At 45.5% G+C, this 121,896-nt stretch overlaps 3 protein-coding genes across 4 annotated transcripts; all 3 read right to left on the bottom strand.

Moving 5' to 3' along the window:
* Positions 1–379: 379 nt before the first annotated feature.
* CD247 (CD247 molecule) lies at positions 380–77,981 on the bottom strand. Its single transcript, XM_082861470.1, has 8 exons — positions 77,879–77,981; positions 7,152–7,255; positions 5,916–5,972; positions 5,265–5,345; positions 4,603–4,641; positions 3,743–3,799; positions 2,191–2,232; positions 380–938 (listed from the first exon to the last, which is right to left on the bottom strand). Exons 1-8 carry the CDS (start codon positions 77,934–77,936, stop codon positions 873–875), a joined length of 504 nt encoding a protein of 167 aa, XP_082717596.1. The 5' UTR covers positions 77,937–77,981; the 3' UTR covers positions 380–872.
* Positions 57,617–57,862, bottom strand: LOC309958380 (V-type proton ATPase subunit e 1-like; the record flags this gene model as incomplete). The annotated part of the gene is made up of 1 exon (XM_082834196.1): positions 57,617–57,862. One exon carries the CDS (start codon positions 57,860–57,862, stop codon positions 57,617–57,619), a length of 246 nt encoding a protein of 81 aa, XP_082690322.1.
* A 19,464-nt stretch (positions 77,982–97,445) lies between the features above and the next one.
* On the bottom strand, positions 97,446–117,675 carry CREG1 (cellular repressor of E1A stimulated genes 1; the record flags this gene model as incomplete). Of its 2 annotated transcripts, XM_082832681.1 has the most annotated exons (4): positions 117,281–117,675; positions 114,328–114,447; positions 112,848–113,032; positions 97,446–98,801 (listed from the first exon to the last, which is right to left on the bottom strand). In XM_082832681.1, exons 1-4 carry the CDS (start codon positions 117,623–117,625, stop codon positions 98,798–98,800), a joined length of 654 nt encoding a protein of 217 aa, XP_082688807.1. In that variant the 5' UTR covers positions 117,626–117,675. The 2 variants fall into 2 exon arrangements, with proteins under 2 accessions (XP_082688807.1, XP_082688808.1); XM_082832682.1 differs by lacking the exon at positions 97,446–98,801 and having other exon boundaries at positions 112,844–113,032.
* Between the last annotated feature and the right edge of the window lie 4,221 nt (positions 117,676–121,896).

The raw sequence follows: 121,896 nt of genomic DNA, 5'->3' as shown, positions 1-121,896 counted from the left end.
GTCTCGCTGCCCCTCACCTTGTTTGTAGTCAGCCATGACACTGCTGTGTTCTTGCACGCCGGACTCTTCACAGCTCGCTTCCCTGTGAGAGTGTGGGCTCCGGGAGGGCAAGGCTGGGCTTCTTCATTTTTTGGTCCCCACAGGCCCTGGCACTCAAGTTCTATCATGGGGAACGTATGCTTGATTGCAGGAGGGCCCCCTCCTGCGCCCCCAGGCCTCTGGCTCCCCTGCTCCCGTCCCTGATCCACCACTGCTTCCCCTCTTCAGCCACCACCAGCTGCTACCTACCCCCCCCCCTTCCCCTGTGCCCTCACCCTTCACGGGGAGGCACCACAGCCTCCCTGGCCCATCACCAGTTACCGTGGAATGATGGGCTACGCTGACAACAGAAGCGAAGTTTACAGCAGGAGCGAAGCCACTCAAATACTGACAGAACAATGCAGACCATCAGGACACGCGCTAACATCTGTGGTTTCTCGGGCGACTTTACAGAACACAGCCTGAACTCCTCAGCTGTGCTGGAGGAGGAGGGTGCCCGTCCCCCAGGTAAGAGCCCAGAGCCACTGGGGACGGGGCCTGCCCACAGCCTCCAGGAAGCAGAAAAGCCCGGAACATGCTGCACTCCCAGCAGGCTCCTCTAGGACAGGGCCTGGGGGACGCACTCCCTGCCGGCGTCCAGGGAAGAAATTCTGTGTGACAGTTTGCAATTGGATATGACCACATGTTACAACTTGAAGCATCCCGATCGTAAAGAAGAATACTTGGGTGGTGGAGAAATATGAGTGAACTGGTTTGTAAATACTTTATCCTGTGTCTTTAACAATCTGGGCGTCTGCAGGTCTGGCCTGTGAGTGGTGAAATTCCAGGTGCTGTTAGCGAGGGGGCAGGTCCTGCATGCGGAGGGCAGCATAGGTGTCCTTGGTGGCCGTGCTGAGTCCCTGGGGAAAGCAAATCGGAACAGAAGAGGGGGTCAGGAGCTCTGTGTGGGCATGAGCCTGCCTGGAGGCCAACAGGTGTCTGCTGCAGCCTGGCCTGTGATCTCTCGCCCAGCTCAGAGGCCCAGGAACTGTCCCCTCATGCACAGGTGGGGCCTTGGCCCATGCAGCTGCAGCAGAGATGGTCCTGTGTCCCACTGGGAATGGCCTTGGTGCAATTCCTTCCCAGCTAAATTCTCACCTTCTCCCGGCTTCCCAAGTACTGTGCCCTACAAAGTTGCCTGTCAGACCACAGAGGAAGGAGGGTCGCCCAGCTGGGACACTGAGCTGGGAATCAGCGGGGAGGCCTCAGACCTGCTCCAGACAGCGTACCGTCCCTGATACCTGGGCCCCGGGAAGCCGGGGCTTGTCACGGGGGAGAGAGTGGCTCCTTGGCCCCCGCCCCCCCGAGCCTCCTTCCCAGGCCATGCTACTACAGTCATGTTCTTTGTCAGGGAACAGGCAGGCTGGTCCCAATCTCACTGGAACGTCTCCCCCTCTGGTCCAGGAGACAGATCAACAGCAGTGACACGCAGTAAAATTTGGGGGCCCTTTTGCCATCACTCTGAACTCAGGGAAGCCAGGTAGCCTGAAACTTTGGAGTCAATCAAGCAAGCTGTGAACAGCCCCAGTGAGGCACAAAGAACCAAGTAAGAACCCACTGGGGATTATATTTTAGAGAAGTAGGTTGGCTGTGCTTAGTTTGCATAATTATTCACCCTGATTTGCAAAAACTAGGCACCTGACTACATTTTCTATTTAAAGTTATTTTTCTTAACTTGTCTACTTCAATCTCCTCACCCAACTTCCCATCCTATTAGGTGTGAGGATACGAGGCGGAGCAAGGCTTCTGCAAGGGCCCAGAGCAGCGGCGCAAGAGGCAGGAAGTGGCTTGTGTGGCGTCCTTTGCCTGCATCTGCCCTTTGCTCAAGACCACACAGCCTCTGGGCAGCTGCCGCTTGTCTGCTGTGCCCAGTTCCCCCTGGGGCTCCCATGGCCTCCTGACTAGAACCAAGTCATTTGCCTGAATGGTTGAATTCCAGCCCCGCCCCAGGGGCTGACCAGCAGAAGAGTCACCACAGGCCTGAATGGGTGCCCTGGGCTCGCCCAGCCCAGCTGCTGACAAGAGCTGGCACTGCCAACAAGCAAAACGAGGGAGCGTGACCTTGGCTCTGGTTAGACGGTGCCACCCCGGGAAGAAGCCAGCAGCACTCACCTGGTAAAGGCCATCATGTCCCTTCCCTCTTCGCCGCTGGTTCTGTGGAGTGAGACAAGAAAAGGCTACAAGGTCAGAGAGCCAGCAGCAGCCTTCCTGCTCAAGAGTCCTCCTCAGAGGACCCCCAGAGAGTCACAGGTGACTGTCTCCCAGTCAGCACCCCTGCCCCGGGAGAGAAGGGTCCTCAGGTCACTGGTCAGACCTCGGCCTCCGCAGAGTAAGCTGAGGCCTGGCTTTGATGGGGCCCAGGTTTGCTGTGCCTGACTCAGATCCTCAGAGGCATCAGATTCCTGGATCTGGGCCGCACTGGAGCTGGCCACGCTGCCGCTGCTTGGAATAAACAGGCCTCCCTGCAGCTCTCAAAATTCTTGGCTAACTAGGAAAAACAGTATGGAGGTTCCTCAAAAAACTAAAAACAGGGTTACCATATGATCCTGCAATCCCACTCCTGGGCATATATCTGGAGAAAACTATAATTCAAAAAGATACATGGACCCCGATGTTCACTGCAGCACTATTTACAATAGCCAAGACATGGAAGCAAGCCAGACAAAGAAACACAAATACTATATGATACTACTTATATATGGAATCTAAAAAAATTATACAAATGAACTTATTTACAAAACAGAAACAGACAGAGACGTGGAGAACAACAGGCTTGTGGCTGCCAAGGGGGAGGGGGTGGGGGAGGAAAGGACTGGGAGTCTGGGATTAGCAGACGTAAACCCGTATGCATAGGATGGGTAAACAACAAGGTCCTGCTGTAGAGCACAGGGAACTGTATTCAGTCTCCTGTGATAAACCATAATGGAAAAGAAGATGAAAAAGAGTACAGAGATATATGTATAAATGAATCACTTTGCTATAAAGTGAAAAATTAACACATTGTAAATCAACTATACTTCAATAAAAACAAATCTTTAAGAAAATTCTTGGCTAGTCATCAATGCTCACTGGGAACGGCAACTAGGTCGTGGGTACAAGCTCGGGCTGTAGAGTCCGTTCAAATTCTGGCTCCCTCGTCACCAGCTATGTGACCTTGTTGGACCTCCTGTGCCTGGCGGGTACACATTTCCCATTGGGTTACTGTGAGAATTAAATGAGACTATCTACCTGGTAAAGCACTGGCCAGGCCAGCTTTGTGGGCACGCGACCTATGCAGTCACACGGAGATCAAACCTAGACGGGTTCAAAGCTCTGCTCTCACTTATGGAAATTCTTAATCATTTATGAACAAGGGGCCCCACCATCCTAAGTGCTGAACATACACTGGCACACATTACTCACCTGATAATTATTAACGTTGACAGACTTGGCCTGTTTTTGCAAAGCATGGACCATCTTAGTATTTAACTTGGTTTTTAATCCTAAAAGGTATCAGCACTTTCTGAGTACCTAATATACTATCAAATGGATGATAGCTGGACTAACCTTTGCCTCCGGCAGCCACCACGTGGGCTTTTGCAGGTGATGGGAGGAAGGGATGGGACTCTTTGGAGCAGCCCCCATACCACCCAATCCTTGGGAATGAAGAAAGAGTATCACTCACCTCGCCCTTCATCCCAATCTCACTGTAGGCCTCCGCCAGCTTGTCTTTTCGCAGCTCCTGAAGAAGAGGGCGTGAGACACCGGTGTTACCAACTGATGTAGCAAACAGTGGGCTCCCCTACAAAAGGAAACCTCTGGATTCCCCAGTTGGTGGGGGGGTTCCACATTCAAGGCTCCAGAGACTCAAACATTTCTGCCAATAACCAGCTCCAACCCCCTCTCCCCCTCCTCAGCCCTCTGGAATCTTCTCTGAGCTGCCAGCCCTTGGCACTGAGCTCAGAAGCTCAGGAGAGGTTCAAAGGATAAGATGTGGAGTCCTAGCCAAAGGACACGCACGTTGGACAATGCAACGGCTCACCCCAGAGCCCCCAGAAGCATCTATTTGAGCAAGCTGTCTCTTCACACAGCCAACACCGTGGCTGTGCGTGGGCCAACTGCAGGAGGGCGGGAGAGTAGCTCTCTTTGCAGTGGCTGACCCTCTGCGATGGTCCCCTGTGTGGCAGACCCAGATCAACACCCAGGATGGTGAAGTTTTCAACAAGAGGCCACACTCAGGACACTCCTCCGGCCCCTAGGAACAGCAGCCCCTCAGAGGGGCTTGCCCAGCTTGACCTCGCTGTCCCCCCAGGTCCCACCAGGCTGATCCGGGAACTCCCGCGGCAGGCTTAGGGGCCGAAGGAAGGCAAGCCAAGGGGCCTTCCTACGAGCAGGCAGCAAGCAGGTGAGGCACTACTTGGCCAGGGAAGTGAAGGTCAAGTCAGGCAAAGACCACGGAGAAGGGAGCAAAGCCTTCATCCAGAGCCCTCCTCCAGCCCTACCCTCCAACTTTCCAATGCAAACTGTGCCACGTCCTCTACTCACATTGTACACGACTTCATGGGGATTCTTATTCTTCTTCCTCTGCCGGGAGAGACGAGGGGAAGAAGTTAGAGATGGAGAAACAGGGATCCAGGCCAGGAGAGTTTCAGCGCCCTCCCCAGGCCCCTTCCCCACACTCTCTGTGGGCTCTGCCATCCGCCTGTGCCCTCCCCGTGCTCCCGCAGCTGTGCTCCGCCACTCACAGGCCCTCACAGCGATACCACGCCTCGGATTCCCTCGTGCACACGGACACGCTCTCTCACACCCAGGCTGAGCTCTGCTCTTAAGAAGACCCCACTCGGGCCTCCTCCAGCCGCTCCCCTCCTCACAGGGTGTGGAGTCTACAGCCGAAAAGGACAGAGTTGCTGGGAGCCCGGCATAAGGGCCTGCTTGCCGCATTAATGTGTGTGAGGCCCCTTGCGACGCAGGAGGGAGCCAAGGGCGAAGGCAGAGAGGGGCAGCGGCAAACGGGGCCCCATCTGTCTGCATGGCCAGGCCTCTCGCACATCAGGGTCCAGCGCAGTGGCAGCGTGCGCTGGCATTGAGAAGCCCTCTCCTCACTGCCCAGCTGAGCCCTCACACACTCTCTCTCTCTCTCTCTCTCTCTCTCTCTCACACACACACACACACACACACACACACACACAGAAACAGCAAGGCCCTACCGGTTTCCCCCCCATCTCAGGGTCCAGGCCCCCTCTCCTATCCAAGACGTCATACTCCTCTCTTCGTCCTAGATTAAGCTCCTGAAACAGAGAGAAAAGCGTCAGAGACCGGAAACAGAAGTTCAGGAGGATGGGGCCAGCAGGACTGGGAGTTCCTTCTGGGTGGTGGCTCACAAAGGAGCACGGACTGGGGGATCCATCGGCTACCGTCATCTCGGAGAACATCTCAAAGAGCTTATTACCATGGCGGCGGGGGTGGATCATCCATTCAAAGTCCCATTGCACGGAGAGCGTGAAGTCGCTTCTCCACCAAAGGGAAGATTCTACACTTTCCTCCTCCACTCCACCCCTCCGGCCTGCGAAATCGCTGCCAGGCGGGGGCTCGCTAGGGGCAGGCACTACACTACGCAGGCGCTTGCCGTGCATCACACCGCGAGCGCGCCGCATCCTCAGAGAACCCCCCCGAGGCAGGCACCATGACTAACCCCGTTTTCAGGGTTAGGAAACTGAGCCCCAGGGAGGTTCAAACAACTTGCAAGGCTGACAGCCGCGGACGAGACCTACAACCGAGCTCCGGCCGCTGTTTTCCCCACGTCCCAGCAGAGGACTGCACTTTCTCTAGACCGGGCTGTACGGGAGAGGCGGACTTACATTATAGACCTGGTTCTGGCCCTGCTGGTAGGCGGGGACGTCAGCACTCCTGCTGAACTGGATGAAGAGGAGAGAAAGCGTGTTACTCTCTGCGCAGGCAGCCTCGCTCCGCTCCTCGACGGCCAACGGCGCGCGCCCTGCCTGCGGGGGGGCTGGGTCCTTGCGCGAGCCGGTGGCGCGGCAGCTTCTTTTCTGAGCTCAGCTGTCCTTACACCTCCCGGAGGCCAAGCGAAGCCACCGCACGGGCCCGCGGCACTAGCCGCAGCTTCCGGTCCTTGGCCCTCGCCCTCGCGCGTGCGCAGAAGCGCCGGGCTCGCGGGCCGCGACCCCTGGGTTCCGGGAGGTTCTCCAGGCCCCTTCCTCTCAGGGGCTCGGAGGACACCTCGACGAGGATGGTGGCTGTGCAAGGTCCCACCTTCTAACTTGACCTCTGCAGCAGGGTGCTTTCCGTGTGGCACTGTGTCCTGAGGACCTGCCCCGGGTGCATGGCCTCGATCTGTTTTCAGTTCATGCCCCTCAGCTGAAACTGCGCGGTTTTGCAGATTCAGAGCATTGGGAACCACCTGAGAGATCATTTAGGGCAGCGTTGCTCAAACTTAAGAAAATCCATAAGACACTATTTCTTATAATAAAATCTTTTGCAAAGTCCAAAATCCAAAAGAGAAATGGGTTGAGGCACGGAAGTCATAACGACTGAGGCCTCCGTTCAGGAAGTCCTTCCACCCTCTGCCCATGCCACGGCCACCCCCAGTCCCAGCCCCTCCAAGAAATGCAGGGTCTGCAGGGCACTAGGTGAAAACCCAGGCTCTGGGCCAACCCTCCCTCGTACTGATAAGCAAACAGGTTTGAAGAGAAAAGGCTGGCCGAGCATGGGTCAGAAGTTGGGACAGCAGAATCTGGAAAGAGATTCCCCACCTCCCTGCTCTTCACTGCCTGAAGTATAACCCCCTTTCCTGCCAGCAGAAACCCTGCCCTGGGACGCTTTGATGTTCACACATCTCTATGTCTCCTCACTAAGGGGCCAGCACTAGACTCACCATCCCACTCTGTCCCACTCAGCCAGACATCCCCCCCTTCCCCACCCCCCCGCAGTGGGCACACTTGGCTGGTCCCTTTGCCCATGTACACCAAAACTCAGGTACCACCCACGCTTGAGACTTTCCAGCACCAAGGCCCTCTGAACATCCACCGAGCTGGGGAGCCCATGCCCTCCCCCCAGAACCCAGTGGTACCCACCTTCGCTCTCAGGAACAGGGCAGTGACAATGACACCGTAGATGAAGAGGATCCCATCCAACAGGTAGCATAGTTTAGGATCGAGCAGGCCGAAGCTCTGTGCCGCTGTGTCGAGAGGTGAGATTGGTCAGTCAGGCTCAGGTGACGGAACATGCCCTCACAACCCCCGGGGGCGGGGCAGGGGTCCCCTGAAGGGTCAAGGAAACCACGACAGGGTGCTGGGTCCACTCTCCATACCCCACCTGCACAACCTCTCTCCGCACCTTGGACCAGCCCCTGGGAAAACCTAACCTGCCCCAACAGTGGACATGGCACCCGGTAGGGCCACAAAGCCTGGAAGGCAGGAAGGTGAATGGAAGGTGAACTTGTCCACTGGGCACAGGGCGGCTGCCTCACGGCACGGGAGCCCAGCTGGGTGTGAGCCCCATCTGAACCATGCATTCCGGAAGCCACGCCAAATTACCAAGGGGCCCCTAATCCCTGCTGCCATAACAACCTTGGTCAAACTGTCCTGTGCAAACTGGAGTACAATGGAGTTGGGGAAAAAGGTACGGTAAATATTCTGGTTAAATAAAAGTTAGCATTTCTACTTGAGAGCTCACTGCACTATGAGTGGGGAGACACTGTTCTTCCTACCAGGTATGTGTGCAGCAACTCGGGTGTAAAACGGGGCGTAGTAGGCGTCTCACTCCGCCCCTGCCTGGTATCAGAGAAGCAGCGGTCCCGCGGCCACAGTCTCTCCCGGGCCCGGGGCGCCCTCCCATGGCCGCCTGCAGGACTACGTCGGGGCTACGGGAATGGGATAACGTGCACTGGAACAAGGTCTCATCCTTACTAGTTTTGTGACTTGGGGCAGGTTATTTACCCTATTTCAGCTGCCTCTTCTGTTGACCAGGGTGAAAACTGTAACATTTCTTTAGTGTGTACTCGGTGCCGGACACCGCTTTGATGTAATAACTTGTCAGATCCTCCCAACAGCCCCACACGGACACACGGAGGCACAGAGAAGCTCAGTTTTCGCCAGGAGCACGCACACAGCAAATGAGAAGCAGCCCAGGACAGCCCAGGCAGCATGTCTCCTCTCCTTTCCCCCACGTGCTTCTGCCACAAGCCCTGGGAGCAGGTGATGCAAGCCTGCTCCAGAGTCCCCACCTCCACCTCGTGACTCCCTCTGTCCTCAAACCTTTTACTCCTTCCCTAACTCTGGGGCCCTCCTGGCGCCGGGCAGCTGATCTCTTTGTAAACTTCCCATAGCCCCTTCTCAGAAACCATCCACGAGCCAGTCTTCCTGAGCAAAGTCCAGCCCTGACTTAGCAGCCCAGGTCCAGGCCCCAGCACGCCTTCTCCCCACACTGCCCCTCCTGCTCTACCCACCTGCCTTTGCTGGGGCTGGTTCCTCTTCCCCGCCTACCATTGCTAGCACCACCCGCTCCACTCAGCTGCTGGAATGGGACTCAGGTTCCGCCATCACAGCCCCTAGTGAGAATTCAGTGTGCTGATGGATTGATGGATTATGAAATTCCCCTCCATCTAGGCTGGAGTAAGTGCTGGAGAACAATGGCCGCATCTTCATGCTTGCCTCTTCCTTCACCCCCAGCATCAGAGCACAGAGCACAGGGAAGACATTCATTAGATCTATGGAATTTTCAGGGAAGATGCCAGGCCCCCTACACGAGGTTGGCCTGCCTTCCGGCCCTGAGGCAATGCCGGAAGCCCCTGCTGACCAAGGGTGGGTGTCCGAAGTCCTCGAGGAGACAGGCCAGCCCCCAGCAAAGGCCACCAAAGCTGGGGTGTTTTTCCTTTTAGGACTGGAGAGGAGGTGACAGCGGCAATTTATGGGGGTGGTTGAGATTCAGAAAAAGGGTTGGGAGACAATCGCTCAGTTGCCTGTCACATAAAATGAGAAGAGAAAAATTACCGGACAGTAAATTTATAACAAACCAGAAGAAATATTCCTTGGTGTTGTGCAGAGCCAGTGCAGTGGGGGAGGGGATTGGGCGCCTCCCCAGAGATAAGTAATAGAAAAAGGTTTTCTTTCTTTCTTCCTTTTCAAAGAGCAGCATGATTTTATGACCAAAGACAGGTGTGCTGTGTGTGGTTTGGTGGAGGAAAGGGTATTAATAGCCACACACTTCCCAGGGTAGGAAGCTTCCCTCTGCCTAGTCCAGCTGTGCCCATGCAGGGAAGAACGGGACTGAGGAAAGCAGTGGTCATCCAGAAAGCTCCCTGAGGGGACCCAGGACCTAATTCAATCACGTGACTAATTAAATATTTATTGACCTTTTGCTTGATGTCAGGGGATATTGAAATAGAAAGAGCCCTGGATTGGGTATCAGATGTGTTCTAGTCCTTCCCCTGCCACTAAGTAGCTGTGTGGTCTTGGGCAAGTCCCCTTACCTCTCTGGGCCTCAGTTTCACCATGTGTAAAATGGTGGATAATCATGTCTATCTTGAGGGTGTAGTGAGAATCAAATGAGAGAATGTATCGGTAGGTGTTTTTGTAAATTTCCTCCATAAGGCTAATGATGTCTAGCATTTGGGTAGGGTCTTCTGAGTCCCTGCTCTCATGGAGCTTATAGCTTAGCTCATGAGGCCACACCCAGGGTGGAGGGGCTTCCCTTGAACAGCAGGCAGCTTTCCAAAATGACAACTCAAAGGCAGGAGCCACAGACACTCCCAGTTCCAGCTTCTTCCCAGCCCCGCACCATCCCCAAAGCAGAGACCTGTTCGCCTCCTTCCGTGAGCCATTTGTCACGCTGTTTCTGTCTCCGCCACATTCGGTCCCAAAGAGAGGTATTTAATGGGGTTATATGGTGGCTGTTTTCCTAGACAAGTGGAGAAGCTGTTTTACTTCACGCTTCCCATCCCCTGTCCCAAGTCCACAGCACCCCAGAGAACCCCAGCACTTGAACAAGTACCCAGATACTGATTGAGCGTTCTCGCTCTCAATCCTGGCTGCATATTAGAATTAGCCCACTCCCTTATGCCCCCAGGTTCTCATTTAATTGGTCTGGGGTAGGGCCTGGGCATGAGCATGGGCCAGTGCACAGCAGGGTTGAGATTCAGAGCTGCAGTGTCACTCGGGTGCAGCCTTCCATAGTGATACAGCCATACCCTATAACAAGTATAAATTCCATGCCAAACAGAGACAAAGAACAAAATTAAAGACTCACATGCACTGTCATTTTTGTGTACTTCTGAACTGTGTATTATTGAACTTCTCTAAGTCTCAGTTTCCTCATCTGTAAAATGGGGATAGTAATATTACCTGTCTCATTAGGTGATGGTGAAGCTTAATTAAGATAATTATCACGGGGTGCAGGACCTGGCAGGTAATAAGTGCTCCATACATCAGCCATTGTTATCACCGTGATTTTTTTTTTTCCAAATCACCACCAATACATTTATTTGAGGAAGAAAGGGTCAAAACCTAGCAGTAGCCTCCTAGCCCAGGCCTGGACATGATGGTGACCTTGTGAAAGGGGATCTCACCCTATTGACAAAGCAGGAGACCCTATTTACAAAGCAGGAAAGCGATGCTCCCAGCTGAGCTGCAGGGTGAGAGCTGGGGGTGGAACCTGACGCCATGGTCCTTTTCCCATCCAACCTGGGCCTCCACAAGCCACTCCGTGGGCCCCTGCAGGCAGACTCAGCAAAGCTGAGTAAGGGAATCCTTCCCCAATTCCCCAGCCCCAGTCCACATTACCCAGGTGCAACGGGTGACCCAATCCACGGGCCACAGCCCCAGGCTCCCTGGACCCCCGCGTCCGGACAGACACATGGCAAATACGGAAACTGAAGCCCAGCTGGGCTGGAACACATCTAGGTGCTGCAGGGTTGGAGTGGTCTTACAGGTGCTCCAGGATCAGGCCTCACGCCAGGTGGCCAGGCTGAGACAGGCGATTTAAAGGTGATTCCAGTTACTCCAGGGCAAAGCACGACCCTAATGTCACCTGGAGAAAAAGCAGGCTGGAGCTTCAGAAGAGCTTGGCCCTGCATACTCAGGTACTTCCCGCAGTGGATCTGAGATTAGAACACTGGGGACAAAAGGTGATCCAGCCTGCAGCTTGTGTTTGCTCAGAGCCAGGAGGCTGCCTGCTAGCACGCTCACTGCAATCCCCACCACACACTTGGGGCCGCTCCAGTTGGCCAGGGCCTGGCTGAACCGGGAACCTGGATTCCAGGTGTTTCCCAGCCCCCCTGTCATCACACTGTCACCCATCAAGTAGGCACTGGTGAAGTGGGCCGACAGCATGATAAGCTGAAGCCTTCCTGCCAGGTAGCAGGTGTGAAAGGAAAATCAAAATTGCCTCAGCATCGCTAAGAGAGCTCTCTAAAATGGAGCCAGGAGACCATTAAGAAAATGTGACTTATGCACGTCTCAGCCTGGGTGGAATCTGACCTTTTGACCTGATGATGTCATCCAGAACACCTGCCAGAAACTCAAGACACTTTCTGGACCCTTACCCTAAAATAACACATGACCGTCTATCTACTTATGGAACCCCCACTCTAGAACAACTTGAGATTCCTGAAGGACAAATAATTTCCAACTCATGTCAGAATCAATCACACTTCTCTCTAGGCAACTCTTAACAGCCTGCTGGCTGTTCGTCTTTCTAAGTCCCTGATGCTTTCTCTTCCTCTGAACACTCTTTCAGGGTTACCCGAATCTGTGTCTCCCAAATTTCAGTACTTAAGACCCCAAATAAACTCCTTCCTTATTTGCAGCCTCCTGCATTATTTTTTGGTTGACACAGGATGCCTGGGACACGCCCTGTGAGACTCCAGGGGAAACCGGAGTCAGATCACAGCGTATCTGTCCATACGTTCATTGCCATCAAAATCGTTATGAGTCTTATTAGTGACAGTGAGCCCAGCCACCTCTATACACCCTTTTGTCATCTTCATAAAAGCCCTGCGTTCAGAAAGTTTCATGGCACTGACCATTAACAGGAAGATTCTGGGGCCCCAGAAGGCAGCCTGGAGGAGACACCTGCCCTTACAGGGTCTGGTTTCTCTGGGTGAGATGTATTTGAATTGTGTTGTTTTTCTGTCTCTCAGGCAGACTGGAAGCTTCCGTGAACAGAGAGAACAGGACTTAATCAACCTGGCCCTGCTGTAGCCCGAAGCTGCAGACACACACTGGTACCCATCTCCCCCTCCAGCAAGTCCTTTTTAGGAGCAGAGCATCTGCTGAACTCCCTCACATCCAACTTATAAGGATACCTCCCATTTGAACCCCAAGCTGTACTTTTAAAACGACACCTGCAGATTAGCAGCAGAGCTGGATGGGATTATTGAGTCTCCCAATTCCAGGTACTCGTCTAACCCTTCTGCCTTAGGTGCACCTCACCTTTAGGTGTAGGACACAGAGTTTTCGCCTAGCTCTGAATTCACAGCCCTTATACTGTTTGCTGGCTTTTGACACTGTCACAGCAGTTTGTGAACTTTTCACATCGTGTCTCCCTCCCCGACAAGCCCTGGAAAGCACAGATGATGCATTTTGGTTTCACTTGCTTATTTCCCCTTCTCACCTAACACATACGAGGCCACTTGAGAAGAGGAAAGAACATAAGCCTTAGAGCCAGAAAGGCTAAGATTTAAATTCTGAATCTGCTTCTTACTGGCTTTGTGGTTGGGGACAGCTCTCTTAACCACTCTGAGCTTCAATTCCTCCATCTGCAAAAGGGGTTTTAATAATAAGACTGACTTCACAGGATAGTTATGCAGATGAAATGAGTAACAGTGTGTGGAGAAAGCGCCCTGCCTGGTGGCACGTGCTGAGCCCAGGGGTCTCAGGTGAACTTCTTTGCCACGATAGAGGCTCTGAAAGTACAAGCAGCAGCAGGAGTGGACCAGGACTTCCCACCCCATCATGTCCCATCAGGCCAAGGTTGGGGACGGAACCTGGTCAGCTTCCCCGGCTCAAGATGGAACGACCCACCTTTCAGGGTATATGATAAAACCAGACAATGCATATGTATAAAGTACTTGGTATAAAACAGGAGCTCAATAGTGTGTGGCTATCCTGAGAACTCCTGGCTTCACCAAATGATAACGAGGTAACTTACATTTGCACTGTGTCCAGTTTAGAGAACTCTGTCCTTGTGTTACCGGGTTTAATCCCCAGAACAACTCTGTATGATATGGGCAGAATGACTGCCAGTTCTGCTCAGAGGAGGAAACTGAGTCTCAGAAAGATCACTCAGCTAGAAAGTTCCCAAATTCCGTCTGATGCAAAGTCTCTCCACTTTATCCCGGTGCGTCTGGGGTTTCTCTCATTCAGAGAGCTTCCTACCTTTAGTAGGAGTTTCTTCTCTAATACCTCCAGCCTCTGCTTGAATAGCTCAGGTGACCAGGAGCTCACCACCCATCAATTACTGGTGAAGAGCTCAAATTTTCGGAGCTTTTAAAAAACAACTTTGGTCTTAGTTCTGCCTCCAGAAGCACAAAGCACACAGATTCTCCCACGTCTATAGGGCCTTTAAAATCCCACCCATGACCAGCTTGTCTCTGCCTTCATACGAAGCACTTTAGCATCACAGCAAGAGTTAATCCTTTGAAGGTAGACAACTTGAGACCTGGCTCTGCTGCTTAACTAGCTGTGTGAACACGGGATAATCATAGCTACCTCCCAGGGTGGGTGAGGTAAATGGGACGGGCTAGTAAGCTCTCACTACATAGGAGCTAATGGCATCAATACTAATAGCCTATGATTCAGGTAGGAGCAGCTTCCAAGACTCCTGATCTCCTTTTGCATCTCCAACCTTGAGCCCAGGGTCCTGCTGCTGCCCAGCCCCACCTCCAGACTCAGACACAATCGGTGATGACATTGCAGGCTGAGAATTTAGAAAACAGGAAGTCATGTGTTTTCAGGAAGGCAGTGGCAGAGCAAAGGGGGTACCTCTGCTGGGCGTGATGCTCAGCCTGTCGACCGCAGCCTCATAGGCACCCAGGGGAGGGCCTGGGGAGTTGCTCTCTTTCACTGAGCAACTACCTTTCACTGCAGCAGGAAAAACATAGGCTAGACACACAGGGTAATAGTTATAACCACGAGCTGAAGATTTATTTTGTGCCAGGAAGCATGTGTGAGTTTTCTGATTTGATCCTTACAGCAACTATGATTTTACAGCTGGGAAGCCTGAGACTTGGAGAGGTTTAATAACGTGCCTCAGGTCTAGAGCCAGGGTTGAACCCAGGCCTGTTTGAATCCACAATCCAGACACCATGTGGTCCAGAGTCCTAACCACCATTTGGTAATACCCTTGGACCACTTACTGGTCTTCAGGGATGGGGAGAAGGGATCCTCACCAGGCTGTGGAGACCTTCCTTCTCAAAGGATCCACGTTAGTAGTTGATGTCCTGAGTTCACAAATGACCTTCTTTCTTGGAGGAGACAAGGGGCTGAAAGGCCTAGGGGGTTAACAGGTACAGCTGACCTGCTGTCAAATGTGAGGTCAGGGGTCTTCCCTGTTGGCGCAGTGGTTGAGAGTCCGCCTGCCGATGCAGGGGACACGGGTTCATGCCCCGGTCCGGGAGGATCCCACATGCCAGCGGAGCGGCTGGGCCCGTGAGCCATGGCCGCTGAGCCTGCGCGTCCGGAGCCTGTGCTCCGCAACGGGAGAGGCCGCAACAGTGAGAGGCCCGCGTACCACAAAAAAAAAAAAAAAAATGTGAGGCCAGGACCCACACTGGTCAATGCCCAGAGAGGCTGACCCACTTGGAGACATCCTAATCACCTTGACCTGCAGAACAAGTCTATGTCATTTATCAGTACCATGTAATTTATTGCTAATCGCTTTAATTTGCCAGTCTCCTCAACTCCCTCCTCAGTGTTGCATTTCAAATATTCATGTTTCATTGTAAAGCTAATCATCTGGTCACAATGATCTACAAATTATTTCCCCATAGGCAAGGATTCTAAGGGAATGGGGCAAAAAGGGAGCTGTTTGATTTCATAGAAGTAACAGGGCTATGAGTAAGTATCTCCCTTTCTCTATTTTTATTTCCGTTAAATTTGTTATGTTGGTGCAATAATTTAAAATTTTTTTCTGTGATCACTTTTTATTTTCAAGTAAATCTACTCATTATAAAAGTGCAGGAAAGTAGAAAAAAATCAAAATCACCCGTAATACCACGTTCAAACACAGCTACTATTAACATGATGGCAGATTGCCTTCCAAAGTGTTTGTTATTTATAAATTGTAATCATCCTACATAAAAAAATTTTCCCTGAAAAAAACATTTTTTCAGTTAGTGTTATAATTTAAAATTATATTTCCATGTTATTTCACATATTCATATTTCATGTTACTTTATAGTTTTCCTGAATATTCTTTTTAAAGGTTGCGTCATAATCCTTCCACTGTTTATTTAACCATTCCCCAATGGATGGCCATTTGTTTCCAATTTTTCACCATTGTAAAACATTCTGTGATGAACCGCTTCATTCCTAAAGCTTTTTATAGGTTTAGAATTTAGTCAGTAATACTTTGAAAAATGAAAGCTAAGACAACTGGTCCAAGAGAAAAATCAGCTAAAGATATAAAAGTAGGCAATTCTCAGAGGAGGAAAAATAAATTGCTTATAAGCATCTAAAAAGACACTCAATCTCACTACTGGTCAGATAAATAAAAGTACAAAATGACAAAGAGATGGATCCCGTTTTTCATAGCTGGTTAGAAGATCACAGCTGTGAGGGTTTGGGGAGGAAGGGCACTCCTGGCAGAGGGACAGCAGGTACAAAGGTCCTGTGGTGACCCCAAGCCTGGTGTGGCTGAACAGAAAGGAAGTGGGTGTGGCCAGGGTGGCATGGAAGAGGGATAGTGCTAGAAGACGAGGTTAGAAGGTGACAAGGGGGGGGGGGCATTAGTTAGAACCTCTTTGGTGAGTGGATTTTACTCTTCATGAGATGAGCAATTGCAGGGTTTTCTCTTTTTACAACAAATACACATTATTTTTGTAATTTCAAAAACATGAATAAAATTTAAAAGAAAAATATTGAAGCCAATTGGGTTCACAGTTGCCTTGGGCCATTGGGTTGGCTGGAGATGCAAGACAGGTGAGCTGCAGGATGGGCCTAAGATCCTGGCTGCACTCCCAGGGGGCCAGCCTGCTCTGTGAGGTCCTCCGTGATTTGCCTTCATCCACCCGAATGTAGTTACTTTATCTTTTTCTGCCCTTGTCCCATAAACGAAGCTATGGTTTCCACGCAGAGAGTGGTTTATTTCTGCTGAAGGGATGGATGCAAGTCCATTCAGTTTTGCTCGCTCATCGTTCATTACACTTATGACCACCAAGCCTTTGTTTCTGTTATGGCTGTATTGTGTCCCCTCAAAATTCGTATGCTGAAGCCCTAACCCCCAGTACCTCAGAAAGTGATTGTATTTGAAGATAGGGTCTTTAAAGAGGAAAGTAAGTTAAAATGAGGTCTTAGGGTGGGTGTTAATCCATTATGACTGGTGTCCTTATAAGAAGACGCGATTAGGACACAGGCACGCACAGAGGGAAGACCACGTGAAGATACAGAGAGAAGCCGAGGAGAGAGGCCCTTAGAAGAAACCAACCCTGCCGACACCTTAAGCTCAGACTTTCCAGCCTCCAGAACTGTGAGAAAATTAATGTCTGTTGTTTAAGCCACTAAGTCTGTGGTACTTTGTTACGGCAGCTCTAGCAGACTAATACAGTTTCCTTCTCGGAAAACAGCCACCATAATTCCTAACTTCTGAGTCACTGTAAGGAGGGGGCATATTGCATGTAATCAAGAACCTAGCACAGTGCCTGATACATAGTAAGTACTCAAAACACCGTGATAGGCCATCGTTGTTAGCAGAAGGTGCAGGCACTGTGCTAGGCAGTGGGGAGCAAGTAGACACAGATCTAGCCTCACAGCTGAGTAGGGCGGTGAGCACGTAAGCGGATCTTCCCATTAGGAGAGATGCACGGGGCGCTGAGGAGACCCCGGGGAGACGACGCCCTCATCAATGCTCTGGGAGTAAAACAACGACAGGCAGTGATCTCCCTTGGTGAGCAGAATTCACGTTTCAGTTCTTTCCACTCCTTCCACCTTCCCAGCAGCCCCTCAAGGCCCACGGACAAGTCTCTCATTTTAGTGGACAGCACTTGCTCTGTACCAGGCACAGTTATAAGCAAGATACACACACACACACACACACACACACAGAAATATATACGTATATGTGTATATATACATATATGCATGTATGTATACATATACATCTATATCTATACCTATCGAGAGAAAAAGGGAGAAAGAAGGACTCATTCTTCCCTCTTGCTGCCAGCTTGGACCCGTGGCTTTCCCGGTTGACTCCAGGGATTGACACTATAACAATTGTGGTCATACCAAACATTTGCTCTACACTTTACAGTTACAGAACTCTTTTACGTTCTTGATTTCATTTGATCCTAACAAGAGTGAAGTGAAGTGAAGCCAGGCAGATCTCATGTGCTCCACTTTGCAGATGAAGAGTCTGAAGGTCAAGGAGGTGAAGTGACTCTCCTGAGGTCCCAAGGTGCCCGTGGAGCAGAGCCTGGAGGAGAGGCCATGTCTCGCCAGGCCTTTGTTCTTTCACACAGCACACAGCACACAGCCCTGTCATTATGCTCTTGAACGTTAGCACCGTTTAAACGAAATCCACTCTAGAGCAAAACCCTCATGTAAAAGTTCCAAGCAGGATTTTGCCATTTCTCTGAAAATTTATTCTGCAGATAAGCCCTCACAGTATGCAGAGATATATGCACAAAGATATTTATTGCAACATTATCTGCAGGAGCAGAAAAAAGAAAAAAAAAAAAAGAAGAAAAACAAGGTAAACGTCCACCAGCCAGAAACCAGATAAATAAATTTTGGTGTGTTCATGTATAGTAGTTCAAAAAAATGAACACAACAGATAGTTCTGTGTGTGCTGCTGTGGAAAGATCTTCAGGATAATTAGGTGAAAGGCAAGCTCTGGAATGGTGTGTTTAATATTTGTGTATAAAAAACAAGAGGTATATTATGTAGGCTGCATATGTATACTGATACGGACATAAAAACGTATCTGGATGGAGTTTCTGCTTGGGATGATGAAAAAGTTCTGGAAACATTCGTGATTATGATGAATCTCTCCATTTAGAACTCTAGTTTCTGTAAACATGGTTTGTGCTTTTCAGTGTACAAGCTTTTGCACATAATTTGTTAAGTATATTCCCTTTGTTTGAGGAGAAGCCACTAGCTGGGAGAAAATATTTTTGAATCACACACATAAAAGAGGATTGAATCCTGAATATATAAAACTCTAAACTACAGAAGGAAGTTGGGGAGGGAAATTGCTCTGTATCCTGTTTGTGATCATGGTTACATGAATCTACCCAAATTTTAAAATTCAAAGAACTACGCACCAAAACTAGTGTATTATTAATTATTATTACTATTAAGTGTGTAATTTCTTTAAAAAATAAAAAGTCTATAAGACAGTAAAAAAAGAAAAGAAAGTTCTGGAAACAGATAGTGATGATGGCTGCACAGCATTGGGAATGTACTTCACGCCACTGAATCGTACGCTTATAAATGGTTGAATGGTAATTTTATATCATTTATAACTTACCACAGTAAAGAAGTATCTATATCTATCTATCTACCTATCTATATATCTGGATAGCTACATACACAAAATATATTTTCCATGGTTAACTCTGGACAGGAATGAGTGGAGGAGGATGTCCGGAAAATTTTACTTATTTTCTACTTTGCAGCTTTTTGTGCTCTTTGAAATTCTATGAGAGTATATTACACTTATAATATTAAACGACCCAAACAAAAACAAATAACGTGAACCCTTAAGTCAAACCAGGTGTGTGCGGCACAGTTCTAAACAAGCAGAAAGTGGAGGGACAGGGACTCGCCCATCTAGCAAAGCACCTCGAACTTGGCTGTGTCTCAGTACATTTCCAGTGATGACTTGCTGGCATTTGGAAGTATTTCAAATATACAGAAATTTTCACTCTAGTGGCATTTTGGGAAATTTTAATACATTTATGCATGAACATCAAAACAATTACTGCTAATGAATAGCACAATCGTTATTGTTGCTATTATTATCCAGTGCTGCAGAAAAGAGATGTTTTCACACGCAAGTCCCTCCTTGCCCCATCCCTGACATGAGCACCAGCCCAGCCAGGTGAAAGCACCTCTGACCCACGGCCTCGCTCCAGCCATACCACTGCTCCCTGGGAGTCGGGTACCCAAGAAGCCAAGCAGGTTTCTGGGCATCAGGAGCTGAGCTGCCTGAACAACCCAAGGAAGACCATAGGACAGAAGGGAGGCAGAGGGGCCATCCCTGCAGCCCTCATCTGCCCTCTGGAAACCATCCTGCTGGCCCCAGGCGACTGAGGGTACCCCCTCGGGGCTCCGGCAGCACCCACAGCAGAAACCTGTGTATCTATCTGTTTGACTGATGCCCCCTCCAGCTGAGGGCTCCCTGAATCCGGGGCCATGCCTCCTCCACCTTTGCAGACCCTGTGATGGGCTTCTCTTGCTATACTGTGGCAGGCTGGGGGTGAAGCCCAGGATGAGGCCCCGCTGAGCAGCTTCCCCCTGCATCAAGCTTCAGCTTCTCCGAGATCTGGGGAGGACATGCTGTTTCGATTGGAAATCAGACACAAGTACTTTATGGGGTAAGCAACTCCCCGGGATTTTAAAGAGGCAAGCTTGAGCTTTCTGAGGCCAAGCTCACTGTTCCACGTGTGGAGGTCCCCCTTGAAAGGGGACGGGAGAAGCAGGGGTTGGCTTCCGGGGCTTCTCTAGAGGTAGTCGTGCTCACACCCCTGGGCCCTGGCCACCCACGTCCGACAGAGGGGGGTCCTGCCTAGGCTGTCACAGCCCACCCACCCAGTGCGCTCCGAGGCTGGCCTCTTCTGTCCAACCACAGCCAAAGCCCAGGTGTGCCGGACCGCACCCCAAGTCACCAACCGAATTCCCCAGAGGGAGAGGAACCCTGGGCGCAGGGCAGGGCTCTGGGACCCTTCCTCCCGACGCGGCCAGGGCGGGCTCCCGGCTCCCACCGCCTCGCAGTGCGGTTACGGGAGCAGCAGCTCCTCCCCTCGGCCCACAGCTGTCTCCTCGCTCGAGGTTTCCTGTCGAGCGGCGCCATCCAGGGCCTGGGTTATCGCCCGAGATCTCCCGTCTGAACTTGAACTGTTCACACACGCTCATGCGCCCGCCCCCGCTTGCGGTCCCTTCCCCAGCCCCACCGCCTCTGCGGGGACGTCGGCCTGGGGCTGGGAGCGCTCGGGGGTGGCTGGATCCGTGCCGGCTCCGGGGCTGGGGCCTGAGGGGCTACCTCCCAGACGCCAGGGAGAACTGTCCAGGGGTCCGCCCGGAGAGGCAGGCCCTGGGGCCTGCATGGGGAGCGGGGAGGGACAGAGAGTGACCGGGAGAAGGCCTGGCTCTGTGCGTCCCGGCACACGCCCACACGTGTCCACCGCACGGCCTTGAGGACACGCCGCTGCCTTCCCATCCGAAGGCCCTTCTGGAGACATAAACCTCCCCCGCCGAGAGCCTCAGTCCCACCAGCGCTACTTCCCCTTCTCAGAGAGCCAGGAGGAGGCACAGGGGTCTCTCTGTTCTCACACAGGGGGACTCCAAATGTCAAAGCTGCCGCTCTCAGAATCCGAGGCTGCTTTCGTTTTGGAGCCCTGAACACTCAGCGTCAGGGCCTTCCCGGTGCTCACCTCACGCCCAGCAGAAAGCGAGCCCTGGAGTTCATCTGCCCCTCTGATGGGGCAGCGCTCTGTGGAGCTCCTGGGCGCACGGGGACTGGCCGTGTCTGGGCTGTGTTCTCTCTCACCCACCCCAGGAGTGAGGGGCCACGGTGGGGAGGGGAGTGACCCAGAAGATAACCCCTGTTGGCTTCTCCTGGTTTCCTCTGGCTTGAACGAACCAGGTCGCGTAACAGGGTGTTATGATAAATACCAACGCAGAGAATTTTGACTGCGAAGGACCGAAAAAGTCAGATGAGCTAGTTCCTGGGTGAAGAGGGGCTGCTCTACCCCTCTTGGCTGGCAGCAGAGCCAAAGCCCTCAGCAGTGCTTGCCAGGTTGGTCTGGGGCCGGTGTCAGCACCGCCCCAGGGCGGCTGAATTAGAGTCTCTAAAGGAGGGTCCAGGGATCTGCATTTTAACATGCTGCTCCATGTTCTCTTGTACGCTTCACTGCTGGCACCACTGCCTTCTGGGTTGGCTGGGTCTGGAAGATTCTATGAATGCATCCACCCCGACCTGAGCATTTGCAGACAGGCTGCTCCTTGAAGGAAGGCAGCCCCAAGGCTCCCTGTCGTAGACACAGAGCAACCCAACAGCGACCAGTGCCTCCACACTCGGTCACTTTTTTCAGAGGAACTCAAGGGATTACAGCCCCGACCTGGCAGGTCCGTCTCGTGTTCATTCCCCACATTTCATCGTGTTGATGTGTGATCTCACGTGGACATCATGCCGTCCCTAACATGGCTGCCTGGAGTTCTGCTTTGTTTAAAATATACTAACGAGGACAGTCCCATAATTTCTTTTTCTCCTTCTGGCTCCGGTTTTTTCACATCCAGTCATTTGCTGAGGACCAGCTTGCTGAGTGCTGGGGCCTGCCCGGGAAGCCCTTGCTTCCACCTGTGTCTTGGGAGGCTCTGAACAGCTGCAGTGAGACACCAGCCTGGGTGGCGTCAGGAGCTGGGGTGGGCATCTCACACCGCATCAGCACTGTCTTAACATTGGCCTTTGCTCCTGGTACCAGAGCCACAGCTGCTCTGAGCAATTTAGGGACTCTGAGTGGTTTGCTCAGGACTGTGTGGAAATAGGATGGGGGGCCTGGGCACCCTGAAGCATGCTTTACTTCCTATTGCAGCGTTAGTTGGCCAGAGAACAAGTCCAATTTTCCAAACATGCCAGAATGACCAGCGAAGGGGAAATAATGTTGCAGCAGAAACGGAGCTGGCATCTCACCCCTCTATTTCTCCACTGATTTATCCTGGATGGAGAAGGGGCAAAACCACCTACCAATCCTAGAAGATGAAAACCACTGTGAGGTGAAGCAGGGAGCCTGGGAGAGTGCAGGAGCGAGCGTAGGCTTGTATATAAACAGGCACTCACGAGCTTTCCCAAATGCTTCCCACAGCTCTCCACCCGGATCCTGCCTTTCTCCTTCCCTCTAGTAATCCCTTCCAAGCCTTTCTCAGCTCTCCCCTCCCCCTAAGGCTCCCTTCTCCTAGAGCTCCAGCCTACACCAACGTCCTTAGCTTTAATTATTTTTGAGCACCAAGCGCACTTTGTTACTCTCATTGTGTCTGAGGGGTTCTTTCCTACTCAACTAGATTGCACGATGCTCAAGGGCAAAGACAGAGCCTGGCTTCTAGTTCTTTAGATTCTACCACTGTAGGAAGCCTAGTGGTAGACATCACTGGCACTCAGTCATTACATAATTGTTTGGATGATTAAGCGGCTGATTGATTGATTGATGGCCATTAATGTATAAAATGAATGAATGTATAAAATGAATGTATATGTATAAAATGTATGTATAAAATGAATGAATTTTGTATAAAATGAATGAATTTTGTATGTATAAAATGTATAATGTATAAAATGTATAAAGTGAATGAATTTTGCCCCCTACATTTCAAAGAACCTATGAGTTGGAAGAGGCCTGAAAGACAGTTTTTATGGGAGCCTGGGCTAATGCTATTACCCAAAGTATGCAACCTTAGGGAAGTTACTTCACCCCTGGTTTCTTCGCCTCCAGAATAAGGGTGTTTATATGACAATCTCTCTGGTTCCTGCCGGCTGTGATCCAGTGTTCAAGCTAGTCATCAGGAAGAAAACTACTTAAGATTTCTTAATGAGGCGTCACAAAGTGTCAGATTCCCAAAATGCCCTCCACCTTCCCTGGTGTCCCTGCGTGCATGGCCTTGGCATAAGCATAAGTGAGTAGGATGGGATGCTGCAGCCCCAGAGGCTCCGAGGGAGGAAGACTGCCAGGGCCTTTTCTCACGGGTGGGTTCCAGGCTGTGGACAGGCCCAGGCCCTGCCAGGCAGAACTGCCACCCAGGGCAGCATCCTACTGCCACCTGAGCAAACAACAGGCCGAGGTTCACCCAGAAAGGATAAGCCTTCTGGGAGGGCCAGCCAACGGCTTCCAGCAAGACTGCCCAGCTCATCCTTCCACTAAATTCTTCAGCTTAACAAAACTTTTACTCATCTTTCAAGGCTCAGATCAAATGTTACCTCCTCTGGGAAAACTTCTGTGCTTCCTTTAGGCAGAACTAATCTCCCTGCCACGGGCACCTGTTTCTAATCTACAGGTGCCCGAAAAATCAGGAATCATGAGTTAAATTTATTGTCAAACAGAATATCAGCTACCTTTTCAAAAATTACATTCAATATGTTCTCCTTCAACCTTCAGATACCTGTTCAGGTGAAATACTTCTACATTAAAGAAATAGATCCAATTGTTAATCTTGTTTTTAAAAGGTACAAGAAATACAGTACTTCGTCAGGGTTTCCAAGTTTTTTGGACACTCTGTAGTGTATTTCTTGTGTTTTTTTCACATTGACAATTGCACTCATTGCTTTAAACTTAGAAGAATTCCCTGATAAGTTGTCTGGAGGTTGAAGTAAATCCTATGGAGTGTATTGTTTCAAAATGTGGCTAACATTATGTTTTAAAATAAGTTTATGGTAATGTTTCAGACTTATCAGACTCTAGCTTTTGACACATTTTCACTAATTATTTGATGACAGGTCTGTCCCTGTTAAAAATTAAACTCCACAAGATCTGGAATATATTATATTCTTCTTTATATTTCTTTCTCTGCAATCCTTAGCGAGTGCCAGCACAAAGTAGGTGATCCTAAGTGTTCGACGAATGAATAAATGATAAATTCAGCTGGGATTCACCCCAATCCCTGCTCTGGAGCTGAGCCCAGAGTGAGCTCCCGCCCTCATTCCTGTGTTTTCAACTGTCTCTCTCTAATCCCCGAAAGCTTTGACAAGAAAAACAATATAAAGACTAAGAGCTTTATGTCTCAGCTGTCCAAAAGAAACGTGAGTGGGTATCAGAAAAATCCGCCCCTGTGTGCAGCAAGGTACAGGAAGGGCCCAGCTTCTCACCTCGAGGGGCTGCCGACTAGTCCCGAGGAGCCCTCGGGTGACTTATTTCTGAGCTCCTGTGAGCTGGAGCTGGGTCAGAGCTGGGAGCACCAGGGGGAAGGGCCACGTGCATTCCCAAGCTTCCTATGCAGGTCCTACGTGAGACAGAGGGGGGCTGCTGCCTGGATTGGAGCACAGCCAGAGCTGGAAGGCTTTCCTGGAGGTGTGTTTGTCACTTTGGCAACCCTTGTGTGCTCTGCCCACGCCCCGCAAGCACTCGCCTGTGACGTACTTTGTTCTCATGGATCAAAGGCCCCACAAAGCCTGCCGCCCCTGCAGCTGCTGCGCCGGGGACGCGCGCAAACGTGGGCTGCCACCTCTGATGGTGGCTCTCTCCCATGAGAGGGAGTTCACCGTGTGGCTTCCAAGCCAGCCTCTGCCCTCCCTCCTCTCCGGTGGAGGTACCGGTGTGGGTATGCGGGGCAGGATGGGGGAACCTGGGATGTCACCTCCTCTCTTGCTCTCTCAATTACTCCATAGTTTGGGTCCTCAGGACGTCTCACCAGGACCGCCAGGAATCAATGAGATCTACTACCAGAGCCCATGGGGCTCCTGCAGCACGCTATGGCGCTTCCTACTTGATTCTAAATCTAGATTTATAAGCATATAGACAGAGATGCAGATACCACTATAGAAAAGCAAACGGAAGAAAATAGAGCAAACTGTCAACAGTGGCTTCATCTCTGTTTTGTGAAATTATGGGTGATTTAGGGCTTCCCTAGTGGCGCAGTGGTTGGGAGTCCGCCTGCCGATGCAGGGGACATGGGTTCGTGCCCCGGTCCAGGAAGATCCCACATGCTGCAGAGCGGCTGGGCCCGTGAGCCATGGCCACTGAGCCTGTGCGTCAGGAGCCTATGCTCCGCAACGGGAGAGGCCACAACAGTGAGAGGCCCGTGTACCGCAAAAAAAAAAAATTATGGGTGATTTAAATCTTTTTTATGCCTTTCCCTATTTTCCAAGTTCTACAGTATATTATATAAGAATATACAATTTTGAGGGGCTTCCCTGGTGGCGCAGTGGTTGAGAGTCCGCCTGCCGATGCAGGGGACACGGGTTCGTGCCCCAGTCCGGGAAGATCCCACATGCCGCGGAGCGGCTAGGCCCGTGAGCCATGGCCGCTGAGCCTGCGCGTCCGGAGCCTGTGCTCCGCAACGGGAGAGGCCACAACAGTGAGAGGCCCGCGTACCGCAAAAAAAAAAAAAAAAAAAAAAGAATATACAATTTTGAAATAAGAGAAAATAGTAAAATACATTTTTGATGCCTTTTATTAGTCTCCTCCCCATCGTGGTGCCCATCCCCCCTTAGATGCACTTTAAGTCAATGAATATCTAAATTATTCTGCATTCTTCATACACACACCAACAGGAGGTAGGTAGCTGATGGGATCCTGGAGTTAAAGCCTAGTTCCAGCCAATTCACAGAGTAGTAGAAGCCCACAGGAGGAAAGGGGACATTTAGCATGGTAGAAATCACACGGAGCTTGTCTCCATCACAGGCTGGTCAGAGCCGAGCCCAGGTCCTCTCCCCGCCTGGACCTCTTCAAGCCCAGAAGGCAGATGGGAGCACATCTGTCTGCTCATCCAACTCAGGGACTGGCATTCCCCTCTCACATCCCAGGACGAGGACAGGCTGGGGTTTGGGTTGCTCTGGGGTCACAGGCCAGCATTCCTGGAACCCGTCCCAAAACACAGCTCACAGGAGAGGCCTGTATGTGCCAGGCACTGAGTCTGACTGTGCGGCTGGACCAGTGTGGTTTAGGGAACAAAACCTTAGCAACGGGTGGCAATGCTGGAAAAAATGGTGTCCCTTGGGTATCCAAACACACAGATGGTGCGCCCTGGATCAGGACCTGGGAGTGTCTGCATGTGCAATGAGTGGGTCTATTCGCACAAGAGCCCATGGGAGAGGGAGCGCCCTGCCTCTCAGAAGTGTCCAAACCAGGAAGGGAGGTGAAATATTCCTTTGGGCCGGGGCCAAGCCCCTGCTGGGAGATGTTTGCCGGGGCCCTCCAGACCCATTTACAGAGAAGAGACACCTGGGCCATTTCCCAGCCTAGGTTCTCTCTGTCAGAAGAATGTGACCAGCACGTAGAAGGCAGCCAGACCGAGCCTCTTCCCCGTGGAGAGGTCTGACCACCATGCTTGCGGGGCTGAAGCCCTTCAGCCTTCCTCCTGCTTCCCCTCTCCTGTGTCATCCTATCCTCAGGCTGACACACCTCCTCCCTCTGGTTTTTCTCTCAGTGGCCTCCTCCCTGCATTCCCCTTGATTCTCCCCACCAGGCTTTTATTTCTCTGTCACCTCTCCACCCTTCCCAAGGTGCCATCATTCCCTGTCGCCTCACACAGACTTGCGTGACGTGTTGCCAGCAGCCCTGGCCCTAAGGACTTGGGGACTGCTCCATTTGCTTGATCCCACTTTCTGGAGGAGGGGCAGTCACCCGGCCATCCTGGCAATCCTTCCTAGTGTCTGTGTGCGGCTTTCCTGTGTGACCACTGAGCATGAGCTACTCTGGGCTGGTTAGCATAGAGGCCACACTGTCCACTCTGGTACAGGAATCATCCAGGGAACGGCAGTCAAGTCTGCAGTGTAACCTATGACCTGAGGCCAGCAAGCCTTTCTCAGTCCCCAGAAAGGCCAGGTACAGACAGCAAACTCAGAAACCCGCAGTCACACTGCCTGCCCTTTCTATTAGCACACCAGGATGCACCCAATTAGTATCGCGCATTCCTGCCTCTCATCTGACTTCAAATGGCCAAAGCCCTTCATACCTGGAAGCAGAGACCCGAAAAAGTCATCATTTATTTTTTTTAAAGGAGAGCAGGAAAGGGAGGGTAACACACATACACTTATTGACACACACACACACACACACACACACACACACCAAAAAAGTCAGTTTCACGGAGATAGTCTGCTGGGATATTTAGAATCTAGGTTTGTAACTTGCATCTCTTTTCTCTTGAGCCTGCAGTTTAGCCTCCAATTTAGTGGGAACTTGAAATTGCACTAAGTTATTCGTTGAACATCAAGTTCAAAGAGTCACTATTTTTTGGAACAACATCAAACTTTTAAACTTAAAAAAATAGACCCCATTGAAATGAGTGGTTGAAATTTGATCTGAATCTACATCAATTTATTTCCTAAAATTATTAAATTAAGGAGAATGCCAGGGACTTCACTGGTGGTCCAGTGGTTAAGAGTCTGCCTTCCAATGCAGAGGACAAGGATTCAATCCCTGGTCGGCGAACTAAGATTCCACATACCATGGGGCAACTAAACCCACACACCACAACCACTGAGCCCACGGGCCTCAATTAGAGGCCGCGTGCCGCAAACTACAGAGTCCATGCACCCTGGAGCCCCTGTGCTACAATTAGAAGCCCGCATGCTGCAGCGAAAGAAGCTGTATGCCACAATGAAGATCCCGCAACAAAGACCTGAAGCAGCCAAAAATAAAAAAAAAAAATAAAATAAAATAAAATAGAAAAAGGAGAATGTCACCCTATTGCCAGAATTAAAACCAGTGATTCATTTCAGCTAAGGAAGTTTCTTTTTCCAGGAGTACTATGTCCTACAAACTTAAAGGGGGATGGTCAGAGTAATGGTGAAAAAGAAAAGGTTTGTTTGCTTGTTTGTGTGTTTGTTTTTAATGTTTTGTTTTCTGACTTAAGAAGGACACCACCCTGGAGACGGCCTTCTCATTCCGTGGGACAGCAAGACACCCCCAGAAATCCTGACACTGCTAATAAGACACAGGCCTTTTATAACTGCCTCAGAAAGAAACCCCTGTAGTTGACTATGTCGTGTGTTTTGTTATGCATTGTTTTTACCCAGAATGGGCCAGTTGTGGCCAATAGCAATTGTCTTTTCACTGGGCAGTAATAAAACTGTTTTTACATTCCCTTCCTTTGAGAAGCTTAATTTATAAACGGAAATAATAAGTTTATAATTATTTCCCCCTGGGAGATGCCAGTCTCCTTGAACAAAATCACCCCAGGATTGCAACCACACAAGGATGAAGTAACAGTTTTTCTGCATTCTCAATTTGTGCTGTGCCCGGAAGGCAGCTGATTGATTTCCGCAGCCTGTGTTTGGGACTGGCTTTTCACAAACAGCGCCAAATACACGGGCTGCCTCCCTGCTGCGTGGGGTGTGAGGGTTCCTAAACACCCCTGTTCTTCTTCAGGGGAGGAGGAATTTAGCTCTAGTTCTGAACGTCTCTTGGTGTGGCTTCCCTCAAGAATGGCTTGGAAATAGTCCTGGTAGCAAACTCCCTGGGAGAGGTGGCTCTCAGGCTCAGGACTGGCGGCCTCTCCTTTGGGCAAGGGTGCTGGCTCCTGAAGCAGTTAAGAACCCAAATACCTCGAACTCCCCAAAGCTAATTTTCTCAGCCCCTCATCCCTTTTCCGAAAGCAGAAAGAAAGTCGGGCAAGCAGGAAGCTGGGTAAGTGAAGGAAGTTGGAGAAGAAAGGGAAGAATTTCGCCTGTAGTTGTTCTACCTTCAAACCACTGGAAACGGAGGGTGACAGCACTAACCCCAAACTTCAACTGTCTGTGTTTTAAAAGCAAATATTTTTAAATTAATGTAAGAACAAAGCAAAGGGGAAGAATAAGAGAAATACCATTACTGAAAAAGTTTGAAGATTGCAGTATTTATCTGCAGTGTGTGTTCTGTAAAAAAAAAAAAAAAAAAAAGGTGCGTATCACTTTAGAGCTACCTAGTATTCATTCCTTTCTCTTTCCTCTCTCTCCCTCTATCCTTCTCTCCCTCTTGCTCTCTCTCTTCTGATCTTTTGTTGATTTCCTTTTTTAATTGATATCACTGTCTCTTGCCTTTCTCTTTTCTCTCCTTCTACCTCCCATCTCCAATCTCCCTTTCCATATATCCTCTTCCCTCCTTCCTTCATCCCTCCCTCCCTCTGTCCCTCTCTCCTGTCCCTCCTTCCTTCCTTCCTTCCTTCCTTCCTTCCTTCCTTCTCTCCCAGCCTCCTTCCTTCCCTTCCAAAGACCTGTCCAGAGGCGGAATATGTTTACAACCCTCATATTCAGAGTTCTTGGAAGACCTCCTACTCCCCCCACCACGCCAACCTCGCTGGGCTCACCAGCCCCTCATAAACAAGCAGGCAGTGAGACAGACATCTACCAGTGGGTAGATTCCCTGCCCCCTTTCCTCTACTCCTCCTACAGTGTTTCTCCAGCTCCTTGTAGCTGAGCAACCGGGAAGTGATGGCATTGGTTTCCCTGAAATATTTCAGGGAATTCATTTATTTCACAGCAGGAATTATTTATCTAGCCCAGGCTGCCAGAAAATTATGAGCATCTAGTCATTTGGAGGTCATTGATGACTGGTTGTGCCCTCTCCACATTTCTCTGGCTACCGTTAAAGCAGTTCTTTGAGCAGTCAGCTGGATGATATTAACTCACTATCCTTCTTCTCTGCTAATTTGAGTGTTCAGATGATACGTAGCCAGGCACAAACACACTCCTGACAGCAGTTGCCAGGGAATATTGCTTTCTTGGACTTTGACACCAGCTCCAACTTTGAGTGGAATTTAAGTGATATTTACTGCATAGAAATTCCTCGTTGGAGCTCTGCTCTTCTGGCTTAGCCTGCTGACAACACGTTAGATTGATTCTGGCATCAACCAGCCCAAGACTCAAACTTAATTAACTTCACTGGGGGCTCAGGTTGCAGCTTTGGGGTTTGCAGCTCAGCACAGATCTCACGACTGGTACCAATCACTTCACTTAGAGAACCTCAAATCAAACAAATGAACAAAGAAAAGAACCCTCCTTCTTCATATTTTTCTGACCATTTGCGAGGTTAACTTTGACCGTCTTTAGAGGAAAAATAAAAATCAGTTTGTCTTTGGACTGACCCAAGGCGCTACATGGTTTTGTGTATTAAATTTAAGTCCAGGGGCTTCCCTGGTGGCACAGTGGTTGAGAGACCGCCTGCCGATGCAGGGGACACGGGTTCGTGCCCCGGTCCGGGAAGATCCCACATGCCGCGGAGCGGCTGGGCCCGTGAGCCATGGCCGCTGAGCCTGCGCGTCCGGAGCCTGTGCTCCACAACGGGAGGGGGCCACAACAGCGAGAGGCCCGCGTACAGAAAAAAAAAAAAAAATTTAAGTCCATCTTTATGTTGTGCTACTTTAGACTTTTTTTAATATTAGAATTTGGAACTAATGTTTTGGGGGAAATTTTCATTTAGAGTTGACCTACAAAATAATCATTTCCCTGCCCTGCCTGTCCAATCCCCTTTTCCCCTCAGTTTTAAGGGTCACCTAGATACTGAAAATAAAGTGTAATTCAGTTTCATTTATTCATTTATGAGGGAAAACATATGCGTGTGCATGTATATGTATACATACACATACATATATATACACACATAGGTACCCATGTATACACATATACACACGCATACATATATATACGCCGAGCAGCAATTTCAATGTTCAAGGGTGGGGACTGTTAAACCAACTGAGTAATAACTGGATAGCAAGAGCCAGACAGGCTGGAGCACCTTGATTAGCTAGTTAACATACAAAGGCATCAGAAGGCCTGGCTCTTGTTCCAAAAGTACTTCATCCTTTTTAGCATCCAGGCCAGAACCCAGAGGCAATCGAAGATTTATGATGAATGCTCACTGTGGTGCACGCTCGCTTTTCAAAATTCACTGTGGACTCCAAGCCTGTTAAGAAAGTTTTGCCCTTTGCTCCTGGCTAATTCTGAGGTGAACATAATCTGATTTTCAGCATCCCTTCATGCAAACACAAAGCCATAAAGTCCCCAGTGGAGGGACCCAGTGTATGAATCACCTATTTGCCACCTCTGTTTACCACCGGAAAACTCCCACCTCCCATTTGGAATGTTCAAAGGACGTGAATTCCTTAGGGGAATTTTCCATTCGACAAATAATTCTGTTGCATTGGGTTATTACTGCCTTCCATCCTGCTTCTCTGCCTTAGTGACTCAGAAGACTGGCACTTTGCAGATAAATAGGAAATGCAGTAAATGTTTACATTCCCTTCCCAGGGGACCGTAGAGCCGGTTGGCGCTGGCTCTAATTGTCACTAGGGGCGTAGAGTACAGACCTAAGTGTTGAGGGCTGGCTTGTTGTGACCAGCGTCTCTGTGGGCTTGCCTGGTTTTTGGTCATTGTTTTGGCCAGTCCTGGGGTTCTGCTTTATTCCTAGATTTATGGGTCCGCCTGTATATGCCCTAGCACCCTCTGGCCCCGCCTCCTAACCCAGCCAGATGAAACTCAGCAGAGTTGCTATATCCCAGTGACCTAAGGCCTCTGGCTGGTTGGTTTAATACCCATATGGTATGTCTGTGAACTATTTCCCACCCCAGACACTTCCTCATTCCAGACATTTGGTAGCAAATCGAAATTGCTGAGGCCACATTACATGGCATAGTTCTCCAATCCCCTCAGCCAATTCATAATTGACTTTTAAATCATTTAGGTGCAAAAGCAAATAATAATAGCCCCCCTGTTCAGTAACTCATAAATTCTAGCTCATGACAACTGAGGGAGAAGGCTTAGACCATAAACATTAAATATTTATATAGATACTACAACCACATAGACATATAAATGCACATACACACACATTTTAGGCAGCACTATTCATTTTTAACTTCTTATGTGATATCCAATAAGAAAAGATTTCCAGCAAAAAAAAAAAAAAGGAAGACTTCTTGCCTCCAGATTAATACAGGAAAACATCCCTGTAATAGCTACCTCTTCCCCCGTAAAAGAAAAAAAAAAAAAGAATACAAAAATACTGAATTGACAAAATTATCTTTTCTCTATTGTGTGAAAGGTGAGTTAATATCCATAAAGAACTTAGAGCTCCCTCAGTTGAATGATGCGCTATAAATACAAAGCATCATTATAATTTATTATTAAAGAGTCAATTTTTTCATCCTAACCGTTTTTCAAACCTCTCACAGCGCAGGCCTGTCTGATGAGAGCTCTGACATGAAGCCAAAACACCTCTCCCAGACACGGAGAGACTATCAATCAGTTTAATGCAAAGACTCCTCCAAGTCAGCCTCCTAGTAACCCAGCAGGGCTGTCTTAGAGCTGCCTTCCTTCAATTAAGTCCAGTGACTTACACAGTGAGCCCACATCGCTGGACTCACACCCGGGAAAGGGCTGATCTTTCCACCCTCACTACCTTGCTCCCAAGCAGGTAAAACCAAGACTAGGGAACTCTCCCTTTTCTCTTCCCACCTCCACTGCCAGCCCTTCCTTCTGCTAATTCTAACCAACAAATCTATAGCAGCTAATACCTCCGTTCCTGGTCAACCGGTCTCTCCTAGACAGAGATCCTCCACCTAGCTAATCCATTGTGAATGAAGGGGATTAAAAAATAAAATATTCTCTTTCCTTCCAAGCAGTGGACGGAAGCCACTCTCTCAAGCACAGAAAAAAAGCAAACTGCTTTATCAGCTATAAATTACATAATAATTTAACGTAAAGCAGTTTTCTAAATTTAATATCATATGTAAAAGTGCTTTAAACTTAAGGCAATAAATAAAATGCTATACATTTACTTTCTTTACTTTTTTCCTTTTGAAAAACTTCCCTTGGGCTTCCCTGGTGGCGCAGTGGTTGAGAGTCCGCCTACCAATGCAGGGGACATGGGTTCGTGCCCCCGTCCGGGAGGAGCCTACCTGCCGCGGAGCGGCTGGGCCCGTGAGCCATGGCCTCTGGGCCTGTGCGTCCACAGCCTGTGCTCCGCAACAGGAGAGGCCACAGCAGTGAGAGCCTTGCGTGCCACAAAAAAACAAAACAAAACAAAACAAAAAAAACTTCCCTTGTATCACCTGCCCCCATACATGCATAGCCTCTCCCCTTATGGACATCTCCCAGTAGAGTGGTGCATTTGTTGATGAACCTACATTGACACATTATAATCATCTGAAATCCATAGTTTGCATTACAGTTCACTCTTGGTGTTAGACATTCTGTGGGTTTGAGCAAATATAATATCATGTACGCATCATTATAGTATCATACAGAGAGTTTTCACTGCCATAAAAATCCTCTGTGCTATACCTATTCATCCCTTATCCCTTCCCCCACGAAAACCCTGACAACTGCTGATCTTTTTATTATCTCCATATTTTTACCTTTTCCAGAATGTTATATACTTGGAACCCTACAGTACATAGCCTTAGCAGATTGGCTTCTTTCACTTGGTAATATGCATTTACGTTTCCTCTATGTCTTTTCATGGCTTGATAACGCATTTTTTTTTAGCACTGAGTAATGTTCCATTCTCCAGATATGCCACAGTTTATTTATCCATTCACCTACTGAGGGATATTGGGTTGCTTCCATGTTTGGGCACTTATAAATAAAGCTGCCATAAACATTAAAAAAAGACCAAAAAAAAAACAAAAAAAGGAGTTCCCAAATCTAAAAAGACGTGATCTGGTTTGGAAATAAATCTTTTTTAAAAAGTTTGGCAAGCAAGATTTATCCATTTGCAGGGCTGAGTCCATTTAAATAGTCCAAACGTGTTGGCTCTAAACCAAAGGCCCACAGGACTAATCAGTTTAACTGGAAGACGGAGACTCTTGATTTTCGGTTGTAAGATTCAGTTGCACATTTACTCAAGCAGATTCACTGGAGAAAGGAATTAAGTCTCAGCCTGGCCTCCAGTGCTGGATTACTTCCCAGTGCGCTGAAGTGGCTACTGTTGATGGTGATAAGCGTTGTATCAGCGTTTTTTAATCTGGCATTTTTTGTTAGCCAAACATGGTTTTATTCAAGAACGATGCATGCCCCCCACCCCCATTATTCAAGAATTGGGCCTGAAAGGAGAGGGAGAGATAAAGGAAAGGGTGCAGGCAAATGATCTGAGGTTTTAGAATAAATCAGTCCCTGGAGCTCATTTGTTTGTTCCTTTAGTCATTGCAGAAATGTTTCTAAGTGCCTGCTCTGGGCACCATGGTGGTAGCAGGGGCACCATTTCTTTTGCTGATGCCTCTGTGTCTCCCAGATGTCTTAGAGAGTCTTGAGGGTAAGGCCTTGGACCTCTTCTCTAATCTTCTTAAACTCATTCCTTTTGTGATCTCATCATTCATTCTCAGGGCTTTAAAATCCCATCCATATGCTGTTGACCCCAATATTTGTATCTACAGCCCCAACTCTCCCCCGAAATCTAGACTTGAACATCCACTTGGAGATCTAATGAACATCTCAGTTCTAGCCTGTCCTAAGCAGGACTCCTTACTTCTCTTGCCCCAAACCTGCTCTTTCTTAGGCCATTGGGTAACATCAGGATGAATTTGATTTCTCAATTCAAAAGCGAGAGAAATAATTTTTATATTCTATATAACTTTTCTGATAACAGGAATAGAAATGTTAATGATAGAAAAATTGGAAAATACAGAAAAGCATGAAAAAGAAAAGAAAACTTACCCACAGCCCTAGCACTCAAACATAATCACTGTTAACATATTGTTATTTTTTTAAATGTTTATTCTAATGCATTTTTTTCAAAACCTTAGGGGTTTTGTTCGTTTGATTTTACTTAGGACTACCTTATTTGTGGCTATTTTTGTTATATACAGTTATTTAGCCACTCTACCTATTATTAGAAATTAGGTTATTGTTGATTTGTATTATAAATAGTGTTGCAATACACATCCTTAAACATAGATATTTTCATCCCTCTGATTATTTCTTAAGAAATAAATTAAGACACAGGAAAATGCAGCCACCAGGAATAAATATCTTTGAAACTCTTTAAGTTTAGGGCCGAATTACTTTCCAGAAAGATGGTGCCAATTTACCCTGAGCAGTTTTTGAAAGGCTCTAATTCATTGCGGTCTCACCAGCACTGGGTATGATCATTAAACAAACAAAACCCCAAACAGCCTACCTGTAAGCAAAAAGCAGATTCTAATTTTACATTTTGCATTTCTTTGATTATTAAACGTTGAACATTTTTTTCATGTGTGTTTCTTGTTTTAGGACTGGTGTGGGGATGACTTTTGCTTTCTTTCTTCCTTTTTTTTTTTTTTGACGTTCTTTCTTAAGTGAGTTCTAAAAGCACGTTACATACTGGAGATAGTCACCCTTTTCCCATTGTATATATTGCAGCTATTTTTCCATTTTGCCGTCTACTTTTCATTTGGTGTCTTTGACACATAGTAATTGCAATTTACAACATCAGTATTTTTGCTTTTAGTCATACGCTCAGAAAATGTTTCCTCATTTTGAGATCAAATATATATTCACTTATATTTTCCTGGAAGTACTATTTTCAATGATATTCTAGAAACTTTCACAATAAAAAACTTAGGAAGTGTTTTAGGCAGCAGCCCAGGTTGGCAAAACCATACCTATTGCTAAGTGTGGCTGTACACACCCATACACGCAGTGTGTGCACACAGGGAAAAGCAAGTCTAACAAAACTGACTTTATCTATTGAAATGCAGCAAAATTAAGAAGGAAAAATTTAGGACTTATGTCAAGGTGGCAGTAACAACATAACCGAGATCGCTGTTTTATAGCCAGATTAGAAAAGATGTAATTACACTTCTACTAGGATTTTGCCATCATTAAAATCGGGTCCTCCTGCAACTTTTATATTTAATTTGTCATGGTTTTTTTTAAAGAAATAAAAATCAAAGGGGACAGAGGCATGTATAGGAAGTGCTTTAAATGCGTACATATTCGTGAGAGAGACTGCTGCCCATCTTGTGTCTGGTCATGCCCCTCCCGCATAGCATAACTGCTAGACAGGCTTGGATGGCCCCACGGCTTAGAACTTCCCTGTCCTGTTGGCCTGGTCCACGCCCTGTGCAGCCTGGCACTCAGAGCTGTGGGAAACATGCCGGTGCGTGGAAACCCTGCACTCTGGCCCCTGCCTTTGGCCTCCCCGCAGGTCTGCTCCTCGGGCCTTTACCCTCCAGCTCAAGTAAATATTCTATAGGTCAGGGCTGGAAGGGTGCCAGGTGTGGACTCCTCAGGTGGCTGCCACCATTCGTTTCCTTTAAGTTTTACACACACACACACAAACACGCACAGCTATAGTCTTACAGAGAGCTCTATTCTGAGACCTCTATTTGAAAAGCAATATTTCCATATTCAGACTCACTATTCGGGCCTCTGGGTGATTCTGTCCTCTGAAATGACCAGCTTCCCCCCCACAGCCTCCATCCACTGCCCCGGGGGGCAAGCTTGGCTTCTTCCTCCCTTTGCTAGCCAACTCCTTCACGCTGGGTCTTTCTATCATGCAACTTCAGCTGGGAGCAGTTTCAACCTGGACACTGTTTTGAAAACAAATGCAGTTGCTTCTTGCCTATGTGCAGCTTCCCCAGCAAAGATGTGAGAAGCATTCAGTCATACCTCCAGGGATCCCCAGAGTTTCTCAGCTCACCTCTTCTTTAACATAGCCTTGAGGGTGAGGTGTGATTATTACCCCCACTGTGTAAAAGAGTGGGAAGGAACTGACCAAGTTCACACAGCTGGTGTGTCCAACCGTGAGCCCTGGGTCTTTTCTCCTCTGCCACAAAAACTCCATGTTCTTCTCTCTTGGAGTATGTGCCCGGTCGTCATATGGGAACCCCCTTCCCAAACATTCCTCACTGGAGCTCTTACAGACCTTTCGGGACTCTCATTGGGAAGGGAGCTCCCTGCATCATGTGGCAGCTTCTCACTCCGTCACTGGGTGGTTCTCCTTGTCACCAGCCTCCCTGTCACACTGACCCTCAGGGTCTAGCTCTGCCCTTGGACGTTAACCAGTATGGCTGGGCTGTCTTCTACTTGGTGGCGCCTCACGTACCTGAAGGCCGTTCTTGGCCGATTCTCCTCTAGTTCTCTGTGCCCTTTCATCTTACATTGTCTCTGGAGGGCTCTGCCTGCTCTGCACACCCCCCAACTGCCCCAGCAGATTGGATGAAGCTAGGTAAACCGGAGTAGCCCACTGCCTCCTCCCTAAACGTTTCTCTCTGATTTACTGCGCGAGATAAACCTGCCTAAATTAGATAGATAGATAGGTAGAGATACTGAACTCTCACTGCTCTCCTTTCCTTCTCTCTGGTTCTGAGTCTAGGGGTGGGGCTGAGGCTGGGGAGGGGGAGCCAGCCTCAAGCAAGTTACTGCCTGAGCCTTAAAAGTCAGATTTTAATCTCCCTTCCCCTCCACCCACCCACCAGCGCAGTCAACGCATCGCGGAGACACCTGCTCGGGTGGGGTGGGAGTGCAGCGGCAGTGGGGAGGTGAAGGGAGGCAAAGGCACGCTTGTTCGGTGTGTAGAGAGAAAAATTCTGCTACTGGTGACAGAGTCTAACTGGAGCCTCTAAGAGATCTTTTTTCATAACAGTGGCCGGGCACAGAAAAGACTCTTAGGGAAAGACAGAGCCCTACCGTGGAAATATGGCCCAGGTCTGGGTAGGAGACGCATAATGCAAATAGGACTCTTATACTGAGAAAGCGAGGATGCTATCAAATACCACTGGACTTGGGTCAGAAAGAACTTAGGCACCAACATGAAGAGGCTCCCACTGGCCAATGATAGAACCACTTAAGCATCCATGAGAAAATGGCTGCAATGGATTAAAACACGTAAATATGTTTAAGTCCGTGCAGTCATCATGACACTAGAGCCAACCAACACACTCATTGCTTTCCTTTGTAGGATGCTTGGGAACCAAGTCCTTCCTTAATATTTTTTTACCAAAAAAAAAAAAAAAAACCCTGCGTTTGGTTATAAAATATACCAAACACACACGAAAGTAGAATAGTGGAATGAACCCTCTGTGCACTTATCACTCGAGTTCAACAGTGATCAACTCACGGCTCTTCCTTTTCTACATGCCTACCCACTCCCCCCTTCCCGGGATTATTTCGAATTCAATAACAAGCATCGTATCCATCATTTTATCTAAAGATAACAAATCAGCATAAATAAGCGTTTATCCTGGGTATTTATCAGGGTAACCAAATAGTTAATGAGGACTTTATAGAAATATTCCACCAAATAAATGAATAAAGAGCTAACCCCTAATGAAATAGCAGCTCTAAGCAATGATCATCAATTGCTTCTCATGTCACCAAAAGAAAGACCTCGGGACATCATGAACCTCCTGATGAAATACACCAAACCACCTTGAAGTATTTTTGCTACAACGTCAAACCTGAATCCCATCAAGCTTCCAGATCCAGCTGCCAGTTTATACAATACAGGAGGCAGAGGAACATGTCACACAACACCACAGGGATGCAGCCAGCAAAATCCAGACTGTGGGAGACTCTATGGGATAAACAACCTGGCTTCCTCAACAATTCAGTTCAAGGAGATAAAGAGGGTTGTGGGGAGGACGGGGTATGGGGAAGGAAACTATAGATATAAAAGATGAAGCAGCGTATAAGCCAGCTGGCTCCTCCTTCAAACAAACACACTGTAATGCTGAAAAAGGAAAAAAAAAGATTGGAGAAAATTAAACCCTGACCATATATTTGATGATATTAAGGCATTATAATTTGTGTAGGTAGGATAATGGTATTGTGGTTATGTTTTTTTAGAAAGTCCCTAACTTTTAGAGATACATACTGAAATATGTACAGACAGCTCATTATATTATTTTCTCTATTTTATATGTGTTTGGAACAGAAAGAGCCACCCTGGTTTCCCCCTTCGGAAGACAGGGAGCTGGTTAGAAGTGCAGCTTCACTGCTAAGTACAATATTATGGGTTGAAATGGTACCTCTCCCAGGCTGCTGGTACTTTTTCTGAGATTCTGGTGAGCTCCCCAAGGTGGGCTCTGATTCTGGGGCTTCTCTGTGCCTCCAGGGTGCCAGGCCCAGGGCTGTGCCCCTGGGCTCTCCCTAAACCCTGCCGAGCAGGGGAAATGAACAACCCTTTCAGAGAGCATTCAGCTCTGCTCCACTCTTACTTAGCTGCATACATAATTTCCTTTCTTTACCTATAAAATCAGAGCAATAAAACTAAATTCAGAGGGTTGTCATAGGGATAAAATGGCATAAGAAATGCGAAGCTGTTTTATAATCAGATTAATAACTCACAGTAATAATAAGGGCTAACATATATTGAAAGCTAACTATGTTCCAGCTTTAATTCTAAGAGCTTTACGTGCCCATCTCATTTAATTCTCAGAAAACCCTATGAGGGATACATTATTATTATCCTTTTCTCACAAATGGGGAAATCAAGGCACAAGGATATAAAGGATCACTACCGGTGTGTATATTTGTTCTTAATGCACAGAGATGAAGAGGCTGCTGGCCACCCTGTTGTAATCTGAGGGACAGCAGGAAGTCCCCTCTCAGAAAATACCTTCAGATGGAGGCATCTGGGTCTCTAAGAGGTCTCTCATAGAACGGAAATGACCCTGAGAGGGGTAACACGTTAAGCTTCTGTGCACTGTGAATGCCTTACTATGAAACTGTTTATCACATTGCTCTCGCTCCTCTATCAGGACCCTGAGAGAAAGGAGGACTGACCAGGCCAGGAGACCTTAGAGGGAAAAAGGTATTAAGGACAAAGTCCGTGATCTTGGCAATTTTACCTGGAGCCAGTCCTGACGCCAACCTCAACTCAGTGCCAGGTGACAGGCAAGCAAAGCTGCGTTTCTTGTTCTCACACAGACCCAGGGATGGGGGAGAGCCCTACTGGCTGTGCCGGCACCCACCCAGAAGACCCCTTCCTCACTGCCCCCTCCCACCCACTCAGACTCTCGCAGACTGGCTCTTGGGACTGCTGATGCTTTCTTGGGAAGCCGTCTGGAGAACCACAGGTGCTACTGGGGCAGCTGCCAGCCCTGCCGCCAGATCTGGGTCTCCCCTCCCGCCCCACTGACCCAGGCCGGCCAGACACTGTCATTTTGATCCCCGCCAGGTTGTCCTGGAAGTTCTCAGCCCAGCCACACTAAGGCCCTTGTAAATCCCTAGATGTCTTTCTTCTGGGATGTGCTCTGCGGGACCAGGCAAAGAATCAAAAGGCTGGACAAGCCAGGCCATGGAGGCGTGAGGGGCCGAGGGATTTGGAAAAAGCACTCTGTTATGGTAGTTCAGGTCTTATACGTAAAAGCCAATGCACTTCTGGCTACGCTGGCAGGTGTCCAGTGTCCAGCACACACAGGTTGAGAGGCTGGCTGCAACCAGCCTTGAGCAGATTACCCCATAGCCTTACTTTTGTTTCTAGTTGCCCAGTTAAAGGGACACAGAAGAACTTGGACCTCCCTGAGTGAAGGGGAATATGGCGAAGGGCTTTCAAACCATGAAGAACGGCTGAGGATGTTAAGGTTGGCAAAGGCAAGACCTGGGGACCTCAGAGATGCTTTTAATATTTGAAAGTCTGTCTCATGGAAAAGAGTTTCCATGATACACACACACTGTGTGTGTGTGTGTGTGTGTGTGTGTGTGTGTGTGTACTTGATCAGTAGAAGAAGCTTCGCTGAGAACGGATTGGAGAGGTCATATGGTGGGCAGGAGTGCTGGCTGTGGAGTCAGAATGTCCAGCTTTAAATCCCACCTTCTGTGCCTCAGTTATCTTGTCTGTGAAATGGGAATGAAAAATAGTACTTATCTTCAAGGACTGTTGTGAAGATTAAAATGAGTGAACATATATAAAATGCTTTGAAAGGCCTTGTTTCTTCCAAGTACTCAATAAATGTTAGGTTAATATAATGTTCACAACTGTCAGAAAATGGAAACTTGTATGCTATGGTAAATGAAGATAGCAAGATCCAAATTGTATGATGTGATTCCAATTTTGTTTTTAAAATGCACATTATTTTGGAATAATACTAGGAGGAAATACTGCAAAATATCAACAATAGGTTAGGTGATTTCTGGACAATAGGATTATAGATGATTAAAATTTTTACGCTTTTAAGTTCTGCATATTTTCTAGGTAAGCATATATTACTTCATAAATGGAAAAACATTTTTAAAGCTATCTCTCTTTTCAAAAGGCGTAGTATGCTTAAAGACGTAATGAGATCCTGGTCACTAAAAGGGTTTAAAACACCCTGGCCCTAAAAATATTCAAACCCATATGGCTAATGAACAGTTGCATTATTTACATTGCTTAATCCCAACCATGTAAAGAAGCTAATGCATAAAAATAAAGACTGGAAAGAAATCGATGACCCTGGTAACAATGATTATTCTACAAAGATGGATAATGATCACGGTTTATTTGTTTCTTTATTCTTCTCTGTACTTTAAACATTTTCTAAATGAAATATGCATGACTTTGAAAATGGTAGGGGAGGGGCATTAACTGGAATGAAAACTAAACCAGAAAGAAATCAAAAGAAAAGGAGGTCAGTCTCGATTAGCTCAAAGGTCCCCCTAGATCTGCCTATCTAGTTTCCACAACCATGCTTCTGTGACCACAAGACGGTGGCAATTAAATGATGTGACACAGCCACCTCGATCCACCACACACTGCAGCCCATTGGTGGTCATGCCCCCCTTCCCTCCCCTTCCCCTTCAAAACCCGCCTAGAAGTTCCGCTTTGCTTTTGCATCACATTGCAAACCTCTCACCCCTACTCCCACTCCCCCCACCGCCATGTGGCTTCAGCGCCTCATACCCTGGTCACCCAACCTTCCACCTGTGTCCCCTGTCCACATCTCTCCCCCCCAGCCAGGTCTGCCTCTGTGCTGCCTCACTAAACCTGCCCCCTCCATGCCCAGACCACAGCTGATCCCTCACCCAGGACCCCTCCCCTGTCCTGTCAGTACACGGATCCAGGTTCTACCAATCAGTCAAGGTTGCCTGCAAATGCCAATTCTTGTTCTGCACCAAGCCATTTATCACGACTACTTTCTTTATTGCTCTTGACCATGGGTCTTGCCTTGCCCATGTGGGAGTGAGCTTCTTGACTGTGGCGCCACGTTTTCTACTTCTCCATTGTCTCCCATGCCTCAAACCAAAACACCTAGCTCCATGCTGAGAGGTTACTCAGAATCCAGAAGCATGCACTGGCTGGACCATGTTATTCCATGGCCACTGCCCTGTGGTCTGTCACCCCAGTCCCAGCCCAGGCCAAGACCCAATTAGGCAGACATCCAATGGATCTGAAAAGATAGTAGACCTGGGCCAGGTAAGGGTGATTTGTCAGGGGAGCCCTACGGTTAAGACACAAGCCTGCCCTGGAGTCAAAGAAACACAGTTCTCACATTTCCCTGAACATTTGGTGTTTGGTTTAGAACTTCTCAACGTGTGCCAAATGGAGAAGAACTGGAGAAGTTTCAGTAGGGGCATGACAAAGGGAAACAGCTTGGAGAGTGGAATAAAGAGTAAAGAAAAAAGGGTTAATTTAGCTGGAAAAAGAGTTGACACGAAACCACACTAGTCTTTTTTTTTTTTTGAAGATGTTGGGGGTAGGAGTTTATTAATTAATTAATTAATTTTAGCTGTGTTGGGTCTTCGTATCTGTGCGAGGGCTTTCTCTAGTTGTGGCAAGCGGGGGTCACTCTTCATCGCGGTGCGCGGGCCCCTCACTATCGCGGCCTCTCTTGTTGCGGAGCACAGGCTCCAGATGCGCAGGCTCAGTAGTTGTGGCTCACGGGCCTAGTTGCTCCGTGGCATGTGGGATCTTCCCAGACCAGGGCTCGAACCCATGTCCCCTGCATTGGCAGGTGGACTCTCAACCACTGCGCCACCAGGGAAGGCCCCCACGGTACTCTTTAATATACAAAGAAAACCGTAGCAGCTGTGCCCACTATAGTGCTGCTTCACCTTTCAGAGACCACCCCCCTTCCCAGTCAAGCCCCCCATCACTGCTGGAGGTCTCTTCCTGTTCAGCCAGCCAATGAGCCACTTCGAGATCTCTCCCAGCTCTAAAAGTTTAGTCTGGAACCTCTTAAACCTAAGACAGTAGGCTCGGGAGCATGTAAACAAGGGTGACTGTGGAATATTCTTCTCAGGTAAGTTTAGAGAAAATAGAGACATTTTAGAGAATGGTTTAAGCAGGATCTTTTGAAACCTTTTAACTCTTCCACCCACTCTGCTTCAAATCAAATGTGAAGATGCATCTGTGTTCCCCATTCTTGGCAATTTTTATAATGTGAAAAAATTGGCACTCTTGGCAATTTTTATAATGTGAAAACACTCCAACCTATAGCTTGTTTTCACATGTAAGATTTATGTGAATATTTAAGTCAACAATAAGGCTGGTATAAAGCACAATTATAGTATTGCCTGAGACTCAGTGCCTAGTGCATTGGTTCTCGACCATTAACCATTAAGAGGTGTGATAAGAACATTGTTATTTATAATAGATAGAATACAAAAACTTGGAAATAACTTACTTACACCTATTACAAATTTTAGAGTGGAGTCAAACTATGCCTATGTTAAAATCATTTTCATTTATTTGCTTTCCAAAAGTTTTCTTGACCAGGGGAGAAAGTTGGGAGTAGGGTGAGAGTGGGATTTCTGTGAGCCCACGGGGAGCACAGATTCCAGTGTCATCCAACATGGGTTGAGATTGAAAGAAAAATTCAGAATTACTGCTCTGATTATTTTGTGTGAAATGTCTTATTTCTTTCTGAAACCCTAAGTTTCTTGAGGATAGATGCAGTAAGTTCATGATGCAATCCAGGACTGAGCATTAGGGGTTTAAGAAATAGCTTATTGAGGGACTTCTCTGGTGGTCCAGGGGTTAAAAACCCACCTTCCAATGCAGGGGACGAGAGTTCGATCCCTGGTCGGGAAACTAAGATCCCACATGCCATGGGGCAACTAAGCCCGTGCGTTGCAACTACTGAGCACAGACTGTAGAGCCCACGTGCCACAACTAGAGAGAAGCCCTCGCGCCACATAGAAGAGCCCGCGCAACTAAGACCTGACGCAGCCAAATAAATAAATAAATACATTTAAAAAAAGAAAGAAAAAGAAAAAGTAGCTTATTGAACTGACTAATACTTAGTACTCCAGATGGAGACACATCAAAATTGGCACCACTGTCCCAACTTTCTCCCAGAAAAGCAGAGGGAATCACAAGATCATCACTTCATTTAGCCCCACGAGGCTCATCAGGAAATCCTGTTTGCCCATTTTACAGGGGATACTAAGGCACAGGGCAGGTGGGGAAAAGCCCTATACTGGGTGCTGAGAAGGACCCCGGGCCTCCACTGAAGTTGGTTTCCGGCCTTTGGCAGCAGGCTTCTCTGTACCCTTCACTGGGTGTGAGCCCTGACTAAGCAACCTACGCACCCCGCTTCCCTGGGGACCTGCTCTAGTCACCCTGTGGACCACTCTTAGAAAGAGGCTCAGCGCTCTGAACTGTCTCAGCAGGACTTAGAGGCCTTCCCCTGAAAAGTCCCCTGACTTGAGGACGATCTTGAACCCACAGCAGCTTCAGTCCCCATCCCCCACTGCTCTGGGATGAAGGGGTCAAAATGACATCTCCTCTCTCTCGTGATCTTTCGGAACTGTGCTCACGAAATGTTGAGCTCCTGCAGGTACTGGTGATAAAGAAAGAAGGCAGGTGGGTCCTCCCCACCGACAGCCAAGAGGCTGCTTGGTTGTCAAGTCACTGACTTTCGGGTCGTACCTAGGTTGAGTGAGCCTCTCTCCTCTGTGAGTGTCTCCCAAACACATTTCTGCACACGGGGTTGGCACTCCCTTCCTTTCCCTCCTCTGCCCACATCCCTCTCCCGTCTCTTGCCCTCACCAGATGCAAAGCCCCTGCAGGCTGGGGCCAGGTGCTGACCTTTAAGAGAGCGGAGCTGTGACAGGCAGCAGAGGAAACCCAGCTGCTGTGGAAGCAGCAGCCCAGGGAGGCCCGGGCCTCAGGCCTCCCAGCATCGTGCAGGGCCGGAGTGACTTTAAGGAATCCTTCTGGACTCAGGTCCCAAAGGCCTTGTGTCTCTTCTACTGGGAGAGAGCCTGGGAAGGGAAGGTGGGGTGGCGGGGAGTGGGAAGTGGCTTCTCCTACACACGCTGCCACAGTCCTTTAGGGCAGAGCCCAACTTTGCCTCAAGGTGGATGAGTAGCTAAAATGGGGGGAGGGAGAGGCCTGGGGTGAGCCCTGGTTTGGGCCCTTTCTGAGCTGCCCAATCTGATCTAATACTCCCCACAGCTGTACCCATCGAGCAGCTAGCCAACATTCGAATACCTTTAACTTATCAATTACAACGCCCAGTGGAGGAGACCGAGCCCCTCTTGGGGCTTTGTCACCTAGACCCTAAGAATAGCCACCCTCTCCTTCCTACTCTGCTTTCCCACCAACCTCGGATGTCCTCGTGCCCTCTAAAACATTCATGCTAGTTTTTCCCCCACAAGGGAGCTGGTATCTATTACTATCTCCTATGTTCCCAGCACTGGTTATAAAAGTGTATTTAATCCTCAGAACCCTACTAGGGAGATGGGTCATATTCTCCCCATCTTACGGAGAGGAGGCAAGGATCACGAAGGTTAAGTTATTTGCCCAAAGTCACACAGACGGTAGGCAGAGGTGCTGTTCTGTGAGGTGGCAAGGCCCACGTCACCCGCCGCGGAGCGCCTGCTTCTTGAGGCCAGCTGGAGGGTTGGCGCACGATGTGCCCAGTCATGACGATGACCATGACACTGAAAGTATTTTACATTTGCACAGCACTTTCCAGCAGTGCTCCTCGGCTCTGAATTCGGGGCATGAACTGAGTCCGAGAAGAGGTGTCGGTCCCCTTCCCTCCTCCAGCCCAGAGTCACCTCAGCCACTTCCCGAGGGACATGAGAAATCCTTCGCCCACTGGATTGGCCGCAGCAGGAGGTTTCCTAAACAGCAGCTGTCCGGGCTGCCCACAGCAAGTGTCCCTCTGCCCTGCACTGCCGCCACCCAGTGTACGGGACTGGGGGCAAAGGACCTCAGTCCCAGCTCTGCCTGAGGGCGGGCGGGCCGGGCTGTGTGGAGAAGTGGGATGGGAGGTGGGGACCACGCTGGTCAGTGTGCAGGCTGCAGGCACAGCTCTCCCGTCTTCATTCCTTGTGCTCTGGCACAGCGGCCAGTGACCCGCTTTTATTTTCTTCCTGTTTCTCTGAGAGCGGCGTGCTCTTCGGGAGTCTGATTCCTTTACCCTCAGTCATCACTCAGATACCACCTGCCCACCCTGCCCCGTCTCCTCCCTCTGTTTTCCCCCTTCCCCATGCTGCCTGTGGGCATGGGGGCCCCTTAAGCTCCCACCTCAGTCTCAGGGACAGCCAGGGCCCCTGGCTCTCAGCAGCCCCCCTCCTTGTCCCTCCCCCTCAGGGACCCCAGAGGCCAGGGCGGAGGTCCCGGAGGATGAGGTGCCACCTGGAGCCCTCTGGCCAGAGCCTCCTGAAAGCACGTCCTACATTTAACTCCCACCGTTGCTACTTCAGGAAAACAGAGGCAAACGAGGGTCTGAGTGTTGCAAGGAAGACATCCCTGCCTGAGCAGATCTTCAGATGGCCTGGGCCACGGCAGAGTGGGGTCAGGGGTGGTGTGAGTGGGCCTGTCCCTCCCCGCCTGCCTCTCCTCACTGGACATGACGGGGTGGAAGCCCTACAGCTAGTAGAATGATTTACAGTTCAGCAGCTGCACTTGCAGAAACTCAATCCTGGCCTTGGATTGCTGGAGACTCAAGAAAATGATCTGATAATACATCTGCCTCTCCTGCGAGCTCCCCGCAATCAGGGCCCATGTCCTATTCCTCCTGCAGGGCTGGCTGGCACACGGAGTGCCAGGCTCCTGTGGGGAGGATTCCCACCTGGCATGGCTTCCTTGGGGGTTAAAACCTGGGCAGGGGTCTAGAACACGAGGAGTGGAGCTCAGGAAGCCCTCCTTCCTGGCCTGCTTCCAGCCCCAAAGCCCCACACCCACACTCTGGGTGGGATTTAACGATTTCCCACCAAGAACGATATGAATTTTGCTCTCTGCTTCCCTCTGGCTGAGCCCCAGAGGAGACCAGTATGGCCATAGGGTGGGTATGGGGGAAAGAAGACAAGAAGGTTGAACAACCAGGACATTAACCAAAAAGAAAATGACAGGGCTTCCCTGGTGGCGCAGTGGTTGAGAGTCCACCTGCCGATGCGGGGGACACGGGTTCATGCCCTGGTCCGGGAAGATCCCACATGCCGCGGAGCGGCTGGGCCCGTGAGCCATGGCCGCTGAGCCTGCGCTCCGCAACGGGAGAGGCCACAACAGTGAGAGGCCCGCGTACCGCAAAAAAAAAAAAAAAAAAGAAAATGACAGGAGGGCTGTCATGGGGGAGGGGCAGGATTTGTGGTCCACCACATTCCAGAGCCTCCTTCTCCTTGCCTCCCTGTCCACACTGCCCCTCGGACCCCTTCAAGGACACACCGCCATGCTCCGAGGGGCAGGCAGCCTCAGCTCTGCTGCTCCCAAGAGATAACGAGAGAAGAGGCATCGTCCGCCACAGAAATGAGCAACATGGAAAAGTCAGTGGAAAGAAAAACATGTTTTGATCACAGCAAGATCAAGAAACTGGTTTGGTTCTGGCCTCGACTCCCTCGTTTTTCATATGAGAAATCCAATTCAGAAGGGCCATAGGACCTGCCTGAATCACTGCAGCTCTTGAGACACAACGAAGGGAGGTGGCAAGTGCCCTGGCCTTGGGGGCCAAAGTGCTGTGGACCATGGGCAAGTCACTGAACCTCTCTGAGCGTCACGGGCCAACTCCACAGGGTTGTGGTGGGACTCGACAGAGATTGCTTCTGTGAACATACTGTGTCAACGGAAATACAGAAATAAAACAGAAAGGGATCTGTGGCAGAACTGGGACCAGAGCCCTGATCTCCTCAGGCCCAGGCCCCCATCCAGAGCCCGACGTGAGCTCAGGGCAGAGCGTACACTCTGGCAGGCACCCCTCCGATGGCATGCAGATCTGTTTCCCACGCTGCAGAGGCCAGTCTCTGCTACCACATCCTTTCTCTCTGGCTTGTGGGACCTGCCGCCTACTGAGAGGGTCAGCACAGGAAAGTCCCCTCCCTCCTTGTGAAAGAGCTCTGACCACTAACGCCGGGCCACGGCCAGCTGTTTGTACACTTTTGCATGAGTTAGAAAGAGGCATCTCTGCGGAGGCCAGCCCTAGGTTATCAACACCCCTCCTTCAGGTGGGTGCTCCTGGGCGCCCACTGTGAGGGGGCACAGGAAGCTTCCAGGACCCACCGGCAGCCTCAGCCTGGTGCCTTTGTCCGGGCTCAAACTGATAACCACACTTGGCCGTTCTGACCAAAGGGGTCACTAATCTCACAGAGCCGGACCCACCATCCTTCCAGCAATGCTTTATCAAGTGTTTTTTGTGACAAGGCAGCAGGGCCAAAGGGAACGGGCACTGCACCGGGCATTGGAAGCTGCAGGTCCTTGTCCCACAATATTGCTTTCTAGCTGTGTTCCCTTAAGGAACTCAGTCAGCCACCCAGAACCTCAGTTTCCCCATCTGTCAAGTGGGAATGACAACCCCTGTCTCAAAGGGTTTGTGATGAGGCACTGATGAGATAATACTATGAGAGTGCCTTGTAAAGTGGAAATCAGAATACGGCTCTATTTTTAGATATTAGAATAATATTAGATATTATTAGCACATGTACTAACAAAAATTTTTAAACAATCTCATTGCTAAGATGACATAATGGTAATCTTGAGACTTTTTTTACAAAATAGAAAAAGACCCTCTCTGATGGAGCAAAACCAATCTATCCCTTTCTATGTGTGCAGGCATATTTTTAGGCCACATATGGGAGCATATTCTGGTAATTCAAATAGTTCTAAATTAAAACTTGGGGCAGTAAGAATATGGTGAGTACAGGGAGGAAGCCTGCCCTGAGGGTCTCTGAAGGATGGTCTGTCTTTGGGCTCAGCCTCTTCTACGAGGGAGAAAGCAGCCGCTTCCCCCTCCATTTCATTAGTCCACACCTCGTGGAGAGGCAACTTGAAAAGCAGGGCTGAGAAGCACATAATGGATTTGTGAGGTTTTAATACCTGACTGCCTACAAAAGACTAATAAAAATCCAGGGCAGGATTTTCTCAAGAGGAATGTGCCACTGCGGAATAAAAATGGAAGAGAGAAGGGAGAGTTCCAAGAAGGATTTTCCCCCATCCTCTGTGTTTATAGGTACAGGTTTTGTGTTCTTGTACGACAGTTTAAAATATACATGGTGTTCAATTAGCAGCCCAATAACAAAAATAAAAGGGCTCCCACATCGCCTTCTTTGAAGATACGTATTCAAATAGGATAAAATGTTATCACGGGCTTTTGTGTCTGGAAACAGGGTTAATTAAAGATTTCCTGCCTGCTTTGTGAATAGGTGACACTCCCATTGAGACACCAGCAATGCCCTGTCTACTTAGTCGGCTCTGCTCATTTTCTTTCTATTCATCTGGTTTGGTCGTGGAATTCCATGGAAGCGTGACCCCGTTCAGGGACCAGAGAAGCAAAATGCTGCTGTTCACCTAGAGCCTGTGTTTGCCCAGAAAACTGATACGTCGGGGATGCCAGGACACAAACCCAGAGGACAGGGACTTGGGTCTCCTTTCCTGAGGATCTGTAAAATGTGATGTGACTGGCCCGAGGGAAAGAGGCTGAGGGGCTCCTGGCCCATCGGTTTTCAAAGGGCAAGAGCCCAGCTGCTGGGCAGCGGCGGCTTTGTTGGACCAAAGCCCAGGGCGGCCCCTCCCAGCTCTGAGTTTTCCCCACCTCCTGCTCTCTCACAGGCGCTTTCCCTGAAACGAAAGAACCGTGATGCATTCGTTCCTTCAAAAGCGGCTTTAAAAGTGCATGAAACACAAGATTGAATGCCACCCAGCCCTGCCTCTGATCTGTGCCCGCGCTGGGATATTGGCACAGGCAACCCAGCGAGGAAGCCGGCCTCTCCGCCTGGGACGCAGAGCCGGTGTAGCCGCCAGACGCTCCCCGTCTCCACCCCCTTTTTCTGACCTTCTGGCCCAAGTAAGGAACAGTAGCTTGCTCATCTTTGTGTCCCTCCCAACACAGAGAACCACTGCAGAAAGCAATCCATGTCCCTCAGAAAAATACGTACATACAGGCGGGAGGGCTGGGGCGCATCTGGAGGGCCAATGGCCTCACAATGCCAAAAAGATTATTCTAGATGCTGCCCTCAAAGCCCTTTCACCTTTTCTCCTCATCTTGCCCCAATTTTACTTAATTTTTCTTCTCCCATTCTTTCTGTTTTCTCCTTCTCTCTTTTCTCCTTTGACATCTCAGAAGGAACTTATATAAGCAGTTATTATATTTTTATGTGTTAAACTCATTAATTTTTTAAATTAACTTGTCACTTTTAAATAGTATATTTTATTCTATATTTATAAATTCTGAAATCCTAGCTTTGGCTTCTCTTCCTTTTAAAAAAATTTAGACCACCTCACATCTATTAAAATGGCTATTATCGGGCTTCCCTGGCGGTCCAGTGGTTAAGACTCAGTGCTTCCACTGCAGGGGATGTGGGTTCGATCCCTGGTCGGGGAACTAAGATCCCACAGGCTGCGTGGCACAGCCAAAAAATAAATAAATAAAATAAAATGGCTATTATCAAAAAATAGAAAATAACAAGTATTGATGAGGATGTAGAGAAACTGGAACACTTGTGCATTATTGGTGGGAATGTAAAATGGTGCAGCCACTGTGGAAAACAGTTTGGTGGTTCCTCAGAAAATTAAAAACAGAACTACCACACGATCCAGCAATTCCACTTCTGGGTATGTACCCAAAAGAACTGAAAGCAGAGTCTAGAAGAGATATTTGTACACCCATGATCATAACAGCATTATTCACACCAGCCAAAAAGTGGAAGCAACCCAATTATTTACCAACAGATGAATGGATAAACAAAATATGATATATACATACAATGGAACAGTACTCAGTCTCTAAAAGGAAGGAAATTCTGACACATGTTACAACATGGGTGACTCTTGAGGACATTATTCTAAGTAAAATATGCCAGATACACTAGGAGCAATATGGTATGATCCCACTTATAGGAGGTACCTAGAGCAGTCAAATTCATAGAGACACAGAGTAGAATGGTGGTGGCCTGGAGGTGGGGGGAGGGGAGCAGGGAGGGTTATTGTTTAATGGGTATAGTTTCAGTTTTGCAAGATGAAAAGACTTCTGTGGATGGATGGATGGTGGTAGCTGCACAATGATACAAATATACTCAATACCACTAAGTGTCTACTTAAAATGGTTAAGGGGTAAATTTTATGAGTATTTTACCACAATAAAAATGGCAGGGGGGTGTGGAATTTAGAAACACATACTGTTAAAATTGTCTTAGGCGTTAAGACTGTCACATTCCACATCTGTGAGGGGGGAGGAGAGAAAGAAGAGGTGAGCAGGTTAGGAGTCATCGTGGGTAGGCTGCTTGTCCACAGAAAGGCTTAACCCTCAAAGCGCTGAGGAAAGCAGGAGACCTTGCCTCTATCACCCCATCCATTATTCTCCGGTTCACTGTCACTTACTTTCCCGAGTCCAGCATGTTCCACTGCTTTCAGAGATAAAGGTAGGCAACAGCTTGTAAAATTTAGAAGCTGATGTGTATGAAGAAAAAAAAAAAACCAGAAAAAGAAACACCAAGAAAACAACAGGCTGGTGAGCTCTGTGAAGTCTCTTACTAGCAGGGAGGGGAATTTTCCTCTCCCTTCACGTAGGCTGTCGTCTTCAGCTTCAAGTCATCGACAACCTCCCTGGCCAGGGTTAGCCCCAGGTGGGGGACACCACATCCCCCCAAAACCTCTTCTTGAACTGACAGTTCATTTTGCCCTAAGTGGGATGTGAGAAACCACTCAAATCCATCTCAAAGGGACCCCGCTGCGGGTGGGTGTGAGGGAAGGAGGCTGAGCCAGCGGTCTTGCCCAGGGACACCCAGCATGGTGTCAGCTTGGAGGAGCAGGTCCCACAGTTACAGAAGGCTTCGTTCCCCGGATGCCATGGGGTCTACTGGGGGCAGAGAGGAAGGCGATGGGGAATGGCAGGTGGGGGGAAGGGGTTGGGTATTTTTTGGATTCCATACATATTCCACTTCTGGGCAGGTGAAAATGATTCCACTGCCACCCTCAAACCTTTCCTGCCTCCCCTCCTTCCGTTTTCTTAATTTTTCTTCTCTTTTCTTTCCAGCTTCCCCTTTCCTTCTCCAGCTTTCCCCTTTCTGCTTCATAGAGTAAGCATCAAGAGACAGCTGTTAGGACACAGAGATCAGACTTGGGGTTGCCAAGGGGGAGGGGGGAGGGAGAGGGATGCACTGGGAATTTGGGGTTGGTAGATACAAACTACGTATTACATTTAGAATAGATAAGCAACAAAGTCCTACTGTCTAGCACAGGGAACAACATCCAATCTCCTGGGATAAACCATCATGGAAAAGAGTATTTAAAAAAGAATGTCTATGTGTGTAACACTGAGTCCCTTTGCTGTACAGCAGAGATTGGCACAGCATTGTAAATCAACTATACTTCAATAAAAAACAAAAAAGCTGCAAAAAAAAAAAAAAGAGAGAGACAGATGTTGCTTAGTTGAGCTCTTTCTCAGTGTCGCCCCTGGGTTAAGGGCTAACACGGGTTACGTCTTTGGATCCTCACAACAGCCATATGAGATAGGTGTAATTGCACCCATTTTACAGATAGAGGTGCTGAGGCTTTGAGAAGTTAAGTTAAATGTCCAAGGTCACACAGTTAGAATATGCTGATGGTCTGCCTTCAAAGCCAAGACTCGTCACTCTGTTGCTGGATTTTTTTGCAAATTCTCTTCCATCCTCTCATTCCTCTTCCACATCTTCCGCCTTCCCTTCCTTTTCCTAACGAAGTATGTCTGATGATAATGGTGTCAGTGGGGAATGAAGGAGAAGTCCGACTGATAAGGAGAGGAAGAGAAACCCTTCTTGGTCTTGACCACCATGGTTACAAACGGCCATCCGTTCTGCCCTTTGGAGAGCAGGCCAGGAGGGGTGTGATGTGTATCCTGTCACACGTGAGATCTCCAACAGATGGAGATAGGCCAGGAGTTTAGGAAGCTTCACGAGGAAGGTGGGTGATGCAAAGTTTGGGCCCATGAATGCACCAGAGGCAGGCTCCAAGAAGCAGGGACACTGAGGGGAGGGGAGACCTGGCAAGTCTACTGCCGGGAATTTATTCCAAGGAACTAACCCCAAATGTGGGTATAGATATATGCACAGGAATGCCCACAGCAGCACTGTTCATAATGCATCAAAATGTTAAGCCATGTAAATGTCCAACAATAGGCAGTGGTGGCATAAATTATGGCACTCTATGGGCACTAAAATTGATATAGAGAAATACTTAACAAGAAGGAAAGATGGCTATGATTTATTGTTCAGTGAAAAGAAGTTACAAAACTAAATGCACATATTCAAACCTCGAAAGATAGTCACCAACATACTAATGAGTCTCGGTAGCAAAATTTTTTTAAATGATTTTTGTTTTCTCTTTGTTCTTTTCTATATCTACTAAGTTTTCCACAATAAGTATGCTTTGACCTCATACTCATTAAAATATGAAAAATGTTGTGTTTTAAAGTGTGCGTGTTGGGCTTCTCTGTTGGCCCAGTGGTTAAGAATCCGCCTGCCAATGCAGGGGACACGGGTTCGATCCCTGGTCCGGGAAGATCCCACATACCAGGGAGCAAAGCCCGTGCACCACAACTACTGAGCCTGCGCTCTAGAGCCGGCGAGCCACAACTACGGAGCCCATGTGCCGCAACAAGAGAAGCCACTGCAATGTGCACCGCAATGAAGAGTAGCCCATGCTCACCACAACTAGAGAAAGCCCGTGTGCAGCAACGAAGACCCAACGCAGCCAAAAATAAAATAAATAAAAGTGTGTGTGTTGTAGGTTCTAAAAGCAGGTATTAAAATCCACCCAATTTTAAATAGGATGCAGTAGAATTGCTGACTTCCAAGTCATCTTTTGCTTATTTCTCATTTTCTTTAGTATTCTAGGACAGGAGAACATTTCTTGGTGGTGAATTACTACTTTTAGGGGCAGCATCAAGTAAATAAGGACACAAAGATTGTAAATATTGTTGGTATTTGATCTGGAAACAGTACTGATCTCCTTGGATACCTATTATCCTAGAATTTAGAGTTAAAATAAGACACAGGGATGGGGGAAGGAGCCTGGCAGAGCAGAAGGAACACTGGGCTGGCAGTCCATCCTGGGCCGAAGATCTAGAACCACAAACTGTCAATTGGAACAAACCTAGAACTCCCTATAGAAGGGGCACCAAGCCCCATCCATGACCTGAATTCCACCTCCAGCATCTTTCTGGCTCAACCCCCAGCTTCATGATTCTGCTACCTCCTTTCTTGGGGCCAGTGAACTAAAGGGATTATTAGGACAAAGGAGATCTCCTAGCTTCTTTACCAAGCATAAATTCCATGATGCAGAGGGGAAGAGAGATGGTACTAAAAAAGTCTCCTTTGTCGTTTTACCCAGGGCTGTCCTGACCAAATATCCTAGAGGGTCTGGCCCTTTCTCCTTGGTGCCTAGTATAGACCCTGCTACAGATGTGTGATGGGTGCTAGCAGCTTGGCCTTGGGATCCTGGCCATGGCAGCTCTCTGCCACCCTTCCTGTCCTCCAGCCTCTCCTCCAGCCCCGGCCAGGGCAGCAACTTCCGTGCTGCTCAGGCGAAGAGCTGCCTTCCCATCTGCCCATCTGTTCACATTTCAATCCCTCTGTGGCTTAGTGACTTTGGTTGTTTTTCACACCCCAGAACAGATCAGCTGCTAAAACCAACAATGCTTTGACATATTTCTACATGAATCCACACCTTTCTGACTCTTTGTTCTGGAACACTCAGGTCCCTCAAGAGTCAGAGGAATGGGGACATTGGAGAGGGAACAGGTGGAGAGGGCCTTGAGGGAGCTCGAGATGGGCACATGCTTCAGAGATCATCAGAAAACACTTGAGATTAGCTCAGACAGACCTGGCCACTGGCAGACACTCCATTTGACATTTCTAACTGTATCTGTTCAGGCATTCATTCCTTTTTAATTTATAGTAATAGAAAATATTTATTACAGTGCTACTATGTGCCTAGCTCCATCTGAGCCCTTTAATTCCCAAATTCTTTAAGGTAGGTAGAGTTATTTTGATTTTATAAAGGAGCAGACAGTTTCAGAGAGATTTAGTCACTTGCCCAGGGTCGCCTAGCTAGGTAGTGATAAAGCCAGAATTTCGATTTAGGTCTGGTTGCCTCCTAAATCTATGCACTTTCCACTTCCTGCTGAAACTGACCTCCCTCAGTCCCGCAGTCTGGATGGAAATGCAAATGGAAGACAGAAGGAGGCACTTGCCAACTGTGGATACCCAATGTCAAGTGGTTGCTTTCCATGATTTATAGCTGTTGCCCTTGGGAAGAGCTGTCAAAAAGCCATTCTCACAGGACAGCCCTGTCGGGGAAAGTGATTAGCAATGGATCTATTGCTAGCCTCCTGTGCTGGCCAACTTAATGACCAAAATGAAGTCAGACTAGATGGTCCATCAGGGCCTAACCCATCAATGAGTGATTAACCCACAAAAATGATGACTTTAATCCACCGATTCTCAACCGGGGGCAGATTTTGCCCCCTAGGATTTTGGCAACAACTGCAGACATTTGGGGTTATCACAACTTGGAGGTGCCATGGGCATCTAGTGGGCGGAGGGCAGGGATGCTGCTAAATGTGCTACAATGCACAGGACTGCCTCCCACAGCAAAGAATTATCCAGCCCTATATGCCATAGTGCAGAGGTTGAAAAGCCCTGCTCTGGGCACTCAATCAAAAGGTATTTGACACACCTGGAGACCAAATAGCAAAAACAGTAGCTATTTTGTTCCTACAAAATTGTCACTAGGGTTAAACTGTACAAGAATGAGTGGTGACCAAGGTGTCCACACCCTGTTGGGCTAGTCATTTGGCATTGTATATTTTTTCCAGTTTGCCTTCTTCAAGAGTGGCCCATGGAATTTACTTAGCCCTTCTTTGGGTTAAAATCAGGAATGGAAATTTTGACCTCTAAGAGGAAAATAAATAGAAAATGAAAGTATGTGTAATAATGGAAGCTCATATGCAAATTTTAGTTGAGTGTATTCTTTTCTATAAGGTTGCTCACCCTGCTGCATGCCACTGCTCCAGGCCACAGATATACCTACAACCTGTCCACACGTTAACTCTCTGGGAGAAGAACTTGGATTTGGACCCAGAAGAATGAAATTCAATTTCCAGCTGTACAAATATAACTAATCTTGAGCAAATCACTTATCTTTTTTAAGCTTTAGCTTAAAGAGAGCCCCCACCAATAAAAGGGGGCTAACCTATACATTTCAAAGGGATGTGAATTTTTCATTGAAGTAATTTACATTAAAGCACTTAGCAAAACTATAAAGTGTGATCGAAGCACTCACAAGATGATGATCACACACACAGAGGGCTTCTCCTCCATGGGGCACGTGGGTTTTCTTTATTAGATTTTTCCACATTATCACTGCCTATGTACGTTTCTCCTGGGTGATATTCTATTTCTTATGCTGCACTGGAGAAATACTCATTATATCATGAAAGGGAAACTGAATTCAACTTATTTTACTCATGTCCCAAAGGAGATTACTGCTTCTGAGAAGACAATACATCCTTTACAATGAGAAGGTTTAGGATGATTAGGCAGACAACGTTTATGATGTAGCTTCCCATTTTCCCGATGATGAGATCTTGACATCACCCAATGCTTTCTTTTCTTTTTTTCTTTTCTCCATAGAAAGCAGAAAAATAATTTATTCCAAAAGAGGGCAGAAATAAGAAATTCAACATGAAAATATACTTTGGTATAGTTCTGGTGGGACAGATTTTCCCTCTGGACATGTTCTCCTACTGACTGCCCCACTGGAGTCTTATTGTCATGTAACAGTTTTTAAACACGTCGCTGATTCTCATGTGGTAAGCAGGCAGGAGCCATCTTCAGATCCACAGTTCCCAAGGAGAGAGTAATGTTATTTCTCAGAAGAACAGCACTTTCTATCTCGGAAGATTACATAAACATTTTATAGAGGCAGCACAGTTTAGATTCAATAGGCACATCATTCATCAAAGTGTAAAACAGGTGACAGGAAAAAGTACTGCTTTGTAGAATAAATATTCAAATGTTGTGTGAACGTTTAAGGCAGCTGACGGCCAAAGTGGATGACTCAAGGAAGGTGGTCTGGGTATGGAGGCGATTTTGCATCTAGAGGAGTTTTCTTTGTGATCTCAATGACTGAGTACTGGAGAGCAGGTCTTCTTCCTCAAGGCCAGTGATGCTTGATGTACCATATGGTTTCATTTTTCAACTGTGGTCCAAAGAGAGGGTTGAGTTGGGCCAGAATTGCAATCAGCCAAAAGAGACAGCAGCAAACTGAACAGGTCATCAACATGGTGATGATAACTCCCCGGTTGGGGCCCTTAGGGATGAACCAGGGCACCAGGAAGCCAACGAAGCCCCAGAACACACTCGTCACGATGAGAGGCACAGTGCGGCCGGTATATGCCATGGTTGCTGCGAGAGGTGCCAGCCCCTGCCCCGCCGCCTCACTTTGGTCCCACCGGAAGTCCCAATGCTTTCTTGTCCTACAATAATTCTTACCACTTTGAGCCAGACTCTTACTGCTCTATAATTCTCATCTGTTTTTGTCTTTCCTTAACTTAACAGGATGCTGGATTTTTACTTTCAAAATCAACACAATTTCAAGAGTTAAAGAAGGCTGAAAATAGAATAGGCCATCCTTTTATTATAACCTGAATTTAAGATTAGAGAGGTGGCCTGTACACGTACGTGTGTTATTAATTAACTTTTATCTGATGATCTTGAAGCATGGGTAGCAATTCTAACACACATGATTTCTCATAACTGCCCCCCACCCCTTGCCTGTAAAGGCTTGTTATACAGAGCAGAATTATTATGAGGACAATTAAGCTGTGTGTTGTGATGTGCTGTGAGTTCCTAAGAACAGAAACTCCCGTGACTAAACTCTCCATGAACAGAGCGAATCAAAGAATAATAACAAGTGCATTTATCACTCAGGCCAGCCGAACCACATTGGGGTTTCCATTTCACTTTAGCGAGAGAGCTATCGACCTTGAAGATACTCCCCCAGCAAATGTAGGCCATTTTTTGTTTTAAGCTCACACCTGTGCTATCTGCTCACTGGAGCCAACCACACACTCCAGCTGGGCAGCTGCCTAAGGAGGGCACCTCAGGTGTCTCCCTGGTACTATGGGCTGGGATCAGGCGAGATGGGCAGACGCTTACTGACAGGGCCTCCTTTCAGACGCAGAGCTGGAAAACCAGGCATACGAAGTAGTGGAGGTAGATTTGGACCCAAGCATCTGACTTCTGATCCCATTGTTCTTAACCAGGGGTCGCAAAATACGGCCTACGACCCAAATCTGGGCAGCTGCCTGCTTGTAAACAAAGTTTTTTGGAACATCGCCATGCTTTTTTTTTTTTTTTCCAGCCCCTGCTGGATCAATTGCATCCAACCGTCAGTGGGTGGGCCCTGAGCAACTGCAAATGGTGCTGGCAGGAGGTACAGGCTGCAGGTGGCTTGGTGGCTGTCCCTGTGCCCCAGGGAGAGAGCCTGAGGCAGGTCTGTCATAAAGCCTATCGGGAGACATGTGGTCAGGAGCGCCCTAATCGCCCAGAGAGAGATTCAGACCTGGTCTCAGCATCCCACACCATAGCCCCCTCCTCTGATGGTACCTCTTCCTGCAGTCATATTCATGGTGGAGCTCAGCGCAGTGAGGACCCTGGGAACGGCAGGCATGAAACCTAGGCGGCACCACTTACTAACGACAGTCCTGAGACTAGTCTCTTAGAGCTTTGGTTTTCTCACCCATAAAATGGAGCACTGCTGCCCAGTACCTCATGGGGTTGTCATAAGACTGAATGGGCTGTGTGGTGGGACCCTATGTGGAAACACCGGGTGCAGGCAGGCACGCAATAAACATCGTTAGAGATGGAAGTTGAAGGTAAATGGAAAGTTGGCAACAAGGGAAAGAATCTGAAATAAATGAAGACTGTTCTGCTTCAGGATGTGGTCCCTTTCTCCTAAATCAGCTGAGCAAGAAGGACTCCTTGCTGACTATGTGAACCTCACTGAGTGGCCGTCTCTCACAAAGGAGGGGGCCATTTTCCAGCAGTAGAATAAAAGCTGTGCTGCTTCTAGTCAACACTCTCCTCTCACAACCGCCCACACCCACAGCCCAGAGATCCCTGAGGTGCTGGTTGCTAGCAAGAAGAGAAAAGGAATCCTAGAAATTACTTTCTTTGCCATGAATATCCTTTTTTTTTTTTTTTGCGGTATGTGGGCCTCTCACTGTTGTGGCCTCTCCTGTTGTGGAGCACAGGCTCCGGACGCGCAGGCTCAGTGGCCATGGCTCACGGGCCCAGCCGCTCCGTGGCGTGTGGGATCTTCCCGGACCGGGGCACGAACCCGTGTCCCCTACATCGGCAGGCGGACTATCAACCACTGCGCCACCAGGGAAGCCCTGAATATCCTTTTAATACATTTTCTTGTCCCTTTCCTACCTCCTAATTCCCTCCCTCCCTCTCTCTCTCTCTCTCTCTCTCTCTCTCTCTCTCTCTCTCTCTCTCACACACACACACACACACACACACACACACACACACACCACACAGACAATCTTCTTGCAACAGCAGAGAAAATCCAGGTCATCCCTAGTCCTGGTCTACATACCTGTGTTTGTAAACAAGCATGTCTCGCTAGAGTCAAAATTCATTCTTAACTAAAACACACTCACAAGGCCTTTCCTTGCAGTCAGGGCCCTCATCCAGTTTCTCAAATGCTCATGGACTACAGAAAGCTACAGAGAAATGGCCAATTCCTTGTGACTCTTGCCAAGAAGAACATGTTTGAAGCATTTCTTGACTCAGAACTGAACTGGAACCACCCTGCCTCACAGCTGGGGCCCCCGGCAGCTGTTACCTGGAAACACAAATTCATCTGTTCTTCCTTCACCAGCCAAGGAGACCACACAGAAGGCAGGAGGTGCCAGCCACAGCTGCCACCCTAGCCCTTCCTCCTGTCAGGGTCCCTCTGCCATCCAGACCACTGCTATGTGGAGTCGAGATGGAGCTTGGGAAAGCAGGGTCTGGAGCAGGTAGAAGAACTGTCTCAAAAGCCCTGCCTCTTGAATTACCATTCAGATTCATTTCGAGATTGCAGAATGTGCTGGCAATGTTTTTCTAAAGGGCAACCCCGGTGCTCCTGAGATGGGAAGCACCCTCCTCTCTGACATGTTTATTCCATCTTCCGGAGGGAGGGAGGGGACCAAGTTGGCTCAGCAACCCCACAGCCTGCAGCTACACCAGTCACTTCAGCAGGAGCTTGACAGTCAACCAGGCTGGTAACGAACACCTATGCCTTGAGCTAGAAGTGTCCTTCCCTTAGAGATACCTAATGGCAAAGACCTCGGTGCATTTAACATGTCTCTTTCCCTTCCTCATTGAGCCACATCATGGAGAATGACAATCAGTGTTCAAAACAAATAAATCGAGCCATCATAGAAACAACTCTTCCAGATAGTCTTAGGAGAGGTTGAGAAGTATCTTCTTGTATTTAGGTAAGAAATTAAAATGATGACTCAAATCATAATTACAGCAAGGGACTTGTTACATGGTGCTTGGGAAGTTTCACAATCTCTCTATACCCCTGAGGTACCGGTTTCAAAAGGGTGTCTTAGTTTGGGTTCTTCCAGAAGCAGACCCTGAGACAAAGATTGGAATACAGGTACTTTATTTGGGAGATGTTCCAAGGAAGCATTGGTAGGTGTTATGAACGGAACTGTGCCCTGCAAAAGACTGTTCAAGTCCTAACCCCCCTCCCCCTACCCCGTACCTGTGAATGTGATCTTATTTGGAAATAACGTGTTGGCAGATGCTCGAGTTAAGATGAGGTCACTGGAGTGGGCTCTAATCCTATAGGACTGTGTCCTTATAAAAAGGGGATGTTTGGACACAAAGACAGACTGGGTCGTGTGGAGATGGAGAGAGAGAGATCAGGGTGATGCACCTACAAGCCAAGGAGTGCCAAAAATTGCCAGGAAACAGCCAGAAGCTAGGGGAGAGGCATGGAACAGAGTCTCTCTCAGAAGGAACCAACCCCGCTAACACACTGATTTTGGACTTCTACCCTCCAGAACTGTGAGAGAATCAATATCTGCTTTTTAAGCCAACCAGTTTGTGGTACTTGGTTACAGCAGCCCTAGGAAATGGATATTGCAAATACATGTGGGAGTCTGGCAGGAACAGGAAGGAACTCAATAAAGGAAGCCTTATTGGCTAGTTACCCCTGTTAACAACAGGGCTTCATCATGCTGGCAAATTCGAGGACACAACATGGAACAGGGAGTGCAGAGTTACCACACGTGACAGCAAAGCCTTTTGGGTCAGAATTCAGTCACTGGCTGAGGGCTGCTCCAGCAGGGCATTAATTCTCCTGCACTGGCAGCCTGTAGGTGCACAGGGTGGAGCAGACTCCAGGGCCAGAGCTAGGCCTCGGGCCAAGAGGTGCAGATGGCAACAGCTGGAAGGCAGGCCAGGTGCTGAGGGGGAGGCCAATGCGGTATGAACAGGCACCACCCACTACAAAGGACGTGCTAAACTTTCCTGTGCTGTTGGGAGTTTCTGTTGCAGAATTTAATACATAGGTTATGTAAGAAGAGTAAAGTATCATTGGCCCCTCTTTTCATTGGAACAATCCTGCCAATCAGTGCCCCAAAATGTCCCCCCGACCATTTGCCTGTCCTGATTGCCATGGAGGTGTGAGTAGGGCATGAGAGCTGCTCAAAAGGGACGGAGCTTCTAAGCCCTTACCTGGGCATTTGCACTCATGCTGTTGTCATGCCTTTGATAGATACTTCCCTTTCCTGGGGTGTCTTCCTCTCCTCTGCTTTGCATTAAGTCCTACCCACTCAAATCCTTTGACCCCAAAGTGCATCCCTTTACTCCTCCAGCCTAGCTTTCTGATAGCCCTCACATTTTGAACCACTCAATATAGTCTTCCATTGAGCTTGTCTAGATCTGTATTCTGTAGGCCATTTAATAGGGGTTCCCTGAAAAAATAAATGCCAAATGGGGTCAAATCAATTAGCACAGCACTGCATGCTGTATCTCCCTCTCTTCCTCCTGGGGATGTATGTGTAAGGCACATTTGCAGAGAGAAGGTTCTGACAAGTCCTGCAGTGAAACAACAACAAACAAAACCTTCCTTAAGTTCGCTCAGACTAGTGTTTCCAATACTCCTGTCCCCTCTTTCTGTGGTACAGCATTCCTATCTTGCAGAACACAGTTTGGGAAACAATCCCTTTGTTATAAACTTCAGTGAACAAGGCCTTTAGGAGTCAGCTCCTTTAGATGAGGAAGGTTGGTTCATGTGAGCAGCTGGTCCCAGGGAGGCAAGTCAGTACTGGGCCTGGGGTGGGGGTGGGCTACGTGTCTCAGTCCCAAGGGCCATGAGTGGAAGGTGCCCTCAGGCTCTCATCCCAGAACCATCCTGAGGGTGGGGAATGAGTTTCCAGGGATGGGCAGGGGACTACTAAGAACCCTAGCTGGTGTTTCCTGATTTCCTGAGGTAGGACATCCTGTTCCTAACACCAGATCTGCCCTTTTCCAACTTTTTGTGGCAAACAAACCTCAACTCCTCCCTCTAAGTTTATGACAAACGTAGGCTCTTATCCCGCACCCAGAGGCAATGTGGTTCACAGTGGGGGCCAGGTTGGCTGGGGTCAAAGTCCAGCTCTGCTAGCTTTGCACCCCCGGGCCTCAGCTCCCCACCTGCATAATGAGGATACCAATGAAAGTCCCACAGAATTAGCTGACCTAATGCATGTAAACAACACAGAAAACAAGCTCCTCTCAACAAGTGTTAACTGTTACTGCAGCTCATATCACTTTACCAGACTATTCGGATACATCTATCAGCCCTCGAAACTGTGAGGTCTCCAAGCACAGCAACTGGGATTTATCACGGTGCAGCACCGACGTGTAATAGTGCTTCCTCAGAAAATACATTTAGGATGAATTAAGGCACGGCTATATTCTGCATTTTATTTCTACCTCTGATAACATTTCTGACAAGGAAATGTATCGTTAAAACATATCCTCTTGGGCTTCCCTGGTGGCACAGTGGTTGAGAGTCCGCCTGCCGATGCAGGGGACACGGGTTCGTGCCCCGGTCCGGGAGGATCCCACATGCTGCGGAGCAGCCAGGCCCGTGAGCCACGGCCGCTGAGACTGCGCGTCCAGAGCATGTGCTCTGCAACAGGAGAGGCCCACGTACCGCAAAAAAAAAAAAAAAAAAATACCCTCTTCACTCATAGAAAGATTACCTGATTTTTCTCTCACTGGTTTTAGTCTTCTCTCTCCAGCTAGATTAACCTAACAGATGCCCTGTCATGAATAGAGGTGAGTTTGGCTGCCCGGGCATTGGATCAGTGGGTCACTGTCCTTGTGGTCACCATGGCCCCGGGGCAGTCACAGCAGAGATGTTTAAGATGCCATTGATTTATCTGCACAAAGAGGTAATTTTTCTTTTTTTTTTTTTTGCGGTACACGGGCCTCTCACTGTTGTGGCCTCTCCCGTTGCGGAGCACAGGCTCTGGACGCGCAGGCTCAGCGGCCATGGCTCACGGGCCCAGCTGCTCCGCGGCATGTGGGATCCTCCCAGACCAGGGCACGAACCTGTGTGCCCTGCATCAGCAGGTGGACTCTCAACCACTCTGCCACCACAGAAGCCCCAAAGAGGTAATTTATCTGTCTCTTTTAATCATGAATGGGGTGCCAGGCAGAGAGGTGAGACACCCAGGTAGAGCCGCATCACAGAAAGCTCTTAAAAGGAAATTCTTCCAAATCCAAGGGGTCAATCCTGCTCACCCCAGGGAGGTGGTCCATTGGTGAACAACTGTCAGGAAAATCTGGGCACATCTCTCCTTAAGAAAATTAAACGTGTCTGTCTATGCTATGATAATCCAATAAGTGAAAATTCACACTCATGAAAATAGCTAAATTAGAAAATGAACGCTTGCATTACTAAATGATTCAATAACACTCTCCTAAGTATATATATATATATATATATATATATATATATATATATATATATACACACATATATTTTGTGTGTGTGTGTGGTATGTGGGCCTCTCACTGTTGTGGCCTCTCCTGTTGTGGAGCACAGGCTCTGGACGTGCAGGCTCAGCGGCCATGGCTCACGGGCCTAGCCGCTCTGCGGCATGTGGGATCCTCCCGGACCGGGGCATGAACCCATGTCCCCTGCATCGGCAGGTGGACTCTAAACCACTGCGCCACCAGGGAAGCCCTCTCCTAAGTATATTTTAAGCGTTGTTATAATATTCTCTTCCACAAAACTTTCCAAGGGCCTCATCTAGCAGGGGAAGATCCCCTTGTATGTGGCTGATATTTTCTTTTATAAAAAGCAGTTTTGTTGAGGCATAATTTACATACATAAGGCATTTTCTGAACCTATATGTACTAATAATATACGGAATTTGGGTCACTTGTTCATTCATTTAACTTTTATTTTATACCAATAAAAGGCACTCTGGCTCTGTGTGTGTGTGTGTGTGTGTGTGTGTGTGTGTGTGTGTGTGTGTGTGTGTGTGTTTAGCTTTCTTTTTGCCTGTCCACTGTCTGCCTTGCTCCTGACAGGATTCTGGGAGGAGTGCTGACTTTATTTTCTCCCAGAGGCTGCAGGAGAGTAGTCCTGTGAACCAAGGCCCTCAGACAGCCTGTTGTCTTGTAGGTGGGCAGGTCAGGGCCTGTGGCATTAACGGGCAAAAAACTTAAAAACAATGGGAACTTGATCAAATGAGGCTCCCCTGCAGCATCAACTGTCCCTATCCGGGGTTTCCTCACGGTAGGGATGACCCAGTGCTTTTTTGCACCTCCTGAAATAGTTGAAGGCTGTCCCCCTGCTCATGGAAGTGGCCAGTCTGCCACCGTCAGGGCCTCATGGCTAGGATGAACTAACATGGTCCAGCCAGCCGCAGCCCTGTTGCAGTTGCCATTCCAATGTGAGGCCTCGTTCCACACACCTGAGACCCAAGTGCCCAGCTCAGGAAACACCATTCCTTTACAACAGGGCAGCCTGGCGGCCCAGAGGAACGATAGCTGGAGCGAGCATCAAAAGTCCTGGGTTCAAGAGCTGACTCTGCTACATGACATTTGGCGGATTTATTGATCTCTTGGACCACCATTTCTTCCCTGGTAAAATCCAGAAGTAAAACTTGAAGGTATCTATCCTTTCCAGCTCGTATATTCCGTGATTCTGTCACACCAGGGCAAGGTCACAGAACATCTTTGGGTCACAGAAAATCTTTCCCAAGAGGCTCTGTCTACTGTTCTTATCACTGAAAGTACAACTCACTGACAGCATCCCCCATGCCCACCTCTGCTAATCACAATATTACCACAGGCCCCTTCTGATTACGAAGTAGTTACACTACATGAGAGGTGCATTCCTGATGATTCTGCAAAATTCAAGTTAATTTCTCACAGGAATAAATACAAAATCAGAGTCATATTACTGTAAATAGTGCACATAAATTGAGACCTTATTAAGTTTTTGTATTGCATTAGTTTGAATTTACGTAATTCAAAACCCATTACATGTGATTTGTATATTCCCTTGGAAAGGATTTTTTAAAAACCTTCAGGGAAAAGGAATGAAGGTGATGGGAGAGAAAGATAATGTCATAGGGTCAAACTTGGAGAAAGACCATGGGTTTGAAGGAACTCTATGCGGAAAGCATCCAGGACGATAGAGAGGACTCCCTAGAGAGGACCCAGTGGCACGATACCTGCTTCCTTGGGTGATCATTCTGCACTGAATCTGAGATGATTAGCCAGTTTTGAGGTTAGATTTCTTTCTTTTTTAAGTTGAAATTACTCCAGGCTTGAATGCTGCTGCAAAATATTCCACCCCACATTTTTAAATCCCGTAGCAGCCAAATCCTCTGTTTATCCCTTGGCACAGAGGAGCCATTTTGTGCTCTTCAAAATGGCTGACAGGAATTTTCTGAGGAAGCCATGGTCTGAAACCAACCAGCAATTAGATCGGCTTTGAGTCTGAGGCTTTCTGTTTACAGCCATAGCTAGAAACAAACAGATGTGTTTTTTCCAAACTAAAGAAATCAAGAAATTGTCATGAATATAAAAAACTGCTCTCCAAACCTTCCCTTTCACATCCTCCCCACTGGCCATTTTGGATTGCAAGAGTTTGTGGTTATAACTTGATTCACAATCCGTTTTTGGTTTCCAAGTACCTCCCTCTCCAAGATGAAATTACAAAGCTTTGAAAATTAGAGGCACCCTTCCCCTCACCCCAGAGAGCTATTCCTGACGAGATACTCTGTTGAAATGGAAGGAATTGCTTTATAGCGGCCTCCCTTGTGGAATTATGGATGGGAACATTTAACAATACAGCATTTGCAATGGGCAGGTGAGAGCTGGCCAAGTTTTTAAAGGGGATTTCACAGGCCAGGTCAGCAGGGAGATGGATGGGTGAGCTGCGGTGGATACAATTATTTGACTTTCTGAGCTGTTCTTTTGAAGCCTCTACACTTAACAGAAAGAAAAATAATAAGCCTCTTTGCCAACCTTTTGTAGCTCAATCTTTATTGTTCCCACCGATATCCAAAGAAAACAGACAAGATTCATTTTGTCCAGAAAGCATTTGTGTATTTTATATAGGTCTGGGTTTTGAAGCATTGATAGTGAAGTGGGAGAAAAGACAAAGATTTCTCTCTAATCTGAAGAAATCAAAGGGGGGAATTTCTGAAGCTCTCTAGCGTAGTTCAAAATAGTCTTGGTTGGTATCTCCTGATATACGCCTCCTTTGCTACTAAACTCAGCATGGAAATTAGCACAGGCTCACAAAACGATGAAAATTAGACCAGACCATAAAGAAGCAAGCCTGTAGGGAAATTAAGACTTTTTCATAAAACCTGAGAACACGACCTACAGAACTAGGGAAGCTTTCTTTTACCTGTGGGCTCTCAATCACTCAACATCCATCTCCAAGACACTGGCCTCATCAGTGCACTGGTTGGGCCAACCAGCTACAGAATTGTTTGTTCTCCTTGGGGCACAAGAGAAGTGCTTGGTAAATATTTACTCATTGATAAATCAAGTGGTTTACCAGATGACTTGTTTTATTTTTGTTTAAGTTAAAAATTCCTTCATTTTTATTCCTGCTACCACTATCACAATTTACAAGATAATATACCTGATGTAAGGAAATGAAAAAGACAAATCTACAAGACGTGAAAGACCTCAGGAATGTACATCTAATTGACACTACATTGCAGTAATCAATAGCTACACTTTTGCAAATTGTGGCTATGACAGTCCTGAACAAGAAGTTTTCCTGTTTAAGCTGCGATAACTTTTCTGACTACGGATGCTTTTTCCTTCTGTAGCACATTTTTACAGTTCCTCTAATGCACTTGGGACGACTGCCTCACAGCAACCTGCAGCTTTCCTGACGACTCCTCACCCTCTCCTGCTAAGAACTTCAACGCTTTTCTGCTGAGTTTTTAGAACCTTCTGATTCCATGCCCACCCCTCCACTACCAGATCCATAACCACCAACACAGGGACTGCTCAAGCTTCTTCCACCAAAACTGCCCCCCTTCATGGGCCCATAATTTGATTAGTGTTGTTCACTATAATTTCCAAAATCATTATAGTATCCTCCACTACCATAGTTAACACCACCAAAATGTCCTCCTTCATTATAACCATCATATCCTCTGCCACCGCTAGCATTTCTACCACCTTGGTTTGCATATCCTGGTCCACCACCACGTTAGCCTTCTCTAAGGCTATAACCAGGACCATCACAATAGTTGCCACTATCACCTCCAGATCCATGATATCCACTGTCATCCTGCTGCCACCACCTACCTCCACAACTACAGGCTCCTCTTCAGCCAGCGTGTCCTCCATGACCCATAAAGTTGCCACATCCACCTCTTTGCCATCCCACAGACCACACTTCTTGCTTAGAAAAGGTCTTTTTCACTTCACAGTTATGCCCATTGAGAGTGTGGTGTTTCTGAACAACAGTTTTTATCAACTGTATCATGATCACCAAAAATCACAAAAGCAGATTTTCTCTTTTTTTTCCACTCTGCCTGTTTTCCATAACGTCTATGATTTCAATCTTGCTATACGTTTCAAAGTAGTCTTTCGAATTAACTTCTTCTGTATCTTCTTTAATACCACCAAGAACAATTTTCTTCACTGTTAGATGGACTCTACAGAAGCCTCTCTAGAAAGAGCTCTCTTTGGCTTCACCACACACACATCAGCCTTGTGTGGTCCAGCACACGTTGCCGCATCCACCTCGTGCGACTACAAGAGTAGGTCACAAAACCAAAGGCCCTGGGATGTTTGGTTTGGGGGTCTCTCATCACCACACAGGCTGTGAGTGTGCCCCACTTCTCAAAATGTTCAGCACTCGGACCACCAAGGAACAGTTTTCTCAGTTGTGCTGGTTCCTTTGGATCGTGGCCATGGTGCTAAGATATGTATAATTCTAAGTACTTTAGCAAGAGCGGCAGATCAAGAAGTATTTTAAAGCAGCAAACTTTTTTTTTTAATTCATATTTTCAACTGGGTGTTGCGAAGAAAAGACAGGACACAGAAGTAAATTCTCGTCGCCTTAGAAAGGTCTGTAAGGCCTAAAAATGTGCCGTTTGCACCATTTTCTGCCAGGCACCTCCTCCCTTTTCCTTCCAGTTCCACGCTCTCTTTCCCGACAGAGGAGCAAGGTGGTCCTTGTGGGCAAATGTTCCATTCAGATGGTTTGAATAACCAGATATTAAAAATAACTATCAGTCTGGCGATACCAACTCTCGACAGCCAGAGTAGGTCACCACAAGCCACCTTATTGAATTGCTTATCTATTCTGAGGGCAGGAAGAAAGAAAAGCATCAAATGTATTTTGACTCTTGTAGTCAAAACTCAGAGGATGGCCACTGTGGGAGGAACTGGTGAGAATTTGGGGAGCTGGTGACATTTTCTGCTGACGGCTACGTGTTCCTGAAACTCTGTGTGCTGGGCCTCCACTCTGAGAAGCGCTCACCGTAGGGAACTATTTGCGTTGGGTTTTTAACCTTGAGTTATGAGAACAACAATTTTCCACCTTCCTTTGTCACCTCAACGCTGGTAACAATGTCAACAGTGGGTCTGGGAGATCCCCAGGTATCTGGACGTCATTATAAGGGGAAGACAGGGTTTCCACAGGTCAGGGTGGGAGTAGAGTAGGCATTCTAAGTAGAGGGAACTGGGAGGAAGGTGGAAAGAAAGAAAGACAGCAGGCTTACTTGGGAGATGGCAGAGTTCTGAGGGCAGTTGGGAGACCTGAGACGTCTCTGCATCTGTGAAGAAGCTGCTCCCACCTCTCCATGATCCTAGAGATTCTAGCTTGGACAGAAGTTTTCTTGACTCCCTTCTGCACAGAATGCCTGGAATGGGCTCAGTGAAATCTCAGCCCTGCCATTCTCCTGCCTAGCTCGCCAGTTCTAAGCTCAAGCAATGTTTGCCCTTCCTTCTACAGAGCTGTCCTGCTGCCACCATCCTCCTCTTAAATGCACACATTATACACAGAAAGCCACTCACTGGTGCACACAGAAAGACTTACCTGCAGACTCAAGACACGTCCATCTGCATACAAACAGGCGCACACACAATGCACCCACACGCTGGGACACACTGGAACACGTGCACAAACACACAGCCTCACACACACCTTCACATGCACACTGGGGCACAGGCATCTGTACCCCCGGCAGAGCACACAGGTAAACACACACCAGCACATGTGCGTGCCACACCCGCGCCGAGCTATAACCCACAGGACGGGGCCTGGGCACAGGCTGGTCCCACGCTGCAGCCCCCGTTCAGCGGCCTTCTCCTGGAAGCACGCTGCTCTGGCCAGTCTGCCTCCCACAGCTTCAGATCAAAAGCCCCCGCCCCACCCCCAGGCTGTCTCTTCTACTCTGCCTGTAATACCTCCTCCCTCCAAACCTCCACTGCCACTCCCAGCCTGCATGAGGAAAAGGCAGGCCTAACTCAGGGCCGACATTCACATGATGGCTTCGAGCCAGTGCAACATCTCATGCTGGGGACCTGGTGAAATGAAGGAACACACAGCTGACTTTCTAGTATCTACAGCGACAGAGAGAAGTGGTGATTTGTTTAATCCCAAATAGTCGTGTTGGTTTGTGTTCTGAGCCATCTTCCCCAACTCCAGGGTTTGGCAAAGGCAATGCACCTATCACCCAGCAGCCCTGCAAATAGCTGGAGAACCTCTCAGAGACTTCTCCTTTCCCAGCCCTCCTCCCAGTCAGCTTGGGGAGCGGCCCCACTAAGAGCCACCGATATTCACAATCTGGCAATTTAATGCTTCTGCCCTGAGCATCAGATTTCTTATCTTGGTTTGCTTTGCTCCAGTCAACAGCAAAAGGGTTTGCACTCCCTGGGCTCAGCCCAGGCAGATGCAAGTGGACTCAAGGCTAAAATCTGACATAAGAAATTAAGAACTGAGGGCTTTCCTGGTGGCGCAGTGGCTAAGAATCCGCCTGCCAATGCAGGGGACACGGGTTCAAGCCCTGGTCCGGGAAGATCCCACATGCTGCAGAGCAACTAAGCCCGTGTGCCACAACTACTGAGCCTGTGCTCTAGAGCCCACGAGTCACAACTACTGAGCCGCTGCGTGCCACAACTAGAGAAAGCCCGTGTGCAGCAACGAAGACCCAACGCAGCCCAAAATAAATAAATAAATAAATAAAATTTATGAAAAACAAAAAAGAAATTAAGAATTGATTATAGATATTTGTCATTTAAAGGTAATTCTCCCACTCCTTGAGGATTTATATAAAAAAACAAATCTCAACCCAGCATCTGTGTGTAATAGTACGCTATTCTTTCAGAAAACCTCACCCCACAAAACCTTACACCCTGTATGAAGATACATTCTTACCAAACAGATTGGTTAACGGCTACTATTTAGGATCAAGTCTTCTCAAATATGATTTAATTTACACTTTGATTTACACATTTGAGTTCCACCTATGCATAACGTGGTTGGCGGGGGAGAGGACGGGGGGCGGTACCTGCACGCACAGAAAGGGGCCGGTCCCTCTCAAGAAAAGCTCCAAAATAGGTATATTTTATTAAGAGCAAAACAGAAAATATGGATTTTACCAATTGGGGAGAAAATGATTTCAGAACTGTAATAACAGGCCAGAGAAAAATGCAATTCTATATTAACAACCAAATACTTCATACTCAGCAGAAAAACATATTTAAATGAGAATATTCAGCATCAAAACAATTATTTCTTCAGAAATTGAGAGGAAAATCATAATACGTGCTTACTAAGGGGAAATACCTTAAAAAATCTGCTTCAGAATTCAGTCTTCTGATGTATAATACTGCAAATTGACAGCAGGCCTGGTAGACAGGCTGCATAGAACATTCGAGAGCACATACCTTGAACAAGGGATCAGAGAAACCGTGTTCGGAGCCTGGTTCTACTCTGAGGCGAGTCACCAAACCTCTGAACCTCATTTTCTTTGTTTATAAAAAGAGAATCTTAAAATCAATAGTTTTTCTGCTACTTGCCATTGGATGGTTATGAATGAAGGTGCTGGAAAGCATTTTGTAAATATAAAGGGACGACTGTACTAACAGAAGAGTGGTCTGGACCAGCGAGGATCCTGCCTGTCCTTGTTTGAATGCTTTCTATTTATTTTTTTCCCCTTGAGCCTGCAAATTAGTTGCTGAGTAGCACAAATCATAACAGGCAACCGAAGCGGACAGTGGAAGCTCCTAACATTTCCACCACTGCAGTTTAGCTGCTTCAGACCTCAACTTGCTTTCTCTTCAAGTCAGTGCTCACCAACAAAGTCCTTGTGTGGCCATAAATCTGCATCCGACGCACAAGCATAAGGGACAAGGCAGAAAATGTTAGAATCTGTCCTTGGATTTTTCGCAACAGAGGCTCCCACTGGAGAGTTAAAAATATTGTGGTAAGGGGGAAGTCCGGATTTTTTTTTTTAAGTTTTAAGTTTATTGTTTATTTGGAGCTTCAGGGAAGAATGAAGTTTAGGTTCCTAATTCTACGAGCCAATACCAGTGGGGTGGGAGGCTAGGTAACTTAAACGTTCTTGAAAACTTGGTAATTACAAGACCATACGCAATTCATTTCACAGATGCGAAAACTAAAGAGATTCCTGCCCAAGTTTACTGCAATTTAGTTACAAGGGAAGACAAAGAAAGCATGTTAGTACGAGGGTTTCCACTTTCTTCCACTGGGAAAATGATATCCTTTATTTTGTAGGTTGGGAAACTGAGGCACACATGATAATGACTATTGCTTTTCGAGCACCTCTGGTGTGTAGGCACTTCCGAGCAGTATCTCCGCTCCACCGTGCTCTGCATGAGGTAGACATGGTTACCGCCATCTCACAGAGGAAGAAGGGGGCTCCGAAGGTAGGCAACTGGCCACAGATCAGGACTTGTATCCAGATCTTTCCGGTTCCACGGTCTCCTCTCTCCCTCCACCCTATCGCCTGCTCCAGAAAAGACAAGAAACACTTGCAGATGGTCAGAGAGTTAGGGGAAAAACTCTCTTTCCTTGACAGAAAAACTGTTTAGACTTCAACAGAAGTCTAAAGTACCCTGTGAAATGTTCCTTTACTTTAACCTATTACTTTAATTGTCAGCCCTGGAGAAATTAGCCCAAGGAAGTAATTCAAAAGAAATTTTAAAAGCTACAGATGTAAAGATTTTCTTGCAGCATTAGCTATAATAACAAAAATTAGAGACAGCCCAAATGTCCAACAATAATGAAATAGTAAAGAAAATACGATGCATAAACTATGGACATTTACGTAGCGATTAGAAACAATCATGAAGGCTAAGTATCAAAAAAGATGCTCAGAATAAAATATTAAGGAAAAAAAGCACTTGAAATTGTTTTTGTAATAACAACTATATAAAGATATTTAAACACTTATAAAAATACTGGAATGGAATATTTTTAAAATTTATAACTTCCTCTGATTTTATGATATTTTGGGTAAAATACCTCAAATTAAGAGAGAGAGAAAAAATGATAGCTAGTTGGGATATTTACTTAGTAACTTAGACCAATTTGGACTATAATGACTTTGGACTATAATGATTTGGACTATAATGCTTTTCTTTTTTTTCTTTCTATATTTTGAAGCAGTTGGGCAATTGAATGCGATTTATGCTATAATCCACAAACTCTTATTTTTCTCCTGGTGCCTTTCATTAGTTTATTAATTCATTAGTTAATCTCCAACGGTGGTAGCCTTCTTTATTTTCTGCTTTTCCCTAGTGTTAAAGCCACGTCAGAAAAATGAGCATCTTTCTTTGTCTAATTCTCAAGATATAGTGTTAGTTGAATCATATGAAATTATCATTTTTGTAGGTCCCAAATAAATGAATATAGGAAATTTCATACGGTCCAACCAGAAAATTTTAACAACGGTAGGATTTTGTCTGAAACTGTCCTTGTAAATCATTTTGAATCCATCTGTTTACTCAAACTGCCCTGTCCCCTCCACCAGCTTAGTTTCTGTGTTTTTTTAAAGTACTTTGTTTAATGCTAAGTTCTCTAGAAGAAAGGTCCAAATAATGCCACTCCAATATACAACCCCCCTCCATAAACAATTAAAGTGAATTTAATCACATGGAAAGGTCTAGATTTCCTTCATTCACCCACCTTTCAATTCACTCAACAAATATTTACTGCGCGTGATCTCTGCTCCAGGCACTATGCTAAGTGCTGGGACACAACCCTGAGCAAGACTGAAGCGTCTTTTCCCTCAGAAAACATAGACTGTGTTTGAGACTGGAAGGAATGGCTATGTATGTGCAGTGACTAAACTGACTGTTTTGTTTCAATTAACAGATCAAATGACTAGTTTGATTATTTTTTAACCAAATGGACTTTATGTTTGCTCAAATTGATTAAATCTACCGTCACTTTAATGTTAATAAGAACAAGCCCTGGCCCAAGCAGAGAAGAAATTTATTTTGAACTATCGTTGCTATTTATTTAATCAGTTAGCTGACCCATAGGTAAATAAGGCTCAGGAGAAAAAGGATTACAGAGTGTGTGTTTGGACAACTCTAAAGCAAGACAGTTCCCTAACGGTGCCTGAATCCTTCAAAATAAAACAAGACACAGTACCCAGGGATTCTTGAAAGTAAAAGTGTATATCCAGTAAAAAATTAAATCTAATTTTTTAAAGACAAAGGCAAAAATAAAAAGAATTTTAAAATAAATTCAGCAGTGGTCATTCACCTAAACAAGGGTTGCCCAGCACCGTTTCTGGGGCATGTTTTGCCGCAGCAGATGTGTAAACAGGCCAGCAAATCTGAGAACCACCAAGGTAGAAAATGAAGTAGGTCATCTGGATGAGCAGAGCCAGATGACCAGAGGTCAAAATAAACCATGGGTGGAAACGCCATCGACGAAAACCTTTTCCTGGCATCACACAAAAGCTTCCCTCAAGCCCAGCTTCAAGCAGTTTAAGCAAAGGTCTGGTTTCGAGGAGTGCTCACTTAAATACCCTGGTCACTGTGCGTCCACCACACCAACCATTTGGCTGCAAATTCTGGATGGCCACCTTGACCAGTGATGACCAGGGGGGCTGTGCTCTAATTTGCTCCCCCTAACTACTTATATGTATTGGCAGTCATGTTTTCACTCTGGGGGAATATCCCTTACAGAATAAGTGTCTCAAAAAAATAGAAATGGTAGCTGCAATGCTCATCCCATGACCCAGCAAAGTTTTGATGCTTGTTCACAATTGGGCCCACCACTGGGAGGGATCACTGCTATGTTCCTGAGCTGTTACAGCTTTGCTCAGAAACCAAAAGAAGGATGAGCTGCATTTCAACAGATGAAGGAAATGCCCAGTGCTGCTTTACAACACAATCAAGAGCAAGTTAAGAATCCTAAACATGGGTTTCCATTTCCTGTCCCTGGATAATGAGAACAAGAAAACAGGCCAGGATGTAATAATTAATACAACTTTCACGTATTGACTGTTTAGTACATATCAGGCACATAACATTTACTTCTCATTTCCACAGCTCTGCAATGAAGGTTATTCTTACTTTAGAGGTGAGAAAACTGAGGCCCAGAGAGGTTAAGTAACTTGCCTAAGGTTGCACAGCTGGGAAATTGGCAGCAATGTGACTGGCCTGACTCTTCCCACCACACCTAGGAGCATGCATTTCCTTACAAAGGAAGGACCAAGGTCACACTGACCATTGTGAGGCAGGGAGTTAGAGGCACTGAGGAGTCGAGGGCTCTGCGGGCAGAAGTCTGCCCATGCCATTAGACACGCCATCTTAATCTCTTCCAGCCTCGGCTGACCGTCTTGGCAGACTCACCCAGGGAGACCTCCTCAGGTAGACGGACTGGGTCGTTATTTGCCGTGATCTTAATGATCTGGGCATTTGCAAGAAAATGCAAATGGAAAAGTCTTAGTAAAAAGAAGATGCTTTAAAAGGGTTCGGGGATGAGTAACTTAACTGAGCAAGAAAAGAGGGAAGACCTCAACTCGAATTCCGTCAGTCAGCAGCCTTTCTTCCAAAGGAAATCACAGAGTGTGTCTTCTCAGCCAACACGGGCGCCATTTATGGCCCTCGGTGTTAAAAGCCTCTCTAAGCCTCCCCAGCCTTCCCTCAACAGGGCTAGGACACTTTGGAAAACTTTTGTCCAGGAACCTTATCTAAAATTAGCTGAAATTTCAATCTCCACACCAGCAAAGCAAGTGGCATTAAAAGATGAATCTAAGGCTTTTCTTTCTGTGGAAATGGGGCATGGCCCCCATCTTGTCTTCTGGGTGGGGTTTTGTTTACCACTCCTGGCAGCCACCAGCACCCAAGCAGCTTTTATTTTCTCATCTAATTCCATTGCCCCAGCCTTGGCCCCAAGACCCAACACAAATAGACCCCTGAGGAAACTTCACATGGTAGAATGATCTACCAAGTGCCGTCCCCCGAACCTGAAGCCCAAGGTCTGAATCTACCGCTGTCAGCAGTTCCCTCTGAAGTCATTGAATTCACAGGCCGTTTTGGCATCTTGGGTCCTCTTGTGCCCTGCACGCGAGGATGGGCTGCTCTGGGCTCGCCCTGGTGTTCTTACCTATGGCACTGCGTGACTCATACCCAAGAAGGCTTTTCTGAGAAGAGAGCTGTGATCTTACAGAAAACCCCGCAATTTCTTAGTCCTCGAAACCCCCGAGGTGCTAGGCGGCAGCTGTGCCACATTCCCTGGCAGGAACAAAAGTGCCAATGGCCTTTCCTGCCCTCCCACCCTTGTCGCCAAACTCCCTCCCACACCGAGGTGTGCTGTCAAGTGGAGGAATGACATTGGTTTGTGACCACTCTCCTGGTTTCTTTAGATTCAAATACAGCTTGTCCCATATTTTGTAAAAAATGCCAGGATGCCAATGCCCAGAAGCAGTCCATTTTGTCTTCTTTTCACTTCTTCTTATTATCTGAGCTAGAAAACACGGTAAGGGTAAAAGGATTCTAGAAAAGCCGGACTCTAAGGGCTGGAATGAAGTGAGGAGTAGGTTCTCTTGTTGGTTGGTTGTTCCTTGTGGTGGCTACTTAACAAGTCACATCCTCTCATCTGTCCCCTACATTCTGTCAGCATCTCTGGCTTTATGGCCTCAGACAGAGAGCTGCCTGAGGCAAGAGGCGGTGGGTTAGTCACTGAGCCTGGATGGGTGTGTCATCAGGCAGCCCTTGGCTGTAGGGTACAGAGACAGCCAAGTCAGAGCTAGGCCTAGACACAGACCCTGAAGAAGGCCACTTCCCTCCTTCATTAACCCAGTCTCTGGCCCATCAAGGTGTTTCAGGTCAGCCAGGGCCACAGCCATGACCCTCTCTAACCAACAACAAATGCAATGTTTTTTGTTGGCGAAGGAAGAGGGAAAGGGTCTGAGTGACGGAGCCAGCAAGGGGGTGAAAGAAGAATACATAAAGACTAGAAAAGTGCCTCAGCATGAAACATGGCCTGGCTGACATTTTCTGGTCCCTCCCGGCTTCTGTTAAATACTCCCTCTCTTCTTGTCCACATGGGGCCTGCCTCAGTTTCTCCTCATCCTTTCCCCACCACAGACTTTTCTCTCTCTTTTTATCACTGGAAAAATCCATACTTTGCACAGGTGTGTTTTCGAGCAGCTGGCTCTGAGCTGATGCCCAGCTTGGCTGTAATGAGGCAGATGCCTGCACCAAGCCGGACCCTCCCCGCTCAGCTGCTCATTGATTTGGGGAGGGGAGGGTTTAAAGGAGACACTGGCGCCTCACCAGCCCTCGGCTATCTCCCTCCACCCCCGACACACACGCACAAAGGGTTCCAAAAGTTCCTTGCCATCGATACATCCGATACATCCGGCCTTACCTGTAACTGGGAAGTGTGCCTGCAGGGTGGCCACCGTAACAAGCGCCATCCACTTCATCTTGTCCTTCCCCAGGATGGTGCCTGGGGGCAGAGGCCGAGGCAGCCGTGACTGGAAGAAGAAGAGAAAAGCAGTCTCTTTGGCTGCAGCCTCCTCAGGAAGTGGAGGACGATGGGGCCTTTGAGAAGGCACCTGCCAGCAGGGCCAGGAAACTCATACTCCTCCTTTCGGTTCACAGGCAGGAAGCTCTGGAGGTTTGAGGGTTTGGGGGGGGGGGCGGTGTATGTGCACACATGTAGGCGAGTGTGTGTCTGTCTGAATTTTTGCTTTTTTTCTCACTTAACCGTTGTTTTATTTTCCTTTTTTCCTAATTTTTATCTAACTCCTATCTTGATTGGTGAAGTCAATCCCTAGGCAACTGCAAGTTCCCAGGGCACGTAAGAACATTCGCCGCTTTCCTAGATTCGTGTATTTTATGGCGGTTGGTAAGATGACAGAGCTCTGGATTCAGAGTCAGGCGAAATGGAGAGACAGAATACTTGGGCCATAGTGCCATCTCTGCTACCTACCTGCTGTGCAGCCTTGAGTAAGTCACTCAGCATCTCTAGACCTCAGCGTCCTTACCTATAATGCCAAGTGTTGGAGTAGATCTGAGGTTGCAGATCTGAACTTGGCCTGAATTTGGACCATAGAAAATACTATAGCTCACGTAATACTTCAAACACTCTTGTTAGTTGTCAGCATCTAAACATTAGACTAATTTACAAGAATAAAAAAAGATTAATACCAAGAAATAAACTTGATAGAAAGTGTAAGATCTATGTGAAACAAACTTTAAAGTGTTACTGAAGAATACAGAAAGGACTTGGGTAAATGGAAAGGTGTATCCTGGTCTTTGATAAAAATCTCCCTTTTAAGAAGACCACGATTCTCTCTAAATTTTTTTAAAATTTTTATTTAATTTATTTATTTATTTGGCTGTGTCAGGTCTTAGTTGTGGCAGGCGGGATATTTGTTGCAGCATGCGGGAACTTTTGTTGTGGCACATGGGCTCAGTAGTTGCAGCGTGTGGGCTTAGTTGCCCATGGCACACGGTATCTTAATTTCCTGACCAGGGATTGAACTCATATCCCCAGAATCAGAAGGTGGATTCTTAACCACTGGACCACCAGGAAAGTCCCGCTCTCTAAATTAATCAACCCATCCCTCGACAAATGCCAACAAAAGTTTTAGAACAAGATAATCTGGGTCCAAAGTTTATATGAAAAAATTAATGTACAAAAATAGCCAGGACACCAAAAAAGCACAAGCAATCAAAGAAAAAATAGGTAAATTGGACTTCCTCAAAATTTAAAACTTTTGTGCATGAAGGACACTATCAACAAAGTGAAAAGACAATCCATAGAAAAAATATTTCCATATCATATATTGATAAGGGTATAGTATTCAGAATATATAAATAACTCCTACAACTAAACTAGAAAAAAAAATAAGGAAAAATCTGCCAAAGATCTGAATAGATGTTTCTCCAAAGAGATATACAAATGGCCAATAAGCACATGAAAACTTGCACAATATCTTTGGTAATTAGGGAAATGCAAATCAAAAACTATAGTGAACTATTACTTCACACACACTAAGACAGCTAAAATTTAAAGACACAAGGTGTTGGTAAGGATGTGAAGAAATTGGAACTCTTGCACATTGCTGGAGGGAATGTGGAATAGCGAGGCCCCTGTGGAAAATGTGTGTGGCATTTCCTCAAGAAGAAGAAGTTACAACAGACACTGCAGAAATACAAAGCATCCTAAGAGACTACTACAAGCAACTCTATGACAATAAAATGGACAACCTGGAAGAAATGGACAAATTCTTAGAAAGGTATAACCTTCCACGACTGAATCAGGAAGAAACAGAAAATATGAACAGACCAATCACAAGTAATGAAATTGAAACTGTGATTAAAAATCTTCCAGCAAACAAAAGTCCAGGACCAGATGGCTTCACAGGTGAATTGTATCAAACATTTAGAGAAGAGTTAACACCCATCCTTCTCAAACTCTTCCAAAAAATTGCAGAGGAAGGAACGCTCACAAACTCATTCTATGAGGCCACCATCACCCTGATACCAAAACCAAACAAAGACACCACAAAAGAAGAAAATTACAGACCAATATCACTGATGAAGATGCAAAAATCCTCAACAAAATACTAGCAAACAGAATCCAACAACACATTAAAAGGGTCATACAACTTGATCAAGTGGGATTTATCCCAGGGATGCAAGGATTCTCCAATATATGCAAAGCAATCAATGTGATACACCATATTAACAAATTGAAGATTAAAAACCATATGATCATCTCAATAGATGCAGAAAAAGTTTTGACAAAATCAACACCCATTTATGATAAAAACTCTCCAGAAAGTGGGCATAGAGGGAATCTAACTCAACATAATATAAGCCATATATGACAAACCCAAAGCAAACATCATTCTCAATGGTGAAAAACTGAAAGCATTTCTTCTAAGATCAGGAATGAGACAAGGATGTCCACTCTCACCACTATTATTCAACATAGTTTTGCAAGTCCTAGCCATGGCAATCAGAGAAGAAAAGAAATAAAAGGAATACAAATTGGAAAAGAAGAAGTAAAACTGTCACTGTTTGCAGATGACATGATACTATACATAGAGAACCCTAAAGATGCCACCAGAAAACTACTAGAGCTAATCAATGAATTTGGTAAAGTTGCAGGATACAAAATTAATGCACAGAAATCTCTTGCATTCCTATACACTAATGATGAAAAATCTGAAAAGGAAATTAAGGAAACACTCCCATTTACCACTGCAACAAAAAGAATAAAATGCCTAGGAATAAACCTACCTAGGGAGACAAAAGACCTGTATGCAGAAAACTATAAGACACTGTTGAAAGAAATTAAAGATGATACCAACAGATGGAGAGATATACCATGTTCTTGGATTGGAAGAATCAATATTGTGAAAATGACTATACTACCCAAAGCAATCTACAGATTCAATGCAATCCCTATCAAATTACCAATGGCATTTTTTACGGAACTAGAACAAATCATCTTAAAATGTGTATGGAGCCACAAAAGACCCCAAATAGCCAAAGCAGTCTTGAGGGAATAAAACGGAGCTGGAGAAATCAGACTCCCTGACTTCAGACTATACTACAAAGCTACAGTAATCAAGACAATATGGTACTGGCACAAAAACAGAAATACAGATCAATGGAACAGGATAGAAAGCCCAGAGATAAACCAACGCACCTATGGTCAACTAATCTATGACAAAGGAGGCAAAGATATACAATGGAGAAAAAATAGTCTTTTCAGTAAATGGTGCTGGGATAACTGGACAGCTATATGTAAAAGAATGAAATTAGAACACTCCCTAACACCATACACAAAAATAAACTCAAAATGGATTCGAGACCTAAATGTAAGACCGGACACTATAAAACTCTTAGAGGAAAACATTGGAAGAACACTCTTTGACATAAATCACAGCAAGATCTTTTTTGATCCACCTCCTAGAGTAATGGAAGTAAAAACAAAAACAAACAAATGGGACCTAATGAAACTTAAAAGCTTTTGCAAAGCAAAGGAAACTATGAACAAGACGAAAAGACAACCCTCAGATGTGAAAAAATATTTGCAAATGAATCAACGGACAAAGGATTAATCTCCAAAATACATAAACAGCACATGCAGCTCAATATTAAAAAAATGAACAACCCAATCCAAAAATGGGCAGAAGGCCTAAGTAGACATTTCTCCAAAGAGGACATACAGATGGCCAAGTAGCACATGAAAAGCTGCTCAACATCACTAGTTATTAGAGAAATGCAAATCAAAACTACAATGAGGTATCACCTCACACTAGTTAGAATGGGTATCATCAGAAAATCTACAAACAACAAATGCTAGAGAGGGTGTGGAGAAAAGGGACCCCTCTTGCACTGTTGGTGGGAACGTAAATTGATACAGCCACTATGGAGAACAGTATGGAGGTTCCTTAAAAAACTCAAAATAGAATTACCATACATATGACCCAGCAATCCCACTACTAGGCATATACCCAGAGAAAACCATAATTCAAAAAGACACATGCAACCCAATGTTCATTGCAGCACTATTTACAGTAGCCAGGTCATGGAAGCAACCTAAATGCCCATCGACAGAGGAAAGGATAAAGAAGATGTGGTACATATATACAATGGAATATTACTCAGCCATAAAAAGGAATGAAATTGGGTCATTTGTAGAGATGTGGATGAATCTAGAGACTGTCATACAGAGTGAAGTAAGTCAGAAAGAGAAAAACAAATATTGCATATTAACACATATATGTAGAACCTAGAAAAATGGTAGAGATGAACCAGTTTGCAGGGCAGAAATTGTGACACAGATGTAGAGAACAAATGTATGGACACCAAGGGGGGAAAGCGGTGGGGGGGTGGGGGTGGGGGTGTGATGTATTGGGAGATTGGGATTGACATGTATACACTGATGTATATAAAATGGATGACTAATAAGAACCTGCTGTATAAAAAAAATAAATAAAAGAGAATTCAAAAATTTTAAAAATAAATTTTTAAAAAAATCTCAGGAAATGATCTAATTGGCCCAGCTTGGGTCTTATGCTCACCTCTTGGATCAACCATTGTTTCCAGGGAGACAAGACAAGACTGGAGATAGGACACTATGATTAACAGCCCTACCAGAATCATTTGTCATAGAAGAAAGAAAGGGAAAGGATTCTGGGCATGTGTAAAACAATAGCTGTCCACTACTGCCAGCCTTGCTCTGGTGAGTGCAGTGGGATGGGGCTGGGACCTAGAGGAGGACACAGACAGGGTCAGGAGCTGAGAGAAAGTCCAGGTAGGACATAATGACCAGCAGCTGTGATTTGCTTGTGAGAAAGATCTGGCTATTCCTCATGATTGAATCTCTAGTTTTCAGTACACTTTCGATGGGTGGGTGAATGGGTGAATTGGTAACATCCAGGATGGCAGGAAGGCCAATACTGAGTAGGACGCTGCCTCAACTATTGAGAAGAACACAACAAGAGGAATCCAGAAACTGGTGAATGGAGCAGTTCCCAGGTTCCTGATCACCAGAGAAAGAAGCACAAAAGGAGGATTGGCTTCTGTCCTTGGGGTTTCCAGAGGCAGTCACTCCCAAGGTTTCTCTGGAGTGAGGAGCACTTCCCCATGCCTTGAGGACCCAGTGCACTCACCCAAGCCCTGCCCACCCCCTCTTCAGCTGACTGGTCTTGGACTGACAAGAAGCTGGAGGCCAGCACTTGTTTCCTGAGGGGTCTCCGTTGGAGCAGAAATGGCTGCCAATCCCTGCAGGACCCCACCCAAACACCTACGTGGGACCTCATCTTTGCCGCCTCACCATGCTGTACCCAAAACTTATTTACCTCATAACTGTAAGTTTGTAACCTTTGACCAAAATCTCCCTTTTTCTCCCACCCCCAAGCCCCTGGTAACCACCATTCTGCTCTGTTTCTATAAGTTCAGCTTTTTTAGATACCATATGTAAGTGATATCAAATAACATTTGTCTTTCTCTGGGTGACTTATTTCACTTAGCCTAATGCCCTCAAGTTCCATCCATGTTTTAACAAATGGCAGAATGTCCTTGTTTCTCATGGTCGAATAATATTCCATTGTGTATATATACCACATCTTCTTTATCCATTCACCTGTTGGCAGACACTTAAGTCTTTTCTGTCTTGGCTATTGTGAATAATGCTGCAATGAACGTGGAACTGTAGATATTTCTTCAAGATCCTGATTTCATTTCTTTCAGATATATAACTAGAAGTGTGACTGCTGGATGAGATGGTAGTTCTATTTTTAATTCTTTGAGGGACCTCCATACTGTTTTCCATAGTGGCTGCACCAATTTACTTTCCCACCAATAGTGCATGAGGGTTTCCTTTTCCCCACATCTTTGCCAACATTTGTTATCTCTTGTCCTTTTGAAAATAGCCATTCTAACATGTGTGAGGTGATATCTATTGTGGTTTTGATTTGCATTTCCCTGATGATTAGTGATATTGAGCATCTTTTCCTGTACCTGTTGGTCATTTGTATGTCTTCTGTGGAAAAAATTTATCTAGTTCCTTTGCCCATTTTGAAATCAGGTTCTTTGGTTTCTTTACTGTTGAATTTTATGAGTTCCTTTTATATTCTGGATATTAACGCCTTTTCAGACATATGATTTGCAAATATTTTCTCTCATTCCATAGGTTGCCTTTTCATTTTCTTGATTGTTTCTTTTGCTGTGTAGAAGCTTTTTAGATTGATGTGGTCCAATCTGTTAATTTTGCTTTTGTTGCTTGGGCTTTTGGTGTCATATCCAAAAAATTGTTGCCAATACCAATGTCAAGGAGATTTTTCCCTATGTTTTTCTTCTAGAAGTATTATGGTTTCAGGTCTTCTACTTAAGTCTTTAATCCATTTCAAGTTAATTTTAGTGAGTGGTGTAAGCGGGGTTCAGTTTCATTCCTTTGCATCTGGTTATCCAGTTTTCCCAACACTATTTGTTGAAGAAACTATTCTTTCCCATTGAGTATTCTTGGCACTCTTAAATATTAGTTGACTGTATATATATATATATATATATATATATATATATATATATATAGAGAGAGAGAGAGAGAGAGAGAGAGAGAGAGAGAGAGAGAGAGAGAGAGAGAGAGAGAGTTTATTTCCAGGCTCTTGATTTTGTTCTAATTTTTTTTTTAAAAAAACAGCTCTTAGTTTCATTGATCTTTTCTATTGTTTTTCTGTCTCTATGTCATTTATTTCTGCTCTGCTCTTTGTGGTTTTCTTCCTTCTGATAACTTTGGCTTCTTTTTTCTGTTTCCTTGAGATGTAAAGCTTGGTTGTTTATTTGAAATTTTTCTTTTTTTTTTTTTTTTTTTTTGCGGTACGCGGGCCTCTCACTGCTGTGGCCTCTCCCGTTGCGGAGCACAGGCTCCGGACGCGCAGGCTCAGCGGCCATGGCTCACGGGCCCAGCCGCTCCGCGGCATGTGGGATCTTCCCAGACCGGGGCACGAACCCATGTCCCCTGCATCGGCAGGCGGACTCTCAACCACTGCGCCACCAGGGAAGCCCCTTATTTTTTAATGTATGTATTTATCACTATAAACTTCCCTTCTTTATTTTTCTGTGCCACTTGGCTTGCAGGATCTTAGTTCCCCAACCAGGGACTGAACCTGGGCCATGGCAGTGAAAGCTCTGAGTCCTAACCACTGGACTGCCAGGGAATTCCTAAATCTCCCTCTTAGAACTGCTTTTGCTGCAACCCATGACTTTTGTTATATTGTGTTTCCATTTTCTTTGCTTCAAGATATATTTAAAAATTTTCTTTGACCCATTGTGTGATCAGAAGTGTGTTGTTTAGTTTACACATTTTGTGAATTTTCCAGTTTTCCTCCTGTTGTTAATTTCTACTTTCATACCGTTGTCATCAGAAAAGATACTTGGTATAATTTTGACCTTCTTACAGTTGCTAAGACCTGTTTTGTGACCTATCATGTGATCTATCCTGAAGAATGTATCATCCCACTCTCCCCCTGCCTGTAAAATTTCTGCTAAGAAATCTACTGACAGCCTTATGGGGTTCCCTTGTAAGTTACAAGCTTCTTTTATCTTGCTGCTTTTGAGATTCTCTTTCTGTCCTTGAATTTTTAGAGTTTTATTTTAATGTGTTTTGGAGAATATCTCTTTGAATTTGATGATCTATGAGCTTCATAAACTTGGACTTTTCAATTCTCTCTTCAGATCTGGAAAGCTCTCAGCCATTATTTCTTTAAATAATCTTTCTGCTCCCTTCTCCCCCTCTTCTCCTTCTGCGACTCCAATAATTTGCAAATTGTTTCTTTTAATGGTATCCCATAGATCACATAGACTTTCTTCACTATTTTTTCTTCTTTTTCCTTTCTCCTCCTCCTACTGGATAATTTCAAAGTTCCTCTCTTCTAACACACAGATTCGTTTTTCTGCTTGACTCATTCTGCTGTTGATGTTTTCTATTACATTTTTCATTCATTGTATTTTTCAGCTCCAGAATTTTATTAAATTTATAAATAATAAATAATATAATAAAATTTATAAATAATTTATAAAAATTATTTCTATCTCTTTGTTATACTTCTCATTTTGTTCATGTATGATTTTCCTGATTTTGTTGAATTGCCTTTCCGTGTTTTCTTATAGCTCAATGAGAGCTATAAGAAAAACTTAAAATAGCTGTTTTGAATTCTTTATTCAGTAACTCACAATCTCCATGTCTTTAGGATCCACACTGGAAGATTACTGTAATCCTTTGGTGATGTCATGTGTTTCCTTGGTTTTTCATGTTCCTTGAAGTTTTGTGTTGCTCTCTTCACATTTGAAGTAGCAGTCACCTCCTCCAGTCTTTACTAATTACCTTTGGGAGAGAAATATCTTCCATCAGCACTGCTAGGGATGCTGAGGCTTTCTCAGACCTTCCATGGATATGCCTGTTCCTTGCTCCTTGCTTCCTCTCATGGCAGAATTCATAAACTTGTATGCTTTTTCTTAATCTTACGACACACCAGGCCAAGTGCCAACAGCTTCCCTTTTGCTTTCCCAAGGGTGGCACTAAAGATTAAATTTCTGGTCTTTCCCTGGCCTGCAGATTCAAGTCGACTTTCTGTGCATGCTCTCTAGCTTGCTTGCTCTTACCACCACCATCAGGAGTGCAGAGAGGGAGCCAGGTGTGTGGGTGAGGTGCACAGAGCACTGGGATGTTTATGGGCCAGTTGGGAGGATCTGCAGGCAAGACATCCCCAGTGGTTCATGGACTGGCTTCTTGATGGAGCCCACAATGCACTTAGTAGGATCTGCAGCCCTTTAATGCCCCACAAGAGTCCTATCTGCCACTCTCCCAGTTTCTTCCTACTCTCCAGTCATGTAGATAATGATTTAGTACTCTGAGCCAGCTGCTAATTCACATGCTCTCACTTTTCCCTGTAGGAGAAATCACAGGGCTGAGAAGATACCACTTATCCCTTAGCTATGCCACCTCAGGGGAGGGATGATGCAAGTAAATTAAAGCTGTTCCTCTTACCCACTCCAATGCATCTAAACTCGTATTTTTGTTGTTGTTGTTCCAACAGAGTGCTGGAACTTCTCCTCTGGAACCTGGACTTCCACAAAGAGTCTCCTGTCTATGGGTGATTGTCTGAGAGAGTGTTTTCCAGGGTCTCCCAGACCATGGCTGAGAGGGGCTGGAGCCAGTTCATGGGCCACTGTACGGTTCACAGCCAGGACCAGGGTCTGTATGCCTATTACCCAATACACGTGTGGGCAAGACAGCTCCTGGATCCTTTGGTGTATGGTGCTGGGTCCCACAACTGCCACAAAGGCACTTCGGTCTATGGATGGAAGTCAAATTGTTGCTGTTTAGAGTGAAACATAAACGAGGGATGTCTTACTCAGCCATATTGTTGATTTCACTCCACCCGTTTTGCTTTAAAGAACCAACTATTCACCCTTGGTTACAATCTTGATGAGGCTGTCATGTAAAGCCAGTAAGCTTCTTTCTCCCTGGAATTTGAATCTCGAGAGAGTGAAAAAAGACCTGGAAACATCCCCTGTTCAGTTCTCCTGCTTGGACCCATCCCAAGAACTGTTCATGTTCTGTGGCTCTATGAACGCTGTTCAGGTAAATTTTTTTGCTTAGGTCACCCAGGGTTGCTTTGTGTTGCTTGCAACCAAAAGATCCTAACTCATACATTAGAATTTTCAGAAGTTGTGTTAGCTTTCTATTGCTGCATGACAGAGTATCACAAATGTAATAACTTAAAACAACACAAATTTATCTCACAGTAATGTAGGTCAGAAGTCCAGGCACAGCATGAGTGGGTTCTCTTCTCAGGTGCTTATGAAGATGAAATTAAGGTGTTGGCTGGGGCTACAGTTCTCATCTGTGGCTCAGGGTCTTCTTCCAAGGTCACTGGTTGTTGACAAAATCTATTTCTTTACAAATATAGGACTAGGTCTCTATTTTCCTGCTAACAATTGGCCAGGGACTGTCTCTGATCCTAGAGAGCACCTGCATTTCCTTACTACGTGGTCCCCATAGGCAATTCACAGCATGGATGTTTGCTTTCTCCTAGACCAACCAGAGCACATCTCTCTGACTTCCTCTGCAATCAGCTTGACAAAACTCTGCTTTTAAAGGGCTCACCTGTACACCAATATGTATAAAACAGATAACTAATTAGAACCTGCTGTATAGCACAGGGAACTCTACTCAGTGCTCTGTGGTGACCTAAATGGGAAGGAAATCCAAAAAAGAGGGATATATATATACATATAGCTGATTCACTTCGCTGTACAGTAGAAACTAACACAACATGGTAAAACAACTAAACACCAATTTAAAAATACACAAAAAATAAATAAAAAATAAAGGGCTCACCTGACTTGGTCAGGGCCACCCAGGATAAAATAATATAATCACAGGAGTGATATCTCATCATATTCACAAGTCCTTCCCATAATCAAGGAGATATACAAGGCATATACACCAAAGTGTGGAATCTTGGAGGCTGTCATGATTTTGTCTCCCACAGAAGTGCTACAGGAAAAGATGCTTCTTCCTTCTTTCTCTGTGAGGATCAGGGATGTCTGGTATCCTTCTTCCTCACCAGATGGAGGAAGTTTGCCCAGTAATGAATCCAACCCAGAGGTGAGCAAAGCAAGAAATGTGTAAAGACAGGTTGACAACTTACTGCATCCATTGAGAACCTGGATAATGCCATACCTAAAGGCCTGCCCACGGGCTCTTCCGTTTCATAAGCTGATAACTTTTTTCTTAAGCTATTTGACTTTGGTCCTGTACCTTGCAATTGAAGTGGCCTTGAATATTACAGATGCTGAAACTGCAGAGCCATTGAAGACATACTTGTAAATTTCACAATCTTGCCTGGGTCTACTTTGTGTGAGTTTTACCTAAGGGGCCCTTCCCTTCAAAAGGTTATTTGTCCTTAAGAAAATTAAGTCACAAAGTTTTCTTTAAGGAGACATTAAGGAGGAAAAGCATGCCTAATGTCCAAACACAAGAAAAACATAAATGAAAAGACTGCACAAGGATATAAAAGATTTTAAAAATGACAAGAGATGGTAAAAATAAGCTGGGGTGTGGGTAAAATTAAAGAGATACTATTAAGGGTTGAGATGAATTATAACCTACTAAATATCACTGTTGATGGTCAAAGACCTTCCACTGGAAAAAGAACCTTTTCTGCTTTGGGGATGCCTTACATTTGTGTGTCACTTTCACATACATTGTCATATTTAATCTTCACAGTGACTCAATAAGGTAGTCAATACTGGTATACAGTTTCCACCTTATAGTTAAGGAAACTGAGATTCAGAAAGATTAAGTAATTTGCCCAAGGTCACAAAGCTGGTAGTGGCCAAATAAGCTTTGTGAATCAGCTAAAAAACCAGAACTCAGCTTTTCTGGGTGCTGGTCCGTGGCAGTGGAAGAACATGGGCTTTAAACCAGCCAGGCCCCTTCCCACTAGCTATCTATTTTACGTTTGGTAGCGTATATATGTCCATGCCACTCTCTCGCTGCCGCATAGCACAGGGAGATCAGCTCGGTACTGTGTGACCACCTAGAGGGGTGAGATAGGGAGGGTGGGAGGGAGGGAGATGCAAGAGGGAAGAGATATGGGAACATATGTATATGTATAACTGATTCACTTTGTTATAAAGCAGAAACAAACACACCATTGTAAAGCAATTATACTCCAATAAAGAGGTAATAAAAAAAAAAAAACAGCCAGACCCAGGTTCAAATTCAAGCCCTACCATTTACTAACTCCCTGGCTGTTGACTACATTAATAACGTTTGAAACTCCTTGTTCCAAACTGGCTAACAGTTCCTTCCTCATTGGACTGTTGGAGGAATGAATACAATGATACTTGTTATGTCCCTGGTATAGAAGGTTTGGGGAATAGTTATTACCTTTTACGTCATTCAGAGGTGAGAGTTTCCATCATTGCCTGGGGAAAGGACCCCAGAGGGCTGTTAAATGTTTGGGGCAGATGCTGGGGGCAAAATCTTTCTAGGAATGGGGGGTGGGTCCCAGCCTCTGTGGAGAGGGTGGGAGATGGAGGGGAGCAGATGAGGGATGAGTTAGGCAAGCCCTCCGGCTGGGAGGGGAGGCCCCACCTCCCAGAGCAAGGCCCTGGGTGCTCCCTCTTTTGGATCCTGCACCAGGTCAGAACTTAGGGCACCTGCCTCATGTTTGTTATGAACACGTGATTCCAGTTCCTGGGCTGGTGGAGGTGATGAGTTTAGCTTCAGAAGTCTTATAAAATCCACTCCTGGGGCTTCCCTGGTGGCTCAGTGGTTGAGAGTCCACCTGCCGATGCAAGGGACACGGGTTCGTGCCCCGGTCCGGGAAGATCCCACATGCCGCGGAGCGGCTGGGCCTGTGAGCCACGGCCGCTGAGCCTGCGCGTCCGGAGCCTGTGCTCCGCAGCGGGAGAGGCCACAACAGTGAGAGGCCCGCGTACCGCAAAAAAAAAAAAAAAAATCCACTCCTGGAAGCAACCTAAATGTCCATCAACAGATGAATGGATAAAGAAGATGTGGTACATATATAAAATAGAATATTACTCAGCCATAAAAAGAATGAAATAATGCCATTTGCAACAACAAGGATGGACCTAGAGATTATCATACTAAGTGAAGTAAGTCAGACAAAGACAAATATATGACATCACTTATATGTGGAATCGAAAAAGATGATACAAATGAACTTATTTACAAAACAGAAACAGACTCACAGACTTCGAAAACAAACTTACGGTTAACAAAGGGGAAAGGTGGGGAGGAGGGATAAATTAGGAGTTTGGGATTAACATATACATACCACTATATATAAAATAGATAATCAACAAGAACCTACTGCATAGCACAGGGAACGCTACTCAATATTCTGTAATAACCTGTACGGGAAAACTATCTGAAAAAGAATGGATATATGTATATGTATAACTGAATCACTCTGTTGTACACCTGAAACTAACACAACATTGTAAATCAACTATACCCCAATATAAAATAAAAATTAAATTAAAAAAAAGTCCACTCCTGGCCATCTGAGAAAACACAAAATCATCTTCTGAAATGAGAAAGCTTCAAACTATGGGACACCAGGACATCCAAGAGCCCGGTTTATAACTACATTAGAAGCAGTGGATTTTCTCAACTTCTTTGCCTCTGACGTGGATTAGATTCACTTCTGACTCTACTAAACGGTCTTCCCTCAGTGTGGTGCCACAGAGAGCTGCTGCTGTTGGAATCCACAGACCCGGGATCTGCTCCCAGCTTTGTCCTTAACTTGCTGTGTGACCTTGACCAAATCGCTTTCCCTCTCTGGGTCTTGGTGTCTTCAGCCATAAGCGAAGGGGCTAAATTTTTAGGTGGATTTTCCATTACTTGAGACTGAAAAACATCCTGAGAAATAGAGATATTTGGGTTCCTTTGTCAGAAAAGCAGCTCTTGGAGGGCTACCTAATCCCACAAGACCTGGTACAGTGCCTTGCACATTCTTGAGGCTCAGTAAATATTTGTTACATAAAAAGTCGTCTGATTTGTATTTGTAATTGAGACATGAAAAAAATAAAACTTTTCTCTTCCTAAAAAAGATATATATAAAATAGATAACTAATAAGAACCTCCTGTATAGCACAGGGAACTCTACTCAATATTCTGTAAAGGTCTATATGGGAAAAGAATCTAAAAGAAGAGTGGCTATATGTATATGTAAAACAGATTCACTTTGCTGTACACCTGAAACTAACATAATGTTGCAAATCAACTATACTCCAATAAAAATTTAAAAAATAAAATATAGATGACAGAAACCTGAAAGAAAATTAAAAAATAAATAAAATAAAATTCAAACATTCAAAAACAAGGGATGAAAGAGCTGGACTAGATGCCCCTCCCAAGTTGTCTTCTATCCAGAACTGACATTTAGGTTTCGCTCTTCCTGCCTCTCCAGTGCCCACTTCCCTTTCAGCCCTGCCAGCTGTTATCTCCCCACCCACCCCAACCCTGACCAGGGTGAGGCACAGGGTTGTGTCTGGGTGCTGTGATCCCTCCGCTCCCGGCTGGTCACCCACACTGACCCAGGAGCAGGCCCGGTGACCAGGCTTCCATACGAGGTTCTGGCTGTTGGTTTGCAGGACTCTGCCCTGATTATGCCTGAGACGCTCTGACTTCATGCAGATCGCATTTCTGTCACTTGCAAGGGGGAAGGACTGACTGAGTTTGCAGGGGCAGAGGCAGCTGGCTGGCTGGGAAATCCTCTCTAAGCCCAGCCTGGCCCTTGGGGAACAACCCCTCCAAAAATAGCCCTGTGTTTTCTTGCCCCAGAAACTAGCCTGAAGGGGGCCCACCTCTACGGACTGCTGGAGAGGGACAGGTGGGTCCCAACATTAGACCTTTACAGTCCCTTAGGACAGTCACCAGCTTAAGTGGAACACAGGATGGTTAAAAGACAAAGGGGGCCTGGAATTCCAGCGGTGCAGCTGGTCTGGCTCCACGATGGGAGGATTTGGGAGGATTTTTCTGCTCTGGGCCGACCCTCCCTGGGCAGCTCAATGCAGTTCCACAGGGACCTCTAGCGACTGTCATGTCAAACTACAGTTTCCCCGGCTCCTCCACAGCTGGCTGCTGACCTCTGACCAGGTTTCACCACAGGACCCCAGAACTCCCCACCCCTGCTCTGCTCCTGCATGGCACGCACCCAGCACATGATGGGGGAGGGTGTCCCCCAAGGCCCAGTGGAGACCAGTGACTGACACATGACAGGGGAGACCTTCCTGCAGTGTTATGACTGAGAAAATGGCTGGTCCTTTGCTCCTGTACAGCCTGACCATGTCATGAGGGGCCTTGGGCTATCCCACATCGTGATGGAGACTAAACAACACTAATAACCAGTCCCCCACCCTAGGTATCATCCCCGACTTTCCTACCCAGGGGACCCTCTTGCAAAGCATTTGCCTAAGGCCAGCTGGCTGTGTTTGAGCTGGGATTTGAAGGCAGCCACCTGGCCTCAGAGCTCACACTCTCTCCTGTATGCCCCACTGGTGGCCCTGAAAGATGTCAGCACACTACCTGTGAAAACCTAGGGTTTTCTTACACATAGCCCTTGACATTTTTTTTTAAACTACACACCTCTAATACAAATGTTAAGACATTTCTTCAAAGGACTCAGATGTCACCAGCAGGTGAGGGGTCATTAGATTCTTGGAGACAGAGCTAGGTTTAAGGACAGGGTCTGACAGGCAACTGTGTGTACGCCCCCAGGCTGACCATCTGGAGACTCCAACCTCCTCCCCAAAGTAAGGGAAATAACGTGTCCCACTTACTTCTTGGACTTATTGCAAGGATTAGATAAAATGCTGTGAAAGAACCTATTTTATAAAATTAAGTCCTATGACAATCATGACTTTTAGTTTTTTAGAAAACTCAACCGATAGTTACCAACTGATATTTGAAGCAAAGGAAAGAAAAGCAACTAGTGTTTATTGAGGTTTTTAGGTAGTGGTAACACTACCTAAGAGTTGCCAATTAAAATCACACAGTATTATTTTTACCTATAAATTCAGTGCAGAGTGAGCACTTTCATACAGTTTGCAGGACTGTTCATTGATATAAAGCCTTAAGGGCAATGTGTAATAGGTCTCACCAACTTTTTTTTTTTTTTTTTTTTTTAATGGCTGTGTTGGGTCTTTGTTGCTGTGCACGGGCTTTCTCTAGTTGCGGTGAGCAGGGGCTACTCTTCGTTGCGGTGCGCAGGCTTCGCATTATCGTGGCTTCTCTTGTTGAGACGCATGGACTCTAGGCCCGCAGGCTTCAGTAGTTGTGGCTCGCAGGTTCTAGAGCACAGGCTTAGTAGTTGCAGCGTACGGGCTTAGTTGCTCCACAGCATGTGGGATCTTCCCGGGTTAGGGCTTGAACCCGTGTCCCCTGCATTGGCAGGCGGATTCTTAACCACTGCACCACCAGGGAAGCACCTCCCCCACCCCCCGCCCCCACCAACTCTTTGCTTGGGAATTCCACTGCTGGGAATCTCTCCAAGGAAACAAACAGAAATGTAGAAAATACTCCATGCATAAAGATTTCTGTCTTGTAACAAGGAAAAACTGGAAGTAACTTAAATGTTCAAATACTGGAGAAAGTGGTAACAGCCCTTAGCTTTTGCCTGTCCAGTCTCCCTTCAGTTAACATAACTTCTTCTTTCCTTTCAAGACCTCCACTTCAAAATTCTCCCAGTCCCCATGGTTCTGACGAGCGCTGAGCTGAATCCCCAACTGCAGGGGAAGACATAGGATGGAGTCTCGGCCAATGAGGGAACCCCATTCCCAGACACAGGGATTATTTAGGAAGGGCTCCCCTGGCTGGGAAAGATGCATCCTCTTTGCTCTAAGATTGCTGACTGGAGTTAAAACCAGCACAGTGGAAAGAGGAGCCAGGAGATGAAGAGCAAGTTCTGAAGGAATATTTTAAGATCAATGAACTCTTCTTTTTGCTTAAACTACTTTGACTAGGGTTTCTGTCACTAGCAACAGAGTGCTAACATAGACCATTATTTGGTAGCCAAAGTAGATCAACCTGATGAAATATTTGCAGCCATTCTAAGCCATCTTTATGAATGGTTTCCAGTAACATAAGCTTATGATTAAGTGAAGGAAGCGTGACACACAATCAACTTTAGCATGATCTTAATTATATTTAAACATTTCATGGAAGCAAAGATGTGTTTTCTAAGAAAACACAGCAAAATATCAGCTGTCGGCTTCCCTGGTGGCGCAGTGGTTGAGAATCTGCCTGCTAATGCAGGGGACACGGGTTCGAGCCCTGGTCTGGGAGGATCCCACATGCCGCGGAGCAACTGGTGAGCCACAACTACTGAACCTGCGTGTCTGGAGCCTGTGCTCCGCAACAAGAGAGGCCGTGATAGTGAGAGGCCCGCGCACCACGATGAAGAGTGGCCCCCGCTTGCCACAACTAGAGAAAGCCCTCGCACAGAAATTAAGATCAAACACAGCAAAAATAAATAAATAAATAAACTCCTACCCCCAACATCTAAAAAAACAAACCAAAAAAAAAGTTAAAATATATATATATTAGCTGTCATGCTGGCTGGTGAAATTATTCAGTTTTAAACTTTTATTCTGTGTAACTTCCACACAAAAATATATATCTTACAATAAATAGTAAGGAAAAAAAACTAAGGAAAAGATACAGTTTTACTGGTTACTCCCTTAATTCCAAAAAGGTTATCATTGTCTTCTCAGATGAAAATATATAGAGTACCTTGTTTTGTAGTGACAGTTTGGAATTTCCCTAAAAATATTGACCTACCAGTTTTACACAAAGTAGAACGTTATTTTTTTCAGTACTAAAACTGAAAACATGCCCCACCACAGGAAAGTAGAGTCTGCTCTTCAACGACTTTGTGATCTTCAGTCTGAGTATTACTAAGAAGGGAAACATGACATGAACAACCTCCAATCAGAATATGTATGCATTGGCTCATGGAGCCCTGCCTCATGTCATAAAGGACTTTTCCCCACTCCACCTCATACTTGAAAGGAATTTGAACCTGGACTAAAAGACAGAATAAACCATGACTATTGGCCATAGCCTGGTAAAGATAAATGGCCTTGAAGACTTCCCTGGTGGCGCAGTGGTTAAGAATCCGCCTGCCACTGTAGGGGACACAGGTTCGAGTCCTGGTCCGGGAAGATCCCACGTGCCGCGGAGCAACTAAGCCCGTGCGCCACAACTACTGAGCCTGCGCTCTAGAGCCCGCGAGCCACAACTACTGAAGCCCACGTGCCACAACTACTGAGCCCACGTGCCACACTACTGAAGCCGGCATGTCTACAGCCCATGCTCTGCAACGAGAGAAGCCACCGCGATGAGAAGCCTGCGAACAGCAACGAAGAGTAGCTGCCACTTGCCACGGCTAGAGAAAGCCCACGTGCAGCAACAAAGACCCAACGCAGCCAAAAATAAATAAATAAAATAAAATAAAATTTTAAATAAATAAATGGCCTTGACCAGCTGAGCACAGATCCAAGGCCAAGACAACATCCGCCAAGCGCAGCCCCCTGGACTCAGCGGCTCAGGGTTCCTTGGCTGCTCCCTCTTCCTCCTTCTGATTTTCTCTTTTCTTGATCAGGGCCTGCCTTGCTCTCTGGGCCAACGCTAGTCGCCGACCAAGACACTCATCTCCTACTTGGTTCGGGTCAGGACGCTGCCCCAGTTCTGCAGCAGGTCATGAAGCACTTGACAGGGAGGGATAGATCCATGGAAGCCAACCGGCAGCAGCATGAGACCAGGCCTCGGCTTCTCCTCTTGCCCTGCTGGGCTGCCTTTACTCCAGGGTCATCTCATCGAGGCCATCTCCCCCATCCCAACCCATGGTGGGCTTGATTAGCTCTGCTATACCGTAGTCACCTCTTATCCACAGTTTTGCTTTCAGCGGTTTCAGTTACCAGTGGTCAACCTCAGTCCTAAAATATTAAATGAAAAATCCCAGAAACAAACAATGCATAAGTTTTAAATTGTGTGTGCTGTGTTGAGTAGCATGATGAAATCTTACACCACGAATCAGCCCTTTGTCCAGCGAATCCACACTGTGTATATCAATACTACCTGTCAGTTAGTAGCAACTGTCTTGGCATCACGGTGCTTGTGTTCAAGTTACCTTTATTTTACTTAATAATGGTCCCAAACCACAAGAGTAGTGATGCTGGCAATTCGGATAGTCTCTTACTGTGCCTAATTTATAAATCAAACTTTATCATATGTATGTATAGGAAAAAACATAGTATATAGGTTTGGTACCATCCTGGGTTGCAGGCATCCACGGTGGGGGTGGGCGGGGGGAGGGGTGGTCTTGGAACGTGTCCCTGCATGTAAGTTCTTGTTCTTACTGTACAAGAACCGGCACCGGCACAAAAAGTGGTCCACAGTGCCCTCTGGTGGTCAATCATAACATAATGGGGACAATCTGCACATTCAATTATAAAGTAATCTGCAGCACCTTCCGTGAAAAAGTGGTTCACTCCACTGTGATAATTGTATCTTACCTGAATACAAATGTTTTTACATGGTACCAAATGATGAAGAGAAAACTCACAATAACTGGATAAAGGGAGAAATACAGATAGACACTCTCAACCTAATTCTATCACAAGGTACCTTGGCACCCAAGGCCCTGAGGGAAGATCCTTGACAAAGGCTGCATTCTGGCCAATCCCCAAATTTTAAGACATGATGAGCTGTTTACCAATAGGAAAGAGTCAAATTTTTCATTTTCAGCTTTGAAGCAGCCAGAAGTTGATTATAAAATAAAAACACAAAAGGGTTTCAACAGTGGACAGTGAAAAAACATGTAATAAATATTAACATCTCTGCGTAAGAAAATAAATCCAACATATTTCATGAAAATAATGCTTTTAATTATTAATGCCTTGAATAAGAAACCTACTCTACCAAGTTTAAGATACATCATTTTTCTTAAAGAGAAGCTGTTTGCTCAATTTCAGATAAGTTCATTTTGTAGTCTTCATACTCATATTCAACTTCCTCTCTCTTAGCCATTTAAGGATTCAGTTGCTTGACTCCTGACACAGCTCTTTATGAAGGATCTCATACAGTCTTCTGAAATCATGTATATAGGTAATAAAAGCAAACAGTTTTTTCCCTTCTGAAGAAATGTGATTTCTTTTCTAAAAGTCACGTTGTTTTCCCTCTGATGACATGATTTAGGTAGTAACAGCATTAGAAGCCATTTAGAGATTTGAAGCAGTTGAGGAAGGCTTAGTTCATTGTTGAGAGTAGCATTAGAAAAAAAGCTAGGGAGAGCAGTTGGGAGATGGATTTGGGCCCTGGTTTAAACTGGTCTATGTCTGCGTCAACTTAACTTAGAAAAGAACACCAGAAACAACTTACACACAAAATCCCCTCCTTTCTTTTCTTTCTTCGCAATCTCATTTTGGGGCAAAAAAAAAAAAAAAAGTGTGCTTGTGTCTCTGTATTTTGAGTGGAGGAAACTAATTATACAGTGTCCACCTAGCTGGGGAAATCAAAATCAGAAAATTTTATGAACTTCCTTGATTAAATCAAATTCAGGAAGTTTTATGAACTTCCTTTGTTCTAGATAATTATCACTTTAGACTTCAAAAGCTTTTTTTAAACTTCTTTATAAGAAATAGTCTTGCCCTGTGTTGTTGGATCAACACCACCCAGGACTGTCAGACACAAATGGACCATGAGTGGGATGCTCCATTTGTGTTTCATCACTGATGTTTGTCTTGGCAAGATTTATTCAGGTGCACTGTAACAGGAGCCAAGCCCTTAATACAGGCTAAGGCAGCAGCCGTGGAGGCATGACACCTCTCCCCAGCACAGTGGTTTTCAGTAATTAAAAACACGTACTTGAGTACTTTCAAATGCCAATGGGCAATCTAAAACTGGTACCCACTCCTCTTTAAGGAGCACCATTGGCAAACTATTTGGAATTGATGGAACAAAACTTCTTTGATCATAATGAATGACATGTCTCTGAACATGGCTTCAAAATACAAAAATATATATAAATATATCCAGCAATCTCATCTTCCAAGAAATGCAGTAACAATCCATCTCAATTCTGTAAACATGCAAGCAAGGAAAGAAAACTGTCTAATATTCTGGGAAACTTTCCATAAAGAAACATTAAGCGCTTTAAGTCTGCATGAAACTTCCTAAGAAACTTCGCACGTGAGGTTAAATTCGCCACATGCTGCTTCACCTAGAGAGGGGAAGAGAGGGGAAGAAAAATTATGTCATTAAACTGAGTTGACAAATCATAAAAGTTAATTCATTCTAGGGAAGGACTAGAGAAACTTCTAATCTGAAAGTTTAAGATCTCAAGTTAATTTCAGCCACTTTAGTGTACTAAAGAATCATCTGGGAGAGGAACCAGGATGGCAGAGTAGAAGAACATGCTCTCACTCCCTCCCGCAGAACACCAGAATCACAACTACCTGCTGGACGATCATCGACAGGAAGATGCTGGAACTGACCAAAAAAGATACCACACATCCAAAGACAAAGGAGAAGCCACAACAAGACGGTAGGAGGGGCGCAATCACAGTAAAATCAAATCCCATAACGGCTGGGCGGGTGACTCACAGACTGGAGAACACTTATACCACAGAAGTCCACCCACTGGAGTGAAGGTTCTGAGCCCCACGTCAGGCTTCCCAACCTGGGGGTCTGGCAATGGGAGGAGGAATTCCTAGAGAATCAGACTGTGAAGCCTAGTGGGAACTGATTGCAAGACTTCGACAGGACTGGGGGAAACAGAGACTCCACTCTTGGAGGGCACACACAAAGTAGTGTGTGCATCGGGACACACGGGGGAGGATCAGTGACCCCAGGGGAGACTGAACCAGACCTACCACCTAGTGTTGGAGGGTCTCCTGCCGAGGCGGGGGGGTGGGGTGGGGTGGGGGCTGTGGCTCACTGTGGGGACAGGGACACTGGCGGCAGTTCTGGGAAGTACTCCTTGGTGTGAGCCCTCCCAGAGTCTGTCATTAGCCACACCAAAGAGCCCAGGTAGGCTCCAGTGTTGGGTTGCCTCAGGCCAAACAACCAACAGGGAGGGAACCCAGCCCCACCCATCAGCAGTCAAGTGGATTAAAGATTTACTGAGCTCTGCCCACCAGAGCAACAGTCAGCTCTACCCACCACCAGTCCTTCCCATCAGGGAACGTACACAAGCCTCTTAGATAGCCTCATCCACCAGAGGGCAGACAGCAGAAGCAAGAAGAACTACAATTCTGCAGCCTATGGAAAGAAAACCACATTCACAGAAAGACAGACAAGATGAAAAGGCAGAGGACTATGTACCAGACGAAGGAACAAGGTAAAACCCCAGAAAAACAACTAAATGAAGTGGAGATAGGCAACCTTCCGGAAAAAGAATTCAGAATAATGATAGTGAACGTGATCCAGGACCTCGGAAAAAGAATGGAGGCAAAGATCTAGAAGACACAAGAAATGTTTAACAAAGACCTATAAGAATTAATGAACAAACAAGCAGAGATGAACAATACAATAACTGAAATGAAACCTACACTAGAAGGAATCAATAGCAGAATAACTGAGGCAGAAGAATGGATAAGTAACCTGGAAGACAGAATGGTGGAATTCACTGCTGTGGAACAGAATAAACAAAAAAGAATGAAAAGAAATGAGGACAGCCTAAGAGACCTCTGGGACAAAATTAAACGCAACAACATTCGCATTATACGGGTCCCAGAAGGAGAAGAGAGAGAGAAAAGGACCAGAGAAAATATTTGAAGAGATTATAGTCGAAAACTTCCCTAATATGGGAAAGGAAATAGCCACCTAAGTCCAGGAAGCGCAGCAAGTCCCGTACAGGATAAACCCAAGGAGAAACATGCCAAGACACACAGTGATCAAATTGGCAAAAATTAAAGACAAAGAAAAATTATTGAAAGCAGCAAGGGAAAAAGGAGAAATAACATACAAGGGAACTCCCATAAGGTTAACAGCTGATTTCTCAGCAGAAACTCTACAAGCCAGAAGGGAGTGGCATGATATACTTAAAGTGATGAAAGGGAAGAACCTACAACCAAGATTACTCTACCCAGCAAGGATCTCATTCAGATTCAATGGAGAAACCAAAAGCTTTACAGACAAGCAAAAGCTAAGAGAATTCAGCACCACCAAACCAGCTCTACAACAAATGCTAAAGGAACTTCTCCAAGTGGGAAACACACGAGAAGAAAAGGACCTACAAAAACAAACCCAAAACAATTAAGAAAATGATCACAGGAACATACATATCGATAATTACCTTAAACGTGAATGGATTAAATGCTCCAACCAAAAGACACATGCTTGCTGAATGGATACAGAAACAAGACCCATATATATGCTGTCTACAAGAGACCTACTTCAGACCTAGGGACACATACAGACTGAAAGTGAGGGGATGGAAAAAGATATTCCATGCAAATGGAAATCAAAAGAAAGCTGGAGAAGCTATATTCATATCAGATAAAGTAGACTTTAAAATAAAGAATGTTACAAGAGACAAGGAAGGACACTACATAATGATCAAGGGATCAATCCAAGAAGAAGATATAACAATTATATATGCACCCAACATAGGAGCACCTCAATACATAAGGCAACTGCTAACAGCTGTAAAAGAGGAAATCGACAGTAACACAATAATAGTGGGGGACTTTAACACCTCACTTACACCAATGGACAGATCATCGAAAATGACAATAAATAAGGAAACAGAAGGTTTAAATGACACAATAGACCAGATAGATTTAATTCATATTTATAGGACATTACATCCAAAAACAGCAGATTACACTTTCTTCTCAAGTGCACATGGAACATTCTCCAGGATAGATCACATCTTGGGTCACAAATCAAGCCTCAGTAAATTTAAGAAAATTGAAGTCATATCAAGCATCTTTTCCGACCACAACACTGAGATTAGAAATGAATTAAAGGGGAAAAAACGTAAAAAACACAAACACAAGAGGGCTAAACAATATGTTACTAAATAACCAAGAGTTCACTGAGGAAATCAAAAAATACCTAGAGACAAATGACAATGAAAACACGACGATCCAAAACCTATGGGATGCAGCAAAAGCAGTTCTAAAAGGGAAGTTTATAGCTATACAAGCCTACCTCAAGAAACAAGAAAAATCTCAAATAAACAATCTAACCTTACACCTAAAGGAACTAGAGAAAAAAGAACAAACAAAACCCAAAGTTAGCAGAAGGAAAGAAATCATCAAGATCAGAGCAGAAATAAATGACATAGAAACAAAGAAAATAATAGCAAAGATCAATAAAACTAAAAGCTGGTTCTTAGAGAAGATAAACAAAATTGATAAACCATTAGCCAGACTCACCAAGAAAAAGAGGGAGAGGACTCAAATCAATAAAATTAGAAATGAAAAAGGAGAAGTTACAACAGACATCGCAGAAATACAAAGCATCCTAAGAGACTACTACAAGCAACTCTATGTCAATAAAATGGACAACCTGGAAGAAATGGACAAATTCTTAGAAAGGTATAACCTTCCAAGACTGAATCAGGAAGAAACAGAAAATAAGAACAGACCAATCACAAGTAATGAAATTGAAACTATGATTAAAAATCTTACAGCAAACAAAAGTCCAGGACCAGATGGCTTCACAGGTGAATTGTATCAAACATTTAGAGAAGACTTAACACCCATCCTTCTCAACCTCTTCCAAAAAGTTGCAGAGGAAGGAACACTCCAAAAACTCATTCTATGAGGCCATCATCACCTTGATAGCAAAACCAGACAAAGATACTACAAAAGAAGAAAATTACAGACCAATATCACTGATGAATATAGATGCAAAAATCCTCAACAAAATACTAGCAAACAGAATCCAACAACACATTAAAAGAATCATACACCATGATCAAGTGGGATTTATCTCAGGGATGCAAGGATTCTCCAATATACGCAAAGCAATCAATGTGATACATCATATTAACAAACTGAAGGGAAAAAACATATGATCATCTCAATAGATGCAGAAAAAGCTTTTGACAAAATTCAACACCCATTTATGATAAAAACTCTCCAGAAAGTGGGCAGAGAGGGAACCTACCTCAACATAATAAAGGCCATATATGACAAACCCACAGCAAACATCATTCTCAATGGTGAAAAGCTGAAAGCATTTCCTCTAAGATCAGGAATGAGACAAGGACATCCACTCTCACCACTATTATTCAACATAGTTTTGGAGGTCCTAGCCACGGCAATCAGAGAAGAAAATGAAATAAAAGGAACACAAATTGGAAAAGAAGAAGTAAAACTGTCATTGTTTGCAGATGACATGATACTATACATAGAGAATCCTAAAGATGCCACCAGAAAACTACTAGAGCTAATCAATGAATTTGGTAAAGTTGCAGGATACAAAACTAATGCACAGAAATCTCTTGCATTCCTATACACTAATGATGAAAAGTCTGAAAGAGAAATTATGGAAACACTCCCATTTACCATTGCAACAAAAAGAATAAAATACCTAGGAATAAACCTACCTAGGGAGACAAAAGACCTGTATGCAGAAAACTATAAGACACTGATGAAAGAAATTAAAGATGATACCAACAGATGGACAGATATACCATGTTCTTGGATTGGAAGAATCAATATTGTGAAAATGACTATACTACCCAAAGCAATCTACAGATTCAATGCAATCCCTATCAAATTACCAATGGCATTTTTTACGGAACTAGAACAAATCATCTTAAAATGTGTATGGAGACACAAAAGACCCCGAATAGCTAAAGCAGTCTTGAGGGAAAAAAACAGAGCTGGAGGAATCAGACTCCCTGACTTCAGACTATACTAAAAAGCTACTGTGATCAAGACAATATGGTACTGGCACAAAAACAGAAACATAGATCAATGGAACAACATAGAAAGCCCAGAGATAAACCCACGCACCTATGGTCAACTAATTTATGACAAAGGAGGCAAAGATATACAATAGAGAAAAGACAGTCTCTTCAATAAGTGGTGCTGGGAAAACTGGACAGCTACATGTAAAAGAATGAAATCAGAACACTCCCTAACACCATACACAAAAATAAACTCAAAATGGATTCGAGACCTAAATTAAGACTGGACAGTATAAAACTCTTATAGGAAAACATTGGAAGAACACTCTTTGACATAAATCACAGCAAGATCCTTTTTGATCCACCTCCTAGAGTAATGGAAATAAAAACAAAAATAAACAAATGGGACCTAATGAAACTTCAATGCTTTTGCATAGCAAAGGAAACCATAAACAAGACGAAAAGACAACCCTCAGAATGGGAGAAAATATTTGCAAATGAATGAATGGACAAAGGATTAATCTCCAAAATATATAAACAGCTCATGCAGCTCAATGTTAAAGAAGCAGGCAACCCAATCCAGAAATGGGCAGAGGACCTGGGTGGACATTTCTCCAAAGAAGACATACAGATGGCCAAGAAGCACATGAAGGGTTGCTCAACATCACTGATTATTACAGAAATGCAGATCAAGGCTACAATGAGGTATCACCTCACACCAGTTGGAATGGGCATCATCAGAAAATCCACAAACAACGGGTGCTGGAGAGGGTGTGGAGAGAAGGAAGCCCTCTTGCACTGTTCGTGGGAATGTGGATTGGTGCGGCCACTGTGGAGAACAGTGTGGAGGTTCCTTAAAAGACTAGAAATAGAATTACCATATGATCCAGCAATCTCACTACTGGGCATATACCCAGAGAAGGCCATAATTCGAGAAGACACATGCACCCCAATGTTCATTGCAGCACTATTTGCAATAGCCAGGTCATGGAAGCAACCTAAATGCCCATTGACAGAGGAATGGATAAAGAAGATGTGGTACATATATAAAATGGAATATTACTCAGCCACAAAAAGGAACGAGATTGAGTCATTTGTTGAGACATGGATGGATCTAGAGACTGTCATACAGAGTGAAGTAAGTCAGAAAGAGAAAAACAAATATCGTATATTAACGCATGTATGTGGAACCTAGGAAAATGGTATAGATGAACCGGTTTGCAAGGCAGAAGTTGAGACACAGATGTAGAGAACAAATGTATGGACACCAAGGGGGGAAAACCGTGGTGGGGTAGGGATGGTGGTGTGCTGAATTGGGCGATTGGGATTGACATGTATACACTGATGTGTATAAAATTGATGACTAATAAGAACCTGCAGTATAAAAAAACAAACAAAGAAACAACTAATACTAAATTTTCTTTGGGTTATTTGTATGGAAATATGTTAATATAAATGTTTCAGACATTACATGAAATTTCTAAAAATCTTATATGTTCTGGTATAATGTTATAAGTCATAATTCTAGTAATTACTTTAAAATGTATATCTCAGAAATAACTAAATTTCCTTGTCAATTGCATTATTATGAACTTTCATCAAATCTTTAACCATGGTCATTTTTAAGTCTTTTGTCATTTACAGACAGTTCTGGGTGTACTCTGATGCTTTTGCAAAAATGTTCCTATAAAAGGCTTTCATCTTCAAGGAATTCAGGGAAAAGACTCTGACAAGTACAGGTTTCTGGTAACTGACTATACTGCTGAACTGAATGAATAAGCATTTTCAGAACTCTAATGGAAAACTGATGAATTCATACAAGTGCTAACAAAAGATCAAGATAAAAAAAAAATAATTACATGGGACTGAGTGAACTTATGAGGATGATTATAATTTTTGTGACTTTCTGTTTGAATAAAAAAAAAATCCCACAAGGACTCAGAGGCAAAAAATATACAAATCAATTTTCACTGCAAAGTAAAGGAGCTGTTACAGTGGAGGATTCCTGGACTGAATGTCAATATTATGACATAGTGTGAGTGTGTTTTGTGTTTGGTAATTGCAATCATTGTTGCTTTTGTTGCGGTCATCCATTTACAATGCTTGGTGTCAGTTTATTTATCTCTTGTAAAAATAAAATACAGCGTGTGTTTGTGTGAACAACAACAACAAAAAAAGATGAGAAACTGAGGCTCGAAGTCACAGAGCAATTAGTTCATACAGTTAGGACTGTAGCTTATTGATCTCTGACTCCAAAGCTCAGGCACTTTTACTAAGCCATACTAGCTCTACATTCCATTCTCAAAATATCTTCCATTTATATAGATCATGTAACATGTTCACACCACATACAGGCGACTGTGTGTATACACATTACATCAGTGTTCTTCTTTCCTTAAGCATGGCCTTCTCTCTCATCACATTCTGATGAGGAGGCATCCTTTGGAAGACGTGGTCTATAATGGCTAGACCGCAGCTTGCAGCTGAAGCCAAGTGAGGTGTCAGCTGTGTGTCGGCAGAGCTTATGCCCCATACAACATACATCAATTTATGCTGCCCTAGAGATAATAACAGGCAGACTACAGAAATAAGTAGCTATCTTCCTCTCATTATGTGTTGTGGGTGGATAAACCGTAAACAATATTTCCTTCATTTGAAAGTTGTAAATGCAACAGATGGGGAAATTTCTGTTAATAGAGTATTAGAAACCTTACGTATCTCTATTTTGTTTGTAAATACAATCTTGTTCTGAATCACAGTGATTTTCTGCCAGTCTGGGTGTGGTGGACATTACTAGGCCTCCTCAGTATCCATGTCCTCTCCATTTCCAGACACACAGAGACCATACTTCCCAGGCCCCGCATGCATTAGGAAGGGCCACGGTACTCGTCTGGCCAATGAGCTGTAAGCAGAAGCAGTGCATGTGTGGCTTCTAGAACAAAGTAACTTAGTTCCAGATGGGTAAGCTTTCAGAACTTTTTTCTTGCAACAGCCATTGTGGAAGCCTGTGTTAACATGGAGGTTCCACAGGGTCCACAGAGACCAGACTGTGGAGCCAACCAACACACGGAGGATAATTGTCCTGGAGAATTGCCCAAATCCATGGCAGAATTTGCATAAATAAAAATAAACCTTTGACTTTTGTTTTCTTAAGCCACTGAAATTTAAATGTCATCTCTTAACAACGTAAGAGACATAACTTGGACCCTCCTGACTAACGCTGTGGGTGAGGTCATTTCACTGATACCATAAAATAGCATACACATCCTTCTGTTCTAATCCAAAGTAATATATGCATTTTAATCTCATACTCAACGTCTTCTACAAACTGGCCCAAACCTACCTTCTGAAATTACCTTCTACCATCCTCCAAGTGAAACTAAACACCATTCTTTGACCCCATCTCACAATTCCTTGCTCTTTTTTTAAATCTATGTCGTTCCCTTGCCTAGCATACTGTCTCTTCCTTTCACACATATCAAATTGCTATCTTTAAAAGGCCCAACTCATATGCTAACTCTTCCAATGAAACCTTCCCTAATCCCACTATGCTGAAGTGATTTCTCCTTCCTTCAGATTTTCATATTTCTTGCTGCTCCTTCTAACTGTATATTTTGTATTATGCTTATTTTACACATAACATTAGTTTCAGGTGCACAGCATAAAGATTTGAAATATGTATGTATAGTAAAATGATTGCCCCAGGCTACTTAATTTCTAACACTGCACATAGTTATGGTTTTTTTCTTGTGATAAGAATTTTTAAGATCTACTCTCTTAGCAACTTTCAAACATACAACACAGTATTATTAACTATAGTCACCATTCTGTACATCATATCCTCATGACTTATTTTATAACTGGAAGTTTGTGCTTTTTGACCCCCTTCACCCATTTCACCCACCCCCGCCCACCTCCCACCTCTGGCAACCACCAATCTGTTCTCTGTAGCTGTGAGTTCAGGGTTTGGGGTTTTTTCAAATTTTTTATTTCTATTTTTAGATTCCACAAATAAGTGAGATCATACAGGACTTGTCTTTCTTCGTCTGATTTTTTTCACTTAACGTAATGCCCTCAAGGTCCAGCCATGTTGTAGCAAATGGCAAGATTCCCTTCTTCTTTATGACTGACTAATATTCATACATATGTCAAATCCTTTGCCTCTTTTTTAATTGAATTAACTATATTTTTATTGTTGAATTATATACTGTAAGGTTTTAATGTGTCTTGCCAGAACTTTTTTTCTATTACTAGAGTATGTTATTTTTACTATATGTTTTTAAATGGCATTTATGACACATACAATTTTGTAACTTGCTTTTTAAACTTAATATATTGTGATCATCTTTACATGTCTAATTACATCACTTCCAATGACTGCTTTATGGTTCATTATATGAATGTTCCATAATCTAAAATCTAATGCTTTTTTTTTTAACATCTTTATTGGAGTATAAAATCTAATACTTTAAATTAAAGTCCATGGGACTTTCCTGGTGGTCCAGTGGCTAAGATTCTGTGCTCCCAATGCAGGGGGCCCGGATTCTATCCCTAGTCAGGGAACTAGATCCCACAAACTGCAACTAAGAGTTAGCATGCCACAACTAAAGATCCCACATGCCACAACTAAAGTTCCCACATGCTACAATGAAGATCGTGCACATAGCAACTAAAGATTCCACATGCCACAACTAAGACGCAGCACAGCCAAATAAATAATAAATAAATATTTTTTTTTAAAAAAAAGTTTAGGGATTCCTTGGTGGCACAGTGGTTAAGAATCTGCCTGCCTATGCAGAGCACAGGGGTTCGAGCCCTGGTCTGGGAAGATTCCACATGCCGCAGAGCAACAAAGCCCATGTGCCACAACTACTGAGCCTGTGCTCTAGAGCCCGCAAGCCACAACTACTGAAACCGCGAGCCACAACTACTGAGCCCAAGCGCCACAACTACTGAAGCCCACATGCCTAGAGCCTGTGCTCTGCAATAAGAGAAGCCACTGCAATGAGAAGCCCACACACTGCAATGAAGAGTAGCCCCGCTCACCGCAACTACAGAAAGCCCACACAGCAACAGACCCAGCACAGCCAAGAAAAAAAAAAAAAAAAAAAGATTTAGATTTAAATACAGGATTTATTTAAAAGGAAAAGAAAAAAATGCCACACTGCATCTATATTTTTGAACACTTACACAATCACTTCTTTTTTTAATTGAGGTATAATTGACATATAACATATTAGTTTCAGGTGTACAACATAATGATTCCACATTTGTATACACTGAGAAATGATCATCAGGAGTCTAGTTAACATCCATCATCACACAGAGTTACAAAATGTTTTTCTTGGGATGAGAACTTTTAAGATCTATTTACTCAGTAACCGTCAAATCTGCAGTATGGTATTATAAACTATAGTCACCACGCTGTATACTATATTCCCATGACTTGTTTATTTTATAACAGGAAGTTTGTACCTTTTGACCCCCTTAACCTGTTTCACCCACCCCACCCCACCCCGCCTCTGGTAGCCACCAATCTGTTCTCTGTACCTATGAGTTTGCTTTGCTTTGGTTTTTTGTTGGTTTGCTTATTTGTTGTTTAGATTCCACATATAATACAGTATTTTTCTCTGACTTTTTCACTTAGCATAATGCACTCAAAGTACATCCATTTTGTTACAAATGACAAGATTTCCTTCTTTTATATGGCTGAATAATATTCCTATATCTGTATAGAGAGATACAGCAATCACATTTTCTTTTTCTATCCATCCATCAATGGACACAGGTTGTTTCCCTGTCTTGGCTATTGCGAATGATGCTGCAATGAACATGGGGTGCATACAGCTTTTCAAATTAGGGTTTTCATTTTCTTCAGATAAATACCCAGAAATGGAATTGCTGGAAACATGTGAGTTCTGTTTTTAAGTTTTTGAGGAATCTCCATGCTGTTTTCCATGGTGGCTGCGCCAATTTGCATTCCCATTAACAGTGCATAGGGGTTCCCCGTTCTCCACATCCTCACCAATACTTGTTATTTCTTGTCTTTTTGATAACAGCCATTCTAACACATGTGAGGTGATATCTCATTAAGGTTTTGACTTGCATCTTCCTGATGATCGGTGATGCTGAGCATCTTTTCATGTACCTGGCCATGTATGTCTTCTTGGAGAAACGTCTAATTGGATCCTCTGCCCATTTGTAATTGGATTGTTTGTTTTATTTGCTATTGAGTTGTATGAATTCTTTATATATTTTGGATATTAACCCCTTATCAAATATATGATTTGCAAATTAAAAAAATTTAAAAAAAGAATCATCTGAGTTTGCTAAAATGCAGATTCCTGAGTTCTGGTTTAGGGTCAGGCCTAGCTAGGAATCTTCATCTCGGCCATCATTCCTCCTCTCCAAGTATGATGCTGACACACTTAGCAAATGCTGCCGGGATGAAACATTCATCAGCAGCTGTGGCTGCTGTGATCATCTCATTCAAGAATATCTGAACGTTTAAAAGACAAAAACAGTCGAGAACAGAAGGGGTCCTGAACATTAGGGCAAAAGAGCAGCAATCAGCCAGCATCCAGCCGGGGACGTGACCTTGACCCATTTTCCTGTTGCGGCCCCGACCACTGCCATCAGGAAATCCAGCTCCAGGTAAGGCAGAGCGGGCAGGCTTGTAGGCTGTGACCTCTCATTACCTCTGTCTTTGCCAGGGAACACGTGGGCAGCCCAGAGGCCTGCTGCTCATACTTAACAGAGAGAGGAAGCAATTGCTGGTACTTATGAGAACTGCTTACTCAAGCATGAGCACAAATACTTTGGGTGAACATCAACCTTCCATTCAATATGAGTCCAGCAAGGCAAGGACTATTGTATACTCTCTTGGGCTATTGAACAGTTCTGATGGCAAACCTGGTGGGTGGGATGGTGGGGCACCCACTCCTGGACTCTGAAATGGAGTCAGAGGCACCTGTTCGGGAAGGTCACCTTCAAGTCACTGCCCATTCCTAGGATTCTGGAGTCCTGTCTCAGGATGGGTCACACCCTGGGCTAGTCTTCTGTCCTCCTCTCAGAAGGACAGGAGAGAGTGCTCCCTTTTAACTCTGAGCTGCAGAAAAGGCCCACTCGTCTGTGTTAATTAAGTGGGAACCTCAAATTTATCTATTTTACTCACTTATTCAGTGTGGAGACTTATGGGAAAACCCAGTTTTATTTTGTTATTAAAGCAAGCATTGCCCTCGGGCATATTATTTATACAAAGATAACTGTACTTCAGAGATTGTTATGTCCTGTAAAAGTGATCTTTAACCTCAAAGAGCAGGCCTATTATCTTACTGGCCTTCCTCCTTGATAATTTGTTGCCCTGCCATAATGTTGTAATTGCTACCTCTGTCTTCCTATAAAGTAAGATGGCTTTTCGTGTCCAGGAGACAATCACTGGCCCAGGTCTCTTCTCCTGCATGCACGGCAGCGGAATAAACACCATGACTGTTAGATTCTTTATTCAAACAAGGAAGTCGAGAATCTTTGTCTCAAAGGATCAGCCTGAAAAGTAGCCAGTATTTATTAAACACCTGCTCTGTGCCATGTACTGTCCTAGGTCCAGTTTGGATTGAAAAACCAAAACTAAAACCTGAGCTTTGCTATGAAGAGACTTACAGTCATGGTGGAAAGTCAATAGTTCACCACAGAACTGTTGTACAATAGAATAAGACAGAATAAACGAATGCTGAGAATTTAAACCCAAACCTGAACTGCAACCTACAGGTCTAGCTTAGCATGTCACCCTAATCTCCACAAACAGCAGTCAGTCTGTTACAAGTAGAAAGTGTTTAAATTACACTGGAATTGAAGCCTGGTCAGCTGCCAGTAAGGTAACCAGAGGGGCAGCAAAACGTCTTGGTTAGAAGCAAGTTGAGGGCTGTGGAGCTAGAATGCTGGGGTTTGCATCCCAGCACCATTGCTTACTGGCTGTAAGGCTTTAGGCCAGTTTCTTTCTTTTCTGCGCATCAGCTCTCTATCTCATAAATGAAGAAAAACACTACCTAACTCATAGGATTGCAGTGAGAATTCAGTGAGTTCAGACATGTAAAGCTGCCAGTACAGCACCAGCCAGCAATGCTCAACAAACGCTACTGCTACTGTTATTGTCATCACCATCCGCTAGACCTTGAGGCTGCCAGACATGCCACCGTGACCTGTGTCGCCTGGGAAAAGTATCAGTCCCTTGTATGCCTTCATTTGTTTTTTTTTGGGGGGGGGGGTTGTTTTGTTTTGTTTGTTTGTTTTTGGTCATGCCTCGCAGCTTGCAGGATCTTAGTTCCCCAACTGGGGAACTAAGTGCGAAGATCTAACCTCTGGACCACCAGGGAAGTCCCTGTATTCCTTCATTTGAACCCTGACCTAATTTCAAAGAATCTGATCAGACCCTTCTTTTCTGTCCCTTTCCCATCTTCAGGTTATGTTCTTCTCGTTCATTCTCTCCCATGACTCCTTCCCTCTAAGTATCCACTTCCTGGAGGGATACACCACACACCTCCACAGGTGCTCACAGGACAGGGGTCACGTGCTCGGACTCGATGTGGATCCCTCATGGTCTGGAAGCACCCAGGTCTGATTCTTATGAGAAAATGCCACCACGGGTCAGAACTGGTCTCCACCCAGGGCCCCAGAAGCATAGCCTTAAAATGGGGTCTCAGGAATTCCCTGGCAGTCCAGTGGTTAGGGCTCCATGCGTTCAATGCCACGGCCCAGGTTCAATCCCTGGTCAGGGAACTAAGATCCTTCAAGCCATGGCGTGCAGAGAAAAAAAAGAAAAAATAATAGAATCTCCACCTGGTGTCCTAGTTTGTAGATAGAGTTCAGGGGGGTTGTGATGGGAAAAAACTGGGATGGAAAAAGTTTTCATTTTCATTAAGCTCTAACTGAAATGTATCATTCTTTTCAATGATGAACGTAGGCAATAAACCACAGTGGTGACAGTGTATCTGTGACGGCCAGCAACAGAAATATAGAAATTGCAGATACTCTCACATCATGGTAGAGTTGCTGCAGATGTCTTAATATATTCAGTTCTCACTACTCTGAAAGTGCAGAAAAGTTATGGACGCACTACTAGACCTTATTATTTAACATATTCATTAAAAAGCCAACATATTACTATACCACGCATTTTATAAAATATTTTTATAAAGGTATTTCAATATAGTTGATTTCTTTTGTAATCCTGTGTACTTCATGCATTTAAAAAATATTATTCCTAGGGGAGTTGTAGGCCTTACCAGCTTGCCAAAGGGATCCATGGTACATGAAATGGTTAAGACCCCCTTGCTTTAGAAGGTTGAGGACCTTCTAAAAGGGCTGTAATATTAGAAAGATGAAAGACATGTAAATACTTACTGAAATGTGGCATTATAATATTCTTCAGGCGTCACTATTTTTGGTCCACCAAAGTAGTCCACGACCCAGATATTGGTTATATTCAACTTAGCGAAGAACCAATTATGGCTGGATGGCCAGGTTTTCATCTCAGGGTGTCGAATGAATAATGAATTCCTTGCAACATCCATTTCTGCTTCACTCACCTAAAAGACATACGTAAAATAAACCTACTCATAGCAGTGACATTTTGTTTTCTTGGCTGTTAAGAATGTGTGATTCTAGCATTCCACAAATCCTAAAGAGTTTGTTTAGTTATAAATCCTAATTTTTTAATTTTATTTTTAAAATTAACGATCTATAATTGACATATACCATTGTATTAGTTTTAGGTGTACAACATGTTTGATATGTGCATACATTGCAAAATAATCACCACAAGTTTAGTTAACATCCATCACCACACATAGACACAATTTTTTTCTCATCTTTTTTTTTCCCTCGTGCTGAAAACATTTAAAATCTACTATAAATTCTGATCTTAAGGAATCAAGAGGAAGTAAAGGAAATTTGAAGAAATGCAGAGAACAATGGAGATTTCAAACGTTGGTGATAACACATACCATAATAAAGTGGGAAACCATCATGAGAACCAATTTTCACTGCTAAATAGCAATTCTGAGCTATCAGAGTAATTGGCACAAAGTGCTATAATAAAATGCTACTGGTGGTTATGCTATGTAACATTAGCACTTTTATCCCATTACATGCACATGTTAAACACGTAGATGAGTGTACACAAAGGATAAAAGTCTTTAGAAGAAGCACAATGGAACTCAAGAGTATCTGCTGCCCCTCTTTCTCTTGCCAGTGAAGGACACTCAACTCTAGAGATGCATCCACATAGAATTTTGAGACCACAGATAAAACTTATCTGAGGTATTCATGATTGACAAGGTCAAGAAGGTGGTCTGCTGCTTGGCGATCAGATCAGTTCCCATGACACCTCGCCCTTTGCCCTTCCCACGATTTTATTTAACCTCTTCCCTCTAGCACTCACCGCAAACTGTCTAAATTCATTTCTAGTATTTAATAATGGGTACTCCCCTTTTAACCTACTAAATCCACCCTCTGCTCTAAGCCACTGTTAAAATATAGAGACAAGGAACCCAAACGTGGGAAATATTGTACAACGTACAACATGGTCAGGAGTATAAATTTTGGCTGATCAGGTGTTCCTCATATACGCGCTTAATAGCTGTTATATCTGTTCGGCTTCAAAAGATAGTTCATTTTCTTCATAAATATCTTATTGAACACCTATATGAAAGCAACTGATTAAAACCGTTAGCGTTCATGAAATTACATACTAGAATATATTCTACTTCTGTATCTCAACCACAAATCAATTTTATTTTATTCTAAGATATCTCTTCCTTCATTGTTAATAACATGATGCTCTTCTAAAACAAGTATCTGTTCTTGTAGGATAAATATTTACCTTGATAACAGTTCCTGATAGTATTATGTGAGCACAGAGGGGACTTTGGGGATCAAATCCATATTTCCTGCAGAAACTAGTCTCTGCCAAAGACATGGTCAGCGTAGCATATGGATTCTCCTGTAGAGAGAAAATGAAGACCTCTCACATGAAATACTGTCTCTGGAGAGGTAATCAATTTCACAAGTTGCATACCGTCCGCAGAGCTTGACCGTTCTTCCATGAAACAATGAATTGGAAAATACCACCTTCCACTTGGGGAAATTACTACTTGGATAGAGACTGATCTTTACCCTCTCTCCAAAAGAGGTGTGTTGGATGTTGTTTCATATTTTAAATTAATTGACTTGGTAAGGATGATTTTAATGCTTTTTTTCTCTTAAACTCTTAATTTGTCCCATATTCACCAGAGGAATTATAATTACAGTACCACCCAAATACAAGGCTGATCTCTAGTCTTCACTGAAAGAACTAAAGGATTAGACTAATGTGAAACTAGTGAATAAAAATACCACAGTGGCTCAACTAGCTAATTGTACAGTTTAAGCAAGAAAGTAGCTGAATCATGCTTCTTGGTTATCTTGTGCTAGCAGAAACTGTCATGTGACTTCAAAATTGGAGAAGCTGCTCATTCCTGTTCTAGCAATAAGAGAATTCTTAGATTAAAAATGTGATGCAAGCAAAATTTCTAACTCTTTCTTATTCAGAAATCAGCTTCATAAAAGGCATTGTTGACAGATTACAGTAAAATTCACATGCTGTATTTAGTGTTTTAAACCCCAAGTGTCTTGTGTGGGGAATTGTGCCATCTCACAGTGACCCATCAAAACAGTGAGTCATAAAGAGATCTCTTTGCAATCATTAGGCCAAGTATTTGCTGTCGACAAACTATTAGGTAAGGCACTATAGGAGACCAAAAATAGGGGAGGGGGAGACTCAGATAAGGTCTTTCCCTTCTCTGTAAGTTTATAATCTGGTTGAAAAGTCAGACATAAATAAAATTTTTAAAATGCAGCACAAAGACACAGAAGAGGTCAAAAAGCAGCACATAACTAATTGCCAAGTGAATGGTACCAATTGCCAAGTAATTGCCAAGTTAAGTGTATTTGAAGTGCAGAGTAAGAAGATGTCAGCACAGCCTGGAGTGATATGGAAACACTAGAAAGCTTTATAAGATAGTCAAATCAGCACAAAAGTGGGAAGACGTATTAAAGGTAAAGGGAATGGTAACTGCAAAAACACAGAACTGGGAAAGTGTAAGACACAACTGGGAGTAGTGAAAACCCAATTTGCTTGAAAGAAAGGTTTCCTGAGGGAAGGGGGTTGGGGACAAGGTGGGGGGAGGTCAGGGGCTGGGGGTAGTAAGGGTGGTTCACCTCCAAGCTAAGGAGCCAAGATTGTATTTTATAGGCTGGCATCTGTCAGGGCTTTCCAAGAACCACTTACCTGGAGAGCTTGTTAAAATGCTGATTTCTGGGCTCCATTCCCAGCCCAGGTATCTGCATTTTTAACAAACACCCAGGTGAATCCTATGCAGCTCTAGGCAGCCAGATGTTGTTAAAGGTTTCTGGGCAGACGGCAATGCTGAGTGGTATTTTGTTCATGTAAATCTGGTGGGTAGGGTACACAAGAGCAGACAGGAAGAAGACAGAGGTCAGAAGGAGGGGAAAAGTAGAAAGCAGAAACCAGCTTTGACTGGTTAATTGATGGCATCAGAGTCAGACTAATTCTGATGTGGCCATGCCTTTTCACTGCAATCACGAACCTGAAATCCTGGGCAAGTGCCTCACCACTGTCTTTTTCTAGAGATGTCAAAGACCTGAGCTCAAGTTCCACCTGACAGCCATTAGCTGACTAGTCACAAGTGAGTCTCTGCACCTCTGAGTTTGAGTTTCCACATTTCCTAAAATGAGGAAGATAGTATCAGCAAAAGTTTAAATATATTCATGTATAGCAGTGGTTCTCACTGCCCTCCCCCAATATTAGAAACATCAGGGAGGGATTTGGGGTGTTTTGTTTTTTTTTTATAAAATGTGTTTTTAGTAAAATGTCTTGGAATTGCCTTTTTAAAAGTCTTCCCAGGTGACTGTATTTGCAGCCAAGTTTGAACAGCACTGGTGGGAGTGGAATGAGCTTGCTATGAGCAAATGTCTAAGGGAGTGGAGCGGAGTGGGCTGGGAATAAGCAAATGGTGAATGGGGGTGTATGTGTCTTGGCTAAGGAGGCAGCTGCTTCTGGTTCTGCTCAAAGAATGCAGGCCCCCAGTGCCACAGAGCTTCCAATGTTTCAAGAAGTTAGAAATTTAGACGTTTAGTTGCAATCTCCATTTTTGAATGTTGATAATTAATTCAGATTTATTAAAAACAAAACAGAAATCTGCATGGGCCAAAGAAAACCAGTCTGTGGGCCTGATCAGCTCATGGGCCACCACTCTATGACCTGTGTTAGGGAAGCTCATGTGCACACGAGGCCTAAAGACTGCAATAATCATTCACGAGGTTGTCTGTTCGCTTCATGCTGCTGAAGGGAAAATCCTTAGCTCAAAAGAAACGGTGTCAAAGAGAAATCCCGAAGCCACTTATACAAAGTGCTAAACTACCCAACAGCCTCTACACCCGGTAAAACTTTTAATAATTAGAGCCCAGTTAATGAGACACCGTGCCCCAAGACGACTCAGGGCTGAGAAGTCCTCCTGGTGCTGGTAAAGAATTCGTCTCAAGTGAGTGGCGCGGTGGCGAGGGCGTGTGTGAAATTCCTGGTATTTAGTTGCCCAACAACTGGAAAGCTGCAATGTCAGCCCGGCCAGCGCGGGAGAGAAGTGGCAGGGGTTTGGGCTGGGTTCAAATTCTTAACTCTACGAGGCTGGCTCTCCTTCGCAAGCAGAATTCAAGCTATAGTCAAAAGGCTCGCGCTCCGGCCCGGCCCGCGGAGCCACACGGCCCCGCCCGCTCACCTTCAGGTTGCCCACCGACTGCTGCATCGGGCTCAGGTAGAAGTAGGGCACGCCGCTGCCCTTGGCCGGGGGCCCGTCGCTGAGCGATAAGACGTCGGCGAAGGGGCGGCCGCGCACCCCCTCCTGAGTGGAGATGGTGGCCAGCGCGCCCCAGTCGCAGACGTTCGTCACGAAGCGAGCCACCAGCGCCGCGTTCTCGCGGGGCGGCAGCAGCTCGGCGGCGCCCCAGTCCCCGTGGCCCCGGCCACCCCGGCCCCGCGCCGGCGCCACCAGCAGGGCCACCAGTGCAGGCGCCAGCAGGAAGGCGAGAACTGCACGCGCGGACCCGCGGGCACACCCGGCCATGGCGGTGACCCCTTCGAGAGTCCGGAGCCCTATGACCTAGGAGGCCCAAGGCTAGCCCAGCGTTACGGGCCTCGCCCAGCGCTACCGGCCCCGCCCACCGCGGGCAAGCCAGTCCCGCCCCTCCGAAGAGAACCAATCGGAGTACGGGAGTGGTGGGCGTGGGGGGCGTGTCCCTAGGCCTGCTCCTCAGACTGCTGGGACCCGACTGTTGATTCACCTTCTTATCGTTCCGCCCTGCCGCTGACAGGATTGGGAAATCGTCCTAAATGGGATTTGTTTTGTTTGACGGATGGAAAAACGGAGGCTTAGAGAAATTAAGCAGTTGTTTAAGTCATACTACTAGGAAAGGACCAGTCTCTTCACCCGTACGCCTTCCTTCAATACCTTTGGATATGACTACCTGGCATCTGAGAGGAAATGCTGCGTTTTCCACGTATGCGTTTACTTCAATATCCGCACCGAAGAGCAGGAAGGGTCCCAGTGGGACAGATAGAAGCCCCCAAATTTAACACCTTATAAACTACTCCTGGCCCAGGAGTCTCTCAGACAGAGACACTCGGGGATTATCAGGATTCCATGCACGAATTTGTTTGTTTTTTAACACCTTTATTGGAGTATAATTGCTTTACAATGTCGTATTAGTTTCTGCTGTATAACAAAGTGAATCAGCTATAGGTATACATATATCCCCATATCCCCTCCCTCTTGCGTCTCCCTCCCTCCCACCCTCCCTATCCCACCCCTCTAGGCGGTCACAAAGCACCGAGCTGATCTCCCTGTGCTATGCGGCTGCTTCCCACTAGCTATCTATTTTACATTTGGTAGTGTATATATGTCTATTCCACTCCCTCACTTCGTCCCAGCTTACCCTTCCCCCTCCCCGTGTCCTCAAGTCCATTCTCTACGTCTGCGTCTTTATTCCTGTCCTGCCCCTAGGTTCTTCAGAACCTTTTTTTTTTTTTTTTTTTAGATTCAGCCTATGTGTTAGCACCATGCACGAATTTGAACTCATGGAAGCCAGTTATGGGCCTAAGTCATCAGGCGTGGAGGCAGTGGTTTCACAAATGTCTTGCCCTTGCTGACCTCTCACCCCATGTAAGTGGCATTTCCCTTTGTTCCTCCTAAAAAGGTCTCTTCAGGGGTGCTTCCTCTTTCTGATACTCTGGGAATTGGTAAGTAAGCTCATATCACCTAATCTGCCGTCTTTATAATTATAAGCTTCGGTCACATCTCCTCAGGGTGAGTCCGCATCTTTTTGGCCTGGCCTCAAACCCCCATTTTCGTCGTTGTTATAAATGCTGCCTGGTGGTGCTGGTGCAGGAGTTTGCCAGCTCTGGCTCTGGGGGACCTGGCTCTCTGAGCTGAGATGTTCAACAAAGGTGAGGTAACTTCCCTCAGCTGCCCCGGGCCATGAGCAGGTGGGGGCCACAGGTGTGCGAGCCGAAGCCCCGCCTCCATTTCCTGCCTCCAACTCCGCCTCCCCATATTCTCAGGAAGATTCTCAGGCTACCCCCATCAGAACTTGGGTACAGAAACAAGAACTTTTACTCTGAGTAGCAGCCTTCAGTTCCCTCTGGTGGCCAAAGGGTGTTACACACACTGCTTGCACATTCAGGTAAGGGGGTGAGCACCTTAGTCAAAGTTGGTTTCCTTTTTAACAACTGAATTTGGGAGAGCTTCGAGCTAGATGGAAAGCTAAGCGGGAGAAATATGAGAGGAGGAAAATCAGGTTTATCATTTTCAAAAAAAATATTTAATACAAATCATTTGAGTGCCTGCCAATTACAAATATTTCATCCCTAACCTGTTAAGGGAAAAAGCATATGGAGTTTCAAATTTGGAGTTCTAATCTCAGCTCTGCCACTGTCAAGTCATGTGAATGTGGGACTTCCATCTCACCTCTTTGGACCACTGTTTTCGATTCTAAAATGAGTTGGATTAGATGATATCTGATACCTCTTTTGGTTCTCTTCTCTGTTTTTCTGTTAACATGCAAAACAGGGGCCTTTTGTAAGTTTTAGAACATGAATACTTTTTTTGCAAGCGGACTACAAAATCTTTTTTGTTTATTGCTATACCACTATCGCTAGTCTATGAAATAACAGTAAGCTCTATTATAGCCCCATTACAACACAGGTGCCTAGAACTTGGTCTTATGCATCTGAGCATGAGAATAAGGTCTACAAACCTCCAGTTTTAAGCACCTCCCCTCAGTGTCTGTCTTTGCACTGGCTGTTAAGTCTGCACAAAATGCTCCTCCCTCAGCTGAGGGCATGGCTACCTCATTCACATCCAGATCTCCACTCAGATGTCACTTCTTAAGGGTGCCTCCCTGACCACTCTTTCTAAGAGGTCTTCCTTGGTTATTCTCCATTGGACAGCCCTGTTTATTTCTTTCATAGTGCAGTAGTTCAGAATAAGTTGCCCCAAGATGTACCACTTTGGCGTGTGAATTTTTTTTTTTTTTTGGAGATTTCTGTTTATTCATGAGGCATTTTCTTCCTAGTAAACAATGTTGGTGCTTCTTTGGTCCCTTCAAGAAGCTCTGGTATGATTGCATCATCCAATCTAAGATTTTTAAAATGCCTTTTAACTGCATAACTATAGAACAACATGAGATAATTCAAAGGAGTTACAATGCCAAGATTCATTCATTTGATTCATTACTATTTAGAGCCTTTGCTGAGAAGATGGAGCTATCATCCTTTTTTGAGAGAAAATTGGCTAAGTTTAAGAGCCCTCTGAGTATTCTGTAGGACATCCTGTTTCTGTCCTATTTCTTTACTCTGTTCTCTGCAGTGATGACAGTTGTATTGAAATTCAATGCCCAGGATTTCAAGTGCTATAAGCATGTGGATTATTTGGAGCTGAAAACAACCAAGGCCCAAAGACTTGGGAAGAACCTTTGACCTTCCCCCTAACTGCCTAAAAGTAGTAGAGGACCTGTTCCAGGAAGGGAGCTATCACCGTAGATAACTATAGTATAACATGAACTAGTTGTTTTAGACAGGGAAGAGCTGTCAACCACAAAGTAATGCAGGAGGCTGCAAAGAAGGTAAGAGTTTATTTGGGGTCTTAAGAATTGCAATTCAGGAGACACAGATTTGGGTAACCCTGAAAGAGTGTTCTGAGAAAAAGAAAGAGTCAGGGGTTGTTAAAGCCAAAAAAACCCAGAAAGCCACGAGGTTGTTAAAAGTAGCTGGGTGAGAATTGTGATGACTTTGACTGCAGTCAGAAAATATTTGTCCATAAGGAATCACAGGTTGTTTTAGGGTAGGGGTCCAACAAATAGACAGATTCTCACAAGTTATTTTAGGGTAAGGATCCAATTAATATTTTGAGTATTTGGCAGGTGTTGTGGATGTCTGGATGACTTCATCACATCAAAAGGTCAGATTCCATCCCAGCTGAGATGTGCATAAGTCATACTTCTTTAGTAGCCTCCTGGCTCCATTTTAGAGAGCTCTCTTAGCAATACCTACTCCATTTTTATTTTCCTTTCACAGAACTCAGCAAAGTCTGTTTGTTAAAATTCCTCTCTGCAACCTATTGTTTCTGTATGGTGCAGAAAACATTTGTTTACCAAACGTTTGCTGTTTTTCATCTTCCTCTAAATTGCTTTCTTTCCCTTTGAAGTCCCAGACTTCTACCCCTTTCTCTTTAGTCTGGAATGACATATAGATCTCATTTAGCCTGACTGTCTTTGGAATCTTTCATGGTATGTGGATTCCCCACAGTCCTTAATTAAATTTGTTTTTCTCCGGTTAATCTGTCTTATGTCATTTTAGTTATTTGACCAGCTAAAAAAACCAAGAGAGGAAGGGGGAAATTTTCCCCTCCCAACAACCAGCGATCATCACACTCTGCAACAACCATATTTATTTAGTTAGGTATTTGTTCATTGTCTCCCTTGCCAGAACGTAAGCTCCAGGAAAGGAGGAATGTCGTCTGTCTTGTCCACTTCCATATCCGCAGTGCAGAGTAGGCACTCAATAAATATTTATCGAATGACTGAGTTAATGAGTAATATCTGACAGAATTCTTTGCACATAGAGCCTTATAAAATCAATATTTAGCCAATTAGGACAACTGAATGGAGACGTTCAAGAATAGCAACAGGCGCTTCAGCTCTTAGCAAACCCTCCACATTGGAGAATTGGGAAAAGCCCTTAGCCAGGAGTGGCTGGATCAACCATCCAAATCCCACTGCTTCTCATCTGGACTTTCTGTCCATATTTGAACAGCCTGAACTGATCCCCATCTCCCACAGA

This window comes from Leucopleurus acutus (genome assembly GCF_964270905.1).
Source record: "Leucopleurus acutus genome assembly, chromosome: 2".
NCBI classification, from domain to species: Eukaryota; Metazoa; Chordata; class Mammalia; order Artiodactyla; family Delphinidae; genus Leucopleurus; species Leucopleurus acutus.
Note: the sequence above shows the minus strand (reverse complement) of the source record. Positions and strands in the feature narration are given on the sequence as shown.

Bases quoted from the DNA above. Each gene is read 5' to 3' on its own strand.
- CD247 (XM_082861470.1), bottom strand. From the start codon at position 77,936: ATGAAGTGGATGGCGCTTGTTACGGTGGCCACCCTGCAGGCACACTTC. The intron at 5,973-7,151 runs GTGGGTACCACT...CTCTTCATCCAG, and splicing joins CCCTGTTCCTGAGAGCGAAG to TTCAGCAGGAGTGCTGACGT. The intron at 2,233-3,742 runs GTGAGTGATACT...CTCACTCCACAG, and splicing joins AGATTGGGATGAAGGGCGAG to AACCAGCGGCGAAGAGGGAA.